Here is a 111,343-nt window from a genome sequence, read left to right on the forward strand (position 1 = left end):
GCCCCTGTGGCAGTGTCACCTCAGGTGCCGGTCCCCTGTGGAGCCAAGGCTGCAGTGCCATGTGGCAGTGTCTGCACATCTCTATGTACTGGTACCCGTGCCCTGGAGAGCCCCACTGCTCACCCCCAGGAGGAATTAGGGCTGTTTCGTGCCACCCTGTCACCCGTAATGTGGCTGGTTCCTGTTCTTGCGTGCAGCCAGGCTTGCCCCTTGTCCTTGTGTCCTGCTGGACCCACAGAACCAGACTGGTCCCAGCAGCAGTCTTGTTCTGATCTGAGGTACTTGAGGGCTGTGTGCCTCAGCACCGCATCTGCTAAGCCAGGGAGCGAATAGTGAGTGGGAGTCTAAAATTGTGTTTGAGAGCAATTACAGCCTCGGTATAGGTTAATTAGGGTGTGTGAAGGTATGAGAAATGGTTGATGAATGCAGCCATGGATCTATGACAAATTTATGTTCATGTGGTTTAGAGTGTCTTGGCAAATCATTGACATCACACAGCAGGGAATGACCCAAAACAAACGGCTCCTCGTGGAAATCCAGGGCTATCCTCAAGCTAGCACCACCTCTAGTAATCTCAGTGCTACACCAAGTGCGAGAGCTGCTGAGCTTACTCCAGAAGTTTTCGTCTTGCCCATTCCAACCTGTAATTAGAGCTACATTCCCCTGCCCCTCTTGTTTGCAATGGAAGAATTACAGAAATTTAAAGGAAAGCATAGAACTATCCAGTATACACTACTTGACTGTGTAAATGTATGCATTTAAGAATCTGAATTACTCGATTTTTGTTGTTTCAACAGCTTAAAACAACAATCAGTAATATGGAGCAGGACTTAGAAGTGTTTCAGGAACAAGCTGTTGCTAAGTAAGTAATGACTTATTCTCTGCGAGTTGAATGTATAATGGAATTTAATTATGTGGCTTTATTAAAAATGTAAACCACAAAATAATGATTTTAGAAGCAAACGTGATTCTTTCTCAATTTCTTCTGCTGCTTTCTGTGCAAACTGGAGAGGTTACTGATAATTAAGACAACACAGCTTATTACTTTAGCTAATAATCTACTGACTGATTCTGTTAGTTAAATTTTTTAAATCTTCATACCTGAACAAAAGGGGAAAAAATGAAAGCTATGTGGGGTTTTATTAAAATGCTAAGAAATGTTATTTTAAATTGTTTTAAAAAATAGTTGAAGTTGCTAGGCTACAGCAGTATAAACTTACATATCACAGCTCTTAAAACATTCAAAAACCTTAAAAACAAGGCTATTAATTGCTAAAGCCTTAGTCTTATTTTGCACTGGTAATAACCACAATTGTTCTTACCAACTGTTAAGTGCACTTTTCATCACAACACAATCATCTTTTTTTGACATAATCCAAGTTTAGTTCTTTTAGTGTTAATCTAAAAAAATATTAGTACAGCACAAAATCTTTCTAAAGAAGTGTAAACATGGGGGAGATTTGATGTAGGACCTCATCCTATCCAGCCTGTTCAAGGAACACAGCAATATAAAAAGTACTTCCCCATAGAATGACCTAAATAGAATATTTATCTGTCATAATTTGTATATAAACTTAATACCTATTTTTCATATAAAACAGTTTCTTTTATCATTATTACCAAGAAGCAGTTCAAGGTAATATGATGCACATTAAGTGTAAAAGTATTTCTTAAAATAACAGAAACACACATATTCTGGCCCAATACAGTTTTAATAGGATTTGAAAGTGTGCTCTGTTGTACTGAAGAATAATGTGTGCACTTTTCATGATAGAAGAAGATTTCTGCATTAAAATACTATATTCTGAACAATGTGGCCCTTTTTTTTGGCTTTGAGGGGCATTCTTTTTGTTAGTGATATGACTGGTAATATGGTCATATAAAAACTTGATTTAAAAAACTTGAATTTAAAAAAAAATCAAAATATTGCTATTCTTTGGACACTTTTTTAACAAATCAGAAGCTTATTTCAAGAGTTCAGATCCTGCCTGGCCTTTGTGGTAGTCGGCATAGGTGACATTTCAGGCCATTGCAGATGAATCTAGGGAGTGATTTGACTCATCATAAACCACATATTCTAGGTAGGTATTTATTTCCATTAATTATACAAAGGATCTAGAAGAGTAGTTTAGAATACACATCCAATGATAGGAGACATTCATTTCAGTCGATGCTGACAGTATTCTGAAAATAATGCTTTAAAATTTGGGAAGACGGCTGAATAATGGTGGTAGATATCATGACTATTACATCCCAGCTGCAATAACTCATAAATCACAAATTATCCATCCACAGATGTGTATGATTGTGTATGGCTGAAAACTGTTAAATAAATTAGTTGTAGTTCATATAATGGAACTTTGGGGTAGAAGATTCTAATGGACTGTTGTATCACAACCAGTTTGTATATTTCCTGTTTTTAAAGCAAGTTTTAAAAAGAGAAAAGGAATTAATATTGGCTCTACAAGCTGGGTTAAAGATCAAAAACTAATGAATGTACTGTGTAAGATGGAAATCTTTATTAACATTGTTCTGCATAGGTTTTGCTTGTGTTTGCGTAAGTATGGTCATACATATTTTCCTATTTGTCAGCAAACGTGAGAAATAAGGGAAGAAGGCATGAAGTAGAGACTGACAGTATGAACCAAACATTTCTTAAAATGTCAGTTTCTAAATTACAACTTTATTCTAAAGTGTATGGACGATAATATTCTTTCTATGTCTGTTAGGAAACAATCAGAAAAATACAGATCTGTGCAGAACTCCAGAGCAAAAGGCAGATAAATAGAGCTAAAAAGGTCTAACTAGTGCAAAAATCAGTTGTGATTAAGGCCTAGAGCTGGTAAAACTTATTATCTGGATTTTGGTTTGTCTAAATTTGGAAACATCTAGATTTTACATGAAGATAAATAGTTATTAATGACAGCAGAATATGAATCATCTCTCTTTTCACCAATATGGAAATAGAATAAAAAAAGACTAAGAGCTTGCTTACATCACTTTAAAAATGAGATACCTTTAAGTGTTTTGAGCTGTTTCAAAGTAAATGCAACCAAAAAAAAAAAAATAGCTGCCACTTGCTTAAGTACAAGTCATTACTTCCATGTATGAAGAATCCATTTGATGTATGCATTCAGCGAAGTAGGAATGCTGAATTCATATGGGTAAAAACCCATACTTCTTGGTTTTACAGGAAAACTTGTTCTTTGTGTGTTTGTTTACCTGATGGTATATTAAACAAAAGGTACCAGAGTTTTCTGCATTCCACATCCGGTGATCAAAATAAATTGTCATAATTGTGATACCATGTGATTGGCAATATTCGGAGGGGGATAGTTAGCACTCTTTTCAAAACACTGAAGGGACTAAAATAATAGTTAGAGCAGCTAGTAGTACCTCTATGCTAGTTGGTGGGGATAACTGCCAAATACATCTTTATGCAGATCTGTTTGTAATGCCACAGCCATGATGCAGAGTAGTTCTGGTAGCAGAACAGCAGCGGTAATCCACAGCTTCAGGTACAGCTTTCCTTTTTCAGCTGCAGATGTACCTAGAGGATCTAGGTAAGGGGGAAGACAGAGAAGGTGGAGATAGACTGAGAAGCTGTTTCAGAAGGGGTTTTTCCTTCAGCCGCTCCTGTTTATATATTGGTGGTTCTAGGTTCAAGAAACATGCGAGAACTATTCAGCGAAAATTTTCGAGCAACCGCGGCAGAACTTGCCTTGTGCAGGATGATCTGAAAAGGACAGGTGAAACTTAAGAAAGATGTCAGCCGTGGTGGGTCTGAAGGGCTCACCTGATGATCCAGGCTAGAGGTTGCATTTGCACTGGCATAACAATATTGAGATGATCCATGTGACACACAATAACGAACTTACCTATTTCTGAAGGCTAAAATCAGATAGCTGAGTCATCGCTGGTGGTTCACCAAAGTGTTGCCACCTGACAATACCTGAGGCTGGAAGGGCACAGGTCCTTACAGCAGTATCATAGAAAAGGTAGTCCTGATGCAGTATCGCTTCATCTTCTGTTTTTAAAATCCCATTTTATATTCCAGCCAGAGGGAATCAAAGTTTGTTGCATCATTAATGCTATTTTGAGATGAGTTTCAGGCACTTGGGGAGGGGGCGTTTTTGTTTTGTGATACGTACATCACAGTGTACTTACTACCTGCTTGCATTTTGGTTATTATCATTCTATGACTCATATTAAATTTTAAAATGGCATTGCTAACAGTTTTAACATTAAAAAGGCATTAAGATTTATATGTGTATTTAAAAAGCTTTTCCAAGCTTAACATTGATAAAGTTTCAAGCATTTGTTGATATAAAAAAGTTTTAAAGAATTTTACTTTAAAAAATCATGTTGAGTTTTAATTATGATATAGTAAAACTAACAAATTTGCTTCAAATTCCTGTAATAGTTATCAAAACAAGGGATATGCACCATTTAAGCACCAAAAAAAGATATTCAATAAACACATATCCATGTTAAGGAACTCTGCCAGCACTTGACCCAGAGCACAGCCAACAGAGAGGGGACTTCAGTATGTCTGCATGGGCACTGGGAGAGCAGACGTTTGGAGAGCCGGCTGAAGTGCTGGGATGTGAAAGATTGCCAGAAAAGAAAGGAAGCATTTTCATGCTAGCATTCACACAAGATGGTGGTATCAACTACCAGGAGTAAAAGCATCTGCTTACATTAAGGCTTGGTTTGCACAGTCATTTACATAAGAGGAGCATGTTAGTTAGCTTACTGTTCTTCAGCGATGCGCTGGCAGCACGCTTAGCAGTTGAAGGCTCGCTGGCAATAAGGATATTACCTCTGAGTGCATGGCTCAGCTTGTGTTGGGTTAAGTGTGGTTCTGCAAAAGCAGAGTTCCTAATTGCTTGGCACATTCTTGGTTACAATGTCCCCCAAAAACATATGCCAGGTTGTAACGTTCATGACACAAAATGGCATTCTGTGCTAGTTTTGGATATTGAAATGCTCTCCAACACTTCCTAGGATGAAGAGGTTACAGGCATACTGCTGTGCTTTTTATCATTAACCCTTTTGTAGGTTGCTGCTAGATTATTCAGATGCTACACCATCTTTTGTCTCTGTGTGACTGTCTCTATGGCAATTATTTCATAAAATAATAGCTATGCTCATTTTAAGGAAATAGCTATGCTCATTTCAACAAACCACCGTAGAGATACTAGAATGACTGCAAACTGATTAGCGATCATAAAGGCACTTTATGTGCCACAGAGGTGTGTACTGTCAGCAGTCAAGAGAATACATAGCTTTTAAATTTTTATAAATTAAAGAGCCAATTAAATTATAACCAGTGGCTATCACTGTTACTGTTGGAGAAAATGTCAGTGAGATAAAAATATTATTAAAAGGAAAATGGAACATGTCATAACTGAAAACAATGTAACAGCATTCTTAGATTGTTTTAAGTGAAGAAACTTGTTTATCAGAAGGCTAATTTTATTCTAATGAAAAGTAATAGGTTACAATACATTTTTTACATCATTTTAGATATCAGGAGGGGTAGTTAACAAATTTATGAAAGAATACAATTGCTGGTTTTATCAACAGGAAATTCAATATAGGCTTCTAATCAAAACCAAAAAAAGAAAGAAGAGACTTGAAAATTATGCAACAGTATGAGGAAATGGAAATTAAATGCAGATTAAACTTCAGTTGTACAATGAATAGTCACTATGACAGATGAAAAAAGTGAGAGAAAGCAGGTGTACCACTAACAGTGTACTAACAGTATGACTGGTTGAGATAAGGGAGAGAGAGTTGACAGTGGAGAAACAACACTGGTTTTATTTGTACCTTCATTTAGATATGGCAGTAATTGGATACACTAATCTCTGAATTGTTGCAGAGGGAAAAATGCAGAAATTTTCACAATGATCAGATCATACCATTGAAAAGAATAATTTGAAGACTTTAAATGAGATTATTTTTTTCATGGCCAAGATAAGGTTGCAACGACTAAAGATGGCACATTTCAATACATTCCAATATGTGATAAAGATAAAAGTATGTCTTCTAAAGAAAGTAATAAAGCGCTATATTAGGGTAATTTACAAATAGAATCTCTTACTTAGGAAAAAAAAATGTAAGGCAATTAAAACTAGAACAGGAAACAAGAACGATATTTAAAAAGCTCTAAAAAAGAACTGGAAAAGTTTATCAGCAGTTAACTTCCTATGAGAACAGGATATGTAGATAATAGATGCCACTAAAAAAATTGTGTGGAAAGTAAATATTTACAGAAGGTGAAATGAAAGAGATGCTACTCCTCAAAAGTTTAAAAATTCAACACATTATTCCACTGCCTAAAAACAGTAAGTGAAAGGTTTTCCTTCACTCCAGTGAGATACATGCCCCTTTTGGTTCTTAGTATAAAAGTATCTACATCCAACATTCTGTGAACTCTGAACATACTAAAAATGCTTAGAAGTTGTGGTATTTTCAAAAAGAAATGAAGTTGATGATAAAAATAATTTTATTTCAATAAATGACACGAAGCAAGCATTACAGTGGTGAGTAAGTCTGCTAAAGGCTGTTATCTATCTTAACTAGTTCTGATCTTGTATCTCAATTTAAGTAAACTGAGATCAAATTGAAGTCTTTAACAATTGACAAATGACGGGGTTTTTTTGGTGATGTGTAATTAATCATAGTGATAGAAAACAGTCTGCTTTTTTTCTTCCATATGACTGGAAAATTAAGTTTTATAGAAAATGTATGGGCTCATATACGTTGTTAAGCAATTTGTTCAATAGCTAACTCTTCTTTGTAACAGTCCAAAAGCAGCTCTGAGTGTTAATGGAATAAAGTTCCCCTTCTTTATTTAATGGGGAGGAATTAGGCAGGTGGGTACATTGTCTGCTTTATCTTTTTCCCAAACCTTAGAATCCTAGGTTTAAGCGGGTAAGAGGCAGTCAGTCAGGAAAATAAAATGTTCAGGAACGTTTCAATAAACAGTTTTATTTAATTATGATACAATTTTTTTTTTTCGAACTGGAATGTTTCACTGAAAATTGAAAAGATTCATGAGTTCTAGAAAGATTCTGACTTTTAAATAAATCATTGCAAATCTGAAATGCCAGCTGTAAATTTACAGAGTGAGAGCAGCTATCAGTTCATAAAACAATAGAGGTTAACTGGGCAATAAACTCTCCAAGATACTTCAGGAAAAAAATCTCATATATTCTAGAAGGACTGTATAATTTTGATGTGACATAGTCATTTCTACAAATAAAAAGTTTTAGAGTATAGAAAGAATTATTCAATTTCTTGCATTAAAAAGTATCCACAGCCAAATTTTCTATAATCTGTATCTTTCTTATTTCAAATTTTTCTTACATTCGTCATCAAATACAAAATTGGAATGGATATGGATTAAAGAAATCTGCATACTAAAGTTCAGATGCTTTGTATATATCTGCTAAATGTTGCACACCAGCTGATTTAAACATTGTTTGACACTGTCCGGACAAAGTTTCATTTTTTTAAATTAATATACTGCTCCTACATACGGGGCTGTATAAGAGGGCAACTAAGAGGGCAACTTTGACTGCTTTCAGTTTCTGATGGCCCTTCTAATATACCATAAATTAACCATATATCATTATGTTGTTACTTAGGACACATATTCCTAAAGAAAGAGTGTAAAACATTGTCTATTACTGACAATGAAGTCATCGTGCAAGGGATGTATTCCAAATTTAACCTCAGAAGTCTGGGGAAAAATCTAATGTTTATGTTGCAGATATTGTACAAATCTCTATAAAATCCAGTACATGGTCCCCCAAAGGCAAGTCCTTTTTCAAAATGCGCTCATTTCTGTGCTTCCTAGTAGAATTAAAACTTACTATTATTATACAAGTCACCTTGTTATTTAAGTCCATTTTCCACAAAGAGAATGGGAAAACAGACTGTAAGTTGAACTAGCAATTAAGAATTGTGGCTAGCTTTCAAGCCAGCTCTTCAAGAACTTCCTCCAACAAACTCTGCTTCCATCATTATGTGCCCTTAGTGGGAAGTCCTGTGCCCATAAGCAACTTAATATTCAACTTCTCCTACTCTTGTCCATTGAGGCTGGGGCCTGGATACTTTCAACTCAACTTATGCTCATTTGACAGTTCATCCCTGAAAGGGTGAAAGGGTATCAAACAGCATTTAAGATGGGCAAAAAGTCCAGAATATGCTAAATACTCTGATTTTGACTTCAGGCAAACCTATAGATGGGGTGAGATTCCACCTACATTTGAAGACGTCATTTAGCGTTCCCATTTCTTTCTTTCCGATGTTGAAAAGTGGTTATTTCTATCAGAAATAAATAAAAATTTGTTTTCTCCCTTATTCTTTATTTAAAAAAAATAAATCTCTTTTTTTTATATTACTAGACCTTCTCCATGTGAAGCCGAACTTCAGGAATTAGTGCATCAAATTGACATCATGGTAAACAGCAAGAAAGTGGAATGGGAAAGGAAGATGAAAGCTTTAGAAGCAAAGATGGATATCCAGGATAAAGAATTAGCAAGTGCCCAAAGCAAACTGGATCAAAAAGGTCAAGAGGTATTTAAAAATATCACATTCTATAAAGAAAGTATTTATTCTGGGAGTTAGTTAATAGTATGCTCTAAATGCTCTATAAAGAGACCTGTTTGTTCTATCATGTAAAAATACCAAACACGCTTTAAAGGTCACTAATTATCCTTAGTGTTTTGTTTTAAAGCGTGCTTCTGTTCTGACAAGTGATTGTAAAAATGTCATTGAAAGTCTCATATTTCTTCTATTTCCCCAAAGTCTAAATTAAATATTCTCAGTTTAGCTGTAAAAAGATAATTTGATGTTTTTTCTAAATGCCAACACTTCTAGTTTCATCAGAAATTTTAAATGGAAATGTACAGTTCAAAAAGTTTCACAAAATTATGTCTTTGTAATTCCCGTTTATGCCTGATTTTTATCATTTTACATGATATACTGTTTTTGGATGATAATTTTATTACTAATAGTGAAGATTTGAATTGTATTACCACTTAGACATGCTTATCAAACCGAAAGCCCTGGTGTACCTGATGTTGTCCGTACTTCACAGTCTTGTCTGCTGAATATTCATTCAGAAGCATCAGTAAATCCTAGCACAGCATTCAGTTCTAGTTCAAGACATCTGAAGTTAGGCGTGTGCACGCAGGCATCCTTGTGTGAGCTAGGTGTCTAAACTGCCAGTGGGAGTTTTGAAAATGAAATAACTCTCCCTAATGAGCAATTAGGAACTTGCCCTTAGTCACTGCAGTCAGAGGAGCCAAGAGAATAATTCAGCTAGCCAGTCCTTAAAGCACCAATTTATTTGCCTGTACAGAGACGTAATCTGAAACATTTTATCATATTCCACCTAGCTTCCAGCTGCCCCTCCAGAAAAACATAGGTGTCATGTATGCTCTTTCTCATATTTCTCAGATCTCTGTGAAACTTGAAATAATTCAAGATATCTCAAACGGCACTATACTTAGGGAGCTGAAATGAGTCTACAGTGTCTCCCAATAATTTTCCATAAGTAGTTGAAAGTCGTTTATCTGATTATATAAACCATTCAAGCAAAATTTTCACAACAGGGCACAGCAGTTCATTCGTATAGTTGGGTCAGAAGTGCTTTCATTAAATAGTCTTTCATGACAGAGTCACACAGTATTATCATTAAATCATAACATAAGCATACAATAAGATTTTTTACTATAAAATCCCTAATTTGATGTTGATACAATCTGGGTTTGTGGTATCCAGTTTTATTCTTAAGTTGCTGAATTAACATATATTTTTAATATCTATCTTTTAAGCAAATGTCTTCTTTCAAAGTTTCAAATTACTATTCCAAAAATTACATATTTTGGAACCCTTCAGAAATGGTAAATTTGAATGCTTATTCTAACTGTAGGTGGGACTACTTCGACAGAAACTGAAAGACTTACAGAAAACTAAATATGAAATGGCTCAGAATTATGAAACTCAGCTTCAAGCACTGAAATCTCAAGTAAGAAAAATGTCAGTTTCATTATTTTATGATTGCAGTATAAAGAGCTTATACATGCCTAATGGTATGGATGTACCTTTATGGATTTGGGAAAGATTAATTTTGTCATACAAATGATGATGACTACAGCTTCCTACCAGGCTCCAGTATCATTTCTGTGCTGACATGTCCAAACTCTTAGGATAGATTTTGATGTGATTGTGACATCTGTTATGAAGACAGATACTTGATTTCCTAACTTTGGACTAATAACCTAAAACTTTGGTGAATGAAAAAAATAGCTAATTAGATTCATGCTAATAAGACTCTGATGCACATCAGGAATTTTAAGACTGAAACTGTTCTCGTGTCTTTGCTAGAATTTTTTCTGGTTTTAGTTTGCCTGATTTACAGGGATTATTAAAGTGGTCTGATATAGCTTTCATAAGGGACCATAGTATGAAAACTAGAGTAACCTGGATTACTGACATTGGGAATTTGTTTTGGCTTTTTTTATTTCAGTGTGCACTTGCAGCCCAGAAAGCCAACCGTATCCTGGGCTGCATCAAAAGAAGTGTGGCCAGCAGGTCGAGGGAGATGATTCTGCCCCTCCGCTCTGCTCTGGTGAGACCCCACCTGGAGTACTGCATCCAGCTCTGGGGTCCTCAGCACAAGAAAGACATGGACCTGTTGGAGCGGGTCCAGAGGAGGCCACAAAAATGATCAGGGGGATGGAGCACCTCTCTTATGAAGAAAGGCTGAGAGAGTTGGGGTTGTTCAGCCCGGAGAAGAGAAGGCTCCAGGGAGTCCTTATTGCAGCCTTTCAATACTTAAAGGGGGCTTATAAGAAAGATGGAAAGAGACTTTTTACCAGGGCCTCTAGTGACAGGAGAAGGGGCAAGGGTTTTAAACTGAAAGAGAGTAGATTTAAATTGTACCTACAGAAGAATTTTTTTTCAATGAGGGTGGTGAGGCACTGGCACAGGTTGCCCAGAGAAGGTGTGGGTGCCCCATCATTGGAAGTGTTCAAGGTCAGGTTGGACTGGGCTTTGAGCGACCTGATCTTGTGAAAGATGTCCCTCCCCATGGCAGGGGGCTTGGAATAGATGATCTTTAAAGGTCCCTTCCAACGCAAACCATTCTATGGTTCTGTCATTCTATGATTCTATTTGTCTGTATTTGCTCTGTGCCTGTATTTTTTTTTCTTCATTATTTTCCACTTAAATCATGAATCTAAGTTCAGGGTTTTTTCCCCCTTCTTAAATATGTTACCCCAGAGGCGCTACCACCATCGGTGATGGGCTCGGCCTTGGCCAGCGGTGGGTCCATCTTGGAGCCGGCTGGCGTTGGCTCTGTCGGACACAGGGGAAGCTTCTAGCAGCTCCTCACAGAAGCCACCCCTGTAGCCCTGCCACTACCAAAACCTTGCCATGCAAACCCAATACACATGGGCAAATACAATCTGTTTTCCCTTTGTGTTTTTTTAACGAATCTGACACGTCCTAACCTACAAGCGTCTCTCTGTAAACCTGGTTGTACTTCTTGCCAAGATTCTCCTTTTTAGTTACCACTCAGACAACCTAACCTTTATTTCAGTTTCCCGATTGCTTCTCCTTTTATCTTCATGCAAGAAGTTTGGATTTCTAGCTCTTAAGAATATACATCCCTTTCCCAATCTATGCCTCCAAACATTTCATTCTCTCTCAGTCATCTTATTTATTTTACCAAAGGTTCCAGCACGGATTCCATTTGCATTTTATTTTCCAGTTCCCATTCCTTCCCTTTCACCAAACCTTATTTCTTCATGAAATATCCATCCAGTGTGCACTGACTGAAGTGTTAAGTGGCTAAGTTAGGAGGCCTGCCTGGATTCTCTAGGTGATAAACAGAAAGTTTGCCTGTCAGAACAATTCCAAGCACCTATGCTAGACAGCAGGACTATCCCACTCTGCTCCTCTAGCTCTTACTACGTCTCCTTATTGAGTTTCTTCCTTAAATTACAGTACTGCAGTGTCTACAATAGAATGACTTTAATGTCCCCGATTCTCAGCTGCACAAACTCGTATCTAAAATATAGAGCTTCCGTGACAATATTAATCTTTGCCTTATCTCTTTTGTCTCCCTTCTTTTGGTTCTTATCCTCACTTGAAAGTTATACCTCCTTCTACACTGTATAATCTTAAGAGCTACAATTTAGTTTAGCACAAATGGTGTGAGTGTTACTATTTACTAGTAGCATTGTATCTTTCTCTGCAGAGGTATTTGTAAAATCCCTCCCAATTTTTGTTCCTTCTTAATCTTGGTAGAAATAGAAAGGATCACTTTTTCTAGCTCTAAGAATGCTAGGCTATTCAGAAGAAATTTCTCTCTGATATACTGCTTCTGTGGTCCTCAGTGCTTTTTACCCTTGCTACTGATAAAAGCAGCTGTTTAATGAGCAACATTCCCACTGAATTGATTGTGTGCCTGTCGAATGCAGTAAAACCTGTATTTTTCTTATATTAGGGAAATAACTCCTGATATGTAACCTGAAACTCTTAGGCCACACTGCTGCACTCATTCAAATGTACAACATTTTGTCATAATTAAATAGCAAAAACTTTAGGGGTTCACCTTCATTTCTTTCTTCCTTCATTTTTTTCTTTATTAATGTTTAGTAGTTATTCTCATTTTGAAAATGACAGAAATCCCTCAGCAAAAGAACAAGAATCCATTCTTGCTCTAAGCACTTTAGCAACTTATTTACTCAGTTAGACATTACAAAGCTATATGGCTACGTCTGAGCTACCTCAGGCTCCCTTTAGAATCAATGGAGGGAAATGGACACCCCTGGAATATAATTCATGCCAGTGTATGACGAGAATTTAAGATAGCTGAAATGACTAAGCATTTGGAGGCAGCCTTTTCTAATGCAGAGTAGCTCAGGCTTGGATGTCTAACTTTCAGAAATCTAAACTTAGATGAATCCTACCCCAGAACTCACTAAAATGCCTCATCTTTTTAGGTTTTTTTACTTGTACAACATGCAAATAGAACAACTTGGACCTTATTTCTAAAGCAAATTATAGCATTAAATGGAAGGATTCTTGGCTTTTAGTCTAGTTTCTGGTCGTGATAACATCCAGACTATAATCTGTCTGAAATACTCTACTTTCATTAAATAAATCTAATATTCAAACTAAGTTGTCTCATTTTGGCCATTCAGTTCCTTTTTAGACTGATTTGCTGAAGTGTTGCATCCTGTATTCCCTAGCCTTTTTAGCATGAACAGTCTAATACCTGTCTTCATCTGGGTTTGCTCTTCCCAGGCAGTCCACATGTGCCATAATATATTCAAGAGCAAATATCCTGTTATTTGTAAAACCCTATCTTTCTTCCAAAGACAATGAGTTCCGTGTTGTTTGCGCATGGATAATCTGACCCATTTTAAATATTTTATCTTAACTGCATTCTCTGGCAAGGTCAATTTCAAAAATAGGCAGCTTCTCTGCAAGACTTTTGATTTTTTTTTTGAAGGTGATATCTCAGCTCTGTAAGGCCATGTTACAGGATTTCTATTCAGAAATTCCAAGTTGGTAAAATCTATCCCTGGACTTCCCCATTTCATGACACTTTCTAGTCTAGGACAATCTATCTTCTGGTCATCTTTTAAATTCTTTTTGCTGTTCCATTTTATGAGTTCCCAAAATCATCTCAAATGTCTCTAGGAAGTTTCCAGATGATTTTTTTAACTCCAGTTTCTGCTCTGTATCTTCTCTGGACTTTTTTGGCCACCTTTGTTATCTGCACAGGCCTCAATTGCTCATTACAGGTAGATTCAATAGAATTCCATTCCCTTTCCAGTTACCTCCTTGGAGTAATTTCTTTTCCAGACAGTAGTTCACTTGAGCAGTTAACAAAAATATGAGATTTTATGGATTTTGTTTTGTTAGGCAAAGAACGTTATGTTAGAGACAGAATTTTTTAAGTGAAGCTGTAATTATTACAGAGAATGTAAGCCATCATATATACCTGAATTTAAGGGAAGAGACATGATTAGTATTCATAGTTGTAAGCTTCTTTTCTAGTCAACATTCTTCGCAAAGTTCTTTCACTCTTCTTCCCTCAAGACCATATTTTTAGTGTTTCCTTTGTCAATATCCTTGGTTTTCCTTTTTTTTTCGAAACCAGATGTACATATCTCTACCAGACAATGTCAGTTTGCTGTATTAAACCCGTTAACGGCCACTAGCCCCTTTGTTTGTGTAGCGTAGCTAACTGTTGATCAGACTGTCCATTTTTCTGAAGAGGCTGGTACCTTCTGCAGAGGCTGGAACTTCTACTGGTACCTTCCCCTCTCTGCCTCTGACTCCTTTGCCTCTGACTCCTAAGCCACGCTTACATGGGAAGATCAATAGGCACAACAGTATTAAGTGTCTAATTCTCATAGACACTCTTTGGTACTTAATGGTTCCAGGAGAATGCAATCATCACACACCTAACATTCCAACAATTTTCATGGTAAAAAAGAAACATGCAAGTTTAAAATACATTAATGATAATCCCTCATTCTGGCTAGTGAAGCACCCTTTAAAAATGTCAACACAAGATGGCAGTAAACAAGTGTAGAACATTTCATATAAACATTGTAGAGGAAATGACACTATGGGTAACAGTGCCATAAAGAACTTCAGCAGAATTAAGTAGCTGTCAAATGAACCCATTTGATCAGTTAGCTAACATTTATATGAGAGCTTAGTCTTGTTCATCTCTAAGAAATTAACTTTCTTAATTCATTCTTTGTTACATTGATTAAATATTTAGAATGCTGAAGCTGCAGTTGGCTATTCCAGTTTAAAGAAAACTTTGGCCACTTCGTCATCTGTGATAGATTCTGCATGTTCAACTCTGCTTTCATTTTTAGTTTTCAGAGTTGACACATAGTTATGAAAAGCTACAGTCACATCAGTTAAAACAAAAAAAAGCTGAACTCAGAGAAAAATGTGAGGAAAGCCTAGAGGCACCATCTGAACTGAGCAATTTATACAAGAAACTGGAGGTAAGAATATTTGTTATTATATTCTAATTGTAATATACCTTCAGAACTAATTTGTGGTTTACAGTTGTAAACTTTAATTTCCTGATAATTCTACAAAAATTATATCACTTTCTTACTCTAGCAAGAAAAGGTGCATAGTTTAGTATTCAGGTTTTGTTCTTTTATCCAAGTTTTATTAGTGTTTGTAGTAGTTTTATGAGTTAATATAGATAATTTTCTTCATAAGTGTAGATATAAATTAATTTTACTTTTTTGCTAATTAATATACGTGTAGTGGATAATATAATCTGTTGAGGCATGGGACCTTTTACGTATGCAGGATACTGTCACATAATACATACCATTAATTCAGGTTTTATGGACAACTTTGACCATGTAGGGCTAGATAGAAAAAGGATTTAGGATTGGAAAACTGTTTGTTATACACATATCTTGTCAGCACCCAGGTACCTGAGGCAATCCACAACCTTGACCTCAGTACCTAGTTTCCTTAGGTAACACATGAGGAAGGATTAGGCCCTTAAAAATACTTTTCACAGAATCCAGCACACTGCGTGGGGGCTAGGTACTATGAGATGCTGAGGCCAGGATTCAGTTATATTCCCTATCCCTCTGGACACAGAACAGATTTTGGCCAAATTATTCTTGGATACAGGAAGATACTGACTTCTGATCATAATTCCCGGCCTCGAATTCTCAGAGTTAGAAGTTACTTTATGGCCTGTGGAATAATCAGATATTTATTGGGTCAACAGGAGAGTTAGCCAGCACAGAGAACTGGCATATAGAGAGTGTGCCTCCAAGTGGTGGCTTCTCCCCAAATTCTCTTCTGGCTACATTCACTGGTGCAGAATCGTCTCATTTCTTATAACTGAGCGATGTCATCTCTAGCTATACTAATTTATGCTGCTTCTTTTTCACTTACCCAATAAATTTGCTGGTATCCTGTGCAAAGTGAAACAACTTCAAAAGGAAGAATTCTAGAGCCTGTTTAAAAATAGCATTTGTTTGTTAGGTATAAAATTAACACAGGAAGATTCTGTTTCAGGTTCTGTGTGGAGAGAAGATTATTAAAGTGAGTCTTCCACATACGGGGAAAACAGTCTAACCACTAGTCTGATGAAACATAGGAGGATCACTAAAAAAAATTTGCATTTTCTCTGGCCATCCTTTGTAAAGAGCATGATAAAGTAGTGTGTGCTTCAAGCGTTTACTAAACTGCGTCCTGTAAGGAAAGTAAGCAGAAGAACACCAGTTGAAAGTGTGAGCTAGTTGCCTAGTTGCTAAGCGTTGTGAAGACTTATAGGCTTATGATGTAGGTTTATGTAGATGTATGATATAGATTATTTACACACTTCGAGAACTTTTCAATCAAAAATTTAAGTTCTAATAGATTTTAAGTGCTTTCATACTTAAGCTGCAATTAAGAAGAGTTTTAGGATCTTTATTTTGAATTTGCCTCTCTTCTATGTTATTCTGTAAGACAGAGGACTAACTTCTGTGACCTTCATGTGATTGTTCCTACATAACAGGACACATCCTAGACACATCTTAGCTCTACATAATGTTGCTGTTTCTTCCGCATGGAAGAGTCCTTACCATCAGTAAAGCTACTGCACTTTGGACTGCAGCATAGCTGCCAACATCTGCTACTACTAGAATAATAAATGGTTTATACATCTATCGTTGACTAAATATATCACTACTGTGAAACTGTCTGATCCAGCTAATTTAAGAGTGACCTTATTCAAGATTAAAATGTGAAAATAATGTAACACAATGCTATAATTTGATTAATTATGCAGTATGAAAAATGAGTGCTTGGAACATATTCAGCAAATTCTAGTATTCAGGAAATAATTACTGTGTTGAAAATCTACTAAGCTCAGCAGTGCTTTAGTAAGGCCTTGAACCTGCAGTCCTCATTAAGTAGTCTGAAACTCCATTTGCGTCACGTTTTGTAATATGGGAAGATGTTTATTGGTTTGAAACGCCAAAGCAGATATTAGGAAAGCTGTAAGAGAAGATTTGTATTAATCTATGTTGGAAAGCATTTGATTTTGTTTCAGTAGCAAATAAAATCTTATTTTTTAAAATTTGGGGAATATACCAGTTTAGGATAATTATAAAAAATTATCTATCTTCTTGGAACCAACATTTCCATTGTGAAAAAGGAAGTTCTCATAACAGCTTATAAGTATTGTATTTTTCACTGTATAAAACAGTATACTGTTATTTGGCTAATTCTTCAAACTAAAAGAGCAACAGCTCTAGTAACTGGAGTTCTACTTATTTTGTAGGGTACTGCCTTTAAAGTCTAGTTTTGAACATATAAGATCTGGTATAACTTAAGAGCAAATTCAAATACACTATAAATAGGAATATAAGTGCCAATATAAAAATAGTATTAGATAAATCTGATATAATAGAATTTGTTAAACAAGTTTTTGTTTAAACTAGGTGAACTCAGAACCAGAAGCAGCAATTGTAAAGAGAGCAAGACGTAAAATTTATTCACAGTAGCTGCTGTCCCATTGATTCAAAAAAAGGAAAAAAGCAAGTGCTCAAAACATTTGTCTGAATATTAAGGGTTTGATTCCCTGCTGATTACTCTACTTGACACTGATATAACTTTTAAGTCACAGGAACTACCCTCCAATAAAATGCATGTATTATAGCCATAACTCTAAGAACTACAGCAATGGAAGTGATTTAAAATATTTTATCATTTTTATTCAATGATTATGTTTACTGCCCAGTTTTTTCACATTAACAGCCCTTAAGACTGGATTTTTTCTGGTGGGTATAGCTGGATGGCTGGTTTATATAATTTTTATTTTTTTCCTCTTTCCAAAATTATGAAAAGATTATGTATTAATTAAAAAAGCAGATTTTTCTTAGAACTATAAAATGACAAAAAGTTATTTAGATTAAGGAAAAAAAGTTCTTTTCCCTGTGTTTATGAGCCTTGTTTTGCTGTCTTTCAGGAATTTAAGGCAAAATCAAGAGAATGGGATAAGAAGGGGACAATCTGCCAAAATTATCTTGTTTATGTAGATGCTCAACAAAAATTATTGTCCGAGAACTGTAATTTATTTCAGGTAAAATTCCTACCTTCCTGCTTTAGGAAGGAAATGAGCTGTTAGCTCAGCTAGAGTTATTTTAACTTAATTTGAAAGCTCTGAACACCACTAAGCTTTAATGAATCTGACAATACATGGATACATTCATAGTGAATACATTGCTTTAGGTAAGGCAGACCCATACTGAAAGATCTAATGATACATACAGTTATTTTAATTTTATTTTTCTGAGGACAATGAGAAAATGAATAAGTATCATGGTGAAAATTACAATATTTCTGATTAAAAAACTGCAAAAAGCAGGGCATGTTCCTTTTTACTTTTTTAAGTATACTGTGGAGATACTTTTATTTTTTATGCTGTTAACTAATATGCAATTAATTGTGGTGACAAGTTATTGAAAAGTATCTCACCAAGTAAGTAATACATGTCATTACTATGTTGACTCAAATATAAATTTCCCTCAAATCTAAGATAGCCCTCATGTTTTGAAGATCATAAATATACATTAATATGATTTATGCAGAAAAATGTATTGCTATATCCTACTCCAAAATCACACTTAGAGTTGTTTGTTGGATCACTTATCCCTTTTTTATCATATTTTTCAGCTTTCAAGCTACCATTCAGTCCTTGGTTGACTTTGTGATTCTTTTTCACTTGCCAATTTGCTTATTACTTTTTTATATAGCCTATTGATCTAGCATATTTTTATTTTTTTAATTCCTTCCAATCCAGAACATAATATTGATTTAATGATGTCTTGATGACCTATCCTACTCTAAAAAAAAAATTAGAAAATAACTTACAAGTTAACTGGGCCACAAGACAGCTCGAAAATTAAGTAAGGTGAAGCCAATTATGTCGTTGACTGGTAATCCCCTTTCCCACTGTTACTGAGCTCACTGGATCTTAATCTAGTGAAACAGTTTCTTAACAATTCTTGTGAGACTCTTTACCCATATCCAGAGTTTCCAAGGATGACAGTTAAGTTTTGTTTATAGATGCTGAAAGCATTATATTGCAACTATTGAACTTCCATACAAATGTGTTAAAAAAGCAAGGCTTTGGCTAGACAAAACTACTGACTGATGCATGTTGATTATATAGTTAGACAAGTCAAAATAGAATGATCATCCACATTTTTCTGTTGTGGCTTAAATCACTGCCATCGGTGAAGTTTCTTTGAAGACAATTTTCTTCACAACTGTAACATAACACCAACTAGTTTATTAAATATAAGTCTGATGGACTGTTACCCCATAACTGTTGCAAAATTGGTCCAGTGTCTTTGTCTCCAATTCCTCTTCTGTGAGGTCTTTGATTTCCAGCTGGAGTCTTGCACTATATTTTTCACAGGATGCTTTGACGTTTCGGTGTGTCAGAGTCCATAACTTAGATGTCAGGGGGACTTTGATTTATTATCTATGGAAATTAAACTTACCTGCAAATTTCTTTGGCTTTTTATTTGATATGCAGCCAGTGGTCAGTTCTACTTAGGTGTTCAGCCAACACAAATTATGGGAACATAGTCAATGACATCAAAAGCTATCTAAAGCACACCTTTTTGCAGTCCTTATCAATGAAATACAGTATTTGTAACCCTATTTATTTTTAATATAAATTTTGTTGCTCAACTTGATCTCTGCACATGATATATGGTTTCCAGGTTGTGTTTTGTCATCATTTTTCAGCTAATTCTCAGTCTTCTGGAAGATTACTTCTGCTTGTTAATCTCCTACTAGAAGGATCCGTGTGGATAATTTTTTAAACAGCAAAAACAGTTACCATAGTAATTATGCTTCTTCATGATGCCTGCGAATTCACAAATACCGGCAATACCAATTTTCTGAAGTTTTGGGGTTAGGATTGTAATTAGTACAAGAAACTGAATGGAGTGTGGGGCTCTGCAGAATGTGCAAATGATTCTTCCCCAGGTTTAAGGATAATGGTATCAAAGAAGTACAGTTACTGTAGGAACTGAGCTGTTTATACATGAACTATGTAATGCTAGCCCTCTAGTCAAAGGTTAATATCCATCCTGAGGCACACGCACACACAACTCCTACTGTGTTCAATGAATCAAAGAAGAACATTTCTCTCATATTATTTTTTATAGGTAACTGCTTTGAGTAGGTCATCATAATCACCTTTTTCACATTCGGGGCTAATTAACATTAAGTGCTAGGGAAATACACAGCAAAGGAGAGAAATCCTTGAAAAAATTCTGTGCCCTTGAAAGTTTCTGAAACATTTTTCTTACTGAGGGCAAAGAACTCGAGACTAAAAAAAAGGCAGTATCCTTTAGAGAAGTAATGAGAACTGTTGCAATTGTGCCATCTTTTCTAAGCAACTACTGGTGAAAATGGAAATAGCTTTATGATTTTAGTAGTAATGCTTTGGTCCTGACAATTTACATGTAATTATTGAATGTCATTTAAAAGATTTTCTTGTTTTATAGAAGCAGACCCAGAATTATCAATTCCCAATAAGCAATAAGAAACAAAACCAAGAAGAGGTGATTACCTATGGCCAGCCCAAAAGTGAAAAGGATGAGTTGATTATTGAAAAGCTAAAGGCAACTGTGAATGAAATAGCAATAAACAAGAATAAACTAGAAGAGGAAAATCTGAAACTCCGGGAGGAACTAAAAATGTACCAAAACCAGTGCCAGGTACTAATAGTTTTTCTTTGTCTTGATGACTGTGGAATTAATGTTGGTGCATTAATTACTTAGGAGTATACTTTAAAAAGTACTGAGATACCTAGATAAAAGATCTGTACATTAGGTATATTCTTTGCAGGAACACAGAATGAGCTGTGAACAGTACAATTTTTTGAGTAACACTTAAAGAGAAAACAGAAACATGTCTGATATGTAGTAGAATATTTTATTCTTGTCTATTTAGGGTTTTATAACTTTCCTATATCCATAGCATCTACAGGAACTTAGCCTCATTCACTTGGTTCCTTGTATATATATGACTCCTATGAAATCTCTTTATCTGATTTATACCTTCTTGTACACTGTGCCATATTGCTAGTAAATAAGTATATAGAAAAGTGTATGGTATACTTTATTATTGAAAGCAGATTTTGCAGTCAATGAATTTTTAAGTTGCCAGCCATGTGAAGAACCATCAGTTTTTATCTTATCCCTAGTGTACTCTTTTTCAGTGTAGCACAGATCTATGAAGACAGCCATATGGGCCTCTTCTTTTGGTCATGATATATAAGTTCTGACAAGATTGAGATAATACAAGAACTTTACAGCCTTTTTTATTAGCTATGTTTGAAACAGATCAGGAATGAGATTCTCATTGCTATTTTTTTCTGGTCACATATATAAATAATGCTTTTGCTTATTTATTTAAGCATTTCAAGGTTCAGTAATATATTGAATGGCATACAGTGACTTTGACTCTTTCTGGAGCAAGATAATCTATTTCTGTTCATAGACAACCTTGCAGAGTTATAACTTCATATGCAATATACTTGTTAGGAATTAACATATATGTGGTGGAGGTTAATTTCAGGTGGTGTCAGAACAGCCAAGTTTAGCACGTGTTGTTTATACATTTCATTTGCACGTTATTTCACTGAGTCATTTGCCTGTATACAAGTTCTCGGTATGCAAGCAAAAACCTCTGTTTTAGGGCCTGTTAAAAAGGCTGCCATCAAAAGTAGTGGGACTAGAATATGGAGTGGAACAAATCAAAGTGGAGAGGGAGGTGCTAATCTCTTCTCCCTGGTATCCAGTGATAGGATGCATGGGAATGGTTCAAAGCTGCTCCAGGGGAGGTTTAGACTGGACATTGGGAAGCATTTCTTTACCGAGAGGGTGAATAAACACTGCAACAGGCTTCCTGGAGAGGTGGTCGGTGCCCCAAGCCTGTCAGTGTTTAAGAGGCATTTGGACAATGCCCTTAATACCATGCTTTAACTTTTGGTCAGGCCTGAAGTGGTCAGGCAGTTGGACTAGGTGATTGTTGTAGGTCCCATCCAACTGAACTATTCTATTCTATTCTATTCTATTCTATTCTATTCTATTCTATTCTATTCTATTCTATTCTATTCTATTCTATTCTATTCTATGGCAGTTGGAGCAGGTGGATAGATGCTGTACGATGGAGAAAGCAAATGTCATTGTGCTGTAGCCTTTAAGAAAATCTTCAAGCAATAGGATTTTTGGAATCATGTGAATAGAGTACGGGAGCTGTAGGAAGCACTGAAGACATTTTAAGTGGAAGTGGAGCTAGATGTACATACCATTATAAGCTAAAGGGCAGAAAGTTGCAGAATAACTGTGCTGGTGGTGTGGAATACTGCCGTGTTAGTTAGAAAAGCTGCATTTGCAAATAGCTGCAGAAGGGAAACACTGCTGTAAAGTCAATGTATGTTTAAAATGCGTAGCTCAGAGAAAATATTCTTTTAGAAATTTCTGTATGAGAAAGAAGGAAGTGGAAGGCCTGTTGTCAGCCAGAAGAGGTAAGCAGGTTTGCGTGAAGGAGTGCTAGGTGGAGGATGGGAATAGATGGACCTGATGTGGGTAAAGGAGGGAGGAGTAGATGGGAATCTTGGTGGGGAAAAGGATGATGGCAATGGCAGCAAGCCTAGTATTGTGCCTCAAATAACTTCTATGCCTATGACGATTTCATGTCTGCTTCTAAATATTTCTCTCATACTAATAATTAGCAAGGAAACAGTGATAAAGTGAAATGTATGGAAGACCAATTTTTTGGCTGTACAGAAAATAGGAACTTTAGAAGACCCAGACTGAGACTGCAGACTATTTCTCTACCTTATGAATGGTCTGACAAACTTAATTGCAGCCATACAGGAGAGGCAGCCTGAAAACATCACACGGGAGGCTTGGTTCTTGGAAAGTCTGCATTAAGTCAGTTGCTGGACACTAATTTACATAGAAATACAGCATATAATTGTATTAAAATGGTTGAACAGCTTTGAGTAGAATTAGAACAGGAGCTGATGAGGAATTTTTTGAGACTTCACTTTAATATCAAACACGGCAAGCTAGTTGAAGCAAAACTTCACAGAAGAGAAGAGAGGACTTGGTAAATTTTTCAAATTGAAACAAACTCTTAAAAAGTTATATTTCATTAGATATGTTCTAAACAAACCCCAAAGTTTTCTGGTTCAAAATTAATTTTCATTTTGGTGTTTTAACTAGCTGCAATAGATATTTCCTAAAATAATAATCGGTACATCTCTAAATGATTTTTTTGAAGTGATGTGTGAAACTCTTGACCTGAAGTTCTGTTTCAATTATTATTGTGCTGCTGCTGTGGCTGCTGTTGTTCCTGCTATTATTATAATTCACAGAAGAAAATACAATTTATGTAAATATGTATGATGACTGCAGTCTGCCACAGATGATGTGACTTCCACCACACAATTGTGCAGCATTCATTCCCCTTATCCACCTCAGAATGAAATCAGAGGGGTAACCCTCCCCCAGATTCATGTATTATGAAAGAATTGTGGCTATTTCTTGAATGTTGGAGTCATGAAGATGATCACAAGCAAGTCTTGCAGACAATTTTAACAATTCATTAAGCTTTATTTCACTTGAATATGCCCAGACTTGCATTTCAGAGTTTAAAAAAGCTCTCTCAGCCTTATTTAACAAAGGATAAGATGAATGAATCTGTATATGCAGTCCCTATAAAAAACGCAAGAGTGCTTCATATCTGTCTTCGGCAGCCCTTTCAGCCAGAGGAAAACCACAGGCTTCTTGGAAGGAAGGTCATTCTAATATGAAGCTTTAAGGCAAATAAACCTTTGAAGTTCCTTGCTTGTGGTGTCATTTCTGGATTCCAGTTGTTGAAAGTTTAAAGGATTTATTTTTGCTTTTAAACATGGAAACTATATTAAAATAAAATGAAGAAATTACAAAAAATACCAGTGTTTTTAGTGTAATAGTTTTAAAGGCAAAGGATCAACATCATTGGAATTTTATTTTTTTTTTAATCTGGAACGTGCTTTTGGATCTTGAGTGAGAGGAAATAAATATTTTCCAGATATTATTATTGCAAGAATCTGATTATTATTGCTACTTTTGTTATTTGTGGGTTATATTTCCAAGTTCTTGTCTTTAGTATGTTTTCAGTATATTTTGGGGAAATTCAGATTTTTTGGGGGAAATCAGATTTTATAGATTTTATATTTATATATATATAAATAAATGTATATATTATATATATATAAATATTTAAATATATTTTATATATTTTATTGCCAAATATAACATGTATCTTCAGGTTGTCTATCCCATTATCAATCAGAAGTTAAAGGTAAAATAGGCATAAGATTTGTGGAGTCCCTAAGAAAAATCTTCTTGTGATTGTTTGAAAATTTTATGATGTTCATTTAAATAAGCAATCAACTCAATGCAGGAAGAACTAATTTTGGAGATGACTGAGCAGACACCTTATCTGAGTACTTAAGTCTAGATGTATCTGCTCCAAGCTTCCAGGCAACGTTTAATGAAGACGTGCACCTAATCCTGCCTTTCTATAGCCTGGTAGTTTTCAAGCTTATAAATTTGGAAATGGTGTTAGGAATATAGAAAATGGAAATTACTTATGGCACTAATTCTTGCATATGAAACGTTCTAGGGTGCAGAACCTGCTGAAACAAGCAAACTATGTATTTTAGATGCGTTTAGTACAATAAAGAACTTCTGAATGATGTTTCCCATGATAGTTTCAGAGACAGATGCATGGGAACATTGCAAGAGCTAAAGAATATTCTGCATCTGATTTTTAGATGACCTTCCTGGAGAAAGGAACTGGCGTGAAAGCAATGCCTTTTTCAGAAATGAAACTCAAAAAAAAAGCATGTCTGTGCTTTCATACAAATTATACAGGTATCGAAAATGATGTGTTATAATACAGCATTTTGAGCTGTCTGATTTTATTTAACTACTTATGTATTTGCTTGTTTCTTTAGAACATAGAGGCAGGCTTTTCAGAAATGAGAAATGAGCTGCAGTCACGGGATGCTCTCTGGAGAAGGATACAACTGGAATGCCAACAGTTGCATACAGAATTATTGAAAATCAGAGAGTATAAAGATATGCAGGAAATTCAAATAAAGTATGTATGTTGAAGACAATATTTAAATTAACAAGTATTTCTGAGCTAATAACATTTTTCTTACTTTTGATTTAAGTTAAGTCTGTTCAAAAAGATACTCTGGATTCAAATGTCAGATTCGAAACAATTTTAGAATAAACTTTCATTGGCAATGATATATGACAAAATTGCAAGCAATAGATGCAGGCTCTGTTAAAAGGCTTTAATGCTGCCCATATCTTTACAAATCAATGCATTTCATATATTTCTATTTATATGTTTACAGTCTCTTTCATTTTCTCATCATTAAAACACTTTGGAAGTAGTGTGATTAAGATTGTCCCTAACCTCCTTTGAGTGGAATTTTCATCTTTTTATGGTTTATCTAATTTACTGTAGCTATTTGAGATTATATGAAATACCAATCTACGAGAGATTTCGGGATTCTTTCTGCATGCACTTGCATGGTCCTTAATCTCTAGAAATCTCCCAAGATCCAACCTGGCTTAGGCCAAATCTCTAGTTGTGGTTTGTTTGGTTTTTTTTAACAGCAAGCAGGTCTTCCACAGTTTTACACTGTGGAGAGGATACTGTAAGGTAAAGGTTATTGAACGTTCTGCTTGTTTCATGTTTTGTTTATTTCTTATTTAAAGGCATCAGTCATCTTGTGTACAACTTATTGAGCAACTAGAAAATAAAAACGCTGAGTTATTACTATTGGCACAAAGTCAAGCATGCCAACAAGAAGAGCTAAACAAGGTATTTCATATTATTAAGTATTTCCAGATCTTAACTGCAATATGGGATTTTTAGAAGAGAGCAAAGTACTGGCTTTGAGCATGCGCATATGCAGAAGAGAGCAGGAGGATAAATTGTGGTTTTAGGAGAGCATGAAGTTTTCATATATGAAAAAGTTTTCCTATACGGTTGCATTTCTGGAGGTAGTTGTATAGCTGTAAAATTGACGTTCTGATTCTGTGCACTAACAACAGAGCTAGCTACCTCATTGAAGTAATGGAAGAGACCATACCTGAGCATCACTGTGATTCAGATAATACCATGCAAGTAATGAACCCGCCAAGGCTATGAGTAATTCATAGGCTATAGGAGGTAAGAAGTAGTTTGTAGGTGGTCTCAGATGTAAGATATGCTAACAGATCAACGGATACAAGTCACTATGGCAGGTAACCACACCAGGCTAAGCTTAATCAGTCACATGCTGCACAGTCTAGGGCAGTGCTCTTTATGGACTATGCATCACATTGCATTGCACATTTCAGAAGTGCTGTGTGCAGGCAGTAGTGGCATGGCACTGTGGAATGGCATATGGCTTGGCACGCCAAAACACTTTGGGAGTAGAGGATGCTCAGAACTCCTCTTACAGGCATGTTGTGGTTTTGCTGAGTAGCAATGTAAGTAGGAATATCTCTAATTGGATGCAGCTGACTTGGATGCAGCAATTTTGGCATTATAGTCATGATCTAGCTCTTAGGTTTTTTGCATCTACATCTATTTGTTTATAATTCTGGTATTTCTGTGTAGTTTGCATAAATAAAAATGAAATGCCATCTGTTACTGATTGTGTATAGTACTGTGAGGAATTATTAAAACAGGTTCAAAGGTTGTTATGCTGGGTTTTGTAGTTTTGTTTCTTACATAATAAAAAAATCTATCAGTACTGAATTGTTGGTTATAGTAGAAAGAAAAACAATTAAAACAATGAAAAACAATGAAAACAATCTTTGTGTTGATTCTTTGGAGAACTCTGTACGACAGATAGTGCAGAAAGTTTGACCTTAAATTTTACATATAATGGCAGGAAAAATTCTCATAAAGTGATTTACCATATACACTCTATTTCTAACATAGTTTCTCATTAAAAGTCTCTAGATTGATTTATTTATATTGCTCCTAAGTTAATTTAGGCTGCATTAAACTTATTTTAAACCTAAATTAACTTAGGAACAATATAAATAAATCATACTTAGGTTTATTGAATGGATATTTCCTTGGATATTCTTTGCCATAAATTCCAATTCTTAAAATTAACATTATTTTTATTACATTCTTTTTAAATGTTAATTTAAATGCCTTATATTTTGTTCATTTCTAATACTAAAGAGGCAAATGAAAGCACAAGAGAAGGGTTGAAAAAAGATGTAAAAATAAATAAAGCTATGTGCACTGACTCATGAAGACATTTTATTATACAATCTCAAAAATCTCCGATTCGGTTAGAAAAGTTGGTGTCTTGGAAGCAACAGCAAAAAAAGTCACTGATAGGTAGCAAGTGATGCAATCGTATTTACTGCACAACACTTTTTTCTTTCTGAAACATATTTGCTACAGATAAGAAACCATGTTTATCGAGAGGAGCAGTCCCATTGCTCTGAGCAGGAAAGAATGAAGACAGAAATCTCTGACCTGACAGAAGAGCTTCATCAGAAGGAGATCACTATAGCAACTATCATGGAGAAAGCTAGTCTTCTGGAAAGACAGTTAAAAATGGAGTTAGAGATAAAAGACAAATTGTTAGCAAAACAACAGGTATGCAAGCAGACAAAACGAGCCTTGATCATTTTACTCCATGCTATTGATAATGACGTACATTATCTGTGAAAAAAGACATTACATTTCTTGCTGTAGTTTTCATCAGCAGTGCTGTAATATCAGTGAAGTATTACTAAAGCAGCCAAATTGATGCTGGAACAAGAAAGCACCAGAAAATGCCAACTGTACATCTAAATTGCAATTCATTCTGACCATCAAATGTAGTTACCATTTTAACATGCAAAAGATCTTGAAAACTTCCAGTTTGTTGTTATTATGTGCACTTCATCATTTGAACCGTTTATTAGATTATCTAGAATGTTTCCTAATTTTTCAGGTTTTTTTAAAGCTTTTTGAAGAATGTTACAAATCTACTTACTTAGAAAATTCTTGTAATTTCAAAGCTGAAAACTGTAAGATACCAGTGTTTTAATGGCAAATTTCAGTTTTAAAAACAAATATGTTATCTTCATCACTTAGTTTTGTAAACCAAAAGAACCTTCATATTTAGAGGTTTCTGGGTATCTCTGGGTTTTCTGACAGGGTCGCTGCACATTGAAAATTGTGATGAATGTAATACTTTACTTTTGACAATAGGAAAGTTAGTGTTTGGGAAAATGAGAGACGTCTCCTACTGTGTGGCACTCTTTACCAGGCCATATTCCCTATCGTATCACTAAAAGAGTGGATGTCGTTCCTAGGCTTCATGACTAGGGTTTCATCCAGTTTCAGTGGCCTGCAAAATCTGTCCTTCTTTGTGTCTTGTAACTGCGTGTGAACTCCCTTGTTTTCCTACGTGATTATGTCTTTCAAAAAGGTAAATAAAATCAGAGGCATTGCATTTGTGTATCTTTTATAGATGGCTTAAGACTTCTTTCTGCTGTATTTAAAAAAATATATACTTTAGTAATTCTTTATGTATATTTTGTAAAATTAAACTTACATATATCTATACTCAGTGTTATTTCAAGTTAACAGTAATATTCTTGTGTTTGACTAAGAACTGAATCTTTTCCTAGTTGTTGGATTTCCAATACAAAGTTATCAAATCTGAAAACACACATCTAAAAGAGATCATGGAAAACCAGGAGTGTAAAAGTTGCACGGTAATTTTTTTTTTAATCTATACAATACACAGAACAGTTACTCACATTTATTGTAAATGTAGATTGAGATCATGGCAGATTTAAAGATTTCTGGCTTGTGTAAAATAAATAAATAAAAATAAGGTGTGTGACATAGTCAAAACCAAGTGGTATTCACACACAGCCTGAAGATGGGTATAGCTAGGAATAATTTTGACCTTAATTGTAGTAAACTAGAAGTTAAATTTTTCAGTAACTAGACACTAAACAGTTTCTGGGAGCCTATTTTTTGTGAGTGACATCACGTGTTTCAGAAAATATTTATTTTTAAACAGTCATCATTCTCACAGATACAAAAATATGGCCCTTTTTACTGTTTTACCCCTTTGTTCCTATGATATAACAGTGTAAAAAACGGACACATTTTGCCCCCACCCAGCTTATTTTCAGTTTAGTATTGATTTCTCCCCAAACAGGGGATATTTAAAGTTTCATTCATAAAAAGTGTGCCATAATATCACGTAGAACTATAGTTTATATGGATATAATAAATATTATATATGCTGCCTTCCACAAAAAGCTTTAAAATGTCCCCTGCTTACAGAACATCTGCAGTTATCGTATCTATCACTGGAATGTTGCTTGTAAATACTGCTGTAAATACATCTTTGGGGGATTGGTAGCCTGTTAATTGTCTTACTGTAGACTGACAAATGCGTGAAAGAACATCACATTTTTCCACACCCTTAAAATAGCATATATGTCTATCAGTGATGTATTACCTATACAGACATGTACAATATTATGGATATATGTGTGTGCATATATGATATATTATTGTGGAAACATAGATGGATGTGTGTATGCATGTCTAGCTCTTCTCCACAGTGATATTCTTCATGAAGACTGAGAAGAGCTGTCTGACAAGAATCCTTGTAGATATCACATGTTTGTTCAACTTTAACAGTAAAATCCACTTACTAGGTCTATCAAGGTCACTACAAATATCAATACATTTGTGGACTTACTTAATAATTCTTTCCTACTTTACTGGTGTATTGTGAGGATCTAAACATTAAAGATTGTGAGGTATTTGATATTAAGATTGCAAGGAGATTTTTATGGATGTGTTTGTACAGTAGAGCACTACACAAACCCCTCAAACGAGTGCCAGCCTAAGTCAGTATGGTGCAGTGCATCATCAGGCAGGGTTACTTGTTTAGATTTCAAAAGCAATGTAGCTGTGCCAGCTCAGTTTTGGGGTTCATGCCATTATAACTGTACTGCTGATCCTAGAGCTATTAGTGGTGGGGTGACTTAACTTCTGCCTCTCTTCTGCCCCTCCTCTCCACTTGGGAGATATAGCTGAGCCCCTGCTCCCTAGCCTTGCACAAGATATTAACTTTTTGTATACTTTCTGGCACTTCCATGCCAGCTTGGTTCATAAATTTCCCCTAAAACTAGCTAAGCAAGGCAAGGTTTACAGGAAGAGATGACATCAGACCAGTTAGTGCAAGGAACAGACAAGCTTTCAGGTGCAGGAGCCCAGTTGTGCTAGCAGTATACTAAGAACCAGATCCTTAATACTCATGAGTTACTGGGTTCCAAAAGAATAAGGTAAATCTAGAAATATATGAAAGCCCAACTTAATAAAATGTATGGGGGTTTAGTCTTTTGTGTATAATCTGATAAACTTTTTGAGAATTTTCTGTTGATGACAGTATACTGTTATTGCAAATATATTTACACAATGCAATGCAGTATTCTGCAGAGAGGTAGTTCCAAATTAGCTAGCCAGCTCAGGTGTGCAGCACAGGCTTCATGGAATAAGTGACAGGACAAAAAAGGAATGGCTAGTCAACTTCCAGAGCTAACCTCCACCTTCCCCTCTTGATACCCTAGCAGATGGGCCTCTTTAGCCCCTGGTCGCAGTGCACGTGTTGCTTGCACTTTCAGTACTTTGATTTGTGTACCATGTGGCTAACCCAACCGAGAAGCAGGGTTTAGTAACACAGACAGAGAGCACTGTGCTAACATGGCTTTACTTTACTGCGTCTGAAACTGAAGGTGACTGTATCTCGGCACAGATATTAAATTGTGCCTGTAGCCATACCCTGTATCTAGTATAGTAATGAACTTCTGTAATTTTTCTTGTTATTTTTGGTGGAATTGTTACTGGAGGGAGCAATACAGTCTGTAGCTATAGCTATTATGGTTGCTTTTATGTCATGGGTTTCACAAAGCAAGTCATGAATTTAAAACAATAATATTTTGAGTGCATGTTTGTTGAGAAATTTTAATTTGTTTTATTGTGTTATAGAGGCTGTTATCCCTTCTTTTCCATTTATCTACAGTGTTTCTTTTCTGCAAGCAATTCTCTTGGTTTGCTATAAGTGCTGTATGATTATATATGGTAGCTAGGTCTTTAGCATAGAACATCATTGTTTCGTGTTTGCTTGTTAAAAATACTAACAACCATTTATTTTGGAAAAAATAACTATTTAATCATGGTTTTATCTCCTTTCACAGAGTATAGATTTATCTAACAAAGAACATGGAAATTTCACAGCTTCCATTCACAAACTGGAACATGAGAATGTAAGATTACAAAATAGTCTTGTTAAACTACAAAATAACACAGAAACATCGATACTGGGTCACATGGATACATATAGAGAAACACAGCACAGCTACCAAACCCATTCAAAGACGCAAGAAAAGGAAGACAGGTAATATTTAGATTGTACCCATATATGAAACTTCCTGTAAGTTTTTTGGAAGCATCTAGCTAGACCAAACTGTTAAGCTGCTTTTCTGTTTCTGTTCATTCAGAACTCTCACCAACATAAATCTCAGACCTAGCTAGTATATTTGTAAGGATTTCCTACATTTTTCTGGGTGGCTAACTCAATTTGGCAATAAATAAAGTCCCACAAATGTTTGATCATTATTTTAATATTTGTCACATGAAAAAACTTAAAAAACTTTTTATGTGCTACTTATGTTATTCTTAGTTCCAGGTTTTCCAAAACAGGACAGAATGTATTTTTACTGCCAAATAAAAACAAGACAAGGAAAGGATATAAAAACCAACATGAGAGGTAAACTGCTCCACAGGAGGTTATCTTAATAAGCAGTTTGAACTACTACTCCTGCTGAAAAGCTTTGTGTCCCGCCAGTTTCATTTGTTGGAAGTTTCATTAAATGTATTTTAATGCTTTGTCTAGTTTTGGTGTTCTTGGGTGACCTGATTTTTAAAAGAAACGTAATTTCAGATGCCCTGAATAAATCATTACTACAATAAACTCCTTGTTAGGGAAAAATAATGAGACTTAAGAATACTCAGACTCATAGAAAACATATTGTAGTGATGACTTCCTTCTTAATTCCCTGTATTCAGTGAAACACTGAATTACCTTCAAACATGTTATAATCATGGCGTTGCAGTAACAAAAAGAAAACTAAACTCCCTGCTAAACAATATTTCACAGTACAGGAGAGTAAAAATTAATAGGAAGCTAAATATTTTGACCATTCATAATACAGAACTTACATGATAATGCTAATGTAAAACAGTTCTGTGAAGCAAAGTTTAAATAATTGGAGCCAAAATTGTACAGGTTAAGATTTCGAACTCATACATTCTGTCTTTGGCAAAAGGTAAAGTGATTTTCTTTCTACAAAACAGAAAGGCACCCCATTATATGTAGCTACATTCCTGCCTAAAATTTCCTTTTAAATATGATGTTTAGTGTTGTGGATAGTATTCATGTGTATGTAAATATATACATTATATTTATGTATGTACGTATATATATACACACATATACACATGTATATGTATGGAAGTGGCAGGTATGGCTGTTTTCCTACTAAGTTTAAAATTATGTTGAAGGTTTTGCTGAAACAAACATTTACAAACCAAGATACAGACTATTCTGCACCTGTAGGTCACATAATTTCACCAAAACTTGGTCAACACAATTTTTGCTCATCCTTCCACTCTTCTTAGGTGAGAAAAAGGAAGATTTTTTTCCCATTTTCTCAGGAATTAGACTTGCTGTACATGAGGAACTATGAAATTTCATTCATTGGAATTTAAGTGTAAAAGACAATAGAACTATGCAGGTAATTTGCAGGATTTTGATTTCATAGCCACTGAAGACCACTCTCAAACTAAAACTGGGGGAGAGAAACCTGGGAGAGCTAACCGTCCTCACAACACAAATCTCAGCCACGCTACTGAACCCAAATTATTATTCTAATTAATCTGATGAAACAGATACATTGAGCCTGGTTTTCAGGATCTAATACATGCATTTGATTTCCTAAGCAAAAAGCTACTTAGCTAAATAAATACAGACACAGATTTAAAAAAATGTTCAAATTCCACGTGTACTGTATATACACATCAGCCAGCCAGTCTTTTTAAGATCGGGCCCTCTCTGTACTGTTAGTTCTCTGTTCCCAAACAGGGAACTACCTCAAGATTTTCTCAGAAAACTAAAATTAAATTTTCAACCATCAAATGTATGAAGATAAACCAGGCAATTGATGTTGGTTGAGTTAAACTCTGGGGTATGTTTTATTTTATTGTGAGCATAAACCATGTTATTTCTCTTTTAATTTGCAGTTCTGTTTCCATGGTAATTATGGCACTGGAGAAAGGGCACAAAGACTTTTTTTTACAGAGTAAAAAAATAGAAAACATGGTGTTTGTGCAAGGGGGGGGGGGGTGTTTGCGTTTTAAATATTAATTTTCAGAAGCTGTACTTTTTGGTTTTCCTGTTTGCATTCAGAAACCGAGAAAGGTTTGCACAATGAAAAAAAAGGTCTTCGACTAAGCATGTTCTACAATATTTTTCAGTCATGTCTCACAATCAGTACTAGAATCCTAGGATGGGCACAGTCATTACTTAGATAGGAGACCTCTAGAGAAAAGACAGGAAATTGCAGGAAGTCATACTGGCGATTTAGAAAGAGGCATGATTTCTTCTTTCTTTCAGTATGCAGTGAATTTCTAAATATCACAAAGTAAGATACGCAGGAGTGGCATCTTTTTGCTAAAAAAGACTGTGGTCACATCCTAGCTATAACCACTTTAGTTAATTACTGTTCTCATATATGATAATTGGCTTACTTCTAATTGTCATTTACATAAGCTTTCCCCACCTTCAAGATTTCACTTCTTTATTCAGACCTTAGCCACATACAGTTAATTTAAATTTTGACATGGTTGAAGAGGGCTTTCTCTGATGAAGCTGATGTGTTTAGCCTGTTTCTTCCAAAATTAAAACATGCATTTGAGTTCCCAAATGAAAGGCTACTTATTTACCGTAAAAATATACACAAAATAAGTAATTAGTCAAGTCAAAGTGCACTTTCATCATGTGGCAGAAGTGAGGGGGTAAAGGCTAGGACTGAATGCCTGCTAAGGTAGCTGGGGATTGCTTAAAGGATCTGTGTTGACAGTGAAGTATCTGTCTTAAGGAGGTTTTCACTACCCTTTGGAGGTCACACACCCTTAGTCATACTCACCACTGTATCAGTTATTGCAATAAATAAACTGGAAGCAGTGAAAATGATCTCTTCAGGAAGGTACTTTTTAACCATTTTTAAAATCAAGCTAGCAGTTATACTTGCAAAGCAAAGGCATCAACAAGAATGCTGAAGACCTTCCAATCATTAAAGATCTGTTGTTTTCTTTCCCAAGACTAGGTATGTCAACCAGCACAAGCTGCGTAAGGAATTTGTTTTGCGCTATTGAAGTCATTGATCGCATAGGGACCAGGCTGATTTTATATACGAGTCGGGAAAAATCGATCCTGTCTATATAAATTCGCTTTGCGAGGACATTGTTCTTTCACTTCTTGTCCCATATGTCGCCACGTCAACAGCAATATTATTTTTGTGGAGTGTGTGTATATGTTAAACACTCTGTGACAGTAAATCCACTGAAAGCATAAGTTACTCAACTGCAGTTATAGTGTATTTGCATTGCCAGTGTTAGCAAATGGGCAGTTTTTTACAAATTTGCAGACATTTGCTTACCTTTACATTTGTATTCAAAGTACAACTCTTTTCTTAGATACTATTTTGCACTGAACTGGCAGAAATTTAAACCCCAACTGTGACCTCTGTCTGAAGTGAAGGCATAGGATCCATATCAAAGCACCTAAATGTAGGTGCCATGTTTTTCCAAGATGATAGCAAACAGCCCCAGCAATCCTATGGATTAGAGTAGGAAGGGGAGTTCCTTTAAAAAATCAGTCGGTTTTTTTGGGAGGTATCTGGTTTTACTATCTAAAAGCTAGCATAACTGTAGGCACCCAAGTCGGAACATTCTGGTCTTAGTGAAGTAAGCTGTAACATAAGAGTAATAACTGTTATTAAATACATAGAGAAGCAGTTCTGGGGGAAAAAAGAACATAGACCACGTAGACTTTACTGGGGGTTTACGGAGGAAATTACTTCCAAAAAGGTCAGAACACAAGATGAAAAAAAAAATCTGTGATTTTATTATTCATGCCATCTATCTTCAACTGTGGCAGGTTTTTTCACTGTGCCCTTCATCCAAACAATAGATGGAATGGACTTTAAAACACGGGGAAAAAAAAAGAAAAAAGGTATTCTCCTGTGCCGAAAGAGCAGAGTGTATTTATTTAAAGAAAAGCATGAAAGAAAGGAGAAAAACTCTGCCCCCATAAAAGTAAACATTTTAGGTGATTTAGTGAACTGGAAGGTTTGGTGAATATTCTCAGAGTTTTATGTCAGAATGTGTAATAATAATATTATAGTAATAATAATATTATAGCATCATGCTTATAATTTGCTTTCCTGTAGCATTCAGAGTATCTTAATAACTACTTCTTTTATAATCAGAGAAAAATATGTTCTTCATTAGTGCTCTGAGTTGTCTGCACAGTCCATTTGTGGAGTACTCAGTTTCATGTTTCAGGGCTTATGTACAAGCAGGGTCCATTAAGACTGCACAGCCACCCTCTCCCAACACCAAATATTTAAATTAAGATTAGAAAATGATGGTGTGATCTTTCTGCAGAAAACACTGTCCTTTCCCTGTGCTTGGCAAATTCTTCCTTTTTATTAAAAAAAAAAAAAAGCTCTTTTCCTTGGATCTGAGCAGCACTGCATACTCTTGAATGTTTATAATAATTATATTTTAGTGGCAGAAAACTGGATCTTTAAAAGCTTTTATAGCTGCATTTCAAATTAGTAAAGTGTTTTAGGATATTTGCAGTGATAGGATCTTTTCAAACAGCCATCATGTTTAAGTATAGCACTTACGTCCCAAGACTAAAATTTCAATTTTATCATAAGCACAGACCTCGGTACAATGGAAATTTTTACCTCAGTCAGAAATATTGTAACAGAAATGTAATAAAATCTGAAATAATTTAATTTTTTTGCATGCTTTGGTATATAATACAAGTAAAGATGCAATTGAAAATTAGTCTAATTCAGCAGACATCTGGGCAAGCTAGTCTCAAAATTCTCTGCTCTTATCGGTTTCAGAATTGTTCAGTTAACTGTCAGGAAAAGAAGATATTTTGAATGGGAAGAAAACAGCTTTCTTTTTTTTTAAGTTGCTGTTAACCATAATAGTTTTTGCTTTACAGAACTACAAATTAATATGAATTCATACTTTCACATCCATTCTGATCACTCTAAGTGGGATACAAGAGTTATGGAACATCATCATAAAATACTTAAAAATTCTTTTATAAGCTTATTGTTATAAAAGCATGTTCTTGTACAGTTTTTAAAAAGTGTATTTTAAAAAATTCTTTATTTCTTATATTGATCTCCAATGTGTTATCATTAAATCAGTGGCAAAATTAGTATCGCAGTAAAAATGCAGGATCAAAGATTCCTGTACCATTTTTTTTATTTAACTTATTTAAACATTTATTCTAAATTCTAGCTATTTGAACATAGTTGTTTAAGGTGATATTAGATCAAAATTGACTAATTATCCAACCACTAATAACAGTTTTTGTTTTCCATTTCACTTAGACTTTCATCTTTCATTTCCTCTGTTTGTGTGGCTGAATTCACTCTGGTTCCTATCATAATATAAGTTAAGTTCTGAAGGCATGGCTGAAGAGTGCTTACATACATAGCTTCTTCCACTGAAAAGCTAAAGGAATGATAACCTTTGGCAAAGGATGGGTAACAAACACTTAAGGAGTATTGGTATCTTCACTATCTGAAGCGAGTCTGTGTTTTAGCTCCTGTCCTGCCACAATTATATGGCAAGGCTACTCAACTTTAGCTCCAATGAAAGGGTTTAAATTAGTGTGATTTAAGTCACAGCTGAAGCAGACAGAGAATGCACACTCAGACATTTACAGTAACGTAGGTGGAAAGTTGCTATATTGCTGCAGCTTGGTAATGCTTAATCTTATGCCCGTAACCTCATGCATGAAGCAGTTTGAACAGCTAAGTAATCAAAATTGCACAAACAAATAAAATAAAACCAACCTTGGCTTTGCTGTGATAGCTTAGAATTTTAACTGGTTTTCATACTTCGTTTTTTTTTCTCTTTTAGAACTTTACAAAAGAAAGATGCATGGGAAGTGGAACATCAACAGCCTGTTATGTTCACAGCCAGTGGATACCACAGAAACTGTAGCCCTGCTTTATATGGCCCAGGCAATATCACTGGTTCAAAAAGTGATAGCACTTTATCTTCTCATGCACTTGACAGAGGTCATGAAAAGAAAATAGATTATAAATCTCCATCACCACCAATGGGGTATCCTTTGGGCTTTGGTGGGCCGTTTTCTGAAAAAGGCACCACAGGCAGCTTACTGAGCCCTGCTTACGATGCAGAAGAAATCAAATTATCAGTAAGTAACTATTTTCCTGTAACACATCTATTCTCAAAGATCCATCTGTGGACGAAATGCAGCCTTGGAGGAGCCAAAAATTAGATCACCGCTGTGGTCATTATTATTTATACAGTGCCAGCCCAGCAAAAATGGAAATACCTTACCCTAACATAAATGCAGTTTTTCTGGAGAGTATACATCCCCTACTGGGCCATACCTCTGTACTAATAACAATGGTGATAATTACCTGCCATTATGTGACTGTGAGAGAGATTTCTACATTTTAGCTCATTGCCTTCTATATTGGGGCACTCTGCTTCATATTGCCTTCTGGAAGGGCACTCTGCTTTAAGTGTATTTCCATAATGCCTGCAAACTTACTGCCTTAAGTGCTGTTAGACAAATCAAGTTTCTACAGCATTCGACTGATGGATGAAATTAGAGGAATTGCAGCAACTATTTTCTATGTGTTAGCTATTGTACTCAAAAAGGAACAGAAACGATAACTGCTGTAATCCTTATTTTTCTTGAAATGAAAGAGTAATAGTGCAGCATTCTTTCTTTCAGTCTTCATAGGCTGGAGATTACCAACCTCCATGACAAGGGGAATAAATCTCACTTTGCCTAGGGCAACTTCTTAGGAAAAACTTTCCATAATTCTTTGACTTTAGGTCTCTCTTTAAATTTGAGCTTTATCCTCTTCCTTAGTATCTTCAATTCTTCCTTAAGCGTCCACTACAGGCCACTATTTTTTCCACTTGAAAACTTAGCACTTATTTTCCAGACTTCAAACCATGCAACCACACCACCATTAAATAATGGAACTAACAGATTAGTAAGGAATGGAGTGTGGCCATCTTTCTGTCCAGCTGTGATGTGTGCATCTTTGTACCCAGGAGATCCTGAACTGCAGGTGTGTGGCTGAGCCTGTCGAGAGAGAAGAGGGAAGACTTCAGCATTTACTGGGAGGAACCAATAGGCAATTTTCTTGCCATTCGTCACCTGAAGTAGGAGAGAAGAGGCATCATGACACCAACAATCATCTTCAAGCAGTTTGTGGTTGTCGTACCCCGGTTCTGCTGTCCACTTCAGAAATGGATGCACATCCTTTCCTATTGGAGACATGGCTGCTGGAAGACTGTCTTCATAGTCCAGCATCTCACTGTAGATAGGGAGCACCATAGCAATGGCCTCCCTGGGAAGCAGGGGTTGCAGCGCAGCCCTTCACTGACCATGGTCCCGGCAGCTGTGTCCCAGTAGTCAGAGAACAAGGAGAGAACCACATAGGCCTGGGTGTTGGACCTCACTTCCATTTTTCTATTCTTATGCTTCACAGGAATTTTAAGTAAATGGCTGTTGGTTTCTCATGGCTTGGGAGTCTTCCTCTTTTAAACTGCTAATCGTGAAAAGAATTGTTTGGACTTTTTCAGGAGAGTCTGATAAACACCAGTTCTCCTCCTCTCTTCTGTCAGAAGTGTCAGTCAGAGACAACAGACCACAAAGCTTCTGTGTCCAGCCAGCCCGGGGAAAATGTCCATTCTGAGACACTTTTGCAAGCTGCAAGGAAACTATTTCCCAGCTGGCACTCAGGACAGGGTCGATGCCAAGACAGTTGACTAGATTATAAGGAAAACACTTTCCAGCTGGTGTGTGGGCAAAGTACATAATGAAACTATTAAGCAAGTGATAATTCTCATACAGTCCAAATCAGTGGCATTGAAGCATGTACAAGTTCAGAAGATGGCCAAAATTAAATCATCACTCAGACTGACATTGGATACCACAGCTTTAGTGCAGAGATGATTCAACAGTCTGTTACTCTAGAGCTCTGTGTTCAAATGGAAAGCCATTGCATCAAGGAGAAAGAGGAAAAAACATACAATATGTTGTAAACCAGAGTTCTTGAACAGAGTTTTCAGGACTGATGTTTCACCTAAGTGAAATCTCCAGTATGTTCAAAACTTCTGAAGATGCTATAACAGACCATTTTTCTGAAGAATATTTTTAGCACCAACTGAAAACATCGGAACTGCAGGTGATGTCCTGATAGCTACCAAAATAACTCTGTTGGTATTTAGGGAAGAGAGAAAATAGTCTCTAGGGCTTTAGACAAAGACTTATATCTCTCCTCCCAGTAGAGAGTCTTCAGACAACCTTAGTAAATGTTCCACTGGAACCTCTGCCCTTTCACGTTCCTACTTAGAGGTTACATGTGTAGAGAAAGTCACTTCTACCTTAAAGTAGAAAGCTCAGCTGGGATTCACTGGAAATTCCCATAACCCCAAAAATTCTTGTTTCAAGGCTTTTAAAATCTAGGGAAATAGTCTTCCTCTGAACAGTACTTTGGGGTGTGCTCTCTTTCTGAAATGAGCAACTTCAGAAAATAGTTGCCTGATCCATTCCCAGTCTCTGGGAACCCTATTCCATAGGACAGTCCAATGTCCAGCTTCAAGTTTAATCTTTCCCACAGAAAAATAAATAAATAAATAAATAAATAAATAAATAAATAAATATAGGCAATAAGATTATTTTCCACTTCAGAATAGTGCATTTCTACACAGTTTCTCTATTTCAGCTGGAGCAAGCAGTTAGGTACATTGTGCTTCCCAATCTGGATCTTTAACTTGTCGTCACAAATACCTTCTCGTGTTTCTCTTCAGATGATGGACAGACATTGTCTGTTCTTGCTTTCAAGACTTTGAAAGACAATAAAGGCTTAAGCTGTAGCAAGCAAAATTTAAAGTAAGCATCAGGAAACTTTCTAACATTAATGATGGGAAATTGCTTAACAAATAGATTGCAATGGAACGTTGTGGAAGTTCTACCACTGGACATTATTAGGAATGATTTTGACAGCCTTGAGCCTACCCTGAGGTATGTTGTGGTTCATGCCTCTCACTCTTAAGTATTACTATTACGTAGCTGGTTAGGTACTTAGGCCCTCTAAAAACCCTCCTATATGGCCTGGCAATTTCCTAGGCGCCTCAATTTTGATTTTCATCTATGAGCAGGAGCATGCTGCCAACAGGCATCTGTACCTGCTGCCTAAGAGGTACAGTAGGCAGTATTGCAGTGTAGGGTTAGAGGAAACTACCCCCAAAAGCCCCCAGATTTAGTCACAGTGAGACTAAAACTAGCCAGACCAATTTCTAGTCTTAGTGTTACAAGAACTTTCCCGGAAAGTAGAAGGGGCTAAACATGAGAAGACTTTAACACTCTGGGATTTGACCACTCATGATTTGACCACCAAATGTTAGAATATCACAAGTGTTAAAAGCTTTCTTGCTGCTCTGCTGAAGGTGTATCCAAGAATGCTGGGACAACTCATGGGGCAAGAAAGAGATTAACTCTAGGCAAATTAATTAGGCAGTCTGTGAGAGACAACAGTCCTAGCTTCCTGAAGTGCTTCTCCCCAGCAATCCAGAGTTCGTTCATGAGCGCTTTGGGTAGTTCTTGCTTAAGGAGAAGACAAATTTAGCACATAGTTCATATGTGGAAATATGCATCTCTATCAGGTGTGCTCCTTCATTTCCAGCAAATGATGAGGCAAAAAGGTGATCCTCATTACTGGTCTACACCAAAGAAATATGGGATCAGCTGACACTGTAGAAATCAAAAAGTAGAGTCCTTGTTGCCTATCTTCCCAAACAACTTGTGTTGAAAGCTCACCAATGAACCCATTTCTATCCAGCTCCACTTAGAAAACCGAAAGACATAAAAGAAGTGTTATCTGAGGAAAAGAAATTCAAAACTAGGGACCATGAATCTTGTCTGAGACATGGATTAAAGCAGTTTCTTCATGGTTTTTCTTCCTCAGGCACTGAAAGTAAAGACAATAAAGAATATAGTGAAAGAACAGACCAGAGGCTTGGATAGCAAAGCTTAGCTGCTAACAAGAAATGTTGCCTTTTAGACCTGTTTAGATACAACCTTCTCTCAAAGTGCATAAAAAACAGTGCATTAGGGACCTATCTAAAATGATAGCCAGTGATGTCTGACCCTCGGGTAGGGAGCTGTAGAGAACCATGATCTGCTTATTCTAAGTGATAAACATTCTTCTCTCAACTCTGAGGAAATTCAGAAATGCCTCATTTGGAGTTTGCAGTGCATTTCAAGAAAAAACACATCAAAGTAAGTACCAATTGAAGCAAAGGACACTTTCATTTTAGGAAGGTAGTTTGATTGTGAGGCCAATATGTTTCTAATGACAAGTCAGCAATTGTAAACATTGTTATAATGAATCTCTGAGAATCTCTCATAACTTGATATAACATTTCTGAAGACTAGCACTTGTGTAAATCTGCTGTCCGTATGGAAAAGCCCAACATGACTTTTTTTCTCTAGGTGATGATACCTATCAAATTCATATTTCAGATTCATATTTTCCCAGTTTCTTATGCTTCTCACTGGAAGTATTTTATTTGCTCAGTATTGAATCAGTGATTTCAGAGCTTGTATACAGTAAGCAAAACACATAGTGAGTAAAGCCTCCAAAACCAGTGTCGTCTTCATAATACAAAAGCCTTCTTCAGGTACTTCAAAATAGTACTGCCAGCTCTATCATTGAATCCAAACATCACAAGGAGACATATTTGTGACCTAGCCCATGAAGGAATAAATGTGCATGTAGCCATGGTATTCAAAATCTCAGGAAAAACTCTTCATATGACAACAATGATGATTTATGCATGGGAAATCATGCATATGTTTATGAGGAAAACCAGAAGGCAAGTGATCTCCCTCCAGAGTTTCTCAAACATCAGAAGATTAACATTCTTATCCCTGCTAGTGCAGGGATTGATAGAAGAGCATTGTGGCACAAAGTGATCCGATACCTTTGGGTTCCTTATTCCTACATGGCAAATTAAGTCTTTTTTTCTTCCCTGCCCTGTCAAAACACTAATTTGGAGGGACTGAGAAAAGGAAGATTCTGCTTTATCTGTGAATTTCATTTTAGGAGCTGTATGCGTCAGAAAGCCTGTTTCACTCTAGAAGGATGGTATTACATTCAGAATTTATTTCTAGCTATCGCTTACTTGCTGTACTTTGAAAAGAAAAGGGGTTTCCTGTAGGAAATCTCTAAATTTCATCTCAAGGTCTACTGCAAAGAGTCTGAATAGAATAGTGCTTCAAAGCATTTCTCGAGTTACTATCTTTTGGCCTGAAAAGCTGCTAAAGGGCAGTTTTAAAGCAGGCTGAAAGCAAAGACCAAATCTGCCTCTAGTTGCCATTGGAATAGGGATATTCTGATACAATGGAGCCTAGAATAAAATTTTACAGGTGTAATAGAATTGGCCTTTTCCACAAAACATTTGAATATTTAAATCATTTAAATAATTTGAAACCAAGCTCACTACACTCGCCTTCAGGAGAGCAGACTTTGGCCTCTTCAGGGATCTGCTTGGTAGAGTGCCATGGGATAAAGCCCTGGAGGGAAGAGGGGCCCAAGAAAGGTGGTTAATATTCAAGGATCACCTCCTCCAAGCTCAGGAGCGATGCATCCCAACAAAGAGGAAGTCAGGCAAAAACGCCAGGAGTCCTGCATGGATGAACAAGGAGCTCCTGGACAAAAAGGGGTTTGTGTTTCAAACACAAAAAAGAAGCCTACAGAGTGCGAAAGCAAGGACAGGGAGCCTGGGAGGAATACAGAGAAATTTTCCAAGCAGCCAGGGGTCAGGTTAGGAAAGCTGAAGCCCTGATATAGAATTAAATCTGGCCAGGGACATCAAGGGCAACAAGAAAAGCTTCTCTAGGTACGTTGGTGATAAAAGGAAGACTAAGGAAAATGTAAGCCCTCTCCAGAAGGAAGTGGGAGAGCTGGTTACCTGGGATATGGAGAAGGCTGAGGTACTCGATGACTTTTTTGCCTCAGTCTTCACCAGCAGGTGCTCATGCCACACCGCCCAAGTTGCAGAAGGCAAAGGCAGACACTGGGAGAATGAAGAACCACCCGCTGTAGGAGAAGATCAGGTTCGAGACCATCTAAGGAACCTGAAGGTGCACAAGCTCAGTGGACCTGATGAAATGCATCCACGGGGCCTGAGGGAACTGGCAGGTGAAGTTGCTAAGCCACTACCCATCACATTTGAGAAGTCATGGCAGTCTGGTGAAGGTGCCGCTGACTGGGAAAGGGAAAACGTAACCCCCATTTTTAAAAAGGGAAAAAAGGAAGACCCAGGGAACCACAGGCCAGTCAGCCTCACCTCTGTGCCTGGCAAGATCATGGAGCAGATCCTCCTGGAAACAACGCTAAGGCACATGGAAAATAAGGAGGTGATTGGTGACAGCCAGCATAGCTTCACTAAGGGCAAATCATGCCTGGCAAATCTGGTGGCCTTCTACAATGGGGTTACAGCATTGGTGGATAAGAACAGAGCAACTGACATCATCTACCTGGACCTGTGCAAAGCATTGGACACTGTCCCACACAACATCCTTGTCTCTAAATTGGAGAGACGTGCATTGGATGGATGGACCACTGGGTGGGTAAGGAATTGGCTGGATGGTCGCGCTCAAAGAGTTGCAGTCAATGGCTCGATGTCCAAGCGGAGACCAGTGACGAGCGGCTTTCCTCAGGGGTCCGTATTGGGACTGGCACTGTTTAACATCTTTGTCGGCGACACAAACAGTGGGATCGAGTGCACCCTCAGCAAGTTTGCAGATGACACCAAGCTGTGTGGTGCAGTTGACACGCTGGAGGGAAGGGATGCCATCCAGAGGGACCCTGACAGGCTGGAGAGGTGGGCCCGTGCGAACCTCCTGAAGTTCAACAAGGCCAAGTACAAGGTCCTGCACATGGGTCAGGGCAACCCCAAGCACAAATACAGACTGGGCAGAGAATGGATTGAGAGCAGCCCTGAGGAGAAGGACTTGGGGATGCTGGTTGATGAGAAACTCAACATGACCCGGCAATGTGGGCTCGCAGCCCAGAAGGCCAACTGTATCGTGGGCTGCATGAAAAGAAGTGTGGCCAGCAGGGCGAGGGAGGTGATTCTGCCCCTCTACTCTGCTCTGGTGAGACCCCACCTGGAGTACCGCGTCCAGCTCTGGGGCACCCAACATAAGAACATGGACCTGCTGGAGCAGGTCCAGAGGAGGCCACGAAGATGATCAGAGGGCTGGAGCACCTCTCCTATGAGGACAGGCTGAGAGAGTTGGGGTTGTTCAGCCTGGAGAAGAGAAGGCTCCGGGGAGACCTTATAGCAGCTTTCCAGTACCTGACAGGGGCCTACGAGAAAGCTGGAGAGGGGCTTTTTACAAGGGCCTGTAGCGATAGGACAAGGGGTAATGGCTTTAAATGGAAAGAGGGTAGATTTAGACTAGATCTAAGGAAGAAATTCTTCACTATGAGGGTGGTGAGGCACTGGCACAGATTGCCCAGAGAAGCTGTGGATGCCCCATCCCTGGAAGTGTTCAAGGCCAGGCTGGATGGGGCTTTGAGTGGAAAGTGTCCCTGCCCATGGCAGGGGGGTTGGAACCAGATGATCTGTAAGGTCCCTTCCAACCCAAACCATGCTATGATTCTATGATTCCTATTTGATATGCTGACAGATAAACTTTCCTTTTTACATTCTAGGAAAAACAAAACCAGAGATTCTAGACTAATAACACAATCAGTTATTAGGACTATTTAACATATGGTTTAATTAAGATAATAAATGTCAATCATCTTTTTCAACATATGATCATATAAAGACAGAAAATTATCTTTCTCTTACTCAGTATTACAGCTCCTATACTAAGTTTTTTCAGCTGACTGTTAAAAGTTCATGTCATAAAATTGTATTTATCTATACAAATAAACATTGTATTTATTTAGACAAGCATAATATCTTTAGGCAAAGAAAAAATATTTCATATTTCTTTTGATAAAGACATTCCAATGAATGCATCTTAAGTATTAGCAAAAAGAATTAACAAAAATTGCTGCTTAAAAATTTAGAACTTGTTCCAGCAAAGACTTACTCATGTCCTTTGCTTTATACAACTCTGCATCCCATGACAACCATTTTAAGACTGATTTTGGCATGGTTTATGTCTCAGTCTACTAAATGCTCGTTAAATGGAAAGAAGATTTTTCAGTGAACTACTTGCAGCGAATAAAATTTCGTACATTCTCCAGAATATCAGGGCTTGAAGTTGATAGTACTGAAATGAGCACAGGTTTTCTTCCTTTCCTCAGAAAGCATCACATCACAGAAGCAGAGAGCTAAAATTACGGGAGGCAATCAGCAGTACCCAACTGTAATTCCAAAAATGAGATTATTGTCCTCTGTCCTGGTCTAAATTATACAAGTGACTAACATAACCTTTAGCTGATCCAAAGATTTTGGTTCTGAAGCAGCTTCATTCTGTCTGTGGGGATATTTACATTTCTAATGACAAATCCACATCCTAATGCTGTGAATATCACAGGTATTCAAACATCATGTTCACATCGTGCCACCTGGGCACCTGAATGCCTTTAAAAATGGATGCCCAAATTCATGTTTTCTTGGAGAGATAGAAAGTGTTACAGCGTTATTAGGTGCTATGAGTTAAGATGTTTTTCAAATCTAAAATGTGATAATGCAAACATGTTGTAGTACTTGCTGGTTTTTACTAACCATGATTTTCTGTTCGTTGCTCAGTCTCCCCCCGAGATGTCCTTCCTTGCAACAACAGAAAAGTTCCTTCAAGAGGAAGAGAGACATACAAGAGAGTTTGAAGAACGTTTAAATTCGCACCTTGAAGAACTGCAAAGACATTCTGAAAATACTCTCAAAAAATATGCCAGGATCCAGCAAAGCGGGCATACTTAAGCCAGTCACACAATTAAGAAAATAAAACCGAATAATCACCCATGGGTTCCTTAGAACTAAAATCTGCAACAGCTGTTTAATGTATTTAGGCACATTGCCAATAGCAAGTATTTTTATCACCAAGGTTTCGATGAGATAATCATTATCCTACAGGTTTAGGTGTGTTGTAAGTTGACTATATTACAAAATATCGTATTCTAAACGTATTCTAAAATAGACAGGTTGGTTTTGCACAGTTAAATTGTGTGCAGCGGGGACCCTGCTGCAGCACTGTAAATTAAGAAAGATACTTTCAATTCTGTGATGTGCAGAGGGCTAATAAGTGGAATTATTCCCTTGAAAATATAATCAGCCAAGAGAAATTCTCTAGATTGCAGAGAACAAGAATAACAGGGGCCTTTAGCCATGTCATAGCTCCTAGCATAAAGAGCTTATCTATGCTCTGGTTATTCTTGGCTCTAGAAATTGCCCTTGGGACTCCTGAGATGAGAAGTTTGAGCTCACTCTTTCTGATGCTCTAAGCCATGCAGGTCCGTGAGGGGAACATCAATAGACAAAGCAGGTATTTTGAAGCCACCTGTATTTCCCCTTTTACCAGACGTATAGACTTCATCCGGGGCAGAGCCTGATCTGAGGTGCTTTACATGCTTTACATTAATACTTTATGATATTTAAATCCTGTCTTCAAAAGCACCTGTTTTACTACCGATGTTTTGATACTATGTTGGCCTGTTGGCTCGTTGTTTAACTACATTGGAACAGGGAAAAAACCTTTAGCTTCAGCCAAATCGGTTTAGGTAAGGGCCTAAAATCTTTATATTTTTCTACAACATAAGAAAACATTATAAAACTGAGCAGACTTAATTCAACTCCATGTGCCAAAAAAATGCATAATGTTGAGATTCCTTTTATTTGCAATTCATACTGAATTCTATTGCTGTGCAAGCGAAACAGAAATTACAGACAGTGTTGATGAACCACCAATTTCAGTGAAAAAGATACTGAAGAAGTGCTTTCCAGCATACGCTGTTGCCAACTTCCTGGAAAAATCCAGATAAAAATAATACCAGACTGTCACACAGCTCCAGTTTGTGAGTAAAAGAAGTCTCATTAATATTCAAGGCCACAGCAAAAATGTAAATTGTTTTTGGAAGCTATATTTCCATTAAAACAAAATATACTACATCACACTTACACAAAATACCAAGATTTTAAATACCAGTTTGGCTCAGTTTGCAATAAAATGACTAATGAAAATGAGGACATCAAAGAACCTTTTACAGGAAAATTCAGGAAAATTACTAGACTCAGCTGCAGGAATGAGGACGGAATACAGAGATGATGGAAGGACATCTGAACAAACTAAATATATATGTGTCCTTAACTTAAGGGGAGATGCATCTGGGAGTTTTAAAAGAACTAAGGAAGAAATTTAGGAACCTCTGGAAATGAAGCTAAGTTTTAAGCTGGGAAAGATCTGTAGAAGCAAAAAGACAGCAAAATGTTGTCTTTCAGAAGGGCAAGAGAAAAAAAAAATACGGGCTATTAGCCAGCTAGCCAGATTGTTTTGCCACTGCAAGATTTAAGCATACAACAAGACAGCGTGCTCCCGATCTTCAAAGAAACGCCCGTGTCTGACTCCAGTCCGGGCCTGAGGATCCCTCTCATGAGACAGGTCTGTGTGATGGTCCAGAGTGAATGAATGAAAGTATCAAAAACTGAGTAACATTTTTTTCTAAAGCTTTTTAAGATCTGGCCAAGCTACTGACTTTGGCTAATGAAACGACAGAGTGAGTTTCAGCCTGGCTTTTGTGTCACGCTGTGTAATAAACTCCCCGTGAAAAGCACTGAAAACTGCAAAGTACCTGTATCGGAACAGCCGCTTGTTTACTGCTATTTCCTGCTCACAGCGGATTACGCCACAATGTCCTGAGGCAGCGCGGATCAAAGTGCCATTTTTTTAACACATAGTTAGCTGAAAGGTCACCCTTCTCTTCGCCAGCCAAAATCAGCAAAAGTTCCTCATCTGACAATCCCCAGTTTAAACAAGAGCCCACTGCTGCCAGGTACGGCCAGCGCCACGCCGTCGGGGCTGAGTACTTTAGCTGTACTAAAAGGTAGAAACTTGACTGAACTGGTGAGAGGTTTCTGAAGGAAAATATGTATTCCTGATGTTATCATGCCAAAAATAGCGTGTACAACATGTACCACATTTCAAGTTTGGAAAGCTTTTTAAAGAATGAGGGACTGCAGATACAAGAAGGACTGAGAAATGATATACCTTATGAGGAGGGATTGGAGACGTATGTATATTGTCAAAAAAAGGAATAATCAGAAGGGTCCAAGGCTATAAATGTCCGAAAGCACTAATAAAAATGAAAAAAATGAATTATTAATCATAAGTTCATTTGACAGGACAAGGTGCAATGTTCGGGAGCTAAGGACTAGCCAAAACACACAGAAGATTTCTATTCTACTTTGTGAATGGAAAATTCTTGTGAGCTGCTGGACTTCTTTTATGATTTTTCAAAGCTTTACGGAAAAGCATTTTTTTGGCTCCCAGTTGAAAGACTTGTTTTAAATAAAAAGAACAATGGTTCAGGCTGCCACCAGCTTTTTTCGCTGAAGGAAAAACAGAGGCCACGTACACACAGTTGCCAACATGTTTCATCGAGATATAATTTTGAAATAGATGGCGGTATAAGAGCTGCCAGCCCACTGCTGCCCAATGCACTTCCCAAAACTTACCCTGATGGGGCTGTTGGTGAAACGACGGGAGCTGAACAAAGCATTTAAAAGTGGCTCACATGAAAGTTGGGCATTTAGCGCATTTTCTTCCCACCATCTCTTACTCCCGTCTTTTCTGTATGGGAAATTTCAGAGTATAAGAACGGGAGAGCGTCAGAGGGACGGTGGGTGCTCTGAGCCGTGTAGAGAGGAATGCAAACAACGGCGGCAGAACACAGTGCCAGGTGAACACAAAAAGGGCAAACGTTAGGAAAAATCACAGGCACGGCTTTCTTGCTGTTCCGATGGGTAGACTTTAAGTCTTTTAAAGCGATGGCTTTAGCTTACCCAGCCAAAGGCTAAGAGGTCTCTGCTGTGATCAGAGATACTACAGAGAGTGCCTAAACCCCCATCTCACTGTTCTGGCTTTCTCATAGTGTAATTGGTTATAATTCCAGATTTAACAGTGGTATGACAGCACACAGAATCAAGCCCACCACCACTTAATAATTCAAAACTAGATGAACCACCACCAGTGGGAATGAGAAAGAAGTCATCAACAGAGACTGTCTAATGAGATGAGCCCGGTGACTGTACCGCTATGGTACGTCATGCCAGTCACCAAAGCGACCTCCGTTCCGCCCTGCTCCTCTGCCCGTGGGTCTCCCAGAGACCAAACGGCTGGAGGGAGGGGGAGGGCACCGGGGGAAGGTCCTTACCCTGGGTTACACAGGTGATGGGATTACATCGGGCTTACAACCTACAACAGCCAATTAGATCATTCATCACTTTTTTTTTCCACTTAATTCTATGCAAAATAGCTATCCACTAGATTTTACACCAACTGCCTTGTGCTAGGGAAGTTTTTTTCTTCTCAGACACAGCAGTCTGCTGAGAAAATGCGAGGTTAAAGATTGTTCCTAGCAGAGCTTGTTTGAACTGGCCAAACCGATGTGGGAACTGGGTGTGGTTTTTAACTCACTGTAGGGTTCAGATCTCAAAGTTCACTGTGTCCGAGTTACTATTTAATCACACGGACACCCTCAAATCCATAAATAGGCTGCAATTTAATGTACCGCATCTAAATTTCTGCTAGTGGATCGAGCACCACCCCGAGACACTGATACACTGCGCTCCGGTGTCCCTTCCTAAACCAACAAACCGAGGGGCTTGTTCCTCCGATCTACTCTTAACCAAACTGCGAGGGGCTTGGAAACAGATTTGTCAAGAATGTGTTTGCCCAGTTACCTTAGGAGAACATGTTTTTGTGCAAAGACCAGTCCTAAACCATCCCGTCACAGAATTCCCTGCCACAGATGTAAGATTTACTCGACGTGAGCCCTCGCGCAATCCCAGATGGAGCAAGAAATCCTACAGAAGTCCTGGCCCTCCGTATCCCACGTAAGCACCGTAACAAGATTTTTTTTGGTTGAAACTTTCCAGCCAAATAAAGGTGGTGGACAGAAGACAGCATCAGCGAACAGCCCCGTCTGCAGCGATGATGAAGAGACCCGGCTGGGACAGGGACGGCAGGACGTTGCTTGGCTGGTGCCTAGCGTGTGAGCTGGAACTACCTCCCTGCTAAGAAACTTCTTCTAAGAAACGTCTCCGTGACACAGGTCCAAAACAGAGAACCAAAGTGGAGGCTCTAGTTCACCTCTTCCACAGCTGCGGGAGTGTTCAAACCTGCGCGCGCACCATTCGGGCACCGAACAGAAATAATCTGGAAAAAGAATGGCGCATTTTCTCTGCCTCGTATTTAAAAGTGCCGTTTTATGAACATCAGCGTGAATAAGCAAACATTTGCTCGTCGATGGACTGAAACAGAAGACCGAGAACCAATTTCTCTGAGCTCTGAAAATCCGTGTAGTTCTTCCTTCAGCCCACGGGCAGCGTCGCTGGCTTCTCTCGCTTGGTTTTGGGGAGCTGGGGCCATGCAGAAGACAGACGGGCATCTCCCCACTGTGAGAATACTTGACACGGTTCCTTTATTTTCTTGGCACTTCAAAGACGTTTCTAAAACTCCATTCAAACCTTGAAGTGTTTGACTCAGATTTGATTTATGCTTTGAAAAATTGGTTTTAAAAAATTGCTTCTGTAACTTGATTTATCAGAGGGCAATGGCAGGTTTTTAATGACTTCACCTGATAATGAGCACTCTTGGAAACCGTATCTTAAGACACTGCTGAAGAAGTATCTCAGCGTGAGTTTTCTGGTAAAACGCTTGTAATAAATCATTCCGTTTTGCCCACAAGCTACTGTATGCTGGGAAAAGGTTTGAAACCCTATTTCTAAAACACTTTTGAAGGCAACTGACACTTGAAGTAATACATACAGGTAAAAACCAGAGACACGGTTATACCTTTGGCTGAGAAGTTCACAGGAGCTGACATTTGGGCAACTGCCATTAATTTACTTCCCGATTATTTCCCAGTGATTTTTGACAGTTTCTGTCTACAGAGGCTTCATACCATTCTCCCAGCTGCGCATTCGCACATCCGATACTAGTAAAAGGGAATTTGGTAGAAAATGTCAGACTCCAACCTGTTTACTAGAGAAAAATATATTTTTTTTTTTTTTTAAAGATTCAAACTGTGAAATCAATTCTAGCTTCTGCATAAGAAACAATTCAGAATGTGTAACGCTATTTTCCTCTCAATTAGCACTCAGTAAAATTGCACATTTCAGGGAATTGAAATACACAATGTCTCTTATTAGCATTAAGCCATAGGTTCATATTAATAAACATTTGGCTCTGAAAGGGTGATTACTGCGACCTGAAGCATTTGCAGATGACAAGAGACAAAGGGAGGACATAAGAAAAAGCAGCAGAAATGAAACATCTCATTAGAGAGGTAATCTTAAATATTATCGAACCCAACTGACCTTTACCTATTTAGATGTTATCAGCCAGTTAATTGCTCTTATGTGTCACAGACTCCACTCTTGCAGAAAATGAAGGGAAAAAACCTCACGTAAGGACTCTGAACAGTTTCAGGGAAGGCTTTCCGAATTATAAAGTTATTGCTTGGACTGATAAAAAAGCCCTGCAGGTGGAACAGACTGAAATAAATCCGCTCCTCAGAGATGGGAAAGTCCCAGGGACTTTGTTAGAGCCGTCAGAAAATATCACAGAACGAGCAGGGACAGGAAAACCTTCCTTAAGGACCTAGGGAAGAGGAAAATGAGGAAGAGGTTAGTGGAAAGTTTGCTTCTATTCTAGACGCCCAAGACGCCAGGTACCCTGCAGAACACACTTATTTAAACCACACACGCTTTTGTTCTCTTCCTCAGACACCAATTTCATTCAAGCTGAACACCTCCTTTCAGAAAAGGGGCAAACTATCAGAGCTCCATCGCAGCCATCCCCGACTGAGGATGAAATAACAACAGGACAAAACGGATTTGGTGCCCAGGAGAACAGAAACAGCTGGGAGACGACACAGACTGAGCAATTGCTTTTACCGATGCATCATTTCGGATCTCTCCAGCTGAAGGAAGCGATTCTCGGTACCAAAGCTCAGGTAACTTAAAGTCTCGGTGCACGGCGCGGCGAGCACAGGGGTTCCCCAGCAGCTTTCCCGTTGGTCACGCGGTGGGTAAACGCTTCTGGGCACACCACGATGGCCATCTTGTCCGCATAGCTTGTTGTGCATATATCCCAACCACGCTGCAAGCTGGGGGGCAAAAACCCAACCTAACGGTTCATCCAAACTCTTCCTTTTAGTTTTTAGTGAATTTTGTATCCCAAAAGCATCCTAGTCTGCAGGGCCAGTTTAATCCTAGGCACTAGCGACAGCGGTGGCACAGCAAGCATCACGAGCTGCGGCCATCCCAGCACCACCGAGTCTCGGTCTCATGCTGAAGTGGGCTAGTTCAGAGCTGGCCGTAGACTCGCCCCGCTTCGGGAACACGTGCCTCAGGGCAGGGAATTGCATTTGCTTGCCTAAATTATTTCTTTGCAACACCACGCTGGTTGGCAGTAGCGTTCTGCACAGAACGCAGGAAGCGAGGCACGGTCTCTCATTGGCGCCTGCGTGAAGAGTCCCGTCGGCTTCCCTGGGACCGTCCCCGTGCCGGCAGACAGAGGGTGACGTAAAGATGCGAGGGGTCTTTCGACTTTTGGCACAGAAATATTTCCTGCTACGCTTCAGTGCGCTGTTCCATCACCACGCTTGGCCTGTATTTAAGCAGCAGTCAGGAGTTCTCAGATTCCCTCCCCAAAGCCTTCTGAAGGTTAATGCTTACTGAGTGCCTTAAATATTTGGATGATAAAGGGCTGTAGAAGACTAGAGGATTATTGAAGCATGTTGATCAGAATTTATAGCTTGATTTCCTAGAATAAACTGCCCGAGCTGTGCTCACAGCTTCCGTTAAGTGAGGGGGAGAGGGGGATGTCACAGGACAGCAGCTCACTTCAGCAACAGAGACCTAAGTTACACTAATGTTACTTTTCCTTCCTTTAAAAAAATTCTTATTTTAAAAAAAAAAAAAAAAAATCAAGGGCTGTATCCAAAATCACCTTTTTATTGCCACTTTATACAGATTTAAATATTTAACATTCAGATAAACAACTGTCTCTGTGTTTATGTAGTTTGTTATTAGTTACTTCACCATAAACTGGTAGAATCTCCCTTTCCAACTTCTGTAAGACTCCTTCCGGCAGATCCTGAAGTATTCACTTTGCATGTTGAAGAAATTCTTTTTGAGTGAACTATATAGTGTTTAATGAAAAAATTATTACACAATGTAGGCTTTCACAATAAGTCACATTTTTTGCAAAATAATTTGAAGATTCCAAGTAAGACTTCTCTCTTTTATTCAAAAAATAAATATATCCTTTCTGAATCAAAGCACTTCATATGACATTAAGTACAAAGAAGAAATGTACTTCTTTGGAAGTTCTGAAATAGACACACAAGAGCTCATGGGAGCAACATCATCCACAACAGTGATAAAAGCTGAAAGCTGAGTTTTTTACAAATTTATAGCAGAACACGATTTCCTTTTACAATATAGAGCTTCAAACAGATTTAAGAAAAACACCATTTTAAAAGTCTGAAAGGCACATGAACTGGACCATAAAACGTACTGGCACATTCACTAATACGTTTTATGTTACATTCCTAAAGAGAAACTGCGGGATCCTAACCAAGAGAAAGACTGAAAATACCAGCAAGTTCCTTTGTAAAGTACTAAAAGAGTGGCAGCGAGTTCCTTTTGGCTCTTGACGGAATTATTAATACCCCAAAGCTAGAAAGTCTGAAACGCTGCATCATTCAGTTGTATTTGGACGAGTCGCTACATAAACAAACACAACAATCAGCAGTACTACAACAGCCAGCGTGGGAAGCACGACGGTGGTGATTTGTTGCCGGGCCTCTTGCATCGCCTGTTTTCTCTCCTTTTTGTCTTTGGAGGTCTCTTTTTTGGGTTTTCCTCTTAGCTGCCTCATCCTCCTCTTAGGAACTTTTGTTCACTGAAACGGGGGGGCGAAGGGAGTTGAGCAGCAGAAAATAGTCCAAGGTCTTTGGAAACAAGGGGTTGAAGAATTCCTTCTTCAAGTGGTTGGCTGTGCAAGAAACTGGAAGAGAAGCAAAAAAACAATTCTTTTGAGCAAGATCTACACGTATTCTAGTTATTAAAACCATTTGCAGCTCCACTTGGTAAGTCTTTTATCCAACTGGCACCAAGATCTATGCAGCTTCTTTCAAGGAAACAGAATCGCAGTGCGCTCGCTCAGCTCATCAATAACACTTTCCCCGTAAAAACTACAGCAGTTCATCACGGTGCGCGTATTTGTCCCAGAGCACTGAACTTGCACTCTGTTAAGCCAGAAACAAAGCCCAGCACCATACGTTTTATCCTCTAAGGCAAACAAGGTAACACAGCTAAAGACTTCATGAAAATAATACAAATTAGTCTTGCATCAACACAGAGCACCGGCTGCCCCTTCTTCTAACAGCAGCAGGCTCCCAACTTAAAGGTCTGCGGCTCCCCAGGAACCTACAGGATGAGGAGGGTGAGCACGCACCCCGCCGTAAGGAAAAGCATTAAGCGTTTATCATCCTCACTGGGTATTTATTGGAATAAAGGGTATTCTAACAGGAAGAAATGTGGGGAAACAGCTCCTTAACGTACACTTCTGGCTCTGCTGCCATAGAACAAAGTCTAAATCATAACATGACTCAGTGCTGTCACACTTTTTTATAAGAAAAAGATCCCAAACGATAACCAGCCTGCTTACAAATCACTGGCGTAGACAAGCAGTCATTAATAAGGTAGTTGCTCTGAAGCATCTACTAGACCAATTTTTAAAAGCAGAAGTAGCTATAAAGTGAGATTAACAAAAACACCGCACGATATGAAAGCCTCTCTGAAATAAGGAGAATTAGTAGGTGCTTAATACTTCCATACCCTAAGGTTTTTGCCCCTAAGCTGCCTACAGCTGTGTAATTCACTGACCGTGCGGGGAGGAGGGAGGATGCCAACTGTTTGGCTATTTCCCTCTTCGCCACATCCCCCGTTTCTGCAGCGGCACAGTAGCTGGATACAGGCCAGAGGTATCTCAACACAAATTTGGAGGGTAACCATTACTGGTGTCAAATATTGAGTTGAATTGAAAGTAAACTATGAACTGATGTTTCTCCATTACTCCCTAACATACTCAGAAGAAAACGTATGAAGAAATTTGTGGGTTAACGCAACTGCGTCTTTTTCCTTCTTCTTTATATCAAAACATGAAGATGATTTTAGCATGCTGCTGTAGGTGAGGAGCACGTGTCAACAAGCAAAGCTCGCTCAGTTCACCACAGACAATTTCCTCTTGATATGTCATCTCTGGTCAATACTACAAGTTGTCTTATGACTACTTTTTAAAAAAAGAGAAGTGGTTTTCACTGAAAGTGGGATGCTTTCTGTTGGTGTTAGCACTCAACCTTATTTGTGAGCCTGACAGAAGCAAAACCAAACTAAAACGCTCACGTACAAAACAAGCATCCCCGCCTACAGGTTACATGCAACTACAAAGGAGTTTTCATCCTTTCTCGTGACAGCAGCGACCTGCCTGCTGTGAATCTCATCCAGCCAATTAGGCTGGTGAGATACTGCATCAGGTAGCGTAAAATGTCGAGTAACTCTACTAACTCAAACTTACAGAAGCGGCCAGACTATCAGAGCAACCATGTGGGACTGCGAAACCAACAGCAATTCAATGAGTCGGTATTTCTGTCTTTACGTGGTCCTTCCTGGATGCAATCTAAAAAAACAGCAGCAAAAAAGCCATCATGGGTGACCGGAGCTCAGTGTTCAGCTGGATTCACCGAGTCTGCATCCCATGCACACACACCTTTGAAGCGGTGGTTTCTTCTGATCATAAAACTTTGCCAATTCAACCTGGACTCTGAGGCAAACACTTCATTTCAATTCTGATAAAGCCTAAAAGGGAAATTTTGGTGATTGGGATGATTTTCAAAAGAAACAACAATAAAGCTCAAGTCTTAGAAAGAACCAATTCCTTCTGCAAGCTGCAGCATTAGAATCGAAATACCTAACAGATTTAGAGAGACCAGAAGTGGTCAGTGAACTTCGTAACGGGGAGGTAAACAGGAATTGGATGGCACAACTACACCCGATACCCTGTTCCAGTCTTTTAACCAAATGGGACTACTTCATTTCTAAACTTTCATAACGGTTTCTTCTCAGCAAGTCCTCAGCTCTCTTACTGCTTCAGGGCAGAGCCTTTGGTATTCCTCCTTCTGCAAGCTATGGGTTTCTGGTTTCGTTTTGTTGCTTATCACTTCTCTAACTCCTGAATTTCCTCTGGGGCAAAAGAAAACTCTGTTTTACCCCTTCCATTTCTGTTTCATTCTCCTCCTGCTCTGGTCACAAGCTTCATTATCGAACTCTAGAAAAACTACTATGCAAAATAAAGTTTTACATTTGCCCTGTGGGGTAACCAGACAACCAGGGCACTTCAGGCTATAGTATTTTCATATTGTTCTCTGTCTCCACTGTTAATGTACATTAGTGGGTTTTGTATCCAGCTTACTCACAAGACCCAAGAAGTGATGGACACTAAAAGCCTTTGGGACATTCTGTGTACCATAGTAACAAACAGGAGTTGCCATGAAACCAATCTCTCTAACAATAAATGCGTGCCTTGCTCTACACAGCATCACTTGCTACCCAGACATTAAAAACATCAGGATGTTTTTTTAAGTCTCTTTTGAATGAATATTTCATTTTGAAGCAAAATTATACCAAGTTAATTACATACACTAGCTAACATCTGATGGCTTAGAACAGAAAGCCTTCCCGCAAATGTCAGCACCACTTGAATTGCAAGCTGATGCTCTCCAGTTTGGGAATCTGGCATCAATCTCCTATACGTTTCCAGTAGACTGGGTTACTTGGCTTTGCAACTGGCGGAGGTGGACTTGCACAGAAACTGGCCCATGGTTTTCAGAGAGATGAGCCTTAGGGTTCATCTCAACCGAACCATAAAATGGAAGCAGTGAATCTCTGCAAGTCGCTGCCAGGCCCCTGCTGCCGCTAGGAGCCCGGACGCGGCTGCCAGCATCAGGCAGTTGCTGCAGGAGACAGCACTCCCCCACAGGACAGGTCCGGGGTGTTGTACGTGCTGCTGTGTTCACGCTGGTACGAAACAGCACTTAAAAACCAGTGCGCAGCTGCATAAGATGGAATTCTATGGCCCACGTTGTGCAAGTGGAGTAAGAGAGCCACAGCTATCCCCGTCCACTGCCAAGCCTCTTACCGGCCACCCAAGGGCTTCACTGGAAGGCCGGTGACTACTGACAATTACGGAAAGGAAGAAACAGATACAGAAAGCAGAGCAAGTCAGGGCCAGGATTACAACGTTAGGCTCTCGTTCCCTGTGGCGTGCATGGCCCATGAGAACAAATTGTCTCACGTTATTGAGCTACCCCCTCCTTCAACCGGTAGTCACCCTGCTTGCACACTGTGAAGGCAAAACTCAAGCAAAGAGAGGAAGGAAATAATATAGCATTGGGATGGGTGTAATTAGCAGTCTAGTTAGCACTGCCCATTTAAAATGCCTCAGAGCAAAGAGCTATCAGAAGGGCGATGAGAAAGTGATGTCCCCCAGATACTTCAGTCTTGTGGGAACTTCAACCTTGGTGATCAGCTAACCTCACACTGCAGAACTGGAAACTCACCTTTTCTCCTCTAACAGAAACTGAGAGTCTCCTTTCCATTCCTAGTCTTCCCCGAACAGGAGACGGCTCACTGCCGCAGACTGTACTCGTCCTCCTAAGGCTGCTTCCCATTTCTAGTAACTGCTCAACCTGGCCCAAGTATCTGCCAAGGCTGGGAACAAGCACCGAACTAGTTCAACTCCTGCTTTTACTGGAAAGTGAGCGACCCCCTCAACTGGGACATTTATAGGAATAGCATAGAAGGGATTAACAGACTCTCACAAAAGTGGAATATCCATAGTCCACAATAGCGCGACAGCAGTCTGGCACTAGCCGGAGACTGTAACTTCACCTTCTGTTTATGAATTGCACAATTTAAAATTTGATAATAAAATTGCATGGGGTGATGAGATAAAGTTCACTATAGCAAAGCTTCCCCCAAAAGCAGGAATCTGCTGGCTAGAAAGAAACCGTCTCGATTGCCAAGTCAAGAAAATGAGTGTTGGCTTGGTGTAGTTGTTTGAAACACCTATTTCAGAGACTGCCTCTTCTCTCTGACACTGCAGTGCTCCAACCTGACACTGAAAAGCTAAGGTTTCAAGCAGAACAAAACATTAAATAGTTCAAGCTTTTGCAAAGACATCACTCTTCAACATAATAAAAATTCACAAATCTAGTACCCTGGCTTGACGTCTAGAGCAATTACATTCCTCCTCCTTGCCCATCATCCAAATTACTTTTTATATCTAAAAGTGCTCTTCATTCTGTCTTCTGGGTTAAGTTACTCTGAACTGTTTTGCAGAGCCAGCCTCCAAACCCACGAGCATACATCAGTGGACTTGCTGAAGGCACTCTTACCAATGCTGAAGCGTTTGCCAGCATCTTAAAGCAAGTCAGCTACAGTTAAGCAGGGGTAATTTTGTACCAGAAGGCTGTAGTGAAACTTGTGTGGACTGGTATCCTTCAAAACATATCAACAATCTTCCAACCAGAATTTATGGCAATCGGCTGTCTCCTTTTTTTGTAAAATTAACCCTGACCATTAGTAAGCAGCAATTACAAGCCCCTCACACTACACACGGCTGTTCCTGCGAGCCAGGAACGGCAGCCCTGACTCTGGCTACACCAGCGCTTGCTGAGTATTGCAGTGCTGCATCTCCTACATGCAACACGTGCACAAAAGATTTTGTTTATCTGCATTTAGGGTAATCGCACGTCTAGACGTCTAAAGAACTTATTATCACCAACCTTACAGCATGAATGTATTAGCCATGTTAAGCTGAATAATTTTTCTCTAAATCCAAAATTACAAGTGTTTGCAAGCCAATTTGGATTAACCTGGTCTAACCTGCTACTGATACTGTAACATTTGTGGAACAGCAAAACATCTTGAAATTCAAACAATCTGACAAGAATTAATTTTTATCATTTAAATTTTCCCCTAGGGCCATGGATGTTACTCACACATTAAAAAAAAAAAAAAAAAAAACAAAACAAAACCAGACAACAAACCAGCAGACAATCAGGACACGCTGTATTCAAACTGCCTGCCAGCAGTGGGGAAAAAGGACCCAAGACACCTAAGCAGACAATACTCTTCAGATTCTTTTAGCATTAAAAAGCCCCAAAACCAGCAGTTCCCAACAACCGGGACACACCAGCATCCGAGTCAAGAACAACTAAACCCAACAATCTTACCAGCTTGTTACTTCTGCTACGGGGCTGCTTACTTTAGGGTACTGCAGCCGGCGCTGCTGCACAGAGGCTGGGAGAAGAGTCGAGTCCAAGAGCTGGCAAGAGGAGGAGGTGAGGACCCAAGGGGCAAGGGGAAGCCCGGGTAGCAGGGAACCAGCGCTAACTAAGCAGTTACAACAGGAGCACTCCCCGGCCTCCTGATGAAGAACCAGCCTTCCCACCAGCGACCGAGGATCGCTCCCTGCAGCGCTGCCGAAGCCCCAGGCCGCTCTGCTTGCACAGTCCCAGCAGGACGGACAGAGCGGCTCTGGGCAGCCAGGAGCGGCTGCGCAGGGTCTCCTGCACGTGAGGCTTTGATCCTCCCTTACCTCGTGCAGCTTCAACTTCACTGCGGCCGAGCCGGTGGCCACCGCAAGGAGATGGCAGCTCCTGACAGAGGAGAAGGAAACTCGATGGGCTGCCCCAGCCAGCACCGGGAGCCTGGGACCAACAAGCTGGCTGAAGTAATATAATTCTTGCTTCTACCCTGAATTACAGTGGCATCTAAACAGCAGATAACACATTACTTCCTACCTCTGAAACCATGCAAATGGTTTGGGGTTTTTTTCTTAATAAATGATTGAACTGTATGTAATACTGTTACACAAACCCTGGGTACTACTAATAAAGGACAAGACTTGTTTTAGACTAGCGCATAGAATGCAGATTTATTTTTTTTATCATTACTCCATACGTGATTTTACCTCGAGGTGAAATACCACATTTTGGACAGGGAATTTTCTTTCCTGCAGCTCAAATTTCTGGCCATTGCCAGAGTAGCATCAGCAACGTCACCATTTTCTAAGGTGATACAGCCAGCTTAGAAACACAGCTAAATGGGAATTTTAATAAGTATTTCAGTAGGAGCTTGGCACAGATTTACAAACAGGAATATTTGTGCACTGAGTTCTAGATGGGGTCTCCAGAGACCTCAGTTCTACATGCAGCCTTTCCATGCACACAGGTCCAACTTTGTCACTTGTTTTTCCCTTGTGTCTCAGTTTTGGCAGGTGTAAGAGAGAAAAGTAACAATGCTCACATCTTTTATGAAGAACGCCTTCACCCCTTCAGATGGCTGCTACCTGGGTAGGATTTACACGAGCACTTAGACCGGTTCGTGCCCAACTCCGACGCTGAGACAGAAGCTAAACCTGCTCCTGCGTTTGTGTCAGACACATTAGGCACCTAATGCCTTGCAAACCTGGCTCTGAGGAGGAGGTGGCTTTAAATTAAAAAAAAAAAAAAAAAAAGCTTGATTGTAACAGTTCTTATGCAACTGCAGCAGTGATTGTCCAGCACCATTTCCATCATATTCAAGCACAATTATTACACTCCATTTTAAACACTAAATGTAAAATTATAGTTAAAAAATCTTCATTATTTGACAGGCTCTAAAGGAGCAAAATGTTCTGTGTAATCACTTGTGTGGGTGACAAGGATGGATAGAGCAGAGATTTGCCAATTTGAGTAAGAGAGCTGAACTCCAAAGAGCAAGCCTGCCCGGAGGATTAACAGAACACTTTAATCCCAGTCACATCCCCCCTCCCTCCCCTAAACCTCCCCAGCCAACCCACTTTCAACAACACAAAAGCAGCCCCATGATGAAGTGAATATTCCAGTTGCAGGACAGTTCCTTTTGGTATCGAACACAGCTCTGTGCGACCACTACCAAGGGAAAATGATCATTGCCTGCTTAAAAAAGAAACTTTCCATTTGTACAAGCCACCCCCCTAACAAAACGAGAGCAACCTAAGCGAGCAAGGACTCTGCAGGAACAGCCACACAAATAACTTTGGCTTCCGCACTGTCAAACGCTCTGCGTCACCCAGCTCGTTACTTTTAAACAGAAGTTGCACAGCAGAATTGACGCATAGCCGAAGATAATGCTTGCAATGCTAAATTTGAGATGTTCATGTTTCGGTGACACTGTCTGTCATGATTTCAGAGTGGGCTACAGATGAAGAAAAGCATTAAGAGAAAATCTTTTGCTCTGTGAAAAATGAATTTTCACGTTACAGCATGAAGCCAATTCTTAATATCATAAAACTTTACCTCAGTCTATTTGACTGTAGCAAGGAATTATGATTAGCAAATCAAAACAACCCTGTTTTCAAGGGTAAAAGCTTTTAATTACATGCGGAACAATATGGAACTATTAAGATGCTGTTTGAAGTCAGTTTAACATTATTTTTTAGTGAGGGATGGTGGGTTTATTTTCCAAATTACAGACCTAAATCTGAATTGACCCATCATTACGGCAACATCACATTTACTGTAAATGTAGCTTTGAGTCTCCAAAATACTCACAGCATTTGGAAAATGAAAGCCAGCACTGAATGCTGCCAGAAAGTCAGAGAGAGCAAGGCCGCCAAAGCAAAAAGCTATTTCAATACGATTTTCACAATTCTGAGGACCTTGATATAGCGAGTAATCTGCATTAGAAACAAAAAGCCACGGATCTCTGCATCTGGGAAGGCACTGTTAAACAGAAACGAGGTGACGGTATTTTTGGCGCATACAGCGTTGCAGTGCAATCCAATCTACCCTGAATGCAGCAAAGAAATGGAACAGAATTTAAAAATTAAAAAAAAAAAAAAAAAAAAAAAAAAGGCAAGTCCTTTTGCTCCACGAACAGGTGGATAAATAACCTGTATTTTTCTTTGTACATAACAAACCAGCATCAAGACAACTTTTGCAACAGGCAGTCCAATGAAGAAATACCACTAATGTTTACTGAAAGCACAAGAAAAACAAACACGTAATTTCTGTCACTGCATGAATTCAGCTCCTAGGGGAGCCTGTAAGAGAAGAGCTTGCCATTCGCCATCCATACGGCTGCAGATGATCTTGTGCATAAATGTAGTAAACCACAACACCTAGCGTATGACTTCATAGTATGTGTTTGCTCAGCTCTTTTCTTAAAAAGTAATTTTCTCAGCTGTTCCTGACAAGATTCCTTTGGATACAAAACATTTATCTTTCCAGTGTACTTATGGAAATTCAGTCAGTTTCTAAATAGCTACGCTAAATAAATAAATAAAAATAAATGAGTCACTGGTGTCCAAGCTCCTCAAAATTAATGTGCTGCTCTCCCAGACCAACCCCAAGCATTTGGTATCTGCAAGAAGGTGCAGCAATAGGAATCCGGTGTGAAAACAGCATTTCTGTTTTCCCGTCCAGCTGCGCCAGGGTCACAAGCGCACCGAGCCCTGGACTGTGGCTGCTAACTCACACCACAAGCTGAACTGTCACCAGAGGGTAGCAGCGTTCATCCTCTGAGCTGGTGATGACCTAGATGGGAAACACTTTTCCTACGATCCAGAGTGCCGTCTGGTTGTTACTTCTCCCATTCAAACTACCGGGTTCCCAGCACAGTCACTCCGTCAGACAGCATCACTGTAAACATGTTTGAAACAGATCCCCAAGACACACGCCCGGCAGAACGCCAGCAGGTCCGACGCCTGATGTTACAGTTTGTAATGCAAACAGGAGAGTTGAGGGACTGTCACTGCTTTTCATTATAATTCTACTGTCATTAAAACTTTGGCACTGAAAATTCAGCCCAGGCTAAAACCTGGCAGGCAAAAAATCCATGCCCACAGCAAGAACGGATTGTTAAATCTAAACCCACAAAAAACGTGGAGGCGAGGGATGAGCCTGGGGCAGCAGGGGTGTGTGTGTACGTACTTTTGTGTGCCCCAGAGAGGGGAAGGATGGAGAGTGACCGACAGAAGAGAAAAGCTGAAAGAACAGCTCCCAAGACACCAGGGCAACATCTAGAAACAACATCTGCACTGCCTGACCACAAGACAATCTGTGCATGCTGTGCTCAAACTACTTGTGAAACAGTTTGTTTCTTCAGAGGGCACAAAGGGAAATCTCCCTCTTCTGGCTCAAGACACAGAACTACCTACAACAGGAGAAATGATGGGTGTGTACCTGGACTGCTGAACCCCTCCCGAGACAGCCCTGCAGGGGAAAACGGACAGCGCTTCACCAACAGCAGCGCTTCGCATTTTATTTTATGAAGTAACTTGGAGGTACTCACAGATTTAAGCAAGCTGGATGCAATGCCAGAGCACACTGAATGAGGGGTTCAGATCTCCAACTCACCCCCTTCAGGGCTTCTCTAAAGTTCTGGTTTTTCAAGCTTTTCTTGGCACGGATGGTTTTCCAGTAGGAGGCCGAGGAAAGACTGCTGGCACTGTGCCTGCCTCTCCGTGCTCGTACACGCGCCAGGGGAGGACTGCATGACACTGGAGAGGAACTAGATCACACAGAAATCAACCCAAATACAATCACTGAAGTGGGTGCCGGTGTTACTCCCTTACTTATTTGTTTTCCATGGGGGCAGGTGTTTTAGAGCTTGTGCAATGCTGCAGTTTGGCAGATGTCATTCCCACCTCTGTTGCCTCTACGCGCTCTCTGATCCGGGTAATCAAGTTATCAATGAATAAAATAAAAACCTCCACCTTACATTGGAACAGCACCACAGGTTTAGGCTAGAGCTCTTCCTCCGGCAGCCAGAAATCTGTGCCTTTCCGAAATTCCTTTCAAATTACAGAAATGTTCTCAACATCAGCGTGACAACAATGCAATCAGGACACCTTTTGGGGGGGGGAATGGAAGATAAGAACTGAGACTTGCGACACAGGATGGGTGGGGAGAGTTTTTTATTCCTACCACTGGTCTCATTAAAATCTCATTATGTTTACTTCCCAGCTTAAACCTGAAGTCTTATTACATTTCACTAAACAATCCCACATTATAATAAAGCAGCAGGCTTTCCTGCCATGATTGATAGACTCAGTTTGCAATTATTTAAGGAGAAGGCACGTAATTACATACAGCTGGATTAGGCTGATCAAATCCCTGTTAGTGTCTGTCAATATACACATAATAAGACAGTGTGACAATAATGTAAACTAATTTAATTGCAGAAAGTTTAATTAAGACTTAATAAAATTACAGAGGCAGAGGGCAAAAAAGTTTTGCACAGCCTAACCAAAGGGAGTTTCCCAGCAAAGCCACCCTCTAAACACAAGCCTGGTTTTGCCTCGTCAGTTCTGCAACACTGGTTCTTGCCCCACCTATTCCTGTACTCCTGTTTACAGTCCTACTGCCACAACTTTCCACCAGCTCAAAAACTCAGAAGCAAAAGCAAATGCCATGAAGCCGTGTGTGACGAAGTCCATTACGAGCACGCCCAGGCAGTCGGAGAAGGATGTCTCAGAAGTTCCTCTACAACGTTCAGCAAACGGCTATCGATCAGTACCATGGTTCAACCACTGCAACGTACAAGTGACCTTCTTTTAAAGCACTTATCAAGACTAAAACATTACATCTCCCTATGTAACAGTGCTCATATTCTCCCTTCTCATTTATTCCTGTACAGCCTTCCTTTCCACTCGGGTTATTTTTAAAGCAATCTGCTATATTCACAGTGCTCTCAGAAAGTCACCAACGATACACGACCGTGGATTAACCTAATAAGCTTAGCGCAAGATACCAGCTTCATTCCCTGCTGAACAGATCCAAACTTTTCCAAGGGTAGTCACGCTACTGTTACTAAGTCATGCTTTTTGTGCAACTCATAAGCACACAGATGCAACCGAATTCCTAATCATGGGTAAAATATATTAAATGGTTGGTATGGCACACAAGCCACTTTAGCTTGCGTAAGCCCACGCGTGCAGTGCCAGGGCAATCCGGGCGTGGATGCCAGAAGTCCTGTAGCCCGCACGCGTTCCCTTTCCCCCTTCGCTCTGCGATGATGACTCTACCTGTTCTGCGTGTGCACATGCGTTGTCACCATTTCTAACCTAGAAGCCTTCGCTCCTTGTACGCCAGGCATTTTCCAGGAGAGCAACTGAGACGAGAAGGGTGCAGGAGCAGACCTCCCTTCCACCAGCAAGCCTGCTTGTGTTTCGCCACATTAAAAAGTAGGATCTCGGATCTCACGCAGGGCACTTCACTGCTCCCCAAAGCACCGATTTTCCCAAGCTACGATTTCCTAGTATGTTCCCTGCCAAATTAAATCAATTTGTGTATCTCACTGAAGAGAAAAACATTGCAGATTTTGATTCATTTTTAATAGTCTCTCTGCCAGTTGAGCCTGCTGCTCTGATATGGTTTACTGGACGATTTGTTAGCTGCTCTGCTCAGCCACCTCTCTGCGGAAGCCCTACAGTGTTTCAAGAATTTTAGAAAATGCCTAACGACATACAGGATCCTCACTGAAGCCTTATCCAAAAAGGCAGCAAAAATCCTGATTGAGCCCATTTCCCAAACATGAACGTTTCCCGCAGAATTACTTTTTGTCAGCTGGGGGAAGGGGAAAAGGAAAACAAGGAAAAACTTGAGAAACCTGAGCACTAGAAAGGATTACAGTGCAATCTGCTGGAAAATATATTAAAATTCAATACTGTGTTAAAGCTGTCCAAAAAAATTAAGCCCTCCCCTATTCAATCACATCTCTCCAAAGCTCTCGGCCAATCTCTCCATACTAGGGACAAATTGCCGTCAGATAACCTTTTTTGAACAAGTCTATCACTTATCTTGGTTTATGTTCCATTTCCTTTGGCAGCACAGCTATTTAAGTCACCTTTCTAAGCCAGAGCCTTTGGTAATTTTTCTTTTCTGTTCCACTGCAATTCTTCAAAGCATCATAAAGGCAAATTTAATAAGCACCTCAATTTGTATTGCTTTCTATTTATAATACTGCAAGCACCTGCTGCTGCTGAGATCTAAGCAGGTATCGTTCTGACTTTGTATGGATTAATTCAGATTAATCTTAATAGTTTCATATTTTAGAGCAATTTCAAGAAACGTTGCTCCAAGCTGTTGGGTGGGTTGTTTACTTTTTTTGGTCTTTGGGTTGGTTTTTTTTTTTTTGTCCTTAGGGGTTTTTTGTTGCTTTTGTGGTGCGGTTGGTTCTCCCCCCCACCTCCCATTTTTATCAAGATGCTGCGGACCGGCTCTTAAAAATACGATTCATTTTGCTTCATTGTTCACATCAGCCAAATTTGATAGCATGTCTTCTGGCATATTCAGCAGATCCCTCTTGTCAATGCAACAGCAGGCACTCAACAATCAAACCACTTCACGTTGTACCCTGAACCCGTAACAATGGGAGTCAAGTCAGCGTTGGGGCCCACAGACGGTTTGGGAACCGTGGGTGTGCAGGGAACGGGTGTTTAAAGACGCCTGCCTGTGATCCAGTAGACGCAGGGTTTGGATCACGTATTATTCGACCTTCTCTCAAACCGGGGATATGTTAGTTTTTAATCTTATCTAAGTGCCTGTGAACACCAAGTGACAGCTAAGGTTGCACAGTACAGAAGTTAAGTCCTACGTCTGACCTTTTAGAAGGGCTGAGGAATCATGTCCTTAGGCGTCTCTTCGGAGTCTGTCTTCCACAGCTTACGGACAGAATATTAATGGCTGCACCCTGGGCTGTGAACATCCTGGTGTCTGCAACATCAACACCAACTGCTCTTGCTGTTATTTCATTTAACAAGACCACAGGTAGGAAGTTTAATGCAGTGGGGGGCAAGAAAGAAAAAAAAAAAACAAACTGTGATGCAGCACAAGTAGGTGAGTGAGATAACAAAGCCCAGAGAGAAAGAGCAGAAAAGCCCCCTTAGTGCACAAGAGAGAAAGCGAAACAAAAGGAAAGAAACCAGTGCATGGAAGAAAAGCTGCATGGAAGTGAAATAAAGACTAGAAGAAGCAGATGGAAGAGTCAATCCATCTGAGAAGACTGACATTAATTATCATTCTTATCTCTGCACTGTGTTTATTTACTCTTAGTGGCTGACAAGCAAGGTTTGTACTTCTCATCCATCTCCTACCTATGTATTTAGGTGTGATGTAGCACACTCCCCCACAACCTGCCAGGAGATCGTACAGAAGACTTCACGGGACATTCCGAGGACAATTTCTTCTCAGGAGTGACTCTCGGTGCCTCAAACTCCTACTCCAGAGGGATGCTGTGCTATTTGCCTCTCTGCAACATTTAATATGGGCCTTAAAGGGGTGGGATTTTAAGTGCTTCCATTAAAAAACAAACAAACAAACAACAAACATCTTTCTCAACAAAAGAAAGTCTCCTTGCTGTTTTTATTCAGCCCCGTCTTGCCAAGATTCCCGTTAACTTCATGAGAAAAGCACACTCATAAATGCATAAGACCAAGTTTTCAAAACTGTTTTTAACTGCATTTGTTGAAAAATTAAGCAAATTAAAAGGCTCAGAGACACAGAAAAACATCATTGTAAGGTACTCAGGATTATGCCCTCCTCTTACATATCTATCAACAACAAAAGCTCGATACAGCCATTATTTTGGGAATCCATAGATTTTTAACTTTCTATTAACATGAGAGAGGTGATACAGATTTCCTCAGAAAATAAACGAGGCACGGGGACCTCGCATGTCATTTAAAAAGAGATGCCGCCATATATCTTTTCAGCCTCTGGCTCCAGCTTCCAAATTAGTGTCCCAAAACATCCGTAACCTTCATGCGTTCTCATCCTCTTCCACAATTACTTCTTATCACGTGGGGAGGTTTTGAACTTTTGCAACAGCTATATTGAGTAAATCAGCTGTAAACAGACATGCTACAGATACTCCAAGCCGATAGCTAATCGTGATTTTTAGTTTTTCAAGCAAATGGGACAGCCTAAAATGGCAAACATTGCTCTATCTACCCATCCATAAATTAGGAGTGACAATAGCAGATTATTACTCATTCACTCAGAGCATTTGTTTGGCCCTGAGAGAACTGGCTTTATTCCAAGAGCTGGCAAACATTGGTTAATATACATGTAAATGTTTTATTTCTCTCAGAGTAGGCAATTTCACAAAATGAAATACCAAATTAAAGACGACCCTGGTTTTTCTGCTGATGCCTGTCTCAGATGCAGTGCTGCTGAAAGCCTTTGCAAGCTTTTTCACACCGAGTCAACAGGGAAAAAGCCACCTTTTCTTTTGAGAGTAAGACAATTTCATTGTGGAAACATGAAAGCTTTTATATAAATATTAATCATCGAAGTTGTCCTGGAGTTAAGTGGATGGAAACTGGCTTATATAAGGTTGCAGTACTGACTTGCTAACAGTGAGATGTACTGAAACGGGTTTGCAACCACTGCTCCAAGCAGGCTGTTCCCCAATACAAGAGCTGTGGTGCCAGAACCACAGCGACCCCAATGTTTCATCTGAGGATACTATAAAATAGCACTTCACTCCTACGAGTGAAGAAGGGGCATTTTGTCCTTTGAATTTCTAGTGCAAGCATAAAGGAAAAGGAAAATGTTGTTTTCCTCACAAACTGCCACTAATTTGAATTGGGAGAAAGAGAGGAGACTAAGGGGATGGTGGTTCAACACAGAGAAGCAAGTAAACCAAATATCTGGACAGAAAACGAGGCGGTGGTTTAACAGAGCCTCTTACTAACCAGTCCAGAACCTGGATATTCTAAATAAAGCCAAGTGTAATGCACCCATACTCTTGAGCATAGGCTCTCCAAAACCCCAGAGAATCAACAAGCACATTCTGTGCATTTGGAGGCGAGGACAGGACATACCACCTCCAGGAGAACTCTGAGAACCATCTTTTTCCTACAAAGATCTAGAGATATCAGAAGATATCTAGATCTACTTCTCCTATCATACAGGCCATCAATGATTGCTTACCCCTCTGTCCAACAGAGAAGTAAGGTTTTTTTCATTAATTAACCGAGCCTTGAAACTAGAACTACGACCACAAAGCAGATTTTTGAGAAGGGGAAGGGAGAAGCATAGCCTTTCATCTACTGTACTGTACCATATGTATCATCTCATTTTTCTTGAGGGCATGCTAAAATTTCAATCAACTGGGGATGGTAGCAACAGGTCAAAATAGTTCATACACCTCTAGATAGAAATGACACAATATTAATATATTTCAGAATAGGAAGTTTAGAATGAAATACCAAATAAGGTAGAAAGCATAGCTAAGATCACAATAACTTGATGGAACCCAAGAGCAAAAACTGTACAGCACTTAAAAAAACCCAACCATCAGGACAGCTGCAGTCAAAATTCACCTCCTTCAAGTGAAAGGAAAGATGGAAGATGAACAAACGCTGATGGGAAGCAACAACTACCAACAGAAGACACCTTCAAAAGATACAGGACTATGTACACGTGGCAAGAGCTGATGAGAAGTTCAGGTCCCACCTGGCAACTTGTGTCAGTTGCTACTACAGTGCTCCACCAGCTTCAGCCAGGTCTCTCCATGGACACGAGCATCTATGGATATAGAATGGACAGCAGATCTGTATTTTATGGAGATAAATATATCAAAGACTGCTGGCATTAGAATTGCTCTTCCTCACATACTCCATTTTAACAGGAAAACAATTTAGACTTTACAGGCTATTACATTAACTAAAGCTACTTTTGAAATATTTTTCATATTATGTACTTCCCAGAATTATATGGATTTTTTTTTAACTTGCAGAAAATTACAAAGATGATTACCGCTAGAGCAGGCACACTGTCTAGTACTTGACAATACTCTGCTTTGAACCTTGAACCTAATGCTGCACTTTTCAGTGCTGCTTTCACACAAAGCATACTCTCCCTCCTCTTGTGTGCTACTGCTTACATGACACTTTTAGATCTCACAAGGAAATCTGCTGAATGGAAGGGCGACACAACAGAACAAGATAGTGCCAGGTTCAGCACTGAAGAGGATTTTAAAATTTATTACAGGGTATCACTTCGACGCTCAGTGTTGTACGTGGCTGAAATGAATGCACATGCCTGGCAGAACTGCAAGAGAAGGTGCCTCTATAAAAGGCGACAGCACTATTACCAGATAAGCTACCAGTTAGACATCACTGATTACCACACTGGACAGAGATTTTAACTCATCTAGAGAGCAGACAGCTAATCGGATTTCTTAATGGGCTTCTCTCAGTTTCACTGGGGCTGATGCACACTGCATATAGGATTTGGAAAGAGATTTTTTTTCCCCAAATAGCACATACCACTCTACTACAGCTTTCTGTTATCATCTTGGCTTATGCTTATATAAAGTACCAGATGGAAAGCCAGAAGTTACATGAACAGTCACAAAGAGGTTAATCATTAAATTCAAGCTATGCCAGGGCAGCAACAAAGCTGACCTCTTGAATAAATTGAGCTTGGATAGAGGTAGCATTGATTTTCCTAAAGAGGTTTCATTACTTAACTCTAGATTTGTGACTTCTTTTGAGAGTATGAAGTTAAGAGTTAACCCAAATTTACTATTTCTTTTCTACCCAAACAGAAACCAACCCATTTAAAATGCAGAGAATATGATAGACCTCCCTCCCTTTCATTGTTCTCTCCCCTCTGAGAGAAACTGAACTTCACAGGACTTCAAGCCTTGGAGAAAAAAAAACAAAACAAAACAAAACCAAACAACAAACCCAAAAACCTTAAAAAAAATTGAGCTCATCTTTATTCTACAAGCTTTTCTTCCAGCACTGAAAATTCAATGCATATTTTCTCCCAACTACTTTTATCTCCTTATTGTTCTTAACGCTTTCCTAGAAAGGAGTTTCGTTAGCACACAAGTGAAAAACTTTAATTTGATGAAGGGACAGGGACTGTTTGGAGCCCAGTCAGTGAAAAGATGAGGTAAGCGTTTGGATACATGACCCCAAGTCTTTCTGCCATATTTTCTTCTTTCCAACTCTGATCTTCCCATCTTAATTTTTAAAAAGCTATTTACATCAGAATCAACCAGCTGACTATTACAAGCTATACCATTAAACAGAAGAGTTACTCCTTTACCTCCTTAAGTATGATAAGGATCATCCATAAAAGCAAAGTGCTCTGAGTTTCCAATTTCCCACAGGTACTCTAAAATATTTACTGAACCACAGCAATTGTGCCCCTGACAAATCGGGCGTCTTACAGAACTTGGGGCTTTCCTAACTTTCTGAAATTATTGTTTTGACTCACTCACATCTCTGCGAACATGAAACTTACTTAGATACGGTCTAAGGAAAAGCAAGGAAGATTAGAGAGACTAAGTTAATCAGAAAAAAAAAGAAAAATAGAAAAACCCAAACAAACAATTACATATCTTTTATAAGAAAAGGGATATAATTTCTTACTCTCTTGTTTTGAAAGCCTTGCCTCTTTCACAGTTAAACAAAGTTTCCCCAAAGAAGCCATCACTGATTGCATCCATTTGGAATTTTTATGTAAACAAGTGTTGGAATATGAAATGGAAAGCCAAAAAAGGGTATTAAATCAGAGGATATATACATCACAGAACCTTGTATGCATCTCTTCAGAGAGCAGGAACAAAAAAAAAAAAATTGGACATGAAAAAGAAATAAAAGTAGACAAGAACGAGGACCCTGAAAGGCTTTTTGCTTAAGGTCCCTAATGTCTTAAGAATTTATTAAAAGATGATGTTAGAGCACCTAAATTTCAGAGAATTACTTCAGAGATGGCTCCGGTTGCAGCAGTTTCTGCTGGAATATTTTACTCTGGCTGTCAGCCAAATCTTTGCTATGCTGATGCCAAATAAATGATACCCAATTTCAACGACAGATGCTGTTGTGTTGACACATAATTGATACGTTTATATTCAGGGCTCCCTGGAATTCTGTAACAGCAACACTTTATTCACAAGAAATACAACTGACAGCAGAATTCAAAGGGACTTGCACATAGCTCATGCCACTACGCTGCTGGTATTGCGAGTCTGGAGGGAAGAGATCACTAACTATCCAGGGTGGTCAGCAACAGTGGAGACCACCAATTTTCCAGGGCAATGAAAAATACGGAGAGGTGGCCTAGCAGTAGAAGTTAACTGGCTCAGCCAGAAACCAGCTTGCTCAGAGAAACAGGAAACCTGAAAGTTTTCAACACAAGTCACATATCCCTTTCCTGCAGAGCTTGTAACTGCGTAGGAGATGGAAGTCATAGAAACGCCACAGCACTGAAGTAACAGATATGTCCATAATCTCCTTCTTTCTTTGACTTCCTTGGTTTCCTAGGCAGGAAACAGATTAGCAACCTTTAAAAATATATTTAGCAAAGGTATGTTCCAAAGAAAACATTATATACCCCCTCCTTGCACATTCACTCTCCTGTAGATAACTTCAAATAAACTTTCATAAGTAGTATTTATTTTGAAAAGCAACTATATCCCTCCCCAAGCTTAACAAACCTTCAGCATCTACTGTAATTCTTACAGGAAAAAAAAAAAAAGCAGATGACATTGCAATATATGCCTACAACCTAAATTTTCTTTATTTTTAGTAACACAGCATCATATTGTTTTCACACAATGAATAAAAACATTCACAGAATGAAAATATTCAGACAAAAATTCATACCCACTCATTTCACAAAAAAAGAAAAAAAAAAACATCAACAACTGAAATTTGGCACAGAAGACAGCAGCAAATAAACGCCATATAGCAACGTTTTCAGTCATTTATCCAGATAGTATATGTTGTTCAACAAACATGCAACGTGGAAGATCCTGCCATGATGCCTCTTTTTAATTAAAATAAAAGTTAAGCTTAAAAATACTTTTGAATTGCATTATAGGGGGATTATCAAATACATTTAAAGCTTACAGATGAAGAGGCATCACTACCTGGAAGTCTTTTCAACCCCTGGAAAACATATTTTGTTGACTGTTTCTTAAACTGTATTTTAGAACACTGATCACAGCCCAGAAAGCTTCTGCAGTGTAATATGTTTCTGCTGCTTCTGGGCCCTTATCTGGCTCTCAAATACTGTCTGTGCTTCTCTGCTAGTACCACAGGAAAGATTTCTTCCTCCAGTCACCTCTTTCCTTACATTATGCGAAAAAGGGACTGAAAATACTGATGTTAATTCTTCAGACTCTGCACACTGCAGCTCTTTCCTTTAATTCTTCCTCTCCTGTGCCTTGAAGGGTTGCTAAGGCCAAAACTGTCAGAAGACTTCTCTTCACACTGAATTTCTCCTTCAGGAGTGCCCAGCACAGAGCATAAAGGTAAAGTTATTCAGGGAAAAAATACGCAGTTATCACGAAAGCTCATACCTCTCAAAACCCCCAAATTGTGATTTAGTCCAGCAACATGGGATATGTAAAATATCCAGGATTATATCCTTGGAAAAGCATGAAGGGGTTGAAAAGGTCAAGGAAGCGCATTAAGTAGAAAAGCTTTAGGGGCCAGTGGGTTCTTTCCACTGTCACAAGAGGCACTGGAAAACCAATCTTTGCCAAGAAAACACATGCAGATACTAAAAAATTAAGCACCAAGTGCATAGGTACCTTCCTCTGAAAACCCCCCAAAAACCCCAAAGCAAACCAACCAAAAAAAACCCAAAACAAAACCAAAAACCAAGCAACGAAACCCAAAAAAACCAGCCCCCCAAAAAACCCCACAGAAGTTTTGCAAAGTCACAAAGGACAGTCGAGACTAACCTCCCACTGGCACCTGGGCACCTCAGGAGCATGCACAGAGACTGAGGAAGGGAACATGAAAAAACAGCTAAGCCAGCTGTCAACAGCTTTGATTTACCAGCACCAGTCATGGGGCATGACGGGGCAGTACACCACAGGCAGACCCAATCTTTCTCACTTCTGTTCAGAGAAGATCAGATGCAAACCAGCTCCAGTTCAAAAGCTGCAGTGATTGGTTAGACTGGTGCTGTGCCTAAGCTAAAAAAGGCCAGTCTCTCAGCACTGCATTTTAAATTGAGCACAGCACTGAAATAACAAAGCTAGAAGGCTTACAGAGAAGATCCAACTCCTGTCTAATTATTTGAGAGTGTGGGCAGAGAAGCATAGGTCAGTCTGCAAGGCATTGCATAGCTACATCCTATCTGTGTTAGGAGGGGCATGATTAGTCCAGGAGGAGATCAACGTTAAGACATACAGACCAACTTGAATATTTCTGGTTGCTACTGAATTTGCTCCAAAGATTTATTCCTATAGGTTTCTTTGGGTGTTTGGAACTCTCCTTGCTCCCCCTTAAGCACACACTAAATTTAATAACTTTCTTTTTTAAAAAAATCATCATGTTCAATAGTAATAACCCATCTTGTTATTAACAGAGGCAAGGATTTGAAAAGTCAAATGGATTTTCACTCCTACTTCTACTATTGGCTTCTGCATTTTGTTCTGTTTGGACGCAGAACAGAAAGGTCTCACTTTCTCCCACTGGGGAAAGCAGTGCTATAGCTGGAAGACATGGAAAAAAACAATAAAATGACTGTATACAAATATTTCCATTTCTCTTCCCCCATTTGTAACGTCATTTAAAAAAAAAAAAAAGGGCAAAAGCGTGTTTGTTGGCGATTACTGTACAATGAGTTAACATGTTAAATAAATAATCAACAGAAAGAAGTAAGTCAGCTTCAACTTTTAGAAATGTAAAAGAAACAGTTCAGGCAATCATATTTCAGAGCAAATCTTACTTTCACAGACACGGTTTCCTATCCTGTTAAATATTTCTCTTACCACTGTGGGAAAGACTTAAACAATGGAGGGAAACTGGCTAAGGCTTGCTCTGCAGACTGAAATAATCTCCATTCGGCAGTCAGAACAAGCATCAAGACTTCTGAACAACGGTATCAAACCCAAACATTTGGGCAAGAAGTTGACACGCACCCCTTCCCTCCATGCTGAAGTCCTTCACCACAAGGAACTCCAAGTCTCCAAACCTTCAAACATACCTCATAGATCATAACAGTATAACTGCAATCCACTCCCTTAAACAGTTATCAATTCAGTAAACTTGAGTTTTTCTGATGTTGTGCAGCATCGCCACCTAAACCCCTCAAGCCACTTAAGACAGATGCTTATCCTTCAGTTTCTGTCCTAAACTATTGCTAGAATTTAACTGTACGCTCTCCCATCCAAAGCAGGCTGCACCGTGATGGTGGGCACGGTGGGTTGATGATGTACACTTACAGCAAAGCAAGTGTACTGGTTTCTAAGCAGCCCTAAGTTTGCAAAAACAACTACAGGTGAATTCCCTGAGCCTTTTTACGGCACGGCTGCAGGCTCAGAGCCATATTTTATACTGGCACCAGTAAGGCCTAATAAAAGGCTCTGACTCTTATTTGTATCATGACAGCCATGTACCTAAGCTGTGTTTGAGGGTGCACTTTTATAACTAAAAGCTGTATCCTGCAGCTTCACCTGAACAATTCCTTATTTTTGTTATCCTTCTAGTTAGGTGTCAAAGTCAAGCACAAGATCTTTCATGACGCAACGATGCTATATAAAGTGTAAGATGCTATTGACATCTAGCTACCAGTAAGCAGCCATGCTAGGAACAAACATTTTAGAGGCAAAGCACTTCAGGGAGTTTTAATAACAGATTTATATAGCACACCTCCTCCCCAGACCTGATACTAAGCACTGTACCATGGTCAGAGAACTCCTTTCCAAATATACAAACAAAGCCAAGGTGTCAAATGAAAACAAACTGACATTGGGTGAAAAAGCAGTGAGACCAGTTTATAAACAGAAAGCAGCCTGAGAAGGAGACAGATATGCACGCTAAGGTTTGGTACATCCAAGTCATGATTATCCATACCTCTCGCATGATAAAAAGCCCAAAATCAACATAGCCTGAACACAAGGTTTTTATATTTAGCAATTAAGAAGGCTCAAGGAGCCTCATTAAAGACCCTTATCAAAGAGCCTATCTGAAGGCAGATAGTACTTCAAGCATTAAAGCCCCCCCAGCCACCTGCTCTGATTTAATTTTTTTCCAAGTTTACCATCAACGGCTCTTCAACTCTTTAACCATAGCATATCTTTACTCCTAATAATTTTTTTTAGAGCTGCCTATGGCCAAATATATATTAAAAAAACCCCTCACAGTTACACAAGTGCTTGTAAACAGAAGTACCAAGGCAATACAGAGTCCCAATCAAAATGGATTGGGTTGGTTACTGCCAGAGTCTAAGGGCTGCCCATATAAGTAAATATAAGGCCACATCGTTCTGCACTCCCCCCCAACCCACGAGCTCATTTCAGCCTGGAGAAGTCATTTGTGCCTGCAGCAGGGCAGGCCGCATTTCTGCTCTTCATGTGACAAAGACACAAACACATTGGTTTAGGCAGAAGCAGCTTTTGCCATGATGCTGCTCTTTATTTTCTACTCTTTTTGTGAAATACAGAGACAATTTCTGAGCAAAGCCTTTGGGGAAAGAGCTTTACTCAAAATCACTAGTCCTCTGTCTAGCACAATAAGAGGAGAGAATGCAAATTAGTTTCAATAAAAGCAGCTGGCAATCAATAAGGAAGGGCTGGTCTCCAAGAGTAAAACTGGTTCCTCTAAGGATAAAAGTTAAAAGAGGAAAAATATAAGAAGATGAATAAAGGAAGAAGAAATGTAAACAACTTGGGGGGGGGGGGGGGCGCACAGAAGGAGAAAAATCTAACGATGCAATTAAAAAAAAAAATCAGACAAACTGACAAAGAACAGCTGGGGGTAAAAAGGAAAGAAAAATACAGATAACTATAGGGCAAAGAAAAGGATCATTAGAAAAAGTCTAATGGAAAACATGTGCAATCCAAACAAGATAAAACAAAAATCACGAAAGGGAGCAGATAAGAGGCTAGCTGGCACTAAGGCTTAAGGCACCAGTCACAAGTTCACGTTCTAGCCTGGTTTGCAGGCATTGGTAAGTCTGATAATGAGTTTCAGCATTCCTGCTACCGCACATCTGGCCATTTCACAAAACCTTGTACACTTGTCTCCTCTGACCTTCTGCGATAATGCAGAAAGTCAATACCCACCTGAGTGGGCCAGAACCCACCCACTCTGCATGCAGTCAGGCTCCTTTCCTAAGTCCCTTCACCTCAGGAAGTCCACAGGCACCTGCAAAGGACTGAGAAGAGCCCAGCATTATTGTTACCACCTGTTTAAAGAAAAAAAAGAATTCCTCAAGATTGACACTTTCACTGAGTCTCCCTACTATTGTGTCTAATTTTTCTACACCAATTAGAGGGAGAATACATTATGGTCACAGAAGCAGCCTTCCCTTGCAGCTGTTACAGATAGTACTTGATATAAAAGGGAAAATACAAGTGTTTTGGCACTGTTAGCAACCTCTGCTCAAGAGAAACCTAAAAATCAAGTGTCTCGCATACTGCAAATCATTTACCCTCTGTCATCCATCTACAAACCCAGTACCAGTTTCTGGTTTTATCAACATCCTCCACCAAACGCTTGGTTAACATGGAACCAAGGTCCCTATCTTGCATACGTCTTTAATATTGCATATTAGCAAACACGAAGGCAAGCAGCTACTTTGCTCAGAAGCTTTTCAGCCCCAGAGAATCTCACCAGCAAACTATACAACGTAACTCCTTTGATCCCGAGAATGTAGCCCCCTGTTTAATAAAGTAGCTGCTTAAATAGTATACCTTAATTATCTGAGGTGGAAAGTGGTGTTTCCTACACTCACATGAAACTGCAGGGGAAAGTCCTACCACTGCACACCATTTATTTAGATTAAGTTTTGACCAGCATACTGATGGACTAGACAGAGAAGTCTCTGCCAAGTTGCTAATATACTTAAAATTATGCTTATACTTTCAGTACTTTAATACATAATAATTCAACTGGGGCACGCCCTACATTTCGAGAAATTCTACAAGACTTCTAATGACAAAAATGGCCAGAAACTTCTAGTCACGCTGACATCTAAAAGCACAGAGCTCACATTTTAAAGAGAGAAAGAAGTGGCTAACTTCTTTGCAACTAAAAATGGTGTACAAGAAATCAAACGAAGCAGGATGAAGAAGACAAAAAAAAAAAACAAACCTGAAACTAAACTAGTGGTAGGGCAAAAGACAACAAAGAGAATATTATCACACATTCTCATCCCCTCAAGATACACGTGTGCCTAAAGGGCTCACAAATGTCTGATCTCTGGCTGTTTGCCACACTCAACATACAAAGCCTGCTTCCTCTATTGCTACAGCAATTATTTTAGGGTTTGTCTTTACAAGTAAAAATCTCTCTCAAAAAAAAAAAAAAAGTGTGGGGAGAAGGGCTGCACCGGTGCAGAGTTTTACATCGACAACCTCATGACCTGACACTACTGCTAAGACAATTACAGCATTTTAACAGCACATTTCCCTAAGGTAGCAAGCAGTTAAGACCTTTATATACTGAAAGAGATGCCCTTCCACATTAGCATGGCCTATTAGCCACAAACAGGATTAAAAGCTCAGCAAATCCTCACAGAGCCCACATCTGTCAACATAACTCTTTCCCATAATGGGCAGAAAGGAAGGTAACTTCTCAGCTTTATTGAGCACTTACTGGAAAGCTTATACTGCAATAATTAAAAAAAACCAAAACAACAAAACAAAAAGGTAGCAACACAGAACAGCACAATCATGGAGACCCCTCAGGATCTCTTACCTTGTGAAAAAATGCCACCTGGTTACAGAACTTGTGGTCTTACAGAGCCGCCTTGCCATTGCTCTGGTGGCCTGTAGAGCAATCCACTTTAAGGGATCTCCAGAGAAGACAACAGCCAAGATCTCTTTGGAGGACATTTATCCAAGCATGACAGAATTTCCATAATCAGTCAAAACACAGAGAAATCCAGACTGGCATGCAACACAAATTGCTGTTGGACATCATGGACATCTACCCATAGATGCTTCTTGCAGTGCATGACAGAGAGACTAATACGGAGACAGAGATAATTTTATTCTGGAGCACCCGGACCAAAGGAGTTGAATCAAGAGATGCCAGATCCATTCTCAAAGGGCTCAGATGGCTTTAGGAGCAGCTGGGGCACAGCTGTAACAGTAAATGCAAAACCCAGCCCAATTCAGCAGAGAGAATTAGTGTTCAGTTCTCTCAAACCCTGATACCACTGTAGAAGATCAATGCATTTCTCTCTGAGGGCAGTCCTCATGACAGCGGTGCTACCTGCTGAACCAGGGCAGGTCTCCCGTGACTCTTCACGGAGAAAATCTTTCAGCTCCTCTACACCACTGCTTCTTGGTAGTGCTCACACCATCGGGACAAGCCTTGTTGGGCTTCAAAGTAACAGGCAAGGGAGAAAGACGATGGAGGAGGAAAATTTGTAACAAAAATGAACAAGGAAACTGCATTACATTACACATTAAGTGCCAGGGCCAAAAGATTTAGTGTATAGGCTATCTACCATCCCATAAGTCAGCTCATATCACCTCATCAGCATATATATCTTATCTATATGTAAAAGCATTTCACTGTCTATTTAATGCATGGAAAAACACAATTAGTTTAAAAAAAAAAAAAAAATCGAGATTATTTTGCTAGCATACAGATATAGCAGCAACCAGTGAGGAAAGAGCCCACGCTCTCACTGTTACTATACACACCTCCAAACCAGCAGCAACAAACCAGCGGTCAGCTAGGGAGTGTGACCGAGGGTTGTCACCTCACACGGGGCAATTTCCACACAAGTCTGACGCCGTGGGGTAGCTCCAAAGCTCAGGTGGTGTTCCACAGACAGCAGGTGTGGGCATGTGGCCACTGTTAAATATCTTACGGTCACTGCTAATATCTTACGTCTCACACAAAGCAGTCCCATCGGTCTGTGAACACCAGTCACGTCCCAAAAGGGTGCTAAGGATGCTAAGGACTCCCTAGAAGGAGGGCTTTCTGATGTCCACCTTGGCAGTGTCTGAAGATGTCTGGCTCTGCAAATGGCTTGTCTTTATCTCTGTACGTCTGCCAGTGCTGTCCGTGCTTTTCTGTATCACCCTGCATTTGTGGTCAACAGCTCCACCAAAACCCTCTCGAGGAGCAGAATAAGAGACCTCTGCAAGTCCACGCTGGAAAAAAGCACTAAAGAAATGGGTAGTTCCTAGAGTTTCTGATGCGATAAGGGGTATTTGACAGCTGCACCTAAAATTCCTGTTGGTAGATGTCCCTTCTCAGTTTCCCACTAAGCATGAGGGAAAGCAGCAACTAAAATTGCTGTGACAAGGAGCAGTTCATTTATCTGACAAAGATCAGTGAAATTTCTACCTACAAAGGTTGAGAACAGTCTAAAATCAGCTTGCTTCTTAACTTCAGTCTAGGAGGTCTGTATGTTATAAATGGGCCACTAAGAGGCAGTTAAGAGAGACAGCGAGAGCAAAAAGTTATTAAAAATGTACTAATGAGAAACTCATTTCACTTTTTTTTTAACAGGTCATCAGGGAATTCCTACGAGGCTTCTGGTTCATTTAAAGGCGGAAATTTTTAACAAAGCTAAAAATAACTGACAATCATATTTTCAAAAGTGAGAGAGACATGGAAACCCCAGGGGGTCCCAGCCCCGGGTGGTACCACACAGGCAGATAAAAAAGCTTACACAAATTTCAGGCAGGATCGGGACCCCGGGATGGAAATCTGTGACACGAGAACATTTATTTTCTCTAGTGCTTTAAAAGAAGGTTTGAACCATAACCGGTTCAGAAACATAACAGAAATTTTTTTTTTTTTTTTGAGGTAACCAACAATAAGGAGAACCAAAAAGCTACGAACCAAACTCACGTCAGCACATCGCAGGGACAAAACACGCACAAATGAAGGCACGGTGCTTAAAAAAAAAAGAGACAAAATCCACATTTTTACATTCAGAACGCGTTATCTTGAATTTTTTTTTCCCCTGGGTCACCTCTTAATGCTTTCCTGAGATTTTTTTTTTTCAACAGGCTGCTTAAACACAGGTCTCGGTCGTTTCTCAGCCCGATTGTACTCGCGACTGGGGAACCGAAATTAAGGGGGGGGAAGGCAAAAACACAAAACCCGAAAGTCTTCTGCGGGTCTTTTTTAAGAGTTATCTTCCTCATTAATCTCTCCGCAGCGCTTCTCGGGGGCTGCAACCGAACCCCAGCGGCGCGGCCCGCCTGCCGCCCCGCGGAGCCGGCGGCACACCTGAGCCCCCGCCGCCCCCGGGCCGCCCCCGCGCCGGCACCGCCGCCCGCGGCCGTTTCCTGTCAGGGCCCGGGGCCAGCCGCCAGCCGGGCCGCCCCGCCGGGAGGGCGCCCCGAGCCGCCCGCCGCCCGCGGCCCCCCCTCGCTCACACACGGCCAGGCGGCGGCTCTCCCCCGCCCGCCGCCGAGCCACGCTCGCCTCCCGCCTCTCCGCCGCGGCACCCAGCCCGCGCACCGGCTTCTAAAACTTTCCGGTTTTAACAGCGGCGCCCCGGCCGCCGGACCCCGGGCCGCTCCCGCTGCCCCGGGAAGGAGCGCTCGGAGCCGAAGTCCGCAGGAAGTTGGCCCGCCCGGGAGCCGAGCCCGCTGCCCCGCCGCTCCCCCGGCGTAGCGCCGGCTCGACCCGCGCCCCCTCAGCGCTCCCCGCCGCCCCCTTCCCAGCGCCTCCAGCACGCCGCTGCCGCCCGCACCCACCGCCCCGCCGGCCTCCCCCGGGACAGCGGGCGGGAGCGGGCCGCCGCGCTCCCTTACTTGGAGTTGCGCTCAGCCGAGGGACGGGGAGGGACGGGCAGCGGCGGGAGAGGGGCAGAGTCCGAGCTGGCCGCCGGCAACTTCCCCGCTCCGCCACACGTGGGGCTGAGGCGCGGGCTGGCTTCGCTCGCCGCTCGGCGCAGAGGACGTGGCAGCTCCCTCCCCGGCCGCGCCGAGCCGAGCCGCGCCGCGCCGCGCCGGAGGCTCCTCCCGGCCCCGCTCTGGCGGAATGCGGGGCGCCCTCTGCCGCACGCCGAGGGACCCGCTGCCCCCGAGCCTCGCCCCGGTTCCCCTCAGCCGCGGCTGCGCTGCCGCCGCCGAGGGGACGCGGCCGCCCCGCTCCTGCGGCGGCGCGGGGCGCTGAGGGGAGCCCGGCCGCGAGGGCGGGAAGCTGAGGGACGCGGCGCGGGGAGGCGCCGGCGCCGCCGCCCCTCAGCGCCCGCCGCGGCGGGAGGGAGCCGGCGGCCCGCAGCGGGGCGAGCAGCGCCCGCCTGAAGGGAAGCCCCGGGTGCCTGCGAAGTTGGGTGAGTTACGCCCGACCCCCTCCCGCCCGGGACCCCTGCGGTGTCGTCCCGCTGGCTGCGGGGGACAGGAGCGCGGCAGGGGCTGGGAGAGGCGAGCGTGGAAGTCGTTGGCAGTGCAAAATCCCACACGGCGCTGCACGGAAGGCGTTACTCCGAGCCCTGTGATGTTGGATTTATTGGTGAATTAAAAAGGAGAATGCCGAAATAGGTGAAATCACAACCACAGTTGCTTTCTGGCGTATCAGCAGGATGGAAGTGCTTGTTAAGTTGCTCAAACTCTGCAATAATGGGCCTAAAATAAAAATGGAGAGCAGCCCCCACATCCTCCAGGAACAGGGGTGACTGGGGGCAGCGGGGGGACTGCAGTTGCTGAGGAGCCCTGTCGCACCCAGCCCAAACCGCTGTTACCTGCATACCGGCAGGGCCCCAAAACATCTGTAGCTGCTTCCCAGTTTCCACGGTTTAGGCTGGCTCCACCACAGAGGTACTCTTCTTTCTTACCGAGGAGGAGACCTCTCGCCGTGTTCCTAAACAGACAGGAGCTGTAACCGGTAGAAAACAAAAGACCTCAGACATCTATTTGCATTTTCTTCTTTTCAGGATTGCACTTTTTGAAACTACAAGACGTTACCTGGGCTTCGTGGTTGCAGAGCGCCTGAGACTGAGGTTTTTGCTGAAAAGGTCAGTTGGGAGGAATCTCACCCTTCTTCCAGGTTAATAACAGCTACTAAACTCTTCCCAAGCTCAATGGTGTCGTCCTTTTCCTCATGCCTTTCTTAAAGTGTTTCCTGTAAGAGCGTTCATGTCAGGCACCTTAGTGTAACCTTAATATGCCTTCTAATTAAGTGATATTAGACTGTCACATTGTTACCTCCTATTGCTCTTCTTTCTGCTGAAAACATCTATTTCTTCCAGTGGCGGGCAGATTTTTAATCTTGAGGTGCGCTGCCAATTTGAGATTAGAATCTGACTTTGAAGTTGTAAAGAAGTGCTGTTGCTGATGTTCAAATAATGCTGAACCGCTTAGGGGTAAAGCAGAGAAGAAATGAAATTGTGTTTTTCTAAAACATCTCTCACACTGTGGTTATCTCAAAGGGCTTTATGAAGTAATGTCAAGTAAAGGAGCACCTTTGAGCATAGCAGCCGTTCTGTGCACAAATGTACCTTTGAACACAGAATTTTTTGGCATTAGAGTTATCTATAATCATTTAGTAGCGCTGTTATGTATGTTTAATGATCACCTGCAACACCATGAGAAATGTCCAATAATGGTCACCGCTTAAAACCATTAAGGAAAGATAAAGTATGTGTATGTATTAAATTCTTCCTTGGCCTGACTCCAGGTAAGAAAATGCAGCCCGGTAGATTTAAGGTTCAAGTGAATGTGTGAGGCTTTCCTACATTTTCCAGTAAAGCTGTTACACTTATAAAGTACATAATTTGTTAGTTATTAAGTTATGTATTTGTGTTAAAGTACTCTAACAACAGACTATACTTGAACTTAAGTTTGAGCAGTAGATCTGTCTAATGCTGGCTGGCATACAGTTAATTGCTGCTGTAATCACTCTAGCTTCAGCAATGCTCTAGTAACAGGACATTGTCATTTAGGAAACACAGATTCATTTCTAAGCTTTAAGCAGAAGGCAACACGTGGACCATATCGGATTTTCCACTCTGCATCTGTCCAGAATAGATATGATTAAGTACATTTTTGTTTAGCTATTGATTTATTCACCTGGCTTCCTCAAATGTCAGATATATATATGGTTTTTTTGTCCAAGAAAAATAGGGCTGTTTGGAGTATTGATTGCAGCAGTGGAGTCTGCAGTACAGCTCAGTAAAAGGTTCGGTTCACATTTTAAGACATTGCACTGTTCTTTAATAAACCTGCACGTCCTTTGGATGTAGATGTAAAAATCTGCTGCCAGGATTATATTATAATTTTTTTATTATTTTATTTTTAATCTAGAAAAAAAGTCTTTGCAGGTTGAACTATCAACGTGCAGTAATCTCCTCTTAAACCTGCTCAGAATTTATAGATTTTATATGTAGTACTGTAAAAAGGTGGGAAATGCTATTACCGGATTCAGTATTTTTTCCTTTTGTTGTATCCCACTTCTGTGACAGTAGCAGCTTAGTCTTTTAATAAATATGTATGTTTTTACATATGTATGTGTTTGGAGAGAAAAAATCACACACGAACAGTAATTGAACTGCAATAACTGTGGTAGTAGTTACAAGTTCAAATACAAAATGTAATTGTATGGGTGCATATATGTATAGTCTACAAGGGCCTTTGCCTGGAGGATTTTTTCCTTCCCTGAGAACTTACAGTGGCAAAACCTTCCAGATGATATCTTTCCCAACTGGCAAAATATCTCCTGATAATAAGAAACAAATGTTGCTTGTCGAGTCTCTTTGGATTTGTGATTTTCACAGACTCCGACAGTTCTGGACTTCTTTTTCTCCAAAGGGTGCTGGAGCCACAGCACTGTTACAGCAAATCCTTCCCCCCTCTGTGCAGCTCCACCTCTGGGTTTTGCTGATGTCTTTACCTTTCAAGAACTCCTTCGCCCTTCTTTGATTTCTTTTTCGTCCCACGCTTTCTTCAGATTTATTCTGGGCTCTTGTTTTCCGTATCCTCTGTTCATACCATACTCCTGTGGGACCTTCCCTGAATCGCATCCTGACAGTCTTCTTTCTCTCATGTTAAATAGAGATTTAACATGGAAATCTCCTGTACAGTTACCTGAAACACTCAAGCGAGGTGATATTCCCCTGTCAAGTTTTGGATGGGAGGGATGTGCCGTGGAAGTGCCTATTTATCTTCTACTGACTATAAAAAAGTAAGTAAGAAGTAGATCAGATTTAGACATTTAAAGTGGGGTGAGATGAATTCCGTCTTATGAGAGACTTCTCTGTTGCCAGTGAAGTCAAAGACAAACTTTGAGTAATTTCAGTACTGAAAGATAAGGCCCCAAAATTTTTTGTCCTGGTAACAGTGGTACCTGAGGTGGTGGGTAACGAATGCCTTAATTTCTAGCTCAGCAGCTACCTCAGAACACAAGTGATCATTAGTTATTACTGTCGGAAAGTAGTTTGGTAGTCTCTGAAAAATGAGAAATCCACCTGGCTCTTAATTTGTATTCTCAGAGATGACTTCATGATAGATGTCACTCACTGAACTGTCCCAGAGACTATAGTACTCTTTCTCTTCTGGAGAGGAGATCTTTGGAGCTCAATCTAACTGTGGTAGAACAAGTGTATCGAAGAGATGCTTTAAGAAGCGAATCTGCTGTGAACTCGAAGTACCTATATGGGGAACAAGATTTCAGGAACAGACTCTTCAGGCTCCCAGATTAAAGTTAAAGCTCAACATACTCACACTAAGACTGAGATAAAAAACATGCAAGCAAATAAATAAGGAGAGTGATATACATACGGTATGACTTGAAAAGTGTCAATACCAGTAATGTCTAAATTGAGACAGGATGCTTTCCTAAAAAAGTTGCTGTAGTTCACACAAGAATTGAGCCCAGAAATTGTGACGATCTCTATATACAAACAGTCGGAGTAAATTATCACAGTGCTTTGTTCTGACTTTACAAACCATGGGATAAGTTCTTCAAACAGAACGCTGGTCCATATTGACAAGGTAAAAGAAGTGGTTTGCGCTGTCACCATCCTGCAGAACTCTTTTCTTCTGAACTCTGGATAACAGTTTCACAATCACAACGGTTTGCTCAGTGTAGAGCCTAAAATAACCTTTAGAAGAAAATGTGAATTGTGATAGAAACCAAAAGACTGGATTCATCTGCTGCTATTAATAGCTCCATTGAAGTCAGTGAAATTATATTGATTTACACAAGGAGAAATTCTGATCTATGAACATTTGAAGCTAAGACAGAAACACACTGAGACGCTATCCTTTTTCCCTAGAACTCCAGTTTACAGCAGGACTCTTGGACTTCAAAATTCCTTTTTCAGCAGGACAGGATGTGTAATATTCTGAAAGTTACTATAGCAATGTGATGTCACCAGAGCTTCATCTGATCTTATCTGAAAAGCATAAAAATATTATTCAGAAACTTCTGACAGATAATTTACATTTTGCATGTTGAATACACTACAATAATGATTATATGTAGTGCACGTTTAGTCTTTTTACATTTCATTTGCTGTCACAAGTGATCAAATGACAGATAAAAAAATTTACTTGATAATGATTGAGTATGTCAGCTGCTTTCAAAGGCTTACAGTTCCAAAGCTGAGAAAGACTGAAAGAGGAGAAATGTATAGTGTTACACTATACTTTATTGTTCAGGTAGCTAAATATTGTGACTAAAAGTCAGATTAGACAGTTACGTCTGTACCATGCGTTACAGAAGTGGAAGGATAAGTCACAGAGGTTGACAAAGCTTTCTTCAGTACGGACTATTGATATAAATGCTTTAGTAGATCTGCTTATAATTTTTCACACTCTCTCCTCTTTTGGCACTGAGCTATATGAAATTTACAAAAGCAACACCTGCAGCTCTCTAAATCACAACCGTTTTGAAAGTTGATGTCTATGTATAACATTTTCACATTCAATCATCATAAATATATTAACAGTTTTGTGACTTATGATGAATCCCTGAAGACGTACGCTCGAGAAAAGATTTTCTTTGCTTCAAGATGTCTTTCTCTCTGAAGAACCTGTCATACCAGCCAGACTTTCAAAATCTGCACTATAAACACCATGGCGTAGTGCTGAGCAAGTTTCTGCAAGTTACCAAATGCTTTCAACTCCTATTGATCTTTTAGGAATTGAAGGAAGTTGGCTATGTACAAGAAGAGCTGAGACTTTTAAAGAATCAAGTGCAAATTAATTCTATTAGCTTACACATTTGTAGTTACTTTTAGGTATAGTTTGACATTTTCTATTTTTTCTTCTGAACATAAAAATATACTTAACTGGCAAACACCTACTGTCACTTCCTTTAGGATTCTCACACCAGCCATCAACTTCTTCTGTTGCTGTTGATGTTATCTTCAGTGTTAGAGGACAAAATGTTTTGGAGAAACATAAGTGTAAAAAGCTTTTAGTTTTAAAAGTTAATGTGCAGTTCCATGACTTTCAGCAGATCAATCGCTCCTTTATGTATATAAACATACTTAATGCTGTGAGCTCTTTCATATTTTTCCTAAATCATAGCAGCCAGAAATCCAAACGACTGATTCGGTTGAGGACTTTTTCTCTAAACAATCAGCCTGATTCCAGACCAGAGCTGTTGACTGCTCAATGATCTGTTGAAAGATCCAGTAGAATTTGGCGCATAGATACTGTTTACAGCATGTCCTTTATTCTTTCTGGCACATAATGGAGCCTTCTGCTTCCTTCTGCTTCCCCGATGATCACCTTACAGTGACTGGGGAAGTAAAATAATATAATTAAAGGGAGTGTAGGTATCCCCAGGTAATGTGAGAAGATCACATAGCAGTATTATCCATCTTTGTGTTTAGCATGTTTAGCAGAGATGGGTCCTGTGCTTTTTTGACATAGATGTCACTATAATTCTTTGTGATGGGCCTTCACATCTGATGACATTGCAAAATCCAAAAGCTTTAAGTCAGAGTGGAATAGATTCAACCTTGAAATAAAATGCAATCTGTGAGAATAATTAAACAGTAGGGTGCCTTAACAAGGAAGCAGTAGATTATAACTTAGTTTTTTTGAAAGTAGGAGTTAATATCGTTTTTTACAAAATATTCATTAATCATCTAGAAGAAATTTATAGCCTGTGTGCTGAGGTTATGTCCTGGAGACATTGCAGTTCCTTTTGGTCTCAGGAACTATGAATCTGTGCAGTGTTTACTTTCTTCATGGGTCACGGCACAGTGAGCAGAATTGTGCCCATAGTCCTTGTTTTGCTCGTAGTACTTGCAGTTCTGTATTACGCCAGTGTCTGTAATTGAATCTCATCTCTCAGGACTTAAGATGAGTTCCTGAAGTGATTAGGAAGTTTTTTCTTCCTTGCCCCCTCACTTGCCTGGGCAGAACTGGACACATGTACTTCTATTTATCTTTTCCTCCACCAAAACCATCAAAAGTGAGATGCTGGATTGCATGGACTGGTGGCTGGAGAGGGTGAAGATTTCCGGCTGGCTGGCTGGGATGCCTTGTTCACAAGCCAGCTTTGAGCCTAGGAAGAGAGATCAGTCAGGCTTGGACTGTAAGGGGGACGTAAGGTGGACACATATGTTTATGTCAGAAGGGAAGGGTCAGGGGATGCTTACAGTTGGGTGGAGGAGTGGAGTAGATTCTGGCTGTAGATTGGCAGCTTCCAGTGATATCACTAATGATGTCACCATAAGACATTTTTATACATAACATGATAAAAAGAGAATGTTTGATTCATGTTTACCTCCTACTGAAAAGAAGTTTGTGACTTGACTGGAAAGACCTTCCCAACCACCACATTTCTCAAAAACTTGGGCAGAGTCTGAGGGTTCATTGTCATGCAAGTTGAACTAGGCAGTAAAGACTTGTCCCTCATAAAACTATGCAAGTTTAACTCCAGCCTAAAAACCTTTCTTATTTATTAATATCAGACTTTGAGATTTTAGGAGAAGCATAAGGAACTCTGTCTTGTATCAGCAGTTCTTTCTGGGCTCAGTTCCAAAGTCTTTCTCCACATTGTATCCGTGGATATAATATCTAATATTCTGTCTGTGGACGTTCTTATCGGTTCGGTCCTATGGATCCCAGAGGCCACGTTCATAAGCTTTCTTTTTTTTTTCCCCCAAGGTTTTATATTTATAATGCAAAGATATATATAGCACTTTTTTTGCAGTGTTGTGAGAAGTGAAGGGGGGAGATCCTCTTACCCCCTTCTTCAGTCTAATAACTTTCATGAGTAGGTGCTACTCAGCATGAACAGGGACTACAGGAGGAATCTCACAAAGGTGAGGTGGGCATGAAGTTCTGTTCTGAAACTGGACCCATGTGGAAGCTTACAGTCAGGGGTGGGGTTATTTGAAATAGTATGTTCCTGATGGCTTCAGATTTGGAGTTCTGGTTTTGGTTTTTTTCAGTGGAGATGAGCATGATTATGCACCCCAGCAGTTCGAATTATCTGTAGTTACATTTGGATTCACTGCTATGTAGGTTTCATACTTCCTCTCATATAAAATATTAGGGATTAGCTCTCTTCACCTCCATCTGTGTAGTTGTTTTTTTTTCCTACAAAATTCAATAACAAGAAAAAATCCAATGCATTTATACTCACAGAAAACCAGTCATGCAAAGCATTCGTTTATGAAAGAGAGATGGTTACACTGAGTCAATACTAATACAATTACCTACTTGAACAAGCTCAGCTACTCTATGCGTTACCTAATTCTGCCTCTTTAGATTCTTGCTTCTTTTTCTGTAAGGTTCTTTTTCTGTGTTCTCTTATTCTTGTGTTTTCAAGAACCACCACTAGCTAGAAATGTAGAAGTACGCACTGTTGTCATGGAAAACCTGACTTACCTATACAGATATCTTACCATCATTGTAAACAAAAAACAGATGCAAGATCTGCAAACTGTATTTACAGCTCTGAGACACAGTAGTCTGTTTGGTAGAGTTGGCTGGGAAATATTTTTTTCAGTCTGTGAAAATCTTGAAATAGGCTCTTCTTATTCCCAACGGGACAGAAGTTTTCATTATTCCAAGTGGGACCAAAGCTGCTTCTCCTTTTTTTTTTTTGAGCGGCAGGGAGAGGAGTGGGATGAGAATTGTCTCTGTTAAATTGTTAAATAAAAAGAAATTCATTTTAGATGAGTACCCGTGTTTTACCTTAATCTGTTCCAAATATTTTGTTTCAATTTAAACTTCTTTTATATGAGCTTTGTCACTAAATGGCAAACAGTATTGAATTTAAAAATCAACGTTTCTCGTTTAGAGAATACTGAAAGAGGAAGATTTTCACTATTTCCTAATAGAAACTGTTTTGAAATTGATGCTTTCACATAAAACCCCCACTTCTGTAGAAGTGGCACTTTCCAAAGAAAATTGTTTAGATTAAAAAGTGTGACTGGTCTAGTTTACCACTGATTCTCAAAGGTGAAGACTGATGTTTTTGAGTGAGTAATTGCTGTCACCCTCTGAAATCAATGGGAATCTTCTACTATTTTCTGAAGATTGAATCAATCATTTTTGCTAAGTATTATGTGTCAAGATCATTAAAAAAAAATCCCAACAACTGGAAATAGGTTTATCTTCGTCTTCGAGACCTACTGAAGCTTGCCATATCCTGGCTTTGTTGCCCAGCAGTGTAACGGGAGCTGATTAAAATGACTGAACAACCTCTGTGCATCCAAGGAGCACGTAGCTGCCTGATTCTTCTTTAGTTGTAGTTAGAGGAAGTTACTCCACTGCGCTACACCTGTGCAGTTGCATCTGGTGCTACAGAAATGTGAATTACCCTGGAGTGTTGCATTGATCATGGTTTGAAGTCACTTCAGAAGGCACCAGAATCCAATTGTTATCCACATCGGAGAAGTGAGTGGTAAAGATGCTCCTTTACCACAGCAGTTCGTCTCTGGGTAGTGTTATGACCAAATTTAAGTCTGTGTCATGGTGCGTTGCCTGCCTAGCATTCATCTTAAATTTTCAATCGCATACTTTTAGTAAATTAAACCTCATATAGTCCCTGGAGAACAGATGAGAAACCCCATCCCCTCTCCAGATGCCTACCTTAATCACCAGGTCACAAGCCATACTCTCTCAGGTCCCTGTGAGTATTAATAATTCTATGCAGAGTGGAACAGCTTCAGCAAAGGTGGCCAAGAGAGACGTTCAGAGTGCTCTATAACTTGGACATTATGGCACTTTCATAGGAAAACAAGCTCAGACCTTTAAGGCAAAAGAAGCAAGTGGGGCACTTGTGTCCTGCGCTGCATTCAAACTCAGATCCTTATCAGCAAGCTGTTAGGTAAAACACTTATCAGGAGCATCCAGCAGGCCCAGCAGAGCTTAGCCTTGAACCTAATCTAAGCAGCCTCCTAGCAGTACACTAGTCACAAGACCACTGCTGATATTAATATGCTTTCCTCTGGTGTTAATCGTTATTTAGAAATAATCGTTGCAGTATTTTTTTATTCACGCAGAAGGAATGAGGGTAGAGCATCCCTAACGCTTGCTGTGTCACGAGGGGAATGTGAAGCAGTAGTTCTTTAGGAAAGCATACTGCTGGAAATCCACATCAGCTCAATCACTCTGCAGCTCACAACTGTGAAATGGCCTGTTTCGTCGAGCTTGTCAGCTATGTGCATCATTCCGTTGACAACACAGAAAGCTGGGGTTGGCTCATGCACAGCTATTTCCAGTTGACGAGTTGGTTCAATTGATACATTCACTCTGGGAAATAAAGTAAGAATATTCTCAGTTTGAGTGAGGCTACACTGCATGAATATCTCCCTCATCAAAAAGAGAGATGATGACTGCGTACAAGACTGATTAGCAGGAGGGAGAAGAAAGAGAGGCAATATATCTTTTGGAGGGAATTGTTTCATTCATTTTTCCTTGATCTTTTTGAAGGAGGGTTTGTTTTCTTTATTGGTCATATATCCCATTGGAAGCCAATGGGAATCTGTGCTTCCACCCTTTCCCCTTTTCCCACATACACTGCATACACTGCACAGCTATGGGTGTAACTTAACTGTTGTGCACAGACTGTAAATCTTCTCCAAAGAAGAGAGGTTATTTTGTAAATGTAGAATTAAAGACTCAGGAATTAATGACTCTCTTTGATAGTCAAAGAAGTGCAACTGGATACAGGAGGGGACTGATCCTTGTAAGGTTACAGGGTCCATCGGCAAATGTAATCTCTAAAAGAGTTGCAGAAGAACAGGAGTTATGGATCAGACACCTAGCAGTAAGCTCCACTCCATTGCTTGGATTCTGGTGCCTTCTGGAGCAAAGCAGGTTGTTTTTCGAAGTTGCACGATATAGCATTAATAAGAGCAACCCATGGTTCAGCACTGCTCTTCTAGGCAGTACTTCATCATTTTTTGGTGCAGGGAAAGGAGCTCTTGGCTTTTTTAAAAAAACGTGGCACGTACAGGAGGAATTCCTCATGTTTTATGTAGTCAGTTGCTGCCAGTTTTTTCTGCCACTGGCATTCAGTCTCCTTCGTTATTGCTACATTTGCCACAGGTCTAAGTGCATACTAACGATGCGGTACATGTTAGCAAAAAGATCAGAGTGGCCTCTCACTATATAACTTGCTGCTATAGCTGCTGCAAGAACCATTTTCTATTCCTGTTTCTGCTTGCAGGAGAATCTTTCCTGAAAACCTTTAAATAAATTAAATATTCCCACTATGCACCATTTAGTGTCAAACTTTCCTATTTTAAGATGATTTTTCTCCTTCCGCTTTGTAGAGTATGTGTCGTTGGTAACCTTACAATCCTGCAGTGTTAATCAAACGATCCAAACAGTGGGCTTATTTTGTTTCTAGTATAGATACCAATCCTTAATTACCCCAGTATTGTTTTAACTACCTCAGCACATCCTTATCTGTTTTGCTGTACTTCATTTCATATTACACATTTCCAGTTGGAGACTTGACAGGAGGCAGAAGCAATCAAACCATATTGTCTGGCGTAACAGTGGGGAAACTGCCATGTCTCTCATGCAAAAGATTAATAATAGGCTGTGTGCTGTCTTTGTAAAACAAAAACATGTCTCGCTTAAACGGCTTAAAAGTTATATCCTGTGTGATGCTGTCAGTGGGGGGGGCCAATGTCAAACATCTAAAGGAGTTTTAATCTTTGAAGAGGCTTTTTTTCCATGTAAATCATACTGTAAGTTCCTGCTGCTGATCTCAGGGCAAGAGGCTTACATTAGACTGTTGCTGCAGATGGGAAGGGACAAACTGTTGCTGGGCAGACGAGTGTGGAAAGCCACAAATACCGTAGGTGGAGAGGGAATAGCCTGGTATCGCCAGGCGAGGGAGCTGTTCAGGTACACGCTTGAATTTTAGATCCAGACACTATCTCTGGAATATAAGGAGCCTGATTGCATTACTGCTGCCCTAAAATACCCGTGAGAGCCAGGCATTTAATTGCTAGGTATCGTGGTTTAACCCCAGTCGGCAACTGAGCACCACACAGCCGCTCGCTCACCCTCCCCCCCCACCAGTGAGACGGGGGAGAGAATCAGGGAAAAAAACAAGTAAAGCCCGTGGGCTGAGATAAAGGCGGTTTAATAGGACAGCAGAGGAAGAGAAAATAATAACAATGATAAAAGAATATACAAAACAAGTGATGCACAATGCAATTGCTCACCACCTGCCGACCAACACCAAGACCGTCCCCGAGCAGTGATCAATACCCCCCAGCCAACTCCCCCAGTTTCTATACTGGGCATGACGTCATACGGTATGGAACAGCCCTGTGGCCAGTCTGGGCCAGCTGTCCTGGCTGTGCCCCCTCCCAGCTTCTTGTGCACCCGGCAGAGCATGGGAAGCTGAAAAGTCCTTGAGCAGTGTAAGCACTACTTGGCAACAACTAAACCATCAGTGTGTTATCAACATCTTTCTCATACTAAATCCAAAACACAGCACTGTACCAGCTACTAGGAAGAAAATTAACTCTATCCCAGCTGAAACCAGGACACTAGGTCTGACAACAGCTTGGAAAAACCCACATAGGTGCTCTCTCCCTCTTTGCTGTGTTTGATCTGAGGAGGTAGGGATATGTCCAGAGCTATTAACTGGAAAAAATAGGAGTGGCAATATTTAAGAAGAGGCAGCAAAAGTTTATTTGGGAGTCTTACTCACAGAGCTGTTAAGAAAGACTTCAGAAATACATGAAGTCACTCTAGGGACTGATTTTGAATCCAGGAGTATAACTACTCCATATTGCATTTTCTGTGATCCATCTAGTCCTAAATATCTGAATTAAAGGTAACACAGCACAGAAACACTGGATTTTATTAATCTTGCCACAATACAGAGAAATGGCTAATCATAAAAAAATTTGCAGGTGGTGGGGAGGAGGTGAGTAGAAAGTACTGGCGATGCTTGCAGGGAAGGTATAATCTTCATTAGAAAATTCAAAGCCTGCCTGCTTGGCGTGGATCTTAGCTGTGTAGCAGTTTGTTTAGTGATGATGGAAAGCTCACTCTACATTAATTCTTAATGGATTATTGCAAAATGTTCTGTAATGATGACGTGCTTGAGCTGTTAATTGATTATGAAATGCCTTAAGAGCTTTATGAAAAGCATAAGATACAATTATTATTGGATCATGCCTCTCATTAACTTTAAAGAAAATAAATGTGCTATAATTCCAACTGGCCCATAAATCTCTCTTGTTTGGAAATAGATTCATGTCACCCTCCTTTTCTCTGGCAATATCAATGTCTGCTGCTTGTTCTAATGGAAATACGTTCAGGGAGTTTAAGGGCCTGAACCAACCTGACTGAAGACAACTGGAGTTGTTCCCATTGACTACAGAAGGAGCTGGAGCAGTCCTTGTTTGGTTTGTTCAAGTCCCCCCAAAAAAAAGGTCTGTGGCAGAGACACAAAGGTTTGAGGCACAGCAGCCACAAAACTCTCTGAAGAGAGGGGACAAGAAAATTCTTGTTTCTGAACTGGGAGCATTACTTTATCCTAGAAGTGTTTCAGAGTCCTAGCAGTCTTCTGTTATAAAAATTAATTTTGCATAAATGGTGAGGTATAGGAGATTGGGACTACATTTGCAGGGATAAAGCTGTGCACATTCATTTGGCCACTACTGCAGTACACATGCAAACTACCGTCTTACAGCACTTTACATTGTGTTTTCTAAGGTAAATACTGTGAGTAAGCTTACCTTGGCAGCGTGCATTTTCCTCTGTTCCTGGTCCGTGCTTTTGAAAGCCGCAAGGACAACTAAGAGAGTGCAATTCTGAAGAAATCAAAAGCCTATACTCCTGGTTAAGCTCTGGCCTGATCCTGTCATATCCCAGATTGACTTGCTGTTTTATATTATGACAAGCCTCTGCTAGGAAGCAAGCTTAACAGGAGGCTGAGTGCTTTAAATGTGGGTGAATGTAACCCCGGGGTGAGTCATTCACGTTGCAGATCTGGTGATACACCGACCCTGAAAAAGAATAGTCTCTCACCCTGTGGCTCTGTGACCGATGTGAGGGAGACGGCAGAGAAGGGATAGAGTGGGATGGGGACACATCCCCCCCACATAAGACTACAGATCCATATGTAAATCATAGATTTTCCCTAGAGAGAATGTATCTCATTATGTCTAGCTCAGCTTTTAGCATCTAGACCTCACTGTGTTTTACTAGTGCAATTCATTAAAAATAAAAGTGAATATGCCTTACCTTAAATAAGCAACCATCAGCCAATGAAATAGAATTCACCTTCATGACTATTTGGTAATACAGTTCAAGAATGAGGAAATCCATAGGCTTTCTAATTTATTGTACAAGGCGGCTGTTATTACTGTTTACAAAGGAAAAGTTTTCCACACAAAATCTGTTAGACTTGCCAGCATCTCTCATGCATTCAAGTGTGGCCATGTGAGACAGATAAAAATCCCACCTGATGATAAGCTGTATTAGGAAAGAGGCATCTTTGACAGAGAAAGAAAAGCAGCACTCGTGGATAATGGAAATAATGAAAGAGTGATAAGTATTTTGCAAATTGAGGTTTTGAATACTAATTATTAGTGAATATTTTGGCAACTTAACAGTGATGGTTACTTACACACTACTATAAATAATCAATCCATACTTTTTAAAATGCTGCCTTTGATTTTTGAGATTAGTAGGGTTTCCTCAACCTCTGATTCTCATCTCTGTAAATGTTTGGAAATGGACTGCAATCTCTAGAGTTTTGCTAAAATCTGAATGGATTTAATTTTCTGGCTCAAAGTCAGTCTTGCAAAGACTTTTACATAATTGATTTTCTTGTACACTTACTTTTGGAAGGCATTTAATGTGAAAAACAATTTTGGAAGAAATAAATGTTCTATTTCCTATTTAGATTTTCAGATTTTAAATATTTAAATATTTTAGACTTTCAGAATAATATCAAACCCCATTGGAATATTAGTTTAATTTCAGTGGACCAGATTCTATATGAATTTGCATCTGTGTAGTGTCAGTGATACCATAGAATCATAGAATCATAGAATCGTTTAGGTTGGAAAAGACCCTTAAGATCATCAAGTCCAACCCTTAACCCAGCACTGCCAAGTCCACCACTTAACCATGTCCCTAAGCACCACATCTACACATCTTTTAGTCTTTTAAATGCCTCCAGGGATGGAGACTCAACCACTTCCCTGGGCAGCCTGTTCCAATGCCTGACCACCCTTTCACTGAAGAAGTTTTTCCTAATATCCAACCTAAACCTCCCCTGGTGCAGCTTGAGGCCGTTTCCTCTCGTCCTATCACTTGTTACTTGGGAGAAGGGACTGACCCCCACCTCACTACAGCCTCCTTTCAGGTAGTTGTAGAGAGCAATAAGGTCTCCCCTCAGCCTCCTCTTCTCCAGGCTAAACAACCCCAGCTCCCTCAGCCTCTCCTCATAAGCCTTGTGCTCCAGACCCTTCACCAGCTGCGTTGCCCTCCTCTGGACACGCTCCAGCACCTCGATGTCCTTCTTGTAGTGAGGGGCCCAAAACTGAACACAGGACTCGAGGTGCGGCCTCACCAGTGCTGAGTACAGGGGGACGATCGCTTCCCTAGTCCTGCTGGCCACACTATTCCTGATACATATCACTGAACTGGTTCATGAAATTTGGCCTCCATGTTTGTTTCTGACCCAGAAAGCAGTTTTTCAGTCTGCAAATCTGATATTGTTTCATCTGGAATATTCAAGATTTAGCTACAGTTACCTTCTAACCTGATTTGAAGAAAGAATTTGAATTCTTAGGGTAGCGCTCAGCCATGGTAAGGGGACACTGGCCAGTGCAGTCAGTGCCCGTTCAACCCATAAGGGCGAGTTAGAACAAGGAGATTAATGAGTGGAACTTAACTTTTTTTGGGTGGGTCTTACATGTGAAGCTCGGTACTGATCCTCTGTGTAAGGCTGAATTTGAGCTCTAGTTCCCAGACTTGCAGTGCATATATTATAACTGACAGCTAAGAGTTTTTATAATGGATACATTAGAAATAATTTAACTAGGAGACATGATAGCTGTATCTGTAAGTGTTTTCAAGTCATACTGCTTCAGAAATAATGCTGTTGCCACCACTTACTTGGGAATGAACACATACCTTGCAAAAAGATTTTCTATTTTTGCAGAAATAGTGTAGACCCCTAATTTCTGCAGAGCACTCTGTCTAGAGAAGTCAGCAGACTCCCACTTTACTCCAGACCTCAAATGCTGACAGGTACCACCAGGACTCTGGAATAACAGTAAGTGGAAAGTGAATTCTGGGTATTCATATGCAAATTGAAATAACTGATGTCCCATTGTGCTTTTGCTTTCAAAAAAATGAGAAAAAAAAAGAAGAAAAACCCCAAACATAATGAAGTATTTGCATATAAAAAGCCTTTTAACTTACATTCTTTGCTCATTGGCAATCTTTGGAAGCCCATTATTCTTTGCTGCTATTAAATTTACCCAGAAAAACATTCACATTTCTGGGCAAGTAGAAGTTCATCAAAAATAATTTATTCTTGTTCATCTATTTCCATAGGATGCAGACCTTTCTAGACACAGGGCAATTATTTCTAGACACAAGTAGGAGAACAATGTAAGATTCTGTGATGGTGTGGGTTTTTTTAAATTATCCTAGCTAAAGGTTTAAAGATGCTATTTCAGTAGAAACTCTTATTATGACAGCAAAGAAAACGTGGATGTCTTCAGTTTCTAATCCTGAGTGTGCTGCTTTGTGACTAGATAACCATGAGCAAATGGCTTATTCTTTTGAGGACTAATGTCAGTTTTATTTCTACTGGTGTAAATCTGGAATAACTCCACAGAAGTCACTGGAGTTACAATGCTAATCCGATGTTGTTTCCTCTTCTGTAAAAGAGGGGCAAGGATATTTCGTTAATGTTGACTCTTCACTGTGTAAAATGCTAATACATTGTCATTCTTGGTGCAAAATTTGTACTGTACAGGTGAAAGAAACAGTTAACACACAAGGGAGTCATGCTTAACCCGCTCTGCTAAAGACAAATCATAATATCTTGGCTTTCATTACAGCACCTCAAGCAATTTTCCTATGACTACTTTCATTAGGGAAGGAAGACTGGTCTATTCTATTAGGAAAGCAACAGATGCATGTAAATAAATTAACATCAAAAGATTACTAAGTGTAAAATGTGCATATGTCCTCCACTATGCTGCTTGTTTGTGTACAGGTCAAAAGACAGCGTTGTAAGTTTCAAATAAGCAGCTTTGATTCTGCTAGGTAATTTGTTGTTATATATACACTGAGCGAGAATAAAAGATACACAGAGAAAATGGTAGACAGATAAATAATTCTTGCCAGAAGTGATCTGCAGCTTTCAGGCAAACCTTTTAATATTTTTCTGTCTCGTTATTTCTGTATATAAATGAGAAACATCTTTGTAAGAAGTAGCAAGGGTGCCAGGCATGAAAGCCCTAGTATATGTCTATCCAATGCAAACCGGAACATAACTGTTTAATTCTTAATAACTCAGAACTAGTAATTTATGAAGTGATCATAGCCTGGGACACTGTCACAAAGCAAGTAGGGGCAAGTAAAACTGCAATAACAATAATTTCCACTCCCGTTCTGAGGTTCATGCTAGTAGTTCTCAATGCATTTTTCAAAAATGGGTGTATTATTCCCATTTTGCAGCTGTGGAAAGTGATCCCACTAGGACAAGTGCCTTGCCTAAAGGAATCAGCCGGTGAACAAGGTGGGAGGAAGCCATGCAGCCGAGCGCAGGGGAGAGAAGGGTGGGAGTGGGGCAGCCATTTGCAGCTGCAGCCATCCCACGGAGCTGCTCCCATCTCTGCTCTAACAATTGGGAAGAGAACCTTGGCCTACCAGCTCCCATCATCTACCCACTGACATGAGATGAAAGGTAGAAGACAGAAGGTAACACATAAAATAGCATCAGCTTGTTAGAGAACCCTTCCTTGTGAATGACTGTCTCAAGTGTTTGGATCTCCTTTTTTTTTCTCCAAATACCACTCTTCTCAGCCATGTGTTAACGCTGACATTTTGCATTGCATCATCATCTAACAACTTACCAGTCTGCTCTGCTAGCGCTGCAGTGACAAGGAGGCCAAATGAAGTCCTTCCTCTGTGTTGTTTTCCATGCTCTAATCTTTCCACTACGGTTCACTAGGTTCAACTGTGATCTCTTGAATTAGGTCTGTAGTACACAGCTTTCCAGCGTGGACCAGCTCAGGTTTCTGTCGCTTCCAAGGTCTAGTGAATTCAGACAGTAATGGCTGAAGCTTCCTTCTGTCCTAGCCAGCACGATTGTGTCCAGTGAGATAATTTTTCCAGAGAAAAGCATTGTTAAACCGATTCTGTGTTAACCAAAAATGTTTTTACACTGAACTCTTGAGCTGGCAGTGTAGCTAGAGTAGCTTGAACGCCAGCTGCCAAGTATTTACACAGGATTGCAAGCTGGCTCGTTCAATTCATGCTATGATAGCTACATTGCTACTGGTTTCTCAGTCATCATGCTACTTAGCTTGGTTTTATTAACATGATATAAGAATATGCTAGACTTATCTTTATTGCCAAAACATTTGCAAGAAGAAAACAAAGATATTACAGCAATCATTGGAAACTACACACTGGGAAAACATTTTATTTCCAAAATTAGGCTTTTGTATATTCATGTGCTAAAAGGAAAAGAAGCAACAATATTTCCTAGAAGGTTTTAATTTAGGAAAGAAATTAATCAAGTAACTTTTTCTGTAGCCTCTATAAATTAGCAATAGCACTGGTTTGACAACTTGTCCTGAAAATGAGCTCATTAAATCTAATTGGACACACTGTATAGCAAAGAATCATATGATAAAACTGTGAATTTTATGTCCAATTAGAAAAATACTCTGTGGTGTTCAGCACTGATTCCAGTGGTGGATGTCTGCCAAGATATATTTAACTAAAGTGTACATGTGGGTTAGATTAATACATTTTGAGATAGAATCAGCCCTGACAACAGGGAAGTCATCTATTAGAGGCAATAACTCAAAGATCACAGCAAAATTGCTTGATAAAAGAAATCATAAACTCGGGAAAATATCAATGTTTATTAAAATTTATTACCTCTGATTTAAGTAGATGTCTTAGTAGAAGAGATGAAGATTTTCTTAAGATCTTGTAATTTGACCATAGTGAATCAGAATGAATGAACGCATGCCTTACAAGTAGAAAGTAGGGCTTATATCCTCCCCTACAGTCAAAAGCAAAGGGAAAATGCACACTTAAATGATACGAGGATAAGATCCAGAGTGCCTATTTATGCACTTCTTACAGGCATCACAAAGGCTGGTCTCAGCAGGGTGAATCAAAGAAGTGCAATTACACGTGTAAGGTCTGTATTCTCAAAGAAAATAATTAGACACTTGCCAGTGTAGCCCAGAATGCCAGACAAGGGCTTGCTGGCTAGCCAGTATAAAATCTTGAGGAAAACACGTGCCTGAGCACTTCTCTTTTCCTGGACTTTGGAGCTTCTACCCGCTCAGGATACACAGCACTGAGCCTTCTCCTCACTGTAGTGGCCTAACTGAGCATGGCTCATTCTTTCTAGAGGAATGTAATGGCTGAAGGACAAGCCTAAACTGGGGTCTCAGCTCCCTCATTAGCTTTGAATGTTCATCTCATGATTACCTAATGTAAAATGCATTGATAGTTCAGAGCACAGCAGAGAAGAATTCAATCTTTGCCTGACTTCCAGGTCCCCTCACCTTTCTCTCCATGCCTCCAGTGCCTGGCACTGCCCTGTCTGCTTTCTTTCCAGTCTCATTCCTTGATGCATAGCAGCTCAGTTGGCACAGGGCATGCCCCAAAGAGACCTTCCTAGCCTGAGACAGGGCATTTGCAGGCTAAGGATCAATGCCAAATCTCCACTGCCCTAGGTAACTGCTTTGACTACTAAGCAACAGCACTGAAGAAGCAACAGTAATATCACTTTTAAATAGGGTAACTTGGCTGTCACGCTTTACACTGAAAAAAATACAGTCCTTCTGTGATATATATGTAAGTTTATAGCTCACCTAGTCATTCCTGGTTGCATCACGGTGGACTTCTGTTTTCACAGAGTAGGCACCTACTTTCACAGAAAAGAACAATAAACAGAAGTCTCATTTGAAGCATTGAGAGAGCTTCCAAGTCAAGTAGGAGCATGCCATCTCCAAGGGTAGGTTTTCTGAGCAATGCAGGATTTTGAAGATTAATTTCTTAAGTTCTTCCCAGCTTCTTGTCTCTAGGCTCCGAAGGAATGTCCTTAGAACTCCTCCTGACTGCAAGGCATGGGATGTCCTAACAGCCCAGGATTTGTTTTGCACAGACACTCAGAGTGTTGGCTAAAAAGAAATAGCTTCTTGAGAACTTGGCACATGGTAATGCTCACATGGTGAATTAGATCTCTCAAACAGCACGGTGGTTGTCGAGATGGCAATGAGAGTCACCATTGCAAAGGGTCCTTGCAATGGCATCTTAACTGGATCATGTGATCCAGCTCCTTAAACAACTGTTTTACTCAATTCTTAGGTAATCTAACTGGCCTGTGGTGCTACATAACCACTCCAGCATGTATGTGATCCATTTCTACAGATTATTTTAATCTCCATACAAAACATCTCCTAACTGTCCTAAGTATGTACAAAGGTCCTATGTGACTGTTTTTGCATATGTAGGAACAGTTTCTGCTGCCTATTTGCAAATGTCTATGTAAAGTTTGGTCAGTTCTGCAGCAAGAACCATGTAAGGGAATCTCTTGACCAGATTCTCTACCCAGGATGTTAATCAACACACTTAAGCATATAAATTGATAAAGGGACAGCAGGAGCTGTCTGGGGAGATCTCTAGAACTGTCCAAAATTCCTACCCGGAGAGCTTTTGTGAAAGTCAAATTTTTAATTGTGAAGGTGGCTGGAAGTCCAGTCAATCACTTTGTCTCAAGTTGGTCCATTGTTTGAGATCAATCTAAATCATCGCAGATGACTAGCTGGGGAGCTCCTAGGCCACCCAGGGAATTCATGACTTACAGGCTCTGGGTGTGCACACAGGCATAGCCCTGACACACAGCTGTATCACAGTTGCAACTAAAGGTCAAACTTGAGTTTCATACTGACAACTTCAGCTCCATAACTCTTGCCACATTTTGTTAGCTCAGTGTCCAGTCTGTATGGTCAAAAACTCCAAAATGCTTCAATATGCTCCTCAAATGCCTTCCTTCTCTGGATCAGGACTTCTCAGAACAGAACCTCATATTAAATCTTCAGTAGGGGAACAGAGTATTTTAGAATAGAGATTAAAATACCATATCCACTATGGAGGCTACCAAACAAACAAGAAACTTATGTTTTCAGTAAATCTAGATATTTGTGCATCTCCCATCATCTGAATGAGTCATTGCCTTTATCTGTCATTAGTGTTAACCTAATTTTATACTTGGGTAACTGAGGCTCAGGGTTTTTGAGTCCCAGCCCAGTGTCTTCCACCAGCTCAGGCATTCTGTTCTTACTTGATTACTGTTTTTTCTGCTAATGTTGCTTTTACAGGTAAGAAAAGAGAAGTGAAAAAGAAAATCAAGAACATAAACGTTGTCTAATTCTGTCTCCTTCATTCTTAAACCACGTTTCAATTACATGGAATAAAATTTAACTTTTAGCAGAGGACCGAGCAATAGAGCTAAGCACACTGACGAGTGCTGATTGGCCTTGTCTGCATAGAATTTAACCTTGGTCAATCTTTTTCATCCAAACAGTATCACTGCCTGGCACTGATTCGTGCCTAGCTGTTCTTTGCCACCTGCAGAGGAATGAGATGCCTGACCAGCCAACCCAACCTGCGTGAGAGGAAGCTAACAGATAATGTGCAATAGAGCTTTATTTTTTCCCCAGTATGTGTTTACTCTGCATCACAGAAAATCCATTTGTCAAATATTAATTGAATTCTCCAACATTTGGCATATTTGCATAACTATTATGAAATGGAGCATTATCTCCCTTGGTATTATACCCATTTGCCTTAGATGGTGTCTCTTTGATCCATTAATCATGTTTCCTGTATCCTCCCACAGAAGCTTAATTGCTCACATCCAGCAGAACCCACTCACAAAGAAAGAAATTAGCTCTATGTAAATCTAAGGTTATTACCTTGCCTCTATAAATGTAAAACAATTAAATTATCCTCTAAAAAGGACAGTGATAAAATTCCAGATGAGCATGGATCACCCAAGGAAGCAGATTGAGGCAATTTTATTGGGCCAGTGGGAAAAAAATGGTTTTGCTTTACCAAGGACGTTACAGGGGCAAATGATACTGCTGTCCATGTCTTTCTCCACTACCGCTGCTGTCCCCTTTACTGACTTCAGTATTACTTTAATATCTGAAACAAAGGGCCAGATTCAATAGACACCTCCAATATTAGGGCTGGTGTAGGCTCATACTGCTGGGTACATCACCTAGGCATCACTGGAACCTTGAGGTATGATCTAAGGATGTGAGCACACCAATAGGGAACCACTTAAAGTCAAAGGTGCAGCTATCTAGCACTACCTTATAGGAAATACTGAGAAAAGAAATATATCTTGAATTCCACCTCTCAGACCTGTGGGGATATGCTTTCCAGAAAATATATCTTTAGCCTCAAACCTCTACTAAATATAGGAACCCACATTTCCAAAAAAAAGCTGGGCAAAGCTCTTTCCCCCCCCCCCCCAACAGGAGCAGGTAGTAGGAACTGCATCAACTTAACAGCAGTTTGGTGGTCACAGCACTTGTGGAGGAAGTGGGAAAGATAGAATGTTTTTTCATACAAGTCAGAATCAACTCCCACAGAGATGTTCTGACCACCCAGCATAACTCTTTCTAGGAAGATGGGATCATCTGTCTCTTCCTGTGAAGCCATGCTGCTGTGCAAAACATAATTCACTATTAATTTGGCCATAATGAGAGTGAGCAGATGACTCTAAACAGGCTGTTCGGACAAAACCATGGAAAACAGGAGCTCTGAGCTACAATTGCCTCTTCTCTCCCATCGCAAAAGAAAACAGTAGCATGTTTTGTGCAGAACCTTGTGCAGTTTTTGTGTTGCATGTATTTTGAGTACACTAGATGTTGACCTGTATAAAAAAAAAATGTAATTCCTGAATCTTGTTCAGGTTTAGATTTTGAGCCATTCAGTCCTGTCAACATTAGAACAGCTTGAGCATGTAAAGGTCAGAAAATCTAGAAGCTCAGGGATCTTTAGGATTAAAAAATGCTAGCTACTTCTAGACTTTAGTAGGTTAGCAAGGCTTTTCAGGATCGTGATTCTGGGACTCAGTTCCATTTATCAGATCAGTCCCAAAGAGACTAAGCCAAGATCGCACGCACAAAAACCCATGGTCTCGCAGAAAACTGAAGCTCAGACTCCGGTTTATCAAACTAGCATCTAAGTCATTAACCAACTTCCCTTGCACATTTTCTTCTCTCAGACTTGACTCTAAATTTACCACTTTGCAACCACTAAAGACCCCTCCTTGGCTTCTATAATAATTAGCAAAATTATGACAGAAAATGTCTCCACATCTGTAGAGAAATTTGTTTCTGTTAAAAAGAGTAAAACGGGAGCAATAAGAACCAGTATATCACTGTTCTATATGCGCTGCTTTCTTCTAAGTGCAAGTTTGTTCACTTTGCAGCTTTTTCCAAGTTCCTCCTCTTGGTGCAAATTCATTTGCACTCCTTGTAAATTTTTCTTCACCATCCGTTCCTTTTGTAAGGTTCTCTTTGAAACATATTTCCTCCATGAAGCCTTTTAATGACTCCATCTATATAATCAGTTTCTTTCTACTAAAGAAAACATCAAAGCTAATTTGTGGTAGAAGTGTAATCTGGTATATCACGGGTCTGTCTGATCATATAGTCTGTTTGATTTAGACTGTGAAGGCCTTGATCAAACCAGGCTCCACTCTTTTACACTGTGGACATTTTGCTGGTATTTCATAAACAATATTAAGATATTATAACAGATATCCAAGGATAATGACATGAACTTTCCTGACAGGAGACCTGCGTTCTGTATCTTATCCTGTATGTCATCCACTGTAAAAGTTGTCAGAGATGGCAGAAGCCACCAGTAAGGAAAGGTAGTATCTAGCACATATTTTTAGTTGCTTTATGTATCAATGACTATTAAGACATCAAAAGGGATTCTGATTGAATCAGTCATTAAGTTGGCAGGACCTGACCATTCACTTGTTCTTTATGATTTCATCCAGAACCTTTAACCTCTTCTTTGGCGATTTGTAGACTTAATGCCTTAAGCTGTTCTTCAAGATGTTGTTACATTAATTTTATTGCTTCCAGCACAGCATTTGGATGCACATCTGAGGGAAATTGAAGCCTGTGAAAACTCCAACAGCTCCTGTAAACAATGTAATAAACATAAGCAATCAAAAGGAGGAGGCAAACAATACAAAGGTTAGAGAAAAGTAGGTTGGAGAAAAGTAATCATTTTAAAGTTAGAAAAAAATCAGTTTTCTCCCAGTTTCATCTGTACTACATGCTGAATATATGATGCTTACTACTGATGTAGGACTAAACTAAAAAAATGGGTTTAGTCACATAAGGAGGACTTTTTCTACAAGGTAAAATTTTAATCCATTTAAGAGATCTTGCTGGAGTAGAATCTGTTATTTAAAGGAAGTACCAGAAAACCCAGCATTGTTCTATTTTCTGCTTGAAACTACCCGCAATAGAGCAAGTAATGTTCAGTATAGTTTCTGAAATGGAATAAAAGTAGATATTACATGAAGAAACCAAGGAAGGCTAGCCAAACAAGATATGGCACAGTAGCTGAGAAAAGCTGGCAAAGACCAGCTGTAAACTCACTGGACTGAGCATAATTGGCACATAGTTACAGAGCATATTATAACAATTGGAGAAAATTCTATGTATGGTTCCAATATGTTTTAGAAGGCTGAACACAGATTACAAGAATTTTAGTAAATGAACGCGCACACACCAAGTTTGTGTTGTAGAATTCTGCATACATTGGCATCACTGAGTAATTAGGCAGACCGGTTCTGAGGACATGCAGCAGTATAGCTACACAAGGCTCCTTTTTGCCTGTAAAAACCTGAATCCAGCTCAGTTCTGTTGGCTTCAAGCTTTGGGAGAGTTCATTTGTTTGAGAGTTTGAGAGCCCATTTTAAAATGACCTTACGCAGCACCATGGTTCATACATGAATAATAAGTTCTTAAGCACGTGGTGCTGCTCTTACCATCCCAAGGCTGGTTGTTTTCCAGAGACCCAAACCATTAAGCTGGGCTATGGACACTGGGTGAAGTCCCAGGGACATTCGTGACAGAGAATGGGCATTGCTTAAGGTTGCTGTTGGTTCCCTGATAAGAGCTCTGGACCAACGTCATAAGAAAGCATGCTTTTTTTTTTTTTTCTGTAAGACAATACCTATCTACAACCAGGTGTGAACTTACAGCCATTTCTTTGTCTTTCCATGACGATAATTTTAGGATGTACATTGTATTTAATTTAATTACATGTAATTGTACTTTTACCAGCTACTTAGCTATTTATGCCTCATATTTTGCTTCACTTTTTTTTTTTTAACTGTAGCATCTTTTTTATGAACAGAATCTGCAAGTTGAGAATTTATGCAGGCACAGCTCTGGATACAGTTGCTTTGGTACCAGAAAGCATAGCTTTGCAGCCGTCTATTACGTGACACAGAGTATAATAACAAAAGCTACCCTTCCACATCTGTCAAGAAAATTTATCTCCAAATCAGTCTCAGAGAGAGACTATTATAGGCTGTACTAGCACGGGCTGACCATAGGAGATTAGTCAGTCTCAAAAATAAAGATTAGCCCTTTTTCCTTGTTAGGAAACTCCATCTATGTTTGCAAAGCTTACATGTAAAAAACGCACTTAATGCAAACTATTTAACAAAAGCAGTTTGCAGTTGAGACTGTATGAACTGGAAGATTACAAACCTTTGTAAAACCACATCCTGTTAGTTCCTGGCGGTCAGGATAATGAGACGTCCAGTGTCAGGTGCTAAAAGAGATAAAACAGCATGGGAGAAGTAATCACAGATCAAAACAAAATGAACCGTAGGGAAACATTTAAGACCATATGATAATGTGGTATGCGACATTGAGGAATACTGAATGCAGAGAAAGGCCAGTTCAAACTGAGAGAAGTTCTCGTTTCATTCAGATACTTCAGTAATCAGCAAGGAGACAAGAAACAGAAAACTGCATTACTGTCTAATGAGGTGTTAGAGGACTCGGGGCGGGGGAGTTACTGTCTGAATATGACACTTTCTTTAAAGCTCTTCCTTCAGAGGTTTTCAAGGAGAATACTTAATTCTTGCAGGGTGCCAAGTGCTGCACAAGGGTGAGCTGTCAGGTGGTTGTACTGTTCCATTACTGGATCTCAGAAAACCTATAAAACCAGTGCTTCCCTGCTGAAGATGCAGAAAAGCCTGCAAGGTCAACCTTCCCCTGTGAGAGTGAGAGAAAGAAGTGGCCAGTTAAGAATTTCTAATGAAGAAAGGAGCAAGTGCTCCTGTGTGGCAGTGAGAGGTATAGGTTGCGTATGCTGGTCTACTCGACCTGCCTACGAGGCAGGGAATCTGTTCTCTCAGGGCACACGAAGGCAGCTCCAGTCTCACTGATCTTGTATCCAGGCTTAACAGTCCCACGGAGCCCACCAAGGCAACGTGCCTGTGCCAACGTCTCTTGCAGTGCTTCATCTGCTGATGGAATAGACATCCTCTGTGACAGGGAAGTACGGACAGTCCCACTCTCAGAAGCCATTTTCTGGGACAGCAGAAGCCTGTGCTGTGATTTGAGCTCCTGACCGTGTGCTGCAGGCCACCTCAGCAGCGGACTTCAGTCATACAGCCCCTCTTCAAACAGGTGAAACAAAAATTATTTCTTTGAAATCTGTGTTTTCATTTCACTGCAAGACATTTTTTATGTATGGAAAGCATTCTGTCCTGAAAATAAATGCAGATTTTCCCCCAACTATCTTGGGAATTTGTAGATAACTCCTCCAAGTATCATTCTTTTCCCCCAGGAGAAATGCGACCAGTAATTGAAGCACAGGGGAGCCATTATCTCCCGTTTTACGTATGCCTGGCTAGATGCACCGATATCGCTGCATCACTATTCACCTTCTGTAAAAGGAACACCATCTACTTCACAAGGGGAAAGAATTAATGCAGGCCTGTAGTACTGTGATTCTAACAGGTGCAGTAAAAAGTAGAGCACACTACAGTATTAGAATGACTGTTTGCTAAATCCCTGTTTTTCAGTATATGTATGTAAATTAAGTGGTAGCAGAAAAAGTGTTGCAATACATTGACTAGAAAACACCCGTGAAACAAAATTCTTACCCAGCACATGTGGGTTTCATAATATCCCTTTTTTCCAGTAGTATAATTGAGGAGCATATATTTGACCTCTTTCACATTTTATAAGTAGAGGATTCTAAAATCTATAATCTCAATTACTCTCTTAATAGACTGTGTTCCATTTTTTTTTTTACCTGTTGACCTGCAGGATAAAGCTATTTAGAAGAGATGTTATTGTGGAGGGCACTGCCATAATGAAAATGCTGAAGGACAAAAAAATCCAATAAGGAGACTGGAAACCACATTTGGAAGCACACTGCTCACATTTCATTTATTCAATATGCATACTGTGAAACATCTGGGTGTCTTTAATGCACAATCAGGTATTAACTTGGTACCAGCTATTACAGTCAGCAGTTTGCTGCAAGTTGCAAGCACTTGACAGAACGCAAATTATCTCCCTAACTGATCCCATAGCACAGAAGTCTGTGAATAAGAAGGCAGATTAGCAGTAAAAGGCAGAAGGCAGGGAAGAAAGCATACTCAGCTGCTATGTTACCTCTTCTTCCTATGCTGACGTCTTTTGTTTCTCAATCCTGTATTTTTTAAGCGTATTTCCCATGCGGCCATGCATCCACGTGCACCAAACCGCTAAGTTTTACCAAGCAATCTCGGCCCTCCTGGTTTCAGTCCTGTAGGGCACAGTCTGGTGGGTTACTATGATGGTCAGCTCCTAGCATAAAATTGTTTTTTCCTTTTTCTAGAAGAAACTGCCATAGAAAGTAGCTGTATTTTGCAGTCACGTTTCAGTGCGAGACAACCAATTATCTCCGTTGCGCCTGATCGGTTATAAGTCACGAGCGTTTCTTCCATTTTTGCAGCGGCATCTCAGGCCCTGGGAAGATACTCAATGCAAAGAAACAGTCGAGCGCAGCCTCTCGTGCGTCATCCGTGTGTGCAGCAGAATTGTTTCTCTCAACACGAATAACAAGTTTCTGCTCAGTTTTATGTTCCTCATAAATCAAGGATATCGGATGACTCCCCTTTCAAATCCCGACTGCTGCAAGTCTCACACGTATGATAAATGGTCTCTTTTAGAAAGAAAACTAAAACACGAGGATGAAAGCAAAGACGCAAGCAAGCATTGCATTAGACTTACACAGAGCAGACATTAGTTAAAAGAGAGTTTTATCAAGGAAAGATCAGCACTGGTTATGAGGTTGACATGGCAGCGCAGACCCGCTCGTCACAGAAGCAGCTTCGCCAGCCGTGTGCAAGCCTGGAAGACAGGCGGAGCAGCGCTGCGAGTCCAGGGGGACTGTCACAGCCTGAATTTACTCCTTCTACCCATAGCGTGCATCCAAAAAGAGCGTTGGAGGAGGAAGTTACATAGGGGTCACACTAGCGAGGTAAAACTAGCAGTGCGGAGCCCTCCTCTGCTCCCTCACCATTTCTAGCCTGGCGGGTACCCCTGCCACACGAGCCTTGGCACTTGGAAGCCCTGACTGAGGCCTGCTGATGTAGCGCCCTGAGAAAACCAGAGTGACAAACCCCTTCGCACACGGACCGAGACTGCCGGAGGACGCGGGCAAAACGCTGACCCCGCTTAAACCGCTCCGCGGGAAGGGGCTGGCTGGGAGCAGAGGACCTGACGGAGGG

General features: G+C 39.9%; 2 protein-coding genes across 2 annotated transcripts; one reads left to right on the forward strand and one right to left on the reverse strand.

Moving 5' to 3' along the window:
• Window positions 1-818: 818 nt before the first annotated feature.
• On the forward strand, window positions 819-46,533 carry DEUP1 (deuterosome assembly protein 1; the record flags this gene model as incomplete). The annotated part of the gene is made up of 13 exons (XM_082337609.1): window positions 819-862; window positions 8,421-8,592; window positions 9,953-10,048; window positions 14,931-15,065; window positions 18,053-18,166; window positions 20,610-20,822; window positions 25,121-25,266; window positions 25,899-26,004; window positions 27,595-27,792; window positions 28,815-28,901; window positions 31,410-31,609; window positions 37,450-37,750; window positions 46,363-46,533. The coding sequence occupies 13 exons, from the start codon at window positions 819-821 to the stop codon at window positions 46,531-46,533; spliced, it is 1,983 nt and encodes a 660-aa protein (XP_082193735.1).
• Window positions 46,534-53,830: 7,297 nt separating this feature from the next.
• SMCO4 (single-pass membrane protein with coiled-coil domains 4) lies at window positions 53,831-82,777 on the reverse strand. The gene is made up of 2 exons (XM_082337610.1): window positions 82,642-82,777; window positions 53,831-54,844 (listed from the first exon to the last, which is right to left on the reverse strand). The coding sequence occupies exon 2, from the start codon at window positions 54,713-54,715 to the stop codon at window positions 54,536-54,538; it is 180 nt and encodes a 59-aa protein (XP_082193736.1). The 5' UTR covers window positions 54,716-54,844; window positions 82,642-82,777; the 3' UTR covers window positions 53,831-54,535.
• Between the last annotated feature and the right edge of the window lie 28,566 nt (window positions 82,778-111,343).

This window comes from Platalea leucorodia (genome assembly GCF_965183815.1).
Source record: "Platalea leucorodia genome assembly, chromosome: 2".
Taxonomy (NCBI): Eukaryota; Metazoa; Chordata; class Aves; order Pelecaniformes; family Threskiornithidae; genus Platalea; species Platalea leucorodia.

Coding starts and splice junctions, on each gene's coding strand:
- SMCO4 (XM_082337610.1), bottom strand. CDS start 54,715: ATGAGGCAGCTAAGAGGAAAACCCAAAAAAGAGACCTCCAAAGACAAA.